The 136,618-nt window shown below is 48.9% G+C and overlaps 37 protein-coding genes across 37 annotated transcripts; 19 read left to right on the forward strand and 18 right to left on the reverse strand.

Annotated features, from left to right (window-relative positions):
- Nucleotides 1-5,472: 5,472 nt before the first annotated feature.
- On the forward strand, nucleotides 5,473-7,156 carry FIESC28_09395 (uncharacterized protein; the record flags this gene model as incomplete). Its single annotated transcript, XM_031163531.1, has 2 exons — nucleotides 5,473-5,818; nucleotides 5,874-7,156. The coding sequence occupies 2 exons, from the start codon at nucleotides 5,473-5,475 to the stop codon at nucleotides 7,154-7,156; spliced, it is 1,629 nt and encodes a 542-aa protein (XP_031012344.1).
- A 163-nt stretch (nucleotides 7,157-7,319) lies between these two features.
- Nucleotides 7,320-8,776, reverse strand: FIESC28_09396 (uncharacterized protein; the record flags this gene model as incomplete). Its single annotated transcript, XM_031163532.1, has 5 exons — nucleotides 7,320-7,369; nucleotides 7,418-7,973; nucleotides 8,025-8,177; nucleotides 8,227-8,655; nucleotides 8,711-8,776. The coding sequence occupies 5 exons, from the start codon at nucleotides 8,774-8,776 to the stop codon at nucleotides 7,320-7,322; spliced, it is 1,254 nt and encodes a 417-aa protein (XP_031012345.1).
- Nucleotides 8,777-9,877: 1,101 nt separating this feature from the next.
- FIESC28_09397 (uncharacterized protein) lies at nucleotides 9,878-10,540 on the forward strand (the record flags this gene model as incomplete). Its single annotated transcript, XM_031163533.1, has 1 exon — nucleotides 9,878-10,540. The coding sequence occupies one exon, from the start codon at nucleotides 9,878-9,880 to the stop codon at nucleotides 10,538-10,540; it is 663 nt and encodes a 220-aa protein (XP_031012346.1).
- Nucleotides 10,541-11,533: 993 nt separating this feature from the next.
- FIESC28_09398 (uncharacterized protein) lies at nucleotides 11,534-13,921 on the forward strand (the record flags this gene model as incomplete). The annotated part of the gene is made up of 5 exons (XM_031163534.1): nucleotides 11,534-11,567; nucleotides 11,627-11,664; nucleotides 11,721-11,808; nucleotides 11,866-12,215; nucleotides 12,269-13,921. 5 exons carry the CDS (start codon nucleotides 11,534-11,536, stop codon nucleotides 13,919-13,921), a joined length of 2,163 nt encoding a protein of 720 aa, XP_031012347.1.
- An 813-nt stretch (nucleotides 13,922-14,734) lies between these two features.
- FIESC28_09399 (uncharacterized protein) lies at nucleotides 14,735-17,201 on the reverse strand (the record flags this gene model as incomplete). Its single annotated transcript, XM_031163535.1, has 3 exons — nucleotides 14,735-16,854; nucleotides 16,915-17,045; nucleotides 17,104-17,201. The coding sequence occupies 3 exons, from the start codon at nucleotides 17,199-17,201 to the stop codon at nucleotides 14,735-14,737; spliced, it is 2,349 nt and encodes a 782-aa protein (XP_031012348.1).
- Nucleotides 17,202-18,548: 1,347 nt separating this feature from the next.
- Nucleotides 18,549-19,736, reverse strand: FIESC28_09400 (uncharacterized protein; the record flags this gene model as incomplete). Its single annotated transcript, XM_031163536.1, has 3 exons — nucleotides 18,549-18,822; nucleotides 18,881-19,146; nucleotides 19,206-19,736. The coding sequence occupies 3 exons, from the start codon at nucleotides 19,734-19,736 to the stop codon at nucleotides 18,549-18,551; spliced, it is 1,071 nt and encodes a 356-aa protein (XP_031012349.1).
- An 801-nt stretch (nucleotides 19,737-20,537) lies between these two features.
- FIESC28_09401 (uncharacterized protein) lies at nucleotides 20,538-23,837 on the reverse strand (the record flags this gene model as incomplete). The annotated part of the gene is made up of 3 exons (XM_031163537.1): nucleotides 20,538-21,266; nucleotides 21,315-23,684; nucleotides 23,832-23,837. The coding sequence occupies 3 exons, from the start codon at nucleotides 23,835-23,837 to the stop codon at nucleotides 20,538-20,540; spliced, it is 3,105 nt and encodes a 1,034-aa protein (XP_031012350.1).
- A 1,441-nt stretch (nucleotides 23,838-25,278) lies between these two features.
- FIESC28_09402 (uncharacterized protein) lies at nucleotides 25,279-25,935 on the reverse strand (the record flags this gene model as incomplete). Its single annotated transcript, XM_031163538.1, has 5 exons — nucleotides 25,279-25,306; nucleotides 25,358-25,420; nucleotides 25,476-25,536; nucleotides 25,589-25,653; nucleotides 25,712-25,935. 5 exons carry the CDS (start codon nucleotides 25,933-25,935, stop codon nucleotides 25,279-25,281), a joined length of 441 nt encoding a protein of 146 aa, XP_031012351.1.
- A 3,782-nt stretch (nucleotides 25,936-29,717) lies between these two features.
- On the forward strand, nucleotides 29,718-31,578 carry FIESC28_09403 (uncharacterized protein; the record flags this gene model as incomplete). The annotated part of the gene is made up of 2 exons (XM_031163539.1): nucleotides 29,718-30,634; nucleotides 30,684-31,578. 2 exons carry the CDS (start codon nucleotides 29,718-29,720, stop codon nucleotides 31,576-31,578), a joined length of 1,812 nt encoding a protein of 603 aa, XP_031012352.1.
- A 230-nt stretch (nucleotides 31,579-31,808) lies between these two features.
- On the reverse strand, nucleotides 31,809-32,456 carry FIESC28_09404 (uncharacterized protein; the record flags this gene model as incomplete). The annotated part of the gene is made up of 1 exon (XM_031163540.1): nucleotides 31,809-32,456. The coding sequence occupies one exon, from the start codon at nucleotides 32,454-32,456 to the stop codon at nucleotides 31,809-31,811; it is 648 nt and encodes a 215-aa protein (XP_031012353.1).
- Nucleotides 32,457-33,622: 1,166 nt separating this feature from the next.
- On the forward strand, nucleotides 33,623-35,190 carry FIESC28_09405 (uncharacterized protein; the record flags this gene model as incomplete). The annotated part of the gene is made up of 3 exons (XM_031163541.1): nucleotides 33,623-33,909; nucleotides 33,962-34,163; nucleotides 34,213-35,190. The coding sequence occupies 3 exons, from the start codon at nucleotides 33,623-33,625 to the stop codon at nucleotides 35,188-35,190; spliced, it is 1,467 nt and encodes a 488-aa protein (XP_031012354.1).
- A 216-nt stretch (nucleotides 35,191-35,406) lies between these two features.
- On the reverse strand, nucleotides 35,407-36,317 carry FIESC28_09406 (uncharacterized protein; the record flags this gene model as incomplete). Its single annotated transcript, XM_031163542.1, has 3 exons — nucleotides 35,407-35,916; nucleotides 35,975-36,003; nucleotides 36,059-36,317. 3 exons carry the CDS (start codon nucleotides 36,315-36,317, stop codon nucleotides 35,407-35,409), a joined length of 798 nt encoding a protein of 265 aa, XP_031012355.1.
- Nucleotides 36,318-37,387: 1,070 nt separating this feature from the next.
- FIESC28_09407 (uncharacterized protein) lies at nucleotides 37,388-39,702 on the forward strand (the record flags this gene model as incomplete). Its single annotated transcript, XM_031163543.1, has 3 exons — nucleotides 37,388-37,412; nucleotides 37,459-38,186; nucleotides 38,239-39,702. 3 exons carry the CDS (start codon nucleotides 37,388-37,390, stop codon nucleotides 39,700-39,702), a joined length of 2,217 nt encoding a protein of 738 aa, XP_031012356.1.
- Nucleotides 39,703-41,491: 1,789 nt separating this feature from the next.
- Nucleotides 41,492-42,538, forward strand: FIESC28_09408 (uncharacterized protein; the record flags this gene model as incomplete). The annotated part of the gene is made up of 1 exon (XM_031163544.1): nucleotides 41,492-42,538. The coding sequence occupies one exon, from the start codon at nucleotides 41,492-41,494 to the stop codon at nucleotides 42,536-42,538; it is 1,047 nt and encodes a 348-aa protein (XP_031012357.1).
- A 733-nt stretch (nucleotides 42,539-43,271) lies between these two features.
- On the reverse strand, nucleotides 43,272-45,226 carry FIESC28_09409 (uncharacterized protein; the record flags this gene model as incomplete). The annotated part of the gene is made up of 3 exons (XM_031163545.1): nucleotides 43,272-44,296; nucleotides 44,353-44,564; nucleotides 44,619-45,226. The coding sequence occupies 3 exons, from the start codon at nucleotides 45,224-45,226 to the stop codon at nucleotides 43,272-43,274; spliced, it is 1,845 nt and encodes a 614-aa protein (XP_031012358.1).
- A 1,012-nt stretch (nucleotides 45,227-46,238) lies between these two features.
- On the reverse strand, nucleotides 46,239-50,767 carry FIESC28_09410 (uncharacterized protein; the record flags this gene model as incomplete). Its single annotated transcript, XM_031163546.1, has 5 exons — nucleotides 46,239-47,014; nucleotides 48,014-48,126; nucleotides 48,177-50,305; nucleotides 50,358-50,522; nucleotides 50,615-50,767. 5 exons carry the CDS (start codon nucleotides 50,765-50,767, stop codon nucleotides 46,239-46,241), a joined length of 3,336 nt encoding a protein of 1,111 aa, XP_031012359.1.
- A 3,713-nt stretch (nucleotides 50,768-54,480) lies between these two features.
- Nucleotides 54,481-56,337, forward strand: FIESC28_09411 (uncharacterized protein; the record flags this gene model as incomplete). The annotated part of the gene is made up of 3 exons (XM_031163547.1): nucleotides 54,481-54,686; nucleotides 54,793-55,728; nucleotides 55,785-56,337. 3 exons carry the CDS (start codon nucleotides 54,481-54,483, stop codon nucleotides 56,335-56,337), a joined length of 1,695 nt encoding a protein of 564 aa, XP_031012360.1.
- A 1,830-nt stretch (nucleotides 56,338-58,167) lies between these two features.
- FIESC28_09412 (uncharacterized protein) lies at nucleotides 58,168-58,548 on the forward strand (the record flags this gene model as incomplete). The annotated part of the gene is made up of 1 exon (XM_031163548.1): nucleotides 58,168-58,548. One exon carries the CDS (start codon nucleotides 58,168-58,170, stop codon nucleotides 58,546-58,548), a length of 381 nt encoding a protein of 126 aa, XP_031012361.1.
- A 2,859-nt stretch (nucleotides 58,549-61,407) lies between these two features.
- Nucleotides 61,408-62,275, forward strand: FIESC28_09413 (uncharacterized protein; the record flags this gene model as incomplete). The annotated part of the gene is made up of 3 exons (XM_031163549.1): nucleotides 61,408-61,411; nucleotides 61,475-61,895; nucleotides 61,951-62,275. The coding sequence occupies 3 exons, from the start codon at nucleotides 61,408-61,410 to the stop codon at nucleotides 62,273-62,275; spliced, it is 750 nt and encodes a 249-aa protein (XP_031012362.1).
- A 1,010-nt stretch (nucleotides 62,276-63,285) lies between these two features.
- On the reverse strand, nucleotides 63,286-68,100 carry FIESC28_09414 (uncharacterized protein; the record flags this gene model as incomplete). Its single annotated transcript, XM_031163550.1, has 3 exons — nucleotides 63,286-63,363; nucleotides 63,418-67,777; nucleotides 67,886-68,100. The coding sequence occupies 3 exons, from the start codon at nucleotides 68,098-68,100 to the stop codon at nucleotides 63,286-63,288; spliced, it is 4,653 nt and encodes a 1,550-aa protein (XP_031012363.1).
- A 3,150-nt stretch (nucleotides 68,101-71,250) lies between these two features.
- Nucleotides 71,251-73,194, forward strand: FIESC28_09415 (uncharacterized protein; the record flags this gene model as incomplete). The annotated part of the gene is made up of 1 exon (XM_031163551.1): nucleotides 71,251-73,194. The coding sequence occupies one exon, from the start codon at nucleotides 71,251-71,253 to the stop codon at nucleotides 73,192-73,194; it is 1,944 nt and encodes a 647-aa protein (XP_031012364.1).
- A 430-nt stretch (nucleotides 73,195-73,624) lies between these two features.
- FIESC28_09416 (uncharacterized protein) lies at nucleotides 73,625-75,046 on the forward strand (the record flags this gene model as incomplete). Its single annotated transcript, XM_031163552.1, has 1 exon — nucleotides 73,625-75,046. The coding sequence occupies one exon, from the start codon at nucleotides 73,625-73,627 to the stop codon at nucleotides 75,044-75,046; it is 1,422 nt and encodes a 473-aa protein (XP_031012365.1).
- Nucleotides 75,047-75,122: 76 nt separating this feature from the next.
- FIESC28_09417 (uncharacterized protein) lies at nucleotides 75,123-77,507 on the reverse strand (the record flags this gene model as incomplete). The annotated part of the gene is made up of 5 exons (XM_031163553.1): nucleotides 75,123-76,662; nucleotides 76,709-76,901; nucleotides 76,953-77,150; nucleotides 77,207-77,375; nucleotides 77,424-77,507. The coding sequence occupies 5 exons, from the start codon at nucleotides 77,505-77,507 to the stop codon at nucleotides 75,123-75,125; spliced, it is 2,184 nt and encodes a 727-aa protein (XP_031012366.1).
- A 633-nt stretch (nucleotides 77,508-78,140) lies between these two features.
- Nucleotides 78,141-83,209, forward strand: FIESC28_09418 (uncharacterized protein; the record flags this gene model as incomplete). The annotated part of the gene is made up of 14 exons (XM_031163554.1): nucleotides 78,141-78,906; nucleotides 79,004-79,368; nucleotides 79,412-79,628; nucleotides 79,679-80,412; nucleotides 80,460-80,633; nucleotides 80,680-80,842; nucleotides 80,892-81,236; nucleotides 81,289-81,409; nucleotides 81,460-81,531; nucleotides 81,580-81,630; nucleotides 81,676-81,740; nucleotides 81,787-82,498; nucleotides 82,546-82,926; nucleotides 82,984-83,209. 14 exons carry the CDS (start codon nucleotides 78,141-78,143, stop codon nucleotides 83,207-83,209), a joined length of 4,392 nt encoding a protein of 1,463 aa, XP_031012367.1.
- Nucleotides 83,210-83,266: 57 nt separating this feature from the next.
- FIESC28_09419 (uncharacterized protein) lies at nucleotides 83,267-84,839 on the reverse strand (the record flags this gene model as incomplete). Its single annotated transcript, XM_031163555.1, has 2 exons — nucleotides 83,267-84,600; nucleotides 84,755-84,839. The coding sequence occupies 2 exons, from the start codon at nucleotides 84,837-84,839 to the stop codon at nucleotides 83,267-83,269; spliced, it is 1,419 nt and encodes a 472-aa protein (XP_031012368.1).
- Nucleotides 84,840-95,820: 10,981 nt separating this feature from the next.
- Nucleotides 95,821-96,993, forward strand: FIESC28_09420 (uncharacterized protein; the record flags this gene model as incomplete). The annotated part of the gene is made up of 1 exon (XM_031163556.1): nucleotides 95,821-96,993. One exon carries the CDS (start codon nucleotides 95,821-95,823, stop codon nucleotides 96,991-96,993), a length of 1,173 nt encoding a protein of 390 aa, XP_031012369.1.
- A 3,929-nt stretch (nucleotides 96,994-100,922) lies between these two features.
- On the reverse strand, nucleotides 100,923-102,459 carry FIESC28_09421 (uncharacterized protein; the record flags this gene model as incomplete). Its single annotated transcript, XM_031163557.1, has 3 exons — nucleotides 100,923-101,886; nucleotides 101,944-102,152; nucleotides 102,208-102,459. 3 exons carry the CDS (start codon nucleotides 102,457-102,459, stop codon nucleotides 100,923-100,925), a joined length of 1,425 nt encoding a protein of 474 aa, XP_031012370.1.
- Nucleotides 102,460-103,526: 1,067 nt separating this feature from the next.
- FIESC28_09422 (uncharacterized protein) lies at nucleotides 103,527-104,774 on the forward strand (the record flags this gene model as incomplete). Its single annotated transcript, XM_031163558.1, has 3 exons — nucleotides 103,527-103,539; nucleotides 103,600-103,861; nucleotides 103,961-104,774. The coding sequence occupies 3 exons, from the start codon at nucleotides 103,527-103,529 to the stop codon at nucleotides 104,772-104,774; spliced, it is 1,089 nt and encodes a 362-aa protein (XP_031012371.1).
- Nucleotides 104,775-108,188: 3,414 nt separating this feature from the next.
- Nucleotides 108,189-109,877, reverse strand: FIESC28_09423 (uncharacterized protein; the record flags this gene model as incomplete). Its single annotated transcript, XM_031163559.1, has 5 exons — nucleotides 108,189-108,526; nucleotides 108,578-109,299; nucleotides 109,349-109,532; nucleotides 109,599-109,734; nucleotides 109,806-109,877. 5 exons carry the CDS (start codon nucleotides 109,875-109,877, stop codon nucleotides 108,189-108,191), a joined length of 1,452 nt encoding a protein of 483 aa, XP_031012372.1.
- Nucleotides 109,878-110,319: 442 nt separating this feature from the next.
- FIESC28_09424 (uncharacterized protein) lies at nucleotides 110,320-111,156 on the forward strand (the record flags this gene model as incomplete). The annotated part of the gene is made up of 4 exons (XM_031163560.1): nucleotides 110,320-110,586; nucleotides 110,638-110,822; nucleotides 110,872-110,926; nucleotides 110,974-111,156. 4 exons carry the CDS (start codon nucleotides 110,320-110,322, stop codon nucleotides 111,154-111,156), a joined length of 690 nt encoding a protein of 229 aa, XP_031012373.1.
- Nucleotides 111,157-112,780: 1,624 nt separating this feature from the next.
- Nucleotides 112,781-113,339, forward strand: FIESC28_09425 (uncharacterized protein; the record flags this gene model as incomplete). The annotated part of the gene is made up of 2 exons (XM_031163561.1): nucleotides 112,781-112,843; nucleotides 112,905-113,339. 2 exons carry the CDS (start codon nucleotides 112,781-112,783, stop codon nucleotides 113,337-113,339), a joined length of 498 nt encoding a protein of 165 aa, XP_031012374.1.
- A 4,283-nt stretch (nucleotides 113,340-117,622) lies between these two features.
- FIESC28_09426 (uncharacterized protein) lies at nucleotides 117,623-119,488 on the reverse strand (the record flags this gene model as incomplete). Its single annotated transcript, XM_031163562.1, has 1 exon — nucleotides 117,623-119,488. The coding sequence occupies one exon, from the start codon at nucleotides 119,486-119,488 to the stop codon at nucleotides 117,623-117,625; it is 1,866 nt and encodes a 621-aa protein (XP_031012375.1).
- A 2,036-nt stretch (nucleotides 119,489-121,524) lies between these two features.
- FIESC28_09427 (uncharacterized protein) lies at nucleotides 121,525-122,677 on the forward strand (the record flags this gene model as incomplete). The annotated part of the gene is made up of 2 exons (XM_031163563.1): nucleotides 121,525-121,708; nucleotides 121,761-122,677. The coding sequence occupies 2 exons, from the start codon at nucleotides 121,525-121,527 to the stop codon at nucleotides 122,675-122,677; spliced, it is 1,101 nt and encodes a 366-aa protein (XP_031012376.1).
- Nucleotides 122,678-127,670: 4,993 nt separating this feature from the next.
- FIESC28_09428 (uncharacterized protein) lies at nucleotides 127,671-130,260 on the reverse strand (the record flags this gene model as incomplete). Its single annotated transcript, XM_031163564.1, has 3 exons — nucleotides 127,671-127,930; nucleotides 127,979-129,835; nucleotides 129,885-130,260. 3 exons carry the CDS (start codon nucleotides 130,258-130,260, stop codon nucleotides 127,671-127,673), a joined length of 2,493 nt encoding a protein of 830 aa, XP_031012377.1.
- Nucleotides 130,261-131,021: 761 nt separating this feature from the next.
- FIESC28_09429 (uncharacterized protein) lies at nucleotides 131,022-132,273 on the reverse strand (the record flags this gene model as incomplete). Its single annotated transcript, XM_031163565.1, has 3 exons — nucleotides 131,022-131,437; nucleotides 131,487-132,132; nucleotides 132,190-132,273. 3 exons carry the CDS (start codon nucleotides 132,271-132,273, stop codon nucleotides 131,022-131,024), a joined length of 1,146 nt encoding a protein of 381 aa, XP_031012378.1.
- Nucleotides 132,274-132,771: 498 nt separating this feature from the next.
- FIESC28_09430 (uncharacterized protein) lies at nucleotides 132,772-133,518 on the reverse strand (the record flags this gene model as incomplete). The annotated part of the gene is made up of 3 exons (XM_031163566.1): nucleotides 132,772-133,166; nucleotides 133,235-133,395; nucleotides 133,499-133,518. The coding sequence occupies 3 exons, from the start codon at nucleotides 133,516-133,518 to the stop codon at nucleotides 132,772-132,774; spliced, it is 576 nt and encodes a 191-aa protein (XP_031012379.1).
- Nucleotides 133,519-134,466: 948 nt separating this feature from the next.
- FIESC28_09431 (uncharacterized protein) lies at nucleotides 134,467-135,567 on the forward strand (the record flags this gene model as incomplete). Its single annotated transcript, XM_031163567.1, has 1 exon — nucleotides 134,467-135,567. One exon carries the CDS (start codon nucleotides 134,467-134,469, stop codon nucleotides 135,565-135,567), a length of 1,101 nt encoding a protein of 366 aa, XP_031012380.1.
- Nucleotides 135,568-136,618: the final 1,051 nt, after the last annotated feature.

Consider the following 136,618-nt stretch of genomic DNA (forward strand, 5'->3'; position numbering starts at 1 on the left):
AAAAAAAAAAAAAAAAAAACTTGACCGACTCATGTTTGCTAACAATGCATTGGTAGACGGAACGGGTTGCGGCAGCTCTGGCTCCAGCTGCGATGGAGCAACAGACGGCAAACCATGCAACAAACATAGTGTATCCGCTCTCGACCGCTATGGCGCGACTCTTCAAGCTCTTGGATGTATCTGCCGTGCTCTTATTGCTATGGGTCAGGAATCATGCTGCGAGAGCCGGGACCGTCCGGCTAAGAAATTGTCTACCCAGTCTCTCCTGCGCACTTCCACAGACTCTAGCAGCAGCACTGGCTCCGTCACTAAGAAGAAGGCCGTAGACAATCGGCTTCGTCTTAGGAAGAGCTCCAATGAGAGTACCAGGTCAGGCAGCCAATCATCCATCAGAAACAGCTGCGTGAAAGCATGCTGTTCAGCCGTCGGCCGAGACAAGGAAGTTGTTCTTGAGAACAAGTGCGCCAAAGGTTGTTGCGGAAATGGTACATCTAATGATGAATCTTCTGTTTTGGAACAAAGCCTAGCAAAGGATTCTCAAGAGGACAAAGACGATACTGAGAACCCTCCTACCAATGATTGCTGTTCCGATGATTGTTGTTCAGCTGGGCGCGAAGAGGCCCTTGCTGCGAACAACATCTCGATCACGCCGGTAGCCAAGCCCGAGGCTCGGGGGTGCTCAGAGTCCTGCTTCGAAGGAAAAGACAACAAGACTGTGAAGAAATCAGTCAAGTCTGACTATGTCCGTTCTTGTTGCAAGCCGGAAGATAAGACCCCAGCAAGGTCATCTGGCGACAAATGTGCTGGATCCTGTTGCAAGAAGCCCCAGTCCTTTCGAAACTCGGATGGTGGATGCTGTACATCTGTTGCCGTTGAGAAACTCCCAGGGAATGAAACGGTCTCTATCAACAGGCCTGTAGACATAGAGAATCAGACCACGGGAAAAGAACGTATGGTCCTGAGTATCTCTGGCATGACATGTACTGGCTGTGAAACGAAGCTCAACCGAACACTTGCGACAGTTCCTGCTGTCAACGACTTGAAGACAAGTCTTGTTCTCTCACGTGCAGAATTCAACATCGATTTGCGTCTCGTATCAGTCGATGAAGTTATCAAACATATCGAACGAACCACCGAGTTCAAATGTGAGAGGATCCAGACTCAAGGTTCCAGCTTGGATCTCATTGTCGATGGCAGCACCTCTGAGTTTATTGGACAGGCATGGCCCAAGGGTGTTGACGATATGACTGTTCTTGACAAGAATACTGTTCGAGTGTCCTTTGACCCTAAGATCGTTGGGGCTCGAGATCTGGCGGAAAGGTCATGGAGCCCTCCTGTTAAACTTGCTCCTCCTGCTGGGGACTCGTCTCTTGAGGCTGGTAGCAAGCATGTTCGCTATGTTGGGTATACGACTCTACTCTCCGCTGTTCTCACGGTCCCTGTACTCGTCATGGCATGGGCGCCACTTCCTGAGAATGAGACTGCCTACTCCTCGGCCTCGCTGGCTCTGGCTACGATTGTCCAAGTTGTCATCGCAGGGCCATTCTATCCTAAGGCCATCAAAGCACTGGTCTTCTCCAGAGTCATAGAGATGGATTTGTTGATTGTTCTGAGCACTAGCGCAGCATATATCTTCTCAGTCGTTTCTTTCGGATATCTGATCGGTGGAAAGCCTCTCTCGACTGGACAATTCTTCGAGACCTCGACCTTGCTGGTGACTTTGATCATGGTTGGTCGATGGGTTGCGGCACTTGCTCGTCAGAAGTCAGTCGAATCTATCTCTATTCGGTCGCTTCAGGTATCAGCTGCCACTCTTGTCGATGAGAAGAGTGGTGTTGAGCAAGAGATTGATACTAGACTTCTCCAGTATGGTGATGTGTTCAAAGTTCTTCCTGATACAAGAATTCCTACTGATGGAACTGTCATCACTGGCTCATCCGAGGTCGACGAATCGATGTTGACAGGCGAGTCCAGGCCCGTGGAGAAGTATCACAAGTCTGGCGTCATCGCAGGATCTATTAATGGTTCAGGTGTCTTGACTGTGCGTCTTAACCGCTTGCCCAGTGAAAACACTATCAATGCGATCGCCGCCATGGTTGATGAGGCTAAGCTGTCAAAGCCTAAGCTGCAGGATCTAGCGGATCGAGTGGCCTCCTACTTTGTCCCTGTAGTAGTTACTTTAACCATGATCACTTTCGCGGTTTGGGTTGCCGTCGGCCTCAGAGTTCGGGGTTACGGTGGTTCCAAGGCCACAACTGAGGCAATCACATACGCCATCGCTGTTCTCATCGTATCATGTCCTTGTGCTATCGGATTGGCGGTCCCCATGGTCATCGTGATTATGAGTGGAGTTGCCGCAGAGAAAGGCATAATCTTCAAGTCCGCGGATGCTATCGAAGTTGCTCATAAGACATCTCATGTTGTCTTTGACAAAACTGGTACTTTGACACGGGGAAAACTCTCTGTCGTTTCGAAAGAGTGTATCGACGAAGCTTCTCTTCCGCTTCTTTTAGGCCTTATCGAGAACAGCCGCCATCCAGTTTCGGTGGCTGTGGCGACTCATCTTAAGGGTATGGGAATTGGATCCCATTCCACAGGTGAGCTGAAGAGCCTGACTGGCAAAGGCCTCGAGGTTGTCGCAAATGGCCAGAGGCTAAGAGCCGGAAACTCTCGTTGGTTGGGTATCTCAGAGCATCCCATCGTTTATACGATGCTTGCTCAAGGCTATACTGTCTTTTGCTTCATGGTAAACGATGAGCTGCACTCCGTATATGGCCTCCAAGACGAACTCCGAGACGACGCCCTAGGTACTGTTGAGACTTTGCACAGACGGGGTATTTCAGTTCATGTGGTTTCCGGTGACGATGATGAAGCTGTTCAGAGCTTAGCAGCAAAGCTGAACATCCCTAGAACCAACGTAAGCTCCCGAACGTCACCCACCGGCAAGAAGGAGTACATCCAAGCTCTTCTTGGCACTGACACAGATCGCAAGAAGCCAGTGGTTGTTTTCTGTGGTGACGGTACAAACGATGCAGTTGCTCTCGCACAAGCCACGATTGGCGTCCACATGAACGAAGGCACCGATGTTGCACAGTCCGCCGCAGACGTAGTACTCATGCGTCCTTCTCTCAGCGGCATAGTCACCATGATTGATGCCAGCCGAAAGTCTGTGAACCGCATCAAGTTCAACTTCTGCTGGAGTTTTGTGTACAACACATTTGCTGTTCTCCTTGCAGCCGGCGCGTTTGTCAACGCACGAATTCCACCGGAATATGCTGGCCTTGGAGAGTTGGTGAGCGTTTTGCCTGTCATCTTGGCTGCAGTGCTTCTGCGCTGGTCGAAGCTCTAGGTGGGAGATCCTGACTCTCCCAGTAACTCCAGTCAGCGCTGCCACTGGGCACTCTCATTGGCATCCTACCAGGAGGCTGACAGCTGTTTTCTTACTCTATATCGTCTCTTATTTTGGTTAGGCAGAATTCTGCTCTTCTGTCGCTACCGTGGCTTTGCTTTGAAATTCGCACAAGAAAAGCGTCTCTTGACGTCTACAAAAACCACTATCTTTCTCTCGAAGCTCTATAGCGAGCTATCTTTCGACCATCGTGGCTACTTGAACAAGGTGTTTCGTACGGCACTAGGCCTGCAGGGAGAATGCATGACTCCGCCCAGTGATTGTGCGATCTTGTTCAAACTATTGCCCTCCTTTAACCAGTACCTATTACTGAGTGATTCTATAACCAACAAGTTCCCCTATGTATACGTGATTGATCAACTATCTTGAAATACCACCACCATACCCCCATATTGGACAATATTGACATTAAGAGTCCAATCCAGTCATCACAGCCGGAGGGCTAACCCGTTCCTGTACGCCATAATGAGTGAAAGGCTAATCGTTCTGAATCAAGAGCTTAATAAGGCTGCCCAAGGCAGTTCCACCAACCACACCCAGCAGAATACGATGGGTATAAGAGCGAGCACAATCCACCAGACCTCAATGGTCAGCTTGATTTGCATCCATCGAGGAAGAGTTCTGCTCAATAATGAGCGATGGGAACATCTCCTTGTTCCGTAGACGAGACATCCGAGGCCTGGTCGAGATTCGCATTCGACGTGTTCTCGTCTTCGACGCATCAATAGCCTGGCGTAGTTAGTGGCATGAAGATTGACAAGACGTTGGGTAACATACGGTACACTTCCACGACAGAAGCGTAGATCGCTCCCAAGATCACAGCGTCGATCATTGGGGCATTCCAGATGGAGACTCCTTCGTTCAACTAGCCATTCAACCTTGAGATTAATGCCAGTATCGACAAGGCTGTAAAAATGGGCATTGGTGTGTTTTAAGGAAAGAGCGTCTGGGTATATGAGAAACTTGGAGATAGCTAGGTGTATTTCCGTTGGTAACGACATGAGCTCCAGTTTGGGAGTTGTCCTGGTTGATTCCCCAGTGTCTTTACCGGCTTCGGGCCCGGTAGTGGGGCGACGTTTTCGGAGGCTGGACATGTCGGAGCGGAGTGGAATGGAGTGGGGCGGAAAGGGAAGGAACGATTTGAGTTTCGGAAAGAACGAACGAGTCAGGTGGATGTCAGAAGAATTGTCCTCTAAGACTTAGGCTACAGAAATAAAGTAGCCTAAGTGCCGGTCTAAACTGACCTAAAAAATGAGGAAGTTATTTCGTCTCTTATGCTCCCCGGGGTCAATTCATCTGACACTCAGAGGCGAGTGTATGCAACTTGACGTTCTTCGTTCCTTTTGGGAAAGTGCGAAAGCTTTGTATCCCGCTGCTGCCTTGTACGATGTTCAGGACTTGGAAGCCTAGAGCTGATAGTGGACAAGCCAGGGGCTCAAGCCACTCGGGATAGGGCAGTGCAAGAGTCCTGGGTCGTTTAGCGGGTTTCAAAGGGAGTTCAGCTGGTGAAGGACTTTGAGGTTAGAGTCAGCAGTAAAAGCTGAGGATTCTCAGCTGAGTTTTAGTATTCTGTATGGCAAGGCGAGGCAGTGATAATATATTTATTTGTGCTATTCAGCTATTAAGACCGGATTCGGGTATTGTTGCTTGCAGCAGAGACATTAAGATGAATGAGATCCATTGTACAGAGTACTCGGCATCCAATTGCAGGGTTTCAGATACCGAGTCTCTGGGAGCATTTACATTTACCAATATTCAAGAACAACAGTTGTCCTAAAACCATCTCTGATTCAGCCATCGCATTAGCACTAGTATCTTTTTACATTTCACATCCATGGCTTACATGTAGGCAGGTAAAAAGCAGTTGCCTATTTTTAGGCAGTTGTTCCTCAAATGCCCCACGTGATCCCGTGTTCCCCATTTCGCGTTTCCCCTCTAAAATCAAGACGCCAAAACTCATCCTCGTCATTTAACGCCTCGCTCGGGCTACTAAATAAGCTACGAGTGCTAATTATTTTCTTCGCCACATTCTTCCCCTCGAGGAAGAATAATGATTCATCGCCATGGCGAGCACGGCTGCGATGACGTTAGATAGCGATAACGAGTTTGGCTACGATTTCGATGCCGAGGAGGAAGAGTTACTATTTCAGCTGGCTTCTGAAAACGAACACACTCCTCAAAATAATGCGAGATTAGCAGCTATAGACGCTGTGCCCGAGAGAACCGAACGTGTGCTTGACCAAGATGACCTCTCAACGGTTGACGCTTCAGAGTATACCCTGGGCCGCACTGAAACAGGACAGTCGAGCGATCTTTACAGAGGGCAGGCGTTTAATCAACGTGAATTGTCGTCTGGTCCGCAAACGCCACCCGTTGCAACCTCAAACGAGGACGTTTATTACCCCGATCGTACGTGATGACTTCTTCGTTGGGCTTCAGCGCACTAACTGACCCAAGAAATTAGTGAGCAAAGCTTTAACAAATTTGAAGCCCAAATCACCATTGTCAGAGTCAACAATTACTGCGGGGAGAACATCTGAATCGAACCAAGATGAGCCGTATGACGATGACCGCTCACCCATCCAGCGGTTCAGGTCATATCCTAAGAGACCACTGACCGTGACCGATCTCACTTCTGGTGCTTGGTGTGAGTTGCAGTACTGGTATACTCTCACTCGACTACCTGGAGGCCGAAGAACGAGAACAGCTGCTATGAAGAAAGGCTCCAAGATTCACAAGAAACTCGAAGATGAAGTTCACACTACTGTCAAAATCGATATTATGACCAAAGAGGACGCATTTGGTCTCCGGCTATGGAACCTAGTCCAAGGACTGAGGACCTTGCGCGATACAGGACTCACTCGCGAGCTCGAGGTGTGGGGAATGGTCGATGAGAATCTCGTCAATGGAGTCATTGATAGCGTGAACTATGAAAATCCAAACCCTGAGTTCGAGGCAGAGCTTTCTAGTCAAGAGTCTGAGACAAGCAAGAGACAGTCATCCTTGACCGATTACTTCCCACCGAAAAAGGGTGCTGCGAACCATTCAGGGCCAAAGATATATCTCGCCGATGTCAAGACCCGCGGATCTGCTTCTCCAGTTTCAAACGCTCAGATACGACCTGCAAAGATTCAACTGCTCCTATACCATCACTTTTTATCGGAGATGGCCGCAGGTAAACTTGATTTCCTCAAGGTCTTCCGACGATACGGACTTGACGCAGATGATGCTTTCTCGGACACCTTTATCGCACAAGTTGGAAGTTTACATGACGAGATATTTGTGGATGCATCAGAAACGGAGACTGAGTTCACACAAGAGAACCCTTCTTCCAGCTTCCGAAGCTCTTCCTCAGTCGGCCCCGATTTTCTGCAGTATCGAACATTGCGAGAGCTCATCCCTCTTGTCCAGGAAGAGATCGACCTTACTTTCCCCTACGGCGAACACTCCATGGGACATATGCTTCGGGTGCAATACGTTCACCGTGACGACGGTCGCGAAATCGACCTGCATGACTTTCCTGTTTCAAAACAGGCATTGGAGACATATCTTTCCAACTACATGGAGTGGTGGAAAGGTAGGCGTGAGGCCAAAGGCGTTGATATAGAAGAGGCCTTCAAGTGCAGAACATGCGAGTTCGTCGACGACTGTTCTTGGCGGCAGAGCATGGATGAAGAGATGTTGCAGAGGGCCCGGAATTCACAAAAGAAACGTGCGACACGCCGAGCGAGCAACAATGCCACCTGAGAAGATGGATTCCTGGATATATGATGAATTACGACGCATTAGGATATATCTCATGAGACTTGTATGGATTGTTTAGGTTATAGATTTTTAACATTCTGATTTGTTTGTTCGGTCGAAACCAAGGGCATTACAATAACCTCGGCGGTAGTAGACCTGCTCCCTCTCAGTGCTTGCTTGGTCTATGAGTACGAGTGATGCCGAAGCCCCAGCCATCTAAAATCATCAGTAAGCCCACTCAACAATCGGATTTTGAAAACTTACATTGAGCAGCAACATGGATGTCGATGTCCAGTTCATCAGCCCAGTGCCACACCAAGTTGGGGTCCTTGAGGAAGCCCCGTCCAACAAACACTGCATCGACAGAACCCTCATCCAGATAGCCTTGAGCTTGCTTTCCAGAAGTAATCATTCCTACAGAAGCCACGACGGTGCCAGTGCCCTTAACAGCTTTCTTCACAGCAGCAGCCCAAGGAACTTGATATCCAGGGCCGGAGTTGATCTTCTGACGGCTATCCAGACCACCACCAGTGACATCGAGCAGATCTATCCCTTCATCTGCAAGGATCTTGCCAAGCTTTGCTGCTTCGTCAATGTGCCACTGGGGCAACGATGGGTCAAAGTCAAGGTAGTCTGTGCCAGGCATACGGGCAAGAAGAGGATAGTCTGATGGGACGATTTCGCGAGTTAGCTGGACAATCTCAACAAGAAGACGGATCCGGTTCTCGAAGGATCCGCCGTATTCATCAGCTCGTTGGTTAGAGGCTGGGGAAAGGAAGTTGTTGATCAGATAACCATGAGCGCCATGGATTTCGATGGCCTAAGAGGTTAATTCATGATAGTCAAAGGACTAGCGAACTGGTGCACTTACGTCAAAGCCGACTTTGAGGACACGCTTTACGGCGGCGGCCCAGTCCTGCTTGAACTTGGAGATATCATCCTTGTTCATCTCTTTGGGCACGACAGACTCTGGACTGTAAGGAAGTGCACTTGGTGCAACCACCTCATCAGGCCACCCATTGGCCTACTAGTGTCAGTAACACATTCATGCAAAAGTCGCATGTGCACCTTACCTCTTCAAAGGCCGTGTTCTTGCGATCCAGCCACGGCACGACTGTACTCGCCTTTCTGCCAGCATGGCCCATCTGAATCGCAATCTTGGCCCCCTGACTATGAACAAAGTCCACAATTTCCTTGAGAGGTTCCATCTGTCCATCTTCGTAGATACCTGCATCTTCAGGACTGATTCGTCCCTCTGGCGAGACGGCGTTGACTTCTGTAAGAATAAGACCGGGTCCTCTTGCCGCGAAGCTGCCCAGGTGCTGTTTGTGCCAGGGGGTCATGTGTCCGTTCTTTGCTGAATACTGGCACATTGGAGAGACGAGGATGCGGTTTTGAAGAGTCAGACGTCTGAGTTTGAGGGGTGAGAATAGGCTTCCTTCAGGTTGGACATCGTATGGTGTTCCTGCTGGCGGATCTTGTACCGGAGTGTAGAAAGGCACCTATGAAGTGATGAGTGTTTGCAATTGTATTGTCTGGGTGATGTTTGGGACGAACATTTGGGGCAGCTTCATTGATGATGATCTTGTGATGACCATCGCACTTGGGAAGAGTCTCTGCCATGTTGTCGTGTTTGGATTGATGGATAGGTAGGTCAAGCAGGTTCGATATCGATCGATGTGATGAGTGTAGGAGAGACAAGCAAGTGTATTAATACCTACTGCCAAGGCACCTTACTCCTCAAGAAGGAAGCTTGCCTTAGGTACCTACCTGTGTCCTGCACTTCAGTCTGTATATGGCATGCACCTTCCTCATAGCACCTTCCCGTCCAAACGACCTGCCGTGCCACCGTAAGCCCAAGCATGTAACGCTTGAAATGTGACGGCATGAGCACCAACAGAGTTCATTTTGCAAGGCTATTCTCGCATTCGTGTTATAAATCGTTCGGTATCTCTTGAGAGTGTAAGCACTATTTGCTCGGCTCTTCGGAATCATGCAGACCTGTTGGCTTATGAGTGCGTGTGGCTTGCTTTACAAAGAATGCATCAACCTTTGTCAACATGGGAGATGTCACCATTTCGTTCAACCGAGTTACAACAAACATACCAATTGCTTCACCTAAGTTACTGATGTGCATAAACTGAGTTTTCTTGTTGGTTCCTAGGTGATGATAAATATTAATGAGAATAATCGAGTCGCCGCTTATTTGCATGGCACTTTCAGGGTAGGTAGCTACAACCCGGTATACCTTACATAGTGAAGGCAATGGTTAATTGTGATAGTCCTTGCTTCATTTGAATGAGGCCGATTCTTTCTGTTTTATCAAAACCAACTGAGGTGTCACAGAAATATTGCATATGTCAAAGTGATGTTGATATGAGGGTTTTAAGAGCCCAATGGCACTGAAAATGAGTTGGTGCCATAGAGCTTATGCTTTCCATCGAATCACAGCTGAATCTAACGCATAAAGTTGACGACTTACGCCTATTCAAATGAGGCTTGAATACAGAGAGGATGACTCAGGTTTCAATTAGGCAGAAAAGTTAAAAAGGATTGTTTTCGTGCCACGAATATTGAGCTCCGTTCAAAGATGTACAGTACATTATTTATAGTCTGGGCCCCAAGGCGAGCCAGGTTAGGTAACCAAATCCTAGAACAACTTCCCTTCTTCAACTACCACTCGCACATACTCAGTACACGCCGTCAATTCAACCCACCCTAGCCATGCAGCGAGACAGGGAAGAAGAGTTTGACGAGGAATACGACGTTCCTTTGCATCACAAACGCCCTTTCGGAGCAGGAATTAGACGCAAAGAGATTAAATTCGTGCGGGCTGCCGATCCTGATGCTGGTCTCTCGACTGCGACAACATCAACAGCCACTGATCTCGGAGATTTGTATGCAAGCGTTGTTCTAAATTCCAATCCTGAGAACAAAGAGGCTAAAAAGTCAGAGGAGGAGAAACAAATATGTCCAGATTGCGGACTAGATATTTCATCTACGACACAGCCCCATGAGGCAGCTCTCGCTCATCAAGTCTCACTGCGACACTCACAGCCTCCATCGGCACTTGATCGCTCACGCATGGGCGTACGGACACTCACATCTCAAGGCTGGGATTTGGACGCCCATCAAGGCTTGGGAAGGGAGAATGACGGTATGCGATACCCCATCAAGGTGGCCAACAAGAAGGACAACCTTGGAATCGGGGCAACGATACCGAAGCCCAAAGAAAAGACAAAAGAGCATCTAGCTTACCCTCTCAACAAGAAGGAGCTGAAGAAACATCGCGTCGACCAAAAACGGCGGCATGAGCAACTGCAGCGTGAAATCTTTGGGAGGGTGGATGTGGAAGCTTATCTGAGAGGGAATGGCAACGACGGATGACAACACCATGGCGACCGAAGGGATACCAGCAAAGACGAACTGAACCTGGTCACATACTGAGGGTAGTCTATGCGGACTACTGCCTGGGTCTTTTGTTTTTGAGGTTGTCTATCTAGGACTTGCGCTACATCCAGGACTTGCAGCCACATGGAGCTTGAAGAACACTGCGAAACTTCTTACACGACTCCAATACTGCCATCAGATTTTTTAGCACTTCAGCGAGGATTATACTGAGCTATATTGACACTTAAACACGGAACTGAGGTATAGCTTCCATACTGGACTCGCATCCTGAAGCGAGTGTGTTTCAGCTCAAACAAAGCATAACGCTACAGACCGATATAAAACATACACGGAAACGAAGATCAGAAACAAGATATTCAAAGAATCTGTACATACACTAGACTACTTCAAGAGATCTAAACATACTCGCGACTTGACATCTATCATGACCTCATCGAAGGTGAGGCTTAGAATTAATCACTGCTCAGTGACTGTACCCTGCAGCACACCGCTCCAATTAGAGTTGGACGCGCTGAACATCTACCGCTGTAGCAGCTACTGTATACACAGTGGACAAGATCCGGGCTCCTGGTAGGGCAGCGATAGGACAGACGCTAATTCTGTAGGTACATTGAGGACCCACCTTCTTCATGCGACCCCGCCAACTCCTGAGGTGACTTGGCTTGGACCTTGGACCTTGGACCCAACCTTGAATCTCGTACTTTACTACTGTAGAATACTCTACTCTGCTTCTAACTTAATACAGCTACAGAAACCTACATTTGCTTTGCAACATCCTTCCTTTAACTTTTGATACCCCCGCTCGTCATTCTATCGCTTAAATCTGCAGTCTTGGGCTGGCTCCCCACAACGTTTCCCTACCGCCTTTACTCTCGTGCCGGCTCAGGCTCTGGCTCTATCTCTACTTCGCTCCTTCATACCCAACGACGTGACGTGACGTGACGGGGCAGCCCGCCAATCCTAAGCACCATGGGGCTGTCCGTCATTCAAGAGCAGCATGATGGTATGCTATCCCCTAAACAGAAGACATCCAGGGACATTATACTAATGCGCCTCCTTCAGCCATCCTGGGGCAGATCAAGAAGATCACTCAAGGCGATGTAAGCTATATCCCACCAACTCTTTAAAGCTCAACTGCTAAATGACGTCTCTGTAGTGGAAATGCCTGATTGTCGACGAAAACTCCAAGAAGATCATCGACAATGTCGTCAAGGAAGATGACATCCTCAACAACAATATCGCCAGTTGGTCTCTCTGACGTACCTGAAGCTATTCCCAGTGCTGATCTGCTTCCTACCCAGCCATCGAGCGAATCGAGAACCGTCGCGAGCCGAACCCTGAGATGGACGCAATCTACATTCTCTCCCCCGAATCTTTTGCTGTCGAATGTCTTCTTGCCGATTTTGAGATGCGACGCTACCGTAGCTTTTACCTCGTCTGGACTGGCCTTCTCGACCCCTCATTGCGACGCAAGATTGACGATTTCCCTGGAGCTCGTCAGCTCCGTGCCGGCTTCCAGACTATGTTCGTCGATTTCCTGCCTCGAGAGTCGCATCTTGTGACCCTCCGCGATCCCTGGAGCTTTCCAATGCTCTATCACCCGGCATGTAACGCTATCGTTCCCACCCATATGAAGGGTCTGGCGCAAAAGGTAGGGCATCATTGTGCGCTGGAACCAACTCAAGTATGTTAACTAGATGCTAGATTTCCGGTCTCTGTATTACACTCGGAGAGTATCCTAAAGTCCGATACTACAAGCCACAAGGCGCAAGTCATGACGCAGCCGTCCTATGCTCGCATCTGGCTCGCTTTGTTCAAGAAGAGCTTGATGCGTATGCGCAATGGGACACCAACTTCCCACCACCCTCGCAACGACCGCAGGCTACACTCGTAATTACGGATCGATCCATGGATTTAATGGCACCTCTCGTGCACGAGTTTTCTTACCAGGCGATGGCGCACGATCTTCTTCCGATCAAAGACGGCGACAAAGTCACATACCGTACAGTTGTCAACGAAGGAACCCCGGAGGCAGAAGAGAAGGACATGGAACTTACAGACAAGGACAAAATCTGGGTGGACAATCGACACCGGCACATGAAGGATACGATTGACAAACTTATGGGCGATTTCCAAAAGTTCCTCCAACAAAACCCACACTTCACCAACGAGAACGCCGATACAACCAATCTGAACACAATTAGAGACATGTTGGCTGGCCTGCCGCAGTTCCAGGAGATGAAGGAGGCCTATTCGCTGCATCTAACCATGGCGCAAGAATGCATGAACATTTTCCAGAAGCACAAGCTGATGGATATATCCTCCATTGAGCAAACTCTGGCGTCTGGACTTGACGAGGACTTTAAGAGACCGAAGAACATACTTGAAATGATTGTGCCCCTGTTGGACGACGAGGCTGTATCACTTCCCGATCGATTGCGACTTATTGTTCTGTTTATACTCTACCGAGACGGAGTTATCCCTGAAGATATCAAAAGATTGCTCGCCCATGCTGGCCTTCCTCAATCGGATGCTGAGGTCGTGCAGAACTTCGAACAGCTTGGCGGACGCATGACACACAACCTCAAGGACGTGCGCCAACTTCCCGCGCCTCTGTTCCCAATTGACCCAAAAACCACACAATTGAACGAGGAATACGGATTAGCACGTTTTGAGCCGGCTTTGAAACACATGGTGGACCACCTGGCAAGGGGCCTCCTCGACCAAGTTCACTTCCCCTATGTAAAGCCGCCGCTGGATCCCAATGAGGAGCTTAATATAGCACAGAGCGCTTCTCTTCGTGCCGGCCGACCCAACTGGGCGTCTTCGGGTCGTCGCCCGCCAGAGAACCGACAGCGATTGATCGTGTTCATGGCTGGAGGCGCTACCTACAGTGAGAGTCGGGCATGCTACGAAGTCGGCGAGGCTCGTAGTCGAGATATTGTCCTGGTGACTTCCCATATGCTGACCCCTCAACTTTTTGTTCGACAAGTGGGTGATCTCAGTCGCGATAAGCGCCAGCTTGACTTGCCCTTGGAGCGCCCCAAGCGACACGCACCCCGTCATCTCCTAGAACGCCCGCCTCCCCCTCGTCCAGCGCCATCTCAGCAGCCATCCCAGCAGCAGCAGATGCACCCTGGACCTATGAATCGACCAGGCGGTCTACCTCAGAGACCTTCTCCTGGCATGGCACCTCCAACGGCTGCCATGTCTAACATGTCGATCAACAACCATGGCAGCGCGCCGCCTCGACCGAACCCGCATCAAAGCGTTCCATCTAACCAATCGAACCACGAGGAGCCTGGCAAGCTTCACAAGGAGAAGAAGAAGAGAAACCTTTTCGGTATGAAGAAGTAGGGTTCTTGGAACGGGGGGCTCTCCTCATCTTCTCCGCCTTCCAAGGGGATGCGGCGGTCGCATACCACTGACACGGACAGCTCGTTGGAGATATATAGAAAAGGGTCTCGCAAAACGGAAAGAAGTGCATCTAGCGGGAGTCACTTAGGTGTCGACCCTTCGGCTTGAAGTCGAGCTCCAGCCGACATGCAGCCCAGACACATGGTGTTCTTTTGGGTTTTGCAATCCTTCGACGGAGCATGGCGTTCTTCATTCGGCCTTTGATATATCTTGAAGCTTGCTTGACTGGGGACCTCAAGAACTTGGGAGGTTCATATGTACATAACAATAGCCTGTAGTATATAAACTTTTCGTATTCTTTTTCTCATTGTCTGTATCGACTCTAGTAGCAGATGGCAAGCCCTGTCTAGGTAGTTGTCAGGGTGGGTATCAACATCACCGCCAGTAATACTCAAATCAAGCACAAAAATCAACGAAAAGGATCGCCCATCGACCAATCCATGAATTCACTACCTAACGTTCACCGAGTATACCTTTCATGCCTATATCCCGTTGAATCCCCTCCCCATCGCCGTGCTTCCCAAAAATTCAGAAGTAAAAACAAGTTACTAGCTACAGGGCATACCCTGCTTCCAAGATGCGGTGTGTTGGTTCTCGACTGATATGTGTACAGTAGTGAGGAAATGCCTTGTCAAAGGCATTTGTTTCAAAGATTTGCATAGACAGTTGATGAGTTTCATACATGAGGGTACGGACTTTGTTGTAGGTAATGCTGAGTGTGGCGTGGTGAAGCACAATGTTCATGGAACATGATTAAGGTCTTCCGAAGGCGGCACCGCGGCCATTGCCGGCGGGGGGCATGCCACGTCCTTCAAAGGGGCTACCGGGAAACTCTGGCCCAGGAGGTCCGTTGAAGCCGCCAAGGCCAGGTGGAATAAAGCCATGAGGTGGGCCGCCGAAGAAACCTGGGGGTGGAGGCGGCATGTTGCGGGGAGGAGGGCCACCTAGAGCCTCAGGAGGAGGCATCACACCGGGTGGGAAATTGGGAGGGAACATATGAGGCATAGGCATGTTGCGGTTAGGGCCGGGGCCGCCAAGACCTCCAGGAAGCCCCGGAGGAGGGATCATAGGCCCTCGTTGCTGGGGAGGAGGCATCTGGCCGCCGGGCATCCAGCTGGGCGGCATCTGGTGGTCCAGGCCTGGAGGAGGTGGTGGGCGCTGCAGAATCTGCGTAGGCTGGTTGGGTCGAGCATCAGCGTCAGGAGGGTTGTGAAATCGTTCCTCCATAGGGAAGCCAGGGGGCGGCTGAGGTCGCATTTGACGTTGGGGGCCACGGTCGTCCCTGGAGAAATCGGGTTCTTGAGGCATCTGTCCTGGCTTTTGTTGCTGCGGACCCATACGCATCAACAATTCATTGCGCTGGGCATCTGGGGCCGGGGGTGCTCTCATGAGGTTCATCAAGAACTCGGTGTTGCTGTTGTTACGAGCAGCGTCGGGACGACCGGAGCCTTGACTAGGTTCGCGCTGGCGTTGACCAACAAGATCCTGCAGAAGCTGTTCGGGGCGAGCAGCTTGTTGCTGAGGTCGCGGGGCAAGAATCTCTTGAACATGGTGAGGCGGGGGTCGGCCCAGGGGACCCTCCATGCGTCGATCGGGTCCATATTGCTGGAAAGGCGAATCGGGGGAGGTGATTGCATTTGGTCTGCCAGCATTTGGCGGGGTGCCTTGAGGAGCAGCAAAGGGTGAAGGGCCTGGGGGTGTAGCGCTCATAGTCTGCTTCTGCAGTTTCGCAAGCAATTGTTTAAAAGCTTGTCGCTCATCATCGGGGCCACCGGAGGGAGCAGGGCCGCCAGGACCGCCAGGGAAAGGCATAGGCATAGGCAGGGGTACACCGCTGTGGACAGGGGGTCCAGTCATGGGAGTCGGAGGTTCTGTCTTACCTCGAGTCTCTTCCTGCGGTTGGTTGAAGAAAGATGTGAATCTCGAGGATTTTCCGGCCGGCTTTGGCTTCGCAACAGGGTTTGTGTTCTCCTCAACACGTGGACTATCAAGGCCGGTACCTGTTTTGAAGGCCTCGAAGAACTTGTCGGGTACCTGGGCAGCTGGAGCAGATTGAACGGGGGGCTTCTCAGCCTCAATCATTGCCTCTGCCGCTTCAACATTCGCAGGCTTACTGGGGATTCCAGCCTTCGCCTTCTTCATTTCTTCCATCCACTTCTGGAAATCCTGCTGCGTATGAGCCTCAGGATGTTCCTCAAGCGGTTCGTCTAGCCATTCAGGCTCACGCTCAGCCCGCTGGTCACGATCCCGTCCCCAGCGTCTATCGTTCGTACGGTTGTTGTTGTTGCTATTGCGATCATCAGGTGTATCGTCGACAGCATTGCGATCTCTCCAACTTTTCGCGCGGTCAATACGCTCACGCTTGTCGGGGGTGGTGGTGGTCGGTTCGGTGGGAGGCGGGGCGGCTGCATTGGCCTCGTTCTTGTACCAAGGCTCGGATTTGTTTCTGTTGAGTCCGTTTCGAGATCGCCCATCATTGTCCTCTGCGTCTCTATTGAGACCATCCAAATTCCGTGCAGGTCGGTCTCGAGTAGCGTCACGGTCATCACGATCCTTGGGCTGTCGCTTTTCATCTCGGAGGTTACCTCCCATACGACCATGGAAACGCTCGGCACCTTCGTGTCCAAAACTCTTGCGCGGCTTCACCGTACTCCAGCCATCTGATTCGTTCTCGCCATCGCGGCGACGGAAACCATTGCTGTTGCGACCATCGCGAAATCGATCGGCGTCTAAGTCTCCGTTGCGACTTCGGAAGTTGCCGAAACGGCCTAAGGCCTCGGGTTCTTTGACAACTTTATCAGGTTCAAGTGTAGATTTACCTCGCGCTGAGGCAAAAGCTGTTCGTGGGGGTGCAAAGACGAGGTCTTCAGGGTCTAAATGGAAGAGTTGGTCAGTATATAGGAGATTCTGGGGTCAGACACAGGGAGACAAACTGGCACTGTTCCTTGAGACATGTCGTTCAACACCAGGACGGCGGTTGGTTTGTTCCAAAAGGGGATTATCATTCGATCGAGGTCGGTCGGCGGTAACCTTGTTCTGGGTGCGATTGGGCTCAGGTGGGGGTCTAAACTTGGTCAGGAGATTTTGATTCCGGCAGTAGGAAGGAAACAGGTTCTACTCACCCCATCCACTCATCAGCTGGAGGAAGATTCGAAGGTTTTATACATAATGGCGACTGCCTTAAGTACAGCAGGTATTCTGCTTCATATCGGGTAACCATTGTGAAGAAAATGCAACGCTATGAGTGCATCCGAGAGGTTCGTACTGAAAATAGAACAGTGAAAAAAAGTCCCTGAAATTAATTGAAAATCGCAAATGCAGAAACTTTCAAAAATTGAACCTTCTCAGAAGAGCGAGGGCGTTGATTTATGCAGTATATAGCCTTTGGCGTTAATGGTTGGTATCGACAAGCAAGGGTGACAACGTGGCGAAGAGAAAATGCGATAACGGAAGAATGGGTTGTTGTTGTGCGGAGAATAGGACGATCAATTCGTCGTGTCGGTGAGTCAGGTGAGAGAAGACGCGGGGTGAGTATCGCGAGAAATTTGGGTGACGACGATGGAGGATGTGGTAGTCGGAGGAAGGCGTAGAAAGTAAAGGATCAGGTCAAATTGGCGAAGGTGACGTCCTAAGACTTGGACCTCACTTTGGACTTGTGGTGGTGGTGAACAAGGCGAACCAGAGGTGGAGCCAAGTCAGGCCAAGCCAAGCTGGGCTTTATTCGAGCCACAAAGACCCAATCAAAGCTCCAGCGAGGGAGAGAACTGTAGAGTAGCTACAGCAATTATTGATTCGCGGAGGGGCGGGTATTGTCTTGTTGTGTCTCGAATAGTAAATATTGGTGTTGGGATTGCGTCGTCGTTGCAGGAGAAGGCGGGCAGTCTAACTGGGGGGCTTGGGAAAGTGTGTAACGGTAGCGCAGGAAATGTTGTCGAATGTTATTTTCGGTGGCTTGAGATTGGATTGTTGCGAAGAGGAGACCGAAAGCGGGCAGTAGGCGAGTCGAGTCGAGTCGAGTCGAGAGGAGAGAGGAGATGGGTGAGAGTGAGTGAGGGAGAGAGGCCGTGGGAAGGTTGAGGACGAAAGGTAGAGGGAGCTACCTAGCGCGGGCTTTTAGCGTGGTGACAGCTGGCAGAAGACAAGTCAGGCCCAGTTTGGGTTATAAAATAACCAAGATACGATAAAATTCAAGGACAATCTACGTTCGATTTGGAGGTATTTTTGACTGATTGACTGACTGTGTTGGAGGTAAAAGAAAATTGGGAGTTTGTTTGTGGAATGGTGAGAATTGCAATCGCAAATGGTGGATGAACACTGGAGTGCACTGTCTAATACTGCTGCACGCACTGAGAATGAGCCTCCACTATTGTACCTGCTGTAATGCGCCGTCGCCTCCACAATAATCTGGTCACTGCAGTTAGAGATTGGGCCTCACGTCGGTTTCATCCTTATGGAACACAGATTCTCAAAAAGTCAATTCATAGTTACACAAAGCCTTATGCATTAATATTCCTAAATCACCTCTAGCTATGAACAGACTATTCCTCGGTAATTGATATCCCACTTCTTAGTTCTTCTGTGCAGCAGGAACCTCCTCTTCAAGAGGCAGGATATGCGGCAACGGACCAACAGGTGTGATGGAGTGAGGGTTGATCTGCGTATGGCTCCTTGTGTAGTGCCACTTGATATGCTCAAACTGCGTGGTGTCCTTGAAAGCAGGGTGGTTCCAGTACAAGTTGCGCATCCAGCGGTTCAGCGCAGGGTAACCAGATCGAATGTCACGGATGTTGCACTTGAAGTGCTGCACATAGACGGGATCGAAACGGATGATTGTGACGAAACTTTTGAAAACCGTTAGTAAAAGCTTCCAATTGGTGATAAACGGGATCTGAAACTCACAGTCTGATATCAACTTCGGTCAATCGCTTTCCGAACCAGTAAGGGCCCTCCTTTTGCTCAGCCAAATGCTTCTCGGCGCGATCTAGAGACTCGAAAAGAGTTACAACGTTGCGCTCGTAAGCCTCGCTTGTGGTCGCAAAGCCTGATTTGTACACGCCGTTGTTGATGTCGTTGTATTGCCACTCATGCGCCTCCTCAATCTGCTTCTGCAGGTCTTCGGGGTAAAACTGAATTGACTTGTGCTCCTCATCCAAAAGGTCGTCAAACTAAAACAAGTCAGTCATCGCAACTCAAAATATCAATCTGTCAAAAGCAATCAACTTACCTCAGTGCCCAACATGCGGAGAATCTCACTGCTCTCGTTGCTCACAATTCGGTTGGTCTTCATATCGTAGAGGACTGGCACAGTGTATCGACCATCGTAGTTCTTCTCACTCTCAAAGTACACATCCTTCAGGTGTGTAAAGTTCTCATGGCCCTTGATCGGGTCAGGCACGACATTGTCGCCAGGAACGTCCTCGTCCTTGGACACGAATCGCCAGCCGCCCTGGCCAAGGTGCCAGTGAACAACCGAGTATGAAATAATATCCTCAAGGCCCTTGAGCTTGCGGGCGATGAGAGTACGGCACGCCCATGGGCATGCGTAGCTCACGTAGAGGTGGTAGCGACCCTTCTCAGCAGGGTACTTTGCATTGGCATCGCGGGAGATCCAGTCTCGGAACGAGCTGACTTGACGCTTGAACTCGCCAGACTTGTCGCCAGGCTTGACCCAGTCAGTGACTTTACCGCCGTTGCTTGCCTGTAGTTGTGTCAGCAGGCTGAGAAGAGCAGTCAGATTGTCAGTTGTGTTTACCATTCTGGTTTGATATGTGGGTTGAATGCACAGAGGCTTGAATGATGATGTATTGATTGTTGAGAAAGATCTTAGGAATTGTTGCTGCTGCGGTTTAAAGAATAGACTCTTATTGAAAACTCGGGATCCTCGGGCTCTGATTCCTTGCATTGACATATCGTAGGAACAAACCAGGGTATTCAATGACGGCGACAACCAAGGTCTTTATAGTTCATTCTCCATCTGAGAAGCGCAGTAGAAAAGTGGCCAAACTGCATCACCACCTAATGAGAATCCTTGGCCATGCTCACTCAGGCTTGCCTCAGCAGCCCCTCATAAGCTATCCGAGTTTACTAACCAGGCAAAACCCAGCTTCACGGTGGGCTCTCTAAGTACTACCTAGAGCTTCCATTACTGTACCATTCCGTCCTAGAGCTGCCTCTAAAGACCGCTTGGAACAATTCCATAATCGTGGCGTAATATTCGTACCCCGCTTTACTGCGCGCTGCTTAGTTAACATGACCTACTTTCTTGATAAGCCTCTCTTCATCATGACAACAGGCTTGGTCAATGAGAGCTCTTTCATCTTTTTTTCAGCTCCGAGTAGCCACAAAATAGTTTGTTGCCGGTCAACGTTTTCGTACTCTATTCACGAAAAACCAATCTTTCATGCACCTAGACAGACAGCCATTATACAATAACAGGTTTGCTTCATCTATCTAATGGATCTCGTCCACTGTCTGATCATGTGCTCATGTCTTCTCGAGTCATTTAACACCTCATATACATATCTCAAAAGACTGGACAATAAGTCCCTATACTAATTTATGCAACCTTGACCTTGATGTAAGGCACCTCTACATCCTCATCGTTGAGATCCTCGGCCACAATCTCAAAGATAACCTCCTTCTGGTGAGCAGGAATAGGCTTCTTGGAGATTGTCTCAACCAACTGGCTCAACTTGAGACTGTATCGCTCCTTAAGCTTAGACGGAGGGAAGAAAGAGGCGTAAAGAAGACTGACGCCGGAGCTCAGCATGCTGATGCTCAGTCCCTTGGCCTTGAAGGTATCCAGAAGCTCTTGCAGAGTGATGTCCTCAATCTCAAAGCGGTCCCAGATCTTGTCCAAGGTAACCTTGCCATCAGGTCCCTGGTATTCCACCTTGGGACTGGCAATTGGTTCACTGAAACCAAAGAAAGGCAGTGCAAGGTTGATGAAACCGTTCTTGTACTGCTCAAGATCATCCTTGCCATCGATAATCTTGTAGAGCTCAAGCACAACCAGACCGGTAACCAACGCAGTGGTTGTGGCAATAGCGGGAATGATCTTTCCAGCGATGAACTTGGTCTTGTGTCGATCAGCGGGCTCGATCTTGTAGTTCTCGGCTCTCAAGTTACTGCAAGCAGTGATGAAATCAATGTGATGGTTCGAGTCATCATCCTTCTCAAAGTCAACAGGAACCAGCTGGAATCCAGACAGAGAGCTGGGAGAAGGCAGGGCGTCGGCCAACTTTTTAGTTTCGTCGTCATCGTCGAAGTTGCTAGCTTCGGCCTCCTGATAATGGTTAGTATCAATGTTTGCGTCAAAAATAGAAGCACTTACGACAGGCTCCTTATCATCCGCCTGGATCTTCACATTGGAGTCGGGAGTGAAGTCGGGGACGATAACGTTTTCCAATTCGCGCAGGTAAATAGACTTGTCAGTTCCTGGAGACTTGATATTGTAGTTGAAAGCATGGAGGTTGGCTGCGGCAACGATGAACCCAAAGTGAGAGGGGTTGTTGGGGTCAAACTTGAGCGCATCGGGAGCTCGCTTGGGTCCGGACCAGAAAGGAGTGCCAGTTGAGGTCGTAGAATCCTTGGGGAAGTTGTAAAGAAGCTGCTGGATCTTGTTGGAAAACTCGGACTCAAAAAGCTGACGAGCCCAAGCAATGCAGTCCTCAAAGGTTCGGGGCCTCTCGGTTGTAAGGTAGTTACGAATGGTCTCGAGGGTCTCCTTATGGTTGCCGCCCTGCTTCAGAGAGTTCTCGATGAACTGGGGCTGAGTAAGGTACAGGTTGACGGTTTGAGGGGCCTTGACGAAAAGCTTCTCGAACATGTACTCCTTAGCCCAAGCGATGGTGTGATCAATCTTGTTAGGGAAACTTCGGATAGTACACATGGGGAACTCCTTCTCAGGGGGGTCCTGAGAAGAGGAGTAAGACTCGGTGAGGTGGGGGAGAACAACTTGTGTGTTGCCCTTGGTTCCGAGAGTACCACTTTCAAGAAGAGGCTTCTGGAAGAAAACGCATCGACGGTCGACATAGGTGCGGGCCTCAACGTTGTCGAGAGCGTTGGTGACACCGTCCAGGTTTCGCCAGAAGTCCTCGTTGAAAACACTCTCGGTCTCGGCACTAACGCGCTCCTTCATGGTAATCATGTGGCCTTCAAGGTCGGGGTTCATTCGCTGGACGGCAAGAGCAGCACGGTCACTCTTCATCTTGCCGACATCATCGGCACGGAAGAGGAACTGTCGGTTCAGGTTACTTCTCTCAATAGAGTCCATATCAGTGACCCAAATCTTGCCTTCCGGACCCGTGCCCAGACCAATCATAGCCCAGTTCTTCAGCATCTCACAACCAATGGCGCCGGCACCGACAAGGAACTGCTTCAGGTTGGCAATCTTGTTCTGGTACTCGGTACCGAAAACAGCGATTTGGCCATCGTATCGGCTACCGATAGGCTTGCAGAGCTCAGCAGTTCGCTTGGTAGATGTAGGCAAGGACTCTAGAGAGTCGAAGTACATCCATTGGTTGATAGGCTGGAACTTGCCGGAAACTGCCTTGAGAACCTCTTGCGCCACTAGACCACCAAAGTAGGCAGCCATAGGGTTGAGGTCACCTTGAGCTTGGTAGCTCAGCTCCTTCAGAAGCTTCTCATCAAGCTCAATTTCGAGACTTTCCTGCTCAGCAAACTTCTTAGCGGCACCCAAGACTACAAGTGCATCATCATCATCCATGGGGTTGGGAAGTCGCTTATGAGTAAGTTGGAAAGCATGGAGGGCCTGGAAGCCCAGGTGGAGCTGTTGAGGTCGGTCGAACTTGGCGAAATCGGAGATAAGGAATTCGGGCTCCTTAAGAGATGTGGTAAAGTCCTTGAAGTTGACGATCTTAGGCATCTTGACTTGCTGGTACATGCCACCTCGCTTGTACTGGCCTAGACCAGAAACGTCGCCGATCGAGAAAGTGTAAGGTCCCTTGACCGTGATCTTTCTGGGCTCGGCTCCGTTGAGAGCCTCCATACCTTCGACCTCGGAGAATGTCACGTAGTCGCCGTCTTCCAATCCGTGTCGGGTTTCGTCGAGGGCAGACACCAGGCCTTCCTCGTCAATACCTGCAACGATACCGTTAAGAGGAGTCTCGCCGGTAGGGTCGATAACTGTAAACTTTTCGCCAAAATCGCAGAAAACGGAACCGAAAAGTCCGAACGTGTCAGCAACGACAACATAAATTCCCTTGCTGTGGCAGTAATCGGCGATGGCCTTTTGTTGGTGGATAGGTGCGTTGGTCAGAACGACAACCTGGTACTTGTCGAATTGTGAGAGTTCACCGTCAAGGCCAGGTGACTGGTGAAGCTTGACGGGTGTATAAGCATTTAGCTCAGCAACGCGAGGGACGGTGACCTCATCTCTGGGCTTTCCGACATCGCTAGGAGTGAGGAAGAACTGAGATGAGAGGTCGGCGATCTGAACTGGGGCGGGGTCGTAGAGAGTAAGGCTCTTGACACCAGCCAGAGCAATATTCTTGGCGATTTCTACACCAAGACCTTTGAGACCAACGATAAGGACGTTGGAAGCACCCATGCGCTTCATGGCCTCGTGGCCCAAGACATAGAGTTGTCGGCTGTAGAGGGATTCGTCGATCTCGTTATGTCCAATAACAGATTCGTCAACCTGCATTCGGGTCGCGAGGTCGACCTCTGATTGCTTTTGTTCCTATATAGATATTTTGGTTAGTCACCCTAGTACAACAGCGTTGATGCCGAAGACAGGTCGCAAAATGACGCCCAGCTTTCACATGCTCTGATAACCAGAGGAACGGCAGTCAACGGGAGGGGGTATGCGTTAGAGGCATGCACTTACGGCCATTGTGCGTTTATGGGTAGGTGACTCCCCGTTGGAAAGCTTTCGTTTCCCCAGCTTGTCTGTCGTCGGTGTTATGGTAAACTGCGTAATGCTGGATCAGGTCGTTGCGAGGCGAACCAGCACCAGACAGAGCTCAACCCCACCAAACAATCAAGGTAACGGTGAGAGGTATAAGAAGGCTAAAAGGGTATCTGCAGGCGAAGGGGTTCTCGTCGCAGATCGTGGTATTCGTGAAAGCAGTTTCTTGAGTATGGGAAATGTAAGGTTGTAAGAAGATACGTTTTGGCTTTGGATGGGTGGAACAGAGAGCGCGACAGGCGTGTCCAATACTGATGAGGTAATGGCCCGAGTCAGTTTAGTGTTGCATGAGGCAACTCGGACGAGAGCTGTTACGCCCCACCTTGACTGTGAACAGTCAGCGGTCTCGGGCAGCTTTAATAAGCAACCTTAAGCCTGAGGGATGAATCATCAGTGAAGGCGAAGCTGTAGGACATATAGAATTATATCAGAGCTATCTATTGCGGATACGCGTACGTTTTAAAGGTTTTGATCTTTGGGGAAATAAAAGACTGTTTCTTAATATTCATCACCGCCTTCAGTCAGTAACAATCAGCCATTTCAGCCCGCGTCTATCACTATCAGCAGTGGGAGGTACCTAAGGTAAGCTTGGCTGTGGCACAGCACCCCCACATTAGCAGCAGAGTCGGCGGTGCCAGGGAGCTTCGATTACCCCTCCGTCAGGGTGTCAGAAGAATTGGTCGTCTTTAAGAGAACAGCTTTTCTGTCATCTACCCGCCCCTCCAGCTATGACTGTCGTAAAGTCGGAACTTCCATTGAATTCTATCACCAGAAGCAGTACAGTATGATCAAACCAAACCCTTGTACCTGAGGCCTTAGCGCTAAGGAAGTTAACATGATGAATACACAAGGTGGCCATTCACCGATCTAGCTCGACATCAAGGTACGCGGGCCTGACGAGATGCAGGTCCCTGCCTCATGCCATCATAAGATCCGACAGCGGGGTCAATCGCGCGGGGCAGATTTGAAGTCGACGTGATGCTACAGCTATAAGACCTTTTCATAACTCAACGTTTTAGCTCTTATTGAATGTGTACATCTTGTATAACCACTTTTGCTCAATGGAGTTTACAGCTAGAATCTTGAGCCACCCAAAACAAATAGCCACGTCGATGCAGACAATCACTAGCACAAGAAAGTTTCAATGATCATTATACTTTTATTCTTTTCATCATCTACCTAGGGAACGATCGCAATGCATGATTGCAAGAAAGTCATTACGTTCAGACACTACATGGCTGTAGGGGTATAGTGAACAGTAGGTTAATCTTTGGAAGGTCTTGTTGAACTTCGTCGGTTAGGACGAGCTCGTCAAAGCCTGATGTTCCGGGATCGATCGATAGGTGACGGGAGTTAAAGAATGCATTTACTGGATCTTCTTGAGCTCGACATCGCTATTGACGAAGTTAGGATCAATGTGTGTAGATGCAAGACTCGCGACTTACAAGATAAGAGTGGAGTTAGGGGGAATGGCACCGGGGAAGCCTGGAGCACCGTAGCCGTAGTCACTGCATGAATCGTTAGCAATGTGATACGAGGTAAAAGGCTACAAGGCGTACGTACGGAGTGATGGTGAGAGTAGCCTTCTCGCCGAGCTTCATATCGACGACACCCTCGTCCCAGCCTACATCAGAGGTTAGCCAATGGTCTGATAAAGTGCGGTGTGAGAAACATACCCTTGATAACCTTGCCAACACCAATGGGAACAACGAAGTCACCACGGCCGACGGAGCTATCGAACCTTGAGAAAGAAAAAGGTCAGTCGCTGGTATGGCGTTTTAAAGCACGGATGAGCTTACTGTGTGCCCTTAGAACCGTCGGCGTTTGCGAGCCAGCCAGTGTACTCCATGGTGACCTTCTGGCCCTTGACGGGAGAAGGACCATTGCCCTCGCTGATGATCTTCTTATCAACACCCATTGTTACTTGTGTGAAGGAAAAGTTGCGAGGTTGAATGAAAAACGGGTTAATTCGAGTGGTGATGCGAGTAGCTCGAGGAATGGATGCAAGAGAGAAAGGGCGCATGATGAAAGAGGAGACAGGCGTGGAGCTTTATACTACAGGAGCGAGGCAACGTCAGGCAAGGTAAAGCAAGGTAGAGCAGGAGCAGAGGACAATGCAGTGACAGTGAGTGATTCAGTACAGTAGCAGCCCGAACAATGGGAATTCTCTTCTCGAGCTCCCCCTGTCCGTATGATCCAATGGCTTCATAGCTCGGCTAAGCTCTTTCAATTGGATCTCAGGGTCGAAATGGCGGGGCAAGCAGATCGACGGCGGGGCAATGGCAAACTAAAATGGCGAACATTGCCAATCAAAACGCCTCTTGACTCCACTGGGCGTGACGATTGGGGGGACCTGGAAGCTCACGGAATTCAGGGCAGTCGACGAGGTACCTCGCAGTGGAAAGATACCTCGTCCTCTCCAACGGTTTCCTATAATTGCGACATACATGCGGCACATGGAACAGGAACACGTGTAGAAGGAATAAGCATCATATGTCATCTCACCTGTGGCTTTTGCAAACATCTCATTCTGCTGTCGTGATTGCTCGGCTGTTGTAACAAGTCGACAACCCCGAGCAACCCCGACTTAAGCCGGACCAGTATTGTACCTTGCACTAAAAGTACATTCCTCAAGACAACAACCGCGCAGTAAATTGAGTACCGCTCTGTAGAGGTACATTGGCATCATCATCCGCCTCAAGCGACACGAGTGACTTCTTGGTCCCAACAAAGCTCATGACACGACGGGATAGACCAGAGTTGTACAGTGCTGTACAAGGCCAAGCCAAGCAAGATGAAACGAGGCGGTGTCGACTATTACAAAGCGTCTGTTTCCATCGGTCAAGCCGTCTCTAGGTACTAAGCTACCGGGACTAAGGTTTGGCAGGTATGGGTATGTGGATGATTAGCTGAGTTTCTCTTCAAATAACAGGCTTCCAGTTTTTATGAGACATGAATGTTCATGCCTTTCGGGGCCTGAAGGCTGTTTACAACGTTTATATTCGAAGTAGACGTGCTTTCTGACCCATTTTCGATGAGACTGTCCTTTGATGCGAGAATCCAAACTCAAATGCGACTTCAACCGTAATGCTTAGCGAAACACCATTGATTCCGTTCTTTATTGAGACTCAATGTAAACGGTTTGGCACAATGGGAGATTTGACATGAAAATTGGCTGCATAATCAAGGTGATATTCGAAACCGAGCTTGCCATTGTTCTTGTTTAGGGTAGGCATATTGGTAAGAAAGCACTATCAGTAACAATGTATTGAAGGTGGTATGCTGTTGAGAAGCTCCATTGATTCTAGATTTACCTATAGGTCAAGGAAAAAATTATATTAATATGGAACATCTTCAAGTTTGGAGAGCTTTGAGCCTGTCTCCTTGATGGATGAGTCCTTACTAACAGTTTGGGTTTAGCTACGAGTAACTCAACGCCAGTCTCAACGGAACTTCAGGAGGTTCTATTTAAGTTTTTCGAAGGTCAGTTATCAAGTCGTACAGGTCATTCAAGATGTTTAAAGTCTCGATAGTGAACTGTTTGATATACTTGATGCCCAGTAGACCCACGCAGATTCTGAACGCCTTGTCGAATATCCTCGACAAGCAATGCAACGAGTTATAAAGGCTCCTTTTTCTACAAGAGTTATTTGTGTTAGATAAGGTGATGTATCTGACAATCATCATCTGATAGATAAAAAAAAAAGTTTGAGAGTATGGAGGGTGTTTCGATTCCGGCGCCATATCTTGCATTCCCTTCATGTCGTAGTATATATTCTATGTGCCTTAGGCACGAAAGCCTGCAGGACATCAATATCCAAGTTCTGCGGACTTTGTTAAAAGGGAAGCTGCTTTATTACTCCTGCCAATCTGAAACCATGTCGATGTACAGGGTATCTCTAATGTAATCGAAAGATTGACCCAAGATGGATGCAAACATTCAACTTGAACCGACTGGTGAAGATAATTTCAACGCTGTCGATAACCATCAGTGAATACCGCCCTAGTCAATGGAATTTCAAGCATATAACGTCGGAACAATACAAGACTCAACGCTGTGATGTCCACGTCTCACTAACCACTCGCCAAGAGATATGCGAATGGGTTCACTTGACTTCGACACGGAAGCCCTCAACCCTGTTCTAGTCGAGGCAGCTCGAACTTCGCGACAACAGTTCGACGAAGCTCTGTGACTGGCCATGAGAAGCCAAGAGGAAAGGACCGCATTGAGCACTCGGCCGGACCACGTCAATGCTGGCTGGCTGAGTCGCAGCCCCATGGGGCTTACAGCACGCTATCGTGGTCAACTCTCAAGCTGATGCCCAGACTTTTCTGTATACCTCGGTAAACAAGCGGCTGGGCGGCCTCTTCTCTGCTTTACAAACTGTGACAACTGGCTTCCTTGAACCGTTAGCTGCTTGTTGCTTTAGACCATGGATAGCCAGATTTGACTCTGTCACTACCATATGTTATCCAGAAAGAGAGAGTTGGGGATTATTGATGCCGATAAACATCTAGAGGAAGGATTCTCATTTGTTGTCCCGTAAAGCGGGACGCTGCGGATATAACAGATGATTTTGAGGCGTAGATTAAACACAGCCCCTGAAAGGACTCGGCTGATTCCTTTGCTCGTAAAATAGAGTTGATATGCCATCCACCTGAACGGGTCTAGTGAATGCTTGTCAAAAGTTTGTGCATGTTGTCAAATAATTTGACAAGACGTATAAATTACTAGACGAGACTAAGTCTATCTATCCGAAGTTGCATGGCTGAGGATCCGAGCTTTGATATGGACCGAGATGATCATGCAAGGCAGTCTTGGTGTTGAGTTGTTAGGGTAACAAACCTACGCCAAGTGCTTGGAAGAGAGTACAAGTGAATTGTGATGTCAAGTGTTTATGACAGAATGAATATCAAAGTCAAGGAAGTAGAAGTTGATATTATTTATTATGGAGAGTAACATGAAACTGGTCACCTATGTCGATCATAAAATATCCGCGTAAGATCAACTCAAGTTTGCGATGCCGCATGCCGGGATCACTAACAAATCGATCAGGGTCTCCCCTAAAAGGTGGACTTCTACAAGGCGTTTCACTGTGGAGCGGCACTGATATCCGCTAAAGCCCAGCCCTTGGCGCAGCAAATGCCGCCATATCCGTGAGAGCCTCCCAGTACTTCCCTGCCGGAAGCTCGAAAATGACGTCAGAAAACAGATAAAACGATGGTACTTTAATGACTTGGCTGAAAGAGCTTGCGACGCTTTTATTGCCAAGAGTTTTTTCTCTTTATGATTGTGGATAGACCAAGACCGAGTCTCACTTGTGATGTATTGTCGCGAGATTGGCCATGGTGTTGAAAATTGAAATATAAGCCACCTGCCGCCAAAAGACTAGGTAGGTCGTAATTTCCAGTAAAAATAACCAAAGTACGGATAAGGCAAGTCCAGACCTTCAAAAGCGCAAGCACAGGTCAAGTCCAGGTCCGTCTAAGTCAACTACCGGCCTTAGGTGCAGCTTCGGTTGCGACGGCGCTTACACACCACCTGCACATCACGCCCCGAGGACCCTTACGAGCCAGCCTCATTCGGGCTTCTTATTATTAACCGATTGTCGAAAGTAACCCTACTTCTCTTTCCTCTCTCTTCTTTTTAATCGCAAGAGTATTCCTCGGATGCGAGAACCACCTGTTTGTTCTCTCCAAGTGACCCTGCGTCCTGTATAAGCAGAATACCCTCTGGCGCAAACTGGTCGATCACTCACAAGCGCAAACTTCTTTCGCATTCCTCAACAGAAACAAGGGTCCAAGATGAGCGCTCCAATCAGCTCCAACGGCAACGGCCAAGCCAACGGTCAAAATGCCGCGACGACAGGAACACAAAACGGCAACGGAGTTGCACCACAACAGAAGAACAAGAAGAATGGAATTATACATCCAAACGGTCATCATGCGATTAAACGCCCAAACAAGATCGGAACTGGTCTTATAGATCGCGTAAACCAAATTAAAAAAGGACCACCCGGCGGCTTCGATCCGACCCCTCTTCCCGATGCGCCCCAAGGCTATACAATTCGATTTATCTTTCATGGCGCTTCCAATCTTGCGCCTGCTGACTTTGTCACCATCTCTTCTGATCCTTACCTCCATGCGACCTTGAAAGGCACTCAGCCAAAGCGTCATAAGGAGGACCCAGACCTTACTCACCGGACAAGAACTCTGAGAAAGACCACCGAGCCACAATGGGACGATGAATGGGTCGTTGCGAATGTGCCACCGACTGGCTTCACTCTCAAGTGTCGATTGTATGATGAAGATTTTCCCGATCACGACGATAGACTGGGCAACGTTACCATCAAAGTGCCCAGACTATCCGAGGACTGGCAGGGAATCCCTCCTCCTGGCCGTGTCTATGAGGCCAAGAAGCGAGTTATGAGCAAGAGAGCTTACGCAACAAAAGTTGTCACCAATATGGTCAACCACAGTATGCACATGACTCCTACACTCCGCGTTAGTATGGAGCTTCTCGGGCCCTCAGCTCCGCCCTTTGCACAAATGCATACAATCGGACCAACAACATGGATCCAGCACTTCAGTCCCCTGATCGGCAGAATCGCTGGCGTCAAGGTCAACACTAATTCCGACGATGACGCTCGAACCGACGAAGAAGAAGAACAGGTAGCTCAGAATGGAGATAAGAAGAGCAAGAGTAAGACTCAGAAATACGAGTATGTACTTCATCAATCTCTTGGACGAAATATACTAACAGCGAGACAGTTTCCAAGCAAATGAGATGCAACTCCAAGGCCCGGTACCCCCCAAGTTATATCACCGGTTTGTCGAGTTCAGACCCATCATCGCGTCGATCTACTCATCTGCGGGCTTGCGCGGTACGATTCTGAACAAGGCGTTACACGGCCAGCACCGCCGTATCTACAGTTTCAATGCATCGACCGCTTACGGCGACTTCAAGGCCTGTACCCAAGAGGCTGCGATGCAATTCCTGAAGCTTGTTCACTTCGATGAGGGCGGCCGTATTTTTACTTACGTTTTGACTTTGGATGGCATGTTCAGATTCACAGAGACTGGAAAGGAGTTTGGTATCGACATGTTGAGCAAGCACACTATGCATTCAGACGTGGAAACATATATTGCCTGCTCTGGTGAATTCTTTGTTCGACGACTTCACCATCCTACCGGCTCAGATGATATCCACCCGCACCAAAAGACACATCCGACGCAAGAAATTTCTGGTGGTCCGCCTAGAGAGCAGCCTCCTGATGATCCTTCATACTATCAGTTGATCATCGATAACGATTCTGGAACGTATCGACCTGACAAGTCGACTTTGCCCTACCTGAAGGATTTCCTCGAGAACAACTTCCCTGGATTGGGTATCGTGGCAATGCATTGGGAAGACGAGGAGCTGAAAGAGTTGAAGGAAAAGCAGCACAAGGTGAAGGAGAACGAGGGCAGAGTGGTCAACATGGTCCTGAACAGGAGCCAGAGCAGCATAAGCTCCGCCGAGAGTGAGCTAGATGAACGGCAACAAGGGCGCAAGAGTAAGCGACAGGCAGCTTATGAAGTATTGGAGGACCCACACACCTTTAAAGACGCTGTCAAATCGGTCGTTCCTGGTCTGAACAAGGAGAACGGCGAGAGTTCTAAGTAATTGATTTATGATTAACGGCCGAGAAAAGGTTATGGGATGGCTCATTGAACGGACTGGCCTGTTCATGGCGAAAGGATACCTGTATGGATTTCATATACCACTTTTGCTTTAGTAGTTTTGTGTTCCCTGATACCTTGGTTTATTTCGAATGTATTTTATTGCCTCTGGTCTCGATAATTCTACTCTAATTCATCCTGCCTCTCAACGATCGCATCATGATGCTCGACGTTTTAAAGACTTGGCTTCAGTGCTACCCACTTACTTGAGCAACTCGCCAGCACTTCTCCATGCTCGTCCTTCATCTCACTTCTAACTTTCGTCTTGCGACCGTCAATCTCCTCTGCAACAGCTGTGATATAGAGAACACTATTTGTTGGGACAGGCTTTAGAAACTTGACGTCTATGCCACCTGTCACACTGGACGTCTTGAAAGCTCTCGCATCTTTTCCCAAAGCCCTATTCAGATCAAAGATGGTGCCCATAGACTCATCAAAAAGGGCCGCCACCATGCCGCCGTGAACAACACCAGGATATCCGCTCAGACCTTCACCCACCGACACTAACACAACAATCTCAGTGATGTTATGCGATGGATCCTTAGCAACCTTGATACTCGGCGCATGGAAGTAGCTGATAAAATGATTCAAGCTGCGAGATTCATTGAGCGTCTTGCCAAAAAGTTGGTCATGCGCAGACGACTGAGGATTACGACATGATGGGACGAATGGGATCGTATCTGGAGCACACAGCAGACCTGCAGTCCAAGGATGCGAAGCAAAGAAGGAAAGTTCTGAGGCGAACAGATCAGGCGGCGCATTTTCTGGCGTAATTTCAAGCGCTGGGCAAATGATTGAGTTGGTGTAAGGGGGAAATGCCATGCTGGCTGATGAGAAGGCGTTGATAGGTGAGAATGAGAGGTTGGTATTGACGGGGCGGCCGAAGCGGCTTTGATCTCGGACCCGAGAGAGCGGGGCCGGTCGAGGGATCCAGAGACTGGGCAATGCAGTGGAGGTTCGGAGTCTGAGTCTCGGGAGTCTAAGGCAGTGCATCATATGAGACAATTGGTCAAGAGTTGTAAAGTTAACGTGGTAAAGGCATGAGTGATAAGAGAGGGTTTGCGCCTTGTTTAGGGAGTTTGATCGACATTGGATCAAGGATGGGAAGCCGAGGTACTTTGGACAACGGAGGCTTGGCCGATTTGGGGTGAAGAAAGGTAAAATAGGACACTCCTATTGGACGGCGTACACTAATTCATCTTCAATACATGGAACCCAGCTACTTTGACAGCATAACTCTAAGAATGCAATATGATAATTGAGTTTGTGTTTTGCTTTGTTTCACAGTTCAAGTGCCATGTGCTTACCATGTTGCAGTTTAATGTTGGGTAAAAACGGTTGCCTTTGCTGCCTGGAGCAACCACTGTAAGTGAACCTAGCCATTGATGCCACTATGAACCTATGTTAGCTAACTCAGTCTTGAATGACTGTATAGCGAATTCCCAATCACAGTGACAATTAATAAGTCAACTTTGAATCGGACCATCTGGTCTTGGTTTGTGTTGCTTTGTAACTCGGTGCTTGTCACGCCTCGGCAAACATTGAGTGAGTTCAAACATAGACTGTATGTGTACGGCAAATAGGTGATAGAAAACTCAACAATGTAAGGCAAAAGGAACTATGAAGGTAAGTATTTTCTGAGTATGTGCGTACAAGTTGAACTGTTGCTCCAATACATGTAGTCTCCTCAGGTCGTAGTGAATCACCAAACATTAAGGAAGCAAGCCACAAATACTGCAAGCTGCCACTGATGGCACCTGCCAACTCTATCGCACATCCCGACAGGAAGGCGCTCCTTCCATAATCAGACGCAAAGTGAAGTGACTGTATCGCAGCCTTGAGCTTCCCCTCCCTCTCCTCCCCCTCTTTCGTTCCTTCCTCGGTTTTCGTTCGCGTTCACTCGCGTAGCGTGCGTATCTGTCGCTCCTCACCTCTGCATCGCCAACCTCAACTTCGACACCGAAGCGTTGGATTTGCAAATCGTCAAGATGGAGCACATGGGCAGACATCCACGAGGGTACTCTCTGTCGCCTGATCATATCAACGTTCTTATCACCATCGAACGAGTTGGTGCCGGCTGCTCTATGGTAGCTATTGTTCTTTTGTTGTTGAGTTTCACCTTGTTCAAGAAGCTTCGAACCACTCCCAATCTTTTCATTGTATTCGCATCTATTGCAAATGCGGGTGCCAGTGTGGCATCTATGATCGGATATGATGGCCTGCAAGCAGGAGAGGACTCAAGCTTGTGCCAGGCTCAGGCCTTTATCTTTGAATGGTATTACTCTTATGTTCTTGTTTAAATAAGTTACTGACACGATCTCTTACAGGTTCATGCAGTCCGATCCTTGGTGGTCTCTTGCAATGGCAATCAATGTGTTCCTTGTTTTTTTTTGCAATGCGGACCCAAGAATGTTTCGCAAGTATGCTTGGTTTTACTGCATCATCTGCTTTGGTGGGCCGATGATCCCAGCCATTGTGCTGATTTCAATCCGCAACTCGCCCAAGGGTCTCATGTATGGAGACGCTGCAGTAAGTAGTCAATCATCCAAATTACTCTTCGCAAGCTGACAGATGCAAGCTGTGGTGCTGGATCGGAAGCGACTGGAGTCTTGTTCGCCTCTACGCCTACTACATCCCTATCTGGATATTTTCCTTCCTCTCTATCATGATCTATGTTGCGGTCGGATACCGGGTATTTCATGCTCGAAACGTGCTCAAGCATATGGTGGTGGATGGGATGAAGGTTGAAAGAAGTGACAGCATCCCTTACTCGAGTAGCGAGCACCGAGGCTCCTCCGAAGCGGTAGCCTTTCCCCATGGTACCAGTGAGGCAAGCGATACTGACTCTTATCATCAGAACCTCACGGGCCGACAGGAGATTTACGGCACCGTCGTCACAGAAGTTCAAATCACACGAGAGGAGCCAAGACAGGGGACAAGCCATGGAATCGCCCTGCCTGCTGCAGCTCATACTGGTTCCAGTCCCCCACGCATCCAGTCTTGGGTTCTGCCTGGTTCTTTTGAGCAACTCGAACGCACTACTTCTGGAAGGGCTCAGCGATTCGAAACAGTTTGCACGTCCGACAGCGCCCCTCAGGAATCTTCCACTTTGATGACTCGACTTCGCGCTATCAAATCTAACGCCTCCCTAAAGCTCAAGCGACTCGACCCTGTCAAGATGGCATACCTACGCACCAGTTTCATCTTCGGTTTTGCAGTATTGATTACCTGGATCCCGAGCTCAATCAACCGCCTGTACAGCCTGACGCATCACGACGACATCAGTTTCGGTTTGAGCGTGGCCAGTGGATGTGTACTGCCACTCCAAGGTTTCTGGAACACTCTGATCTACTTTACGACCAGCTGGAAGGTGTTCTGCGAGGAGGTTCGCACAGCCAAATCGAAGTGGTTCGAACGGTCCGAAGAAAGTACAGATGGGATCCGCCTTAACAGTCGACTTGGAACTTACAAAGGAGACTATCGCGATACCTTTGAGCGAACTCGACAAGTCCGCGCCGGCTCCACCGAAGACGGTGAGAAGTCCATGACAGAATAATCCGTATGAAAAAATTTATTGGAACCCGGAGACGGCATATTTTATGTGTACATGTAGGGCCAGAGATGTTGTGGAATACATTATGAGAAAGACAGAGAACTGGGCATTGTTAGGCATTTAAAAGCATATCACATCAGCCAGTTATAAATCTGAGACTATTCCATTATACGTTTCTTCATTGCATATCTTCGTGATGATGTGAGGATTCATGATATCTTAAGCTTTGTAAACGGCCTCGCCTTCAGCTGCATCAACACCTTGTTTGACAACCCTATCGACAGCAGCAGGAATATCCTCGTCACCGTCAAGAAGATCGTACCAGCCATTCTTGATACCATCGGCGGCAAGAAGATGCGAAGCAACTTCAGCGACAGCCTCTCGGCTAATGCCGTCTTGGGACGAGACATGCTTGGTCTTGCCTAGCTCAACCTTGGTAGCGGGCTTATCGTTTAGAGTTCCAGGTCGGAGGTTGATACCGATGAGACTAGGGCTCTTCTTGGAGACCTTGTAAAGAACTTCGTCGGCCTCAATCTTGGCCTTGTAGTAGTTGGCGAGAACGCCATTGTTGACCTTCTCATGGAAGTCTTCCCACTCACCCTTGGGCCACCATGGGGCACCAGCGCGACGTGAGCCAAGGTATGAAACGAGAAGGAACTTGGTGATGCTGGGGACTGCAGCTGCAGCGTGGACGAAGTGAACGGCGGCATCTCGGTCCACCTTGAAAGTCTGGATGGAGTTAGTGGATGAGCTGATTTGAAGAGGGATGAGACTGTTAGCGGCATACCTTTTCAGGGCCACCTTTGCCTCCAGCACCTATAAGATATTAGAGTGAGTTCAATAGTAGGTTTGTATGGTTGTTTTGACGTACCGGCACTCCAAGCAATGTAATCGGGCTGAACCTCGCTCAAGACTCCAAGAGCCTTGTCTCGCGAGTCGATGTCCTCAATGCTTCTCACGAGAACATTAAGTTTACCGGGGAGCCCAGCTCCAAGCTGCTCAATGGTGGGTTTCTGCTCTTCACTTCGGATAACGCTGGTGACAGTCCACGAGCGCTTAAGAAGGAGGGGAGTCAAAAGCTGGGAGACCTTGCCGTGGCCGCCGAGAAGAAGGACGTGGTGAGAGGCCATATTGTGTATAAGTAAGATAATCAAGCGCTGTTAGATGAATGGGGATTGATAGCTTGGTACGGATGATATGACAGCTCTGAAGATCAATTGATTTATATGAATTTTTATCGTCACAGATTGAACGAGGACTTATGTTCTGTCTCTATTTCTATTTCAAACCTTCAGAACGAGGTATGACGACATTCGTGACAAAGTGGGGCAATTACTAATGTTGAAAGGATAACGGCATTTGATTGATGTAGGGATCTCAAAAAATAGAGTTGACGATATCTTGGTGGTTTTGCTCGCCATCAAGGTGAATCTTGTTGATCATGTCTTCTCGGAGTGCCTTGGTAAATACTGGGGTTGTGATGTCAGATTAGATATGGTGTTAGTGGTGTATTGGACTACATACGAACTAAGAGCGTGACCAGTCACCACATTATAGCTCGATAGTATGAGAATAGCCTTCTATTAGTTTGAATTATCATACTCTTATATCATGATACCTGGCAATAAGGAATATCGGTGCTTTGGGCCACATACCCGCAGCTTATACCAGAGCAACACACATAGCCTGCGCCCTTGTAAGCAGTCAATGTCACTCGCTTACCCTGTCATGGTCAAGCTTGATCTTCAAAGGTAAGATCTTGTGAGAAAGGGTGTTCACTATGGCCAATAAACCATGCAAAGTTGATTGAAAACAGACAGATTCGCATTTTGATGGCTTCAAGGGCTTAGTCAGCGGACGAGTCGCTGTAAGAATCTCGGGAGTTGCGGAGCTGCCATGAACTAAACCGTTTACGGGCTGAACACTCATTGGATGTCTTTGCTCACTGCTTGTTGTATATCAGTTCAAGACTCGCCCTTGCCTGCTGACGTTGGGTTGCTGGCATTTGGCAAATCTGAATTTTGAAGGAAGCTTTCTGTGTTGCCTGGTACTTCTCGGTGACTAGCAAAGCTTGCCCATCTCAACTCTCCTGCTACAAATCGCTCAACCCTGTCTCGACTCATCGTGAAAGTTAGCTTTGGACAGGGATTGAGTCCTTCCTTGTATGAGTATCTCCAAGTATCTCTTTGGTGCAGGAAAAATGGCTAAGACAGTCTGTATTGTTGGTGAGTTGCGCCTTGTTATGCTGGGTATTCAAGCTGACTCTTGCAGGTGCTGGTCCCTCTGGACTTGTTGCAGCCAAGACCTTGTTACACAACACTGCCCCTGGCGAATTCAAGGTCACTATCTTTGATGCTCAGAAAGATATTGGCGGCCTATGGCCTACGTCCAAGACGGACAATGGACGTCAAGTCCATCCCTTCATGTGGTCGAACCAAAGTAGACATACGATGCAGTTCAGTGAGCTTGCCTGGGAGGACCGCGACCCTCAGCTTCCGCAGGGTTGGATGGTTGGAAAATACCTTCAGAGATACCTTGAACGCTTCTTGACGAACAACACCGATTTTGAGCTTAAGCTTGGCACGCGCGTTGAAAGCGCACAGCGTCCGCAGGGATCAGCTAATGGCTGGGCCGTCAGTGTCAAGTCAGAGGCTGGCACCGAGACTAAGAACTTTGACTACCTCTTGGTGGCTTCTGGCTTCTTTGGCAAGCCCATCATACCCGAGAGTCTGAAAAAAGAGACTGATATCCCTGTCATTCACAGCAGTCATTACAGGGATATCGCGAATCTTCTCGGTAAAGGCCGATCTGGTGGTGGCAAGATTCTTGTCGTCGGAGGACAAATGTCTGGTGTTGAGATCACAGGAACCATCGGCGCGCATCTTTCATCGGAAACCAACTCGCCTGAGCAATCAAAGGTCGTCGATGTCGAGAAATACAGTGTTCATCATGTCATTCAGAGGCCGATATGGGTGTTTCCTCTCTACACAAGCCCCAAAGTAAGACACTATCAGAAGTCTTTGTTTTGGTCAATCACTAATATGCATCTAGCCTACAAACAAAGCCGCGCCGTTTCTGCCTCTAGACTTCTCATCTTACAACCTCAATAACCGACCCAGACCTCTGACCAACACACAAGGGCATATCCCCGAAGAAACGGCAAAGACAGTGCATAGCATCTATAAGGGCGTTCTTGGCACTGATCAGTCTGAATTCTCTCCTTTACTCAAGACCGATGGCACAAATGACAGCAAACAACCCTACCTCGCCGTCAGCGAATGGTATACCGATTTTGTTCGATCCGGATTGATTACATTGTCAAATGGCAAGGTCGAAGGTCTCGACGGCTCTACAGCAACATTGTCCGATGGTACGAAAATCGAAAATGTTGCAGCTGTAGTAGTAGCAACTGGGTTCGACCCTTCACCCTGCATAAGCTATCTCACAGACGACGTTCTCCAGACACTAAATTTCTCCCCAAAGCATATCGATCAGCCTATTGCTCTAGCTTTCCACGGAACTCACCACCCAGAAGTCCCTGATCTGGGCTTTGTTGGATTCTACCGATCACCATACTGGGGTGTCATGCAAATGCAAGCTCGATTCGTGGCAGCTTTATGGTCCGACAGTGTGTCGCCAGGGCGTGAATCGGAGGTTTTTAAGAACAAGCTTGCCGACGACGTTTCTATCCAGCGAACCCTCGACCTGCGAAATGACCCTCGTGTGTCACAATTCCCAATGGGAGACTACCCTTACCTCGTGAACGAGATGGCAGAAGCACTTGGGTTAGAGATTCGCGAGCCTCTTACGCCACCAGTTCCTAATCTACCACACAACGACCTCCCGCTGGACATGCTCACGCCAGCACGGTACTCAAACCCCAACGATGATCAAGAGTCGAAGGATGCGGCAACAAAATCGCTAGAGCAGACACGCAAAGATGCGACTGACGGCCTTACAACTTCAAGATTTGTGGCCCACGCTGTATTCCGCAGCCTCCTCGGCACGTGGAAGCTGGAGCGCGATCTCATCAGCAAACTACCATCTCACCCAAGTGGCCACTTCAGTGGTACCGCGCAATTCCTCCTCCGCGAGAAAACAACCGATGGTTTACGATGTGCCGGAAACCCCAGCGAAGACTCTACGGACGGTGAAGGTCTGGGTATGGAATATCTCTACATTGAAGAAGGCGAGTTCAAGACAGCTCAAGGCTTTGGTTTCAAAGCCACACGTCGCTACGTCTGGCGCTACGATGAGCTCAAGGACGTGCTGAGTGTATGGTTTGCTAAGCCGGAGGATCTAAAGCGTGCAGACTACCTCTTCCACGAGATTGAGTTTGCAAAAACGACAGAGAAGGGATGGGCGGCCAAGGCGGGGCATTTGTGTATTGACGATTACTACGATGTCAAGTACAACTTTGCGTTCCAGGCTGTGAACTTGAAGGAGTGGATGATTGAGTATACGGTTAAGGGACCTAAGAAGGACTATACCATTACCGGAACTTATACTCGATAAAACCTCTGTCTATGAGCGGAACGTAAAGCAGATAGAATAAAAATACAGGGGAATTGGATGGTCGTGATGCATCTCCGCGGCAGGATCGGACAGAAGGCGGACCGGGCCGATGTTTGAACTTTCCCCACAGGTCAAAAGCGAGATGCAAGATGGGAACCAGATTCGATCTACCTGGGTAGTATTTCCTGCATCCGCGGAACCAGTCCTTTGGGTTTTGATGCTAGCAAGGTCAGATCATCTGCAGGCACTCTATAATTGCGGCTCCGAACCTGCAGTCCGCAGCGACTTCCTGGTGTAAATCAGCGAATCTAAAACTGCCTGACGGGTGCTTTGATTTCGGTCTAAAAGAGATGTAAACGATAATGTGCGATGTTACTGACGAACAGTAGCAGTATCATCTATCACACAGGTGAGAAAAGGAGAGCGACCTTTCTGGAATATAGTATAAGAGATACGACGATGAAATTCATGACAAAGCCTCATTTAGTATGATGACATCTCTGAGGATTTTAGGGAAGTGAAGTTACAGCAATATATATCTTTAGATTTTGGCCTGATAGTATATCATGGCCAGTCATCGACTTTATAGACCACCAAATGTTTGTCAATAGCCTATGTATCTCATGTGTTATGCTTCCTCTAAGAAGTATTAAGCTCCAATAACAGACGAGATGTACAAAAGGCCAAATAGGAAAATTGTATAAATATCCCTCTACACATCGAGACTCTCATAATATTAGGACGCACCACCTCTCCCCAGATGGCTTGATACGGGATGAACAAGCCGTATTCGCGAACCTGACAAAACACCTTTGGTTGTCATCGAGATGGGAAACAAAAGTCTGATGATTTAGCGATCAGGCCATTTCGTAGGGGGACTGGGGTTCTGCATCCCTTGTCCCTTGCATATCGGCCGATGTACGGGCCCGGGTGGGGCATTTTGACCCCGGAACCCCGGACACGGACACCGAACGATTCTGGGGAGTTGCTTTCCATGATTCTGGGAATTTTAAAATTGAGGGAACGATGAGTCAGATACTCTCGGCTGATTGGCGAGCGCGGGGTACATTGGAGAATTTTATGCTGTACGGAGATGTTTATATGCCGTTGAAAGCTGCCTCGTAGTGTCGTCAGCAACAACCCATAGAGACAGGAATGCGTTTCCTAAGAAACGCCAATGAACAAAAAACCCAAAATAATCATTTTCGAGTTCCATCATTCGTTGGAGGCCAACTCAATTGTCAGCTTTCAAGTTGCCCCCTCTCCTTAAAAAGACGCACAAACATGCTTGGCATTCAAGCTATGGATATGATATGGTCTGATTTTTGATGGCACATGCTGACGACACCGCTGTTATTGGCAAGAGTATAGAGAATATTGGTGGTAAATGCGTTGTAGATTGATAGTCTATGGCCTCCTTTTTCGTCGTATGCTGTGTGGCTGTGTCTGTCTGAGAAATGGCTCCATTCTCTTTTGTCTCTGTAGCAAGGAGGAGCATGTCAAATAAAGTCTGATTTGATGTAAATTTAAAGTATATTTATACTCAAGATGAGCCTTCCCGTTGTGGAGAATGCCTAGACAACTCTAATGCACCTTCCAAGCTTACATCCCAGCGTCCCTTCAGAGACCCCGCGCAATTAAGGAAAGAGCTGAACGTCGCACAAAAATACTCCTTCCAGGTTCTTATATTCGACCTTGTCTGCCTTGACCTTGCATTCTTACATTCTGCACCCCTTCTACTTATTCCATTCATACTCTTCGTTTCATACCTACTTTCAATCATCTCAACATGAAGCTCGCCGTATTCAGCACCAAGCCCTACGACAAAAAGTACTTGACGTCCGTTCTCGACGCCAAGCATGCTGCCTCGGGCATTGAGCTCGTCTTCCACGAGTTCGCTCTCAACGAGGATACTGTCTCTCTGGTCGAAGGAGCCGATGCCATCTGCGTGTTTGTCAACGATATTGTCAATGACAATGTCATTTCAGCTCTGTCAGAATTTGGCGTAAAGGCTATTTTGCTGCGTTGCGCAGGCTTCAACAACGTTGACCTCGACGCCGCCCAACGTCTCCGCATAATGGTCGCCAACGTTCCTTCTTATTCCCCCGAAGCTGTCGCTGAATTCGCCGTTGCTCTCATCCAGACTCTCAACCGAAAGACCCACCGCGCTTATAATCGCGTTCGTGAGGGTAACTTTGCCCTCGATGGTCTTCTTGGAAAGACTCTCCATGGAAAGACCGTCGGCATTGTGGGTGTCGGAAAGATTGGTCTTGCCACTGCTCGCATCATGAAGGGCTTCGGCTGCAAACTGCTCGCCTACGATCCCTTCCCTTCTCCCGCCTTCGATGAGTATGGCGAGTACAAGGATCTCGAGGACCTTTTGCCCCAGTGCGATATTGTCAGTCTGCATTGCCCACTTATGGAGCAAACACGGCACATCATCAACCGCGAAACTCTGGCTCTCATGAAGCCGGGCGCTATGTTGGTCAACACCTCACGAGGTGGTCTGCTCGACACCGAAGCTGTCATCCATGCACTCAAGACGAACCATATTGGTGGTCTTGCCCTTGATGTGTATGAGGCAGAAGGAGAGCTCTTCTACAACGACCACTCCTCCACAATCATTCAAGACGATAAGCTCATGCGTCTCATGACCTTTCCCAATGTGGTAGTTTGTGGCCACCAGGCCTTCTTCACCGAGGAGGCTCTTACCGAAATCGCCGAATGCACCCTTGGCAACCTCGAGGAGTGGATAGAAACCAAGACGGCAAAGAACTCATTGACTAAGGACCTTAAGCTGCGACGTCGTGAGTCACTGCCCGTCCGTGCCATCTAAACTCGGCCTTGTCGCTTTTCGAGATCCTGCTCTTCGTGGCAGCGATGTCTGAGGAACGAATGGTGAATATCCGATACTCGAGCCTCTGGTCGCACTGCTTAGACAGAGCTCTCTACGGACCTGCGCTTATTGCTTTTTGCCATCATCTAAGGCTTAGTATGATGACCTAGTGTTAGCGGGAGATAAGAGAGACGGGCCCTTACCATGTGGTTCACCCACCAAGTGGACCTTGAAGAATCTGATGCGACCCATCTCATCACCGAAGTGCGCCGGCGCAAATCAAGGTCGCACGAACTTCTCCTTATCCCCTGAAATTCCCGTTTCTATGGACCCCGGCTGTGGTAGCTGCGTCATGTTTTCGTTTCATGGGTTTTCGTGCGCTTCGGGTTTAGGTTTTCATGAAAAGGGTGAAGGAATATTGTGTTAGAGCTGCTACCGTCAGTAACGTTCAGTTTGGCAGGACAAGGCATGCTTCACAGAGGGCACATAATAGAGGCATCGATAATGTATTGTTTTCAATAAAACAGCCCTAAATTCAATGGGTATTATGCTAAATATCCAAGTACACTCTAATGCTTTTCCATGCATATCCACCCATATGCAGGTCCTGTCCAAATATTATTACCATCGAATCTCTCTCTAGCCGTCATCACGTCTAAGTCCGGGTCTATTTTTGCAGTGACATAGTCCATCAAGGACAACATAATAGGAAAGCTGAATTGTTTTGATCAACTTAAGGGTTGCTGACGTAGCTTCGAGCGCGGCGCAAGTCCTCGTCCTCAGAATCGTCGCGAACCTGATTGCCCGCGCTGTTGCGGCTCTTGGCTTTCTCGATATCATCGACACTCTCATCCTCGCCAGCGTAAGCGTACTTGCTGCGCTCACGAATCTTGGCACCGTACTGCCAGAACAGGAAGGGAATAGCACAGCATGCAAGTCCGAGGAAGGCCAGAAGAGTAGAGGCCCACTGGTCACCGAGACGTTCGTACATCTGCTCAGTGAATAGGACAACAGCGGCACCCCAGAAACTTCGAATACAAGTCTTTGCTGCAAGGGCAGAAGCGGCTTGGTGCTGGTAGGAATCGACGAGGTAGTTGTTGGCAGAGTTGTAGAGGAAGATGAAACCGAAACCGACAGGGAAACCACCCATAGCAGGACCAGCCCAGGAGAGATTCTCGTAAGAAGTCCATGCGAAGATGAAAAGACCGATGGGAATGCACCAGCATGAGATCATCATGGGAATCAGACGGACCTCAGCGGGAGGATGACCATTGTGCTTCTTGACCAACTTGAGGTAATGCTGGTTGACAAATGGCGCACAGAAGGCAGACATGATAACACCGACTGCAATGGGAATGAACATAAGACCAGTCTTTCCAGCAGAGTATCCTTTGCCCTTCTGGTAAATGATGGGATAAGCGACGAAGAACATGTACAGAAGGCCGTAGAGGACACTCATATACAGAGAAATGAGGAACACAATGAGTTCGCCAAAGAGGAGCTGGAAAGGTCGGATAAGGAAGATTCTAAGACGTTCAGAGATGGGACGCAAATCGAGTTCCTGCTCAGTGACATGGTCGGTCTCGCCAGTCTCGGCTCGGAGCTTGCGGGCGCGACGGGAGAGGATAGTAGGGGCGTAAGTCTCGGGGACGGTGAAGGTGATGAGAATCCAGACGATGAAGGCGAGGATGAGTTGGATCCAGTAGAGCCAGCGCCAGCCAGCAGCGTCAGAGAGGAAACCACCAACGAGGGGACCAACTGTAAGAGGTATTAGCATGAATATGTATAGTATGAGGATGCTTGAGTTTACTTACTGGCAGGACCGATGAAGGGAGCAGCAGAGAATGCAGCCATGGGAACACCACGCTCCTCATTCTTCCACAGATCGGCAAGTGTACCACCGACGAGAGTCATCGGCGCAGAGAAGGCAATTCCACCAATGGCACGGCAGACGAGAAGAGTCTCGATGTTGGTGGCCACAGCGCAAGGAATAATGAAGATGAAGGCAACGAACAGAGTAGATCCGCTGTATTCTGTTAGTAACACTCTTTATAGTACCAAAGCTGAGGGTAAAACTTACTAGATGATTCTTCGTCCGTAAATCTCAGACAAAGGCGCAAAAGCCATAGGTCCAACACCGAAACCAACAACAAACAAACTGATACTCGCAAGGGCAAGCTCTTCGCTCACATGAAGATCCTTCGTCACACCCGCAATATCAGCAGTGATGACAGACGAACAGAAGGCAACAACAAAGCAAGTCAGCGCAACACACATAGTGCACCACCACTTGAACGCTTTGCTCCAATTCTTAGGGTTTCCTTGGTCTCCTGGCGTAAAGGCAACGAGCTTGTAGCGACGCTCGGTTCCAGGCTCATGGTTTGTGGACTTGCGAGCGATCTCTTCGGGTTGCACAGGACCGGGGATGGCACCGCCTGGGACTTCGACGCGGTACTCATCGAGGTTGGCGTTTGCGCTGAGGGTACGGTAGGGGAGGTCGATGTCGAGATCTGGATCGCGGTGTTCCTTTTGAGAGCCGTCTCTTGAGTGACAGTGGCTGTGAGAGAGGGGGCGGCGGACGCGGGACATTGCGCTTTGGTGGGTGTTTATGGGAGCAAATGTTGCTTCATCTCCGCGGTTTTCGTTATCGAGGGTTGTTGAGGATCGATTTGTGTTTGGTTGATCCATGATGAATAGACAGAGTATTCAACTCTAGGTATTAATTAAGAAAGAAGATATGACAGACAAAAAGTAAAGATGAGAAGCAAGCTAATGTCTCATTCAAGATGTTCAACCCAGTATAATTCCACAAACAAGGACGAGGGGGCCAAGCCCACCTCTATATACTACTCTCTTCATTTCCTGACCCAAAGAATTCTCGCCGAAGTAGTAAAAGAGAATTACTCCACTTGATATCGCCGCACCCGAATTCCGGGTCTGCACCGTGGAAAGTGGATACCGCCACCCGGACCTCAAAGATCCACCTCTGCGGATGCGGCTACGAACCGTGCGGCTCCATCCGATATCAATAAGCACAGAAGCCAGACAAGATAAACAAGACAGCCAAGCATAACCAGACATCAGCACAGGACAGGGGTTGTGATCAAGTCAATGGGGATACTTCGGTATTGAACTGCAGTGTAGTGTAGTATTATCGATTCATCTGTGCTTCTTTGATCAGGGGACATACTACCATCCTATGCTGTCAATCCTTGTCCCCTTGGGAGCCTCATTATCAGCTGCATGTTTTTCTCCTTTTTCCTCTCGCATGCTTTTCCTTCCCCTAGCTTATCTTGATTCAACTCTGCTTAGCATACACTTACACCGATCTTACGCTAGTCCTCGGTCTGCATGAGTCGAAGTAAAGATCTTTACGGGCGTCTCTGAGTCTCCACCTCGGACCCGATGTGGATCTGCTCTCTCTCTCTACAGTTATCGCCCGGTCATCGGAAGCTGGGCCCTGGGCTGAACTTCAAAAGTAGCGAGACAAGCTAAAAACTCAAGCTTTGCGCCAACGTCATTGATGCTACTCTGATCCCTGCTAATCTAGCGGCAATAACCCTGGTAATAACTTCAAAGAAGTATCATGTTGTTTATTGATGCTTTCTATCACTGTCAACCCATAATGTAATTTCTGCCTTCCCGGAACATCACCGAATCTCCCTTCATCCCCAACATGTTACGCTATCATCAGATCAGCTTAATTGAGTTCCATGTTGACCTTCGCGATTCCATTTAGTGCTATACTGACCATGCATTCATTGCTGTCGCTTTCCAGTATCCTGGTAGCGCATCCGTGGTATCGTTCGACCTGCGGCAGTTGAAAAGCCACATCTGTCTTTGTCGACAGGGCTGTTTCTAAATTCGTCAAAGGCTCAACAAACACGTTTGGTGCTGTGACAATCTGATCGTTGTCACTCATGATATAGTCGCCATTAAAATCGACCTGTCGTAAGGTACCGTCTGCTTGCACAATAGCACGGCTCGAGGTCTTTCCACGCCCGCTACGTAAAGCCCACGCCCGTGCCCACCCCTGTGTGCTGAACGCCCAAAGAACCGTGTCGGGTCCCAAATCCATGGCAAGCTCCACCAGATTGTGACAGACAGAAACGGGCTGTCCTCGGATTTCGACTGGGCGAGGCAATGTCTTTCCTGCGGAGGGACTTCCTGGAAGCTGAATGCTGCTGTAACTTCCTTTGATCCGTTCGCCCATTCCACCCAACATATTACCTTCCTCCTCATACTGGGTTGCATTCATGCACATTTGACGACATCGACCTTCTGATATGACGGCAAACAGATCGAGGGGTATCGTGTAGAGGACGATCATCTGCATGTCTGTGTCTGAAGACTCTGGTGGATCGAGTTTAATAGACGTGACACCGGCACGTTCTCCTGGGTCCCCTAGACTGCTGTCCCCACCAGTAACCGAGAATGTTGCAGCGACACAGAGGCCATGGCAAGTGTCAAATTCGGCTGTGTATAATACGGGTAGCAAAGAATCGAAGGGAGGGGGAAATCGGGCCTCGCAAATCAAGCGATTCGAGGACCCAGCCGGTGCATCAGTGCCCAAAGAAAGGGTCCCAGTTCTGGGATCTGTGTACAAGAGGTGGTGTCCATCACTCAGTGGAACGGCTCTGTAGTGATCCGTGATGCTGCTGGTGGAATAGCCAGCATGTTTCTATCGTTGTTGGCCTTGACCATCGCGTGCTTTCGCCAATAAATGTTGGGCCAGCAGATCATTTGCTCTAATGTCTCCACTGGTCGGGTTCATCGCCATTGAGTCAAACTGTGTGTTCTCTTCAAACACCAGATCTCGGGGTTTCATTAGCGGCCGGGCAGGGAGTTTCCGGTTCATCCGAACAGATTGCCCAGAGCTACCGTAATCGTCGATTATCGTCACTCGAATCAAAGTAATCTGATTATGACAATTCAAATGCTGACTGATGCTGTATAGGTAGGTATAAAACGATTGTGTATGACACACTCGGGAATGGGTGAGTTAAGATGAAGAGACTGATGTGGATGACGATGGAAGAAGAGAAGCAGAATGATTGCGCAGGCACCTGGGTATAGCAGTTGGGTAAGGTAGGTAGGTGACTGCCTAAACCAAAGCTGCCTACACCTAGGTAAACCAGTGGAGGCAGGACCTAGTTAGGTGCAGTCATGAAACTGGAAGGCACATGTGCCAGGAGTGGAAGGAACTGGTGGCAGGGGCTCATTGAAGATATCGCCAAGGATCAGATCAATTCCGTGTTCACCATCAGGGTACAAATTGATCTATACTACCTACTAAGGTACTTTTCAAGCGACTATCGTGTACTACTGCGATTAAAGAAAAGGAACGGGCGTAAACGATACTTATTCAAACTTCCCATGCCAAAGCGAGCGCTATATCCATGCACGTATACGTCAAGTGCCCTCATTAAACATTATTTCCCCCGTTGTCTCGCCAAACATTGTCATCCCCTATACCAAGTGTGCCATCCACACCTTGCAGAATAGGGCGTTCACTCTCCTGCGTCGACTGTGTGTCATCCGTAACAATTGGAGGTGGTGGCTCGTCGTAAATCCACGGTTGCGGGAGCCTGTGGCAGAATTAGTTTGTGGTAATGACGGGTTTCCGAGTGATACTTACGGAGCAACAAGGCTGGGGTTGTTGAACTGCATTCCCTTCTCCTTGTACTCATCCAATGTGCTTCCCCGGCGCAAAAGGGTTTGCGAAGGTCGAGCGGCATTCTCATCCTCGAATGCATCATCCATTGCAGCTGCATCGTCCGAGTCCTCGTTGGCCCTAATGGCACGGAGGGCAATGTACTTGGTCAAAGGCTCATATCGGCGCTTGATATAATAGGTGTACCAAATGGAAAACGGAATCAGCGGCAGGACGGAAACCGATTGAATAAAACCTTTAGACGCCGCGATCCGGCCCACCATGACGAGCTCAAAAACAAGCAAGCCAACGATGACGCGGTAGCATATTATTCTCCACGCGCCGCCGGTGGCATGTTGAGGTTGATCCATTGCGTAAAGTACCATGTACTTGAAGGTGAAATATCCAAGGATAAAATAAACCATTCCGACAAGTAGAATGAAGAAACCCCAGTTCAAAACACTGTATATGATGCACAGGTTGAACACGAGCAATGAGGTAGGCAAGAAGAAGCCATACTGGAAAACAGGAGGCTTCTTGAGCTCAAGAGCGTCGCGCGGTGTCTTGGATAGCCATTTGAGGAAAGGATAGAGGAACACGCTTCCTGCCTCGAGAATTCGGAAGGGCATGAGACCAATTCCCTGTAGCATAATGAAGCAAATGTAGAAGACTGAGAGGTCTCCCACGTCTTGGGCTATAGTTGCTGGGATCTTGCTTGTGTCCTTGACAAGGTTCTGCAACTCAGACCAAAATTGAATCCCAGTCTTCGAGATTGCGAAAACGAAGAAGGTATTGAAGAAGGTGAAAAAGTAGTTCTTGGAGATAACCGACAGCTCCACGTCGCCTTGTGAAATCATTCCTTGTTGGTTGGAGAGAAAATCGTACAAGTAAGGAACAGCAACGTTAAGAAGCGAGACAACCAGTGCCGGCAAACCATTCGATGCCAGAGAATAAATAATGGTGTGGTCTTTTAACCATCTAACCAGTGCAGGAGATACTTTTTCGATTGCACAAGGAGTCATTAAACCAGCTAGGAAAGCAGTCGGGGTAATGAAGACGAGGGTAACAATGATGATGACAGTCGTGACGGCCCAAGACTTGAGACGGCGAATGCCCCGAGGCGCGTACGTGTTTCTCCAAACAAGATCCGAGGGCGCTGGGGTTAGTTTTGTCAAAAGGCGACCCGGTCTAGGGTCGATGCGTGCCTGGATTGCCATTTGACACGACGCAACGGAGTCCATGGTAACGATCGCCATGTCCGTGGGTGCATACGACTTCTTGCGGGCCTCGGTGACCTGAGCATCTAACCTCCGAAGTCTTTCCTCGTAATAATCGATAGCGTCCACATTGCGGGATCGTAGGCCAAAAGTACCATAGCGTATGTTAACTTTAGGCCTTCCTTCGTCACCTGAATCCCAAGGCTCTTGCTCTGAATCGAGGAGGCGTCCATTTTCTCCAGCGTCTCCATTTGCTTCATCTTGACCAGTCTCTGAGACCTCGCGGTCGCGCCTTCGTTGGTGTCCGTTGTCTTTCCTCTTTTGCCGCTGGTGTTTAAGAAACGTGGCCCAGGCGCCCTCAAGGCATCTCAGTGCAGTGTCTCTCGCATCGACAAGGTCGTCAAGCTTCTTCCATTCCCGACAAATTAGAACCCTCTCGACAGTTCCAATTTCCAGCTTCTCGATCAGATTTTTTATGGCGTCTTCCGATCGTAAATCCTCCGGTATGCCTGTGAGGCGAAACGTCCTGTCTGTAACGGTAGATTGGGAACCGAGATAGTCTTGACGGAACTTGATAACGCGATGGGTTTCAAGGTTAAGATAGTATACGGTCAGCCCAACGAAGAAGTAGGTGAAGAAGACATAAGCCCACAGCCAAGTCTTTATCCAGCTCTGATCTGCCTTGTCCTTGCCCTTGAGCACATCGATGAAGCTCGCGTTTGAGAAGATGGTTTGATCCGATTCGTAAAATGCGTTGAGGTCGGGTGTTTTATCGCCGGAATCACCTTTCCCGGGTGAGAAGCCTTCATAGATGTGATTTATTGGTAAGAGTATAAGAGTCGCGAAACATGCCATGACAGCGAAGAGTCGAATTGCCATCTTGAAGAAGCTTAGGAACTGTATGCTGTCAGCATCTATTAGGCATTCTCGAAGAACCATTGAATCATACCACAAAGGCATCAAGTCCAGCAGAAGCCAAGACTTGCTCCTCAGTGATCTTATAAAGCGTAGGTATCCATCCAAAGGCGGAATTGGATAAGGTAGGTAGACCAAGCTGGTGGTCGAGACGACGTTTTCGCGCAGCATAGAGGGAAGGCCATCGTGGGCGTAAAAACTGTCAAGGGATCAGCACTGTGTATTATTTTGATTCAACTGCATGAGATAGCTCTGGAAAGGCATTGTCAGTCGAGTAGGGGGCAAACATACACAGAAGAGAAGGAAGGCCGAGACACCGATAGCCAGAGACAACACGAACTGGACCTCGGCGTTCTTCCCTAGATCAGGTTTGACTGCCGCATCTCCCGAGCAGTTTCCTTCATCAGACTTATCCCCCATGATCAAATTCATCTCGAGAGACATGATGATCGCTCGCAGATGAAGAGGTTGGCGTTTGATGGCGCGGGATGCAAGGCTGAGTCCATTCACGTTGCTTGTGGCGCCTGACGCATGAACCGATGACGTACGGAGACGGTGAGGAAGGACCCGCATAAGCTTCGCTTAGCTGGCTGAGTCAACGTTCATGCAAAGCAAATTGGCTACCCTAAAGCTACCTCCTACTCAATTGTAAGCCGCAACATCTCGATCTGTTTTGTTCCTAAAGCATGTTAACAATCTAACAGTGCGGTACATAATCAGCTACGGTAAAACCAAGCCATTATGGAGGCTTGCGTCAAAAGCATAGAGAGTGGAATTGGAAGACGTCTCAAGTTTCGGTGTGCCTTATCGGCTACTGGATAACGTTGCGCGCCACTTCCAGAGGTTCAGTCCAGACAATACAAATCGTTTGGAAATGCTGGTTGTCGAATCAGAAGGCATATCGGGATTTAGATCTTGAAAACTGGTAGACCAGGGTACGTTTACACAAACTCAAAGCAAACTCAAAGTACATGCTCCAGCAACAGTGCTCCCTGCTTTCATAAGAAGACAACCGGCCCTTTGAGACCCAGTCGAGACAGAGCTCCACAGCTTCTACCTACCATCGTTCTACAAAGGAGATCATCTCCTGATCTCAAACTTCAAGGAAGCCCAGAGTAAGCGCCGTAGAACTTCATTGCTGAAACAACTCAGATGAAAATCAAAATTGCGCAACTGGGAACAGTAGAGTCGTCTGCCACCCGGAGAAACTCACAGTATCCTTGTAGGAAGTACCACGAAGTTGTCTTGTTATGAAGAACAGAACAAGTATTCCTACCCAGATGAGTTAATTAATAAGTCTTCCTATTCGTTTCATAATTGGAGACTGAAAGGGGTCATCGGTTTGTGGTCTGCTAGTCAGTTTCGATTTCTATAAGAGATAGGACAAAGAGTATGATTTGAGATGCATGTGGGAGCCGAACGATGCGTACCTAGTCAATGCTTTGCCAAGCCCTCTCTGTCAAGTACTGTCGTCACATCCGTTGCCCAGACTTCTGGAAACCTTCTGGCAGACATGTTAGCTGCAGGCGAGCTTGGCAAGTTTAAAGAGGTTATAAGATGACGGCACCAGCGAACTGTAGTTTTTATTAAGGAGATCTACTTGTAGAACTAAGATTAGATGTCAAATAAAGAAGAGTAGACAGCGGATAATCAAGATATTGCTCTTCGTTCACGAGAACTTACACGGAATGAACTCCATATTGGAAGTCTAGTCCCAGGGCAGAAAGGCCCGAGCATCTCCGGTAGGTCTGTGCTTCCGGGTCCGGCTTCCAGGTTCCCATGAACCCTGTAGCCCTGCAACTCCGTTGGGAGATCTATTCTGCCGTGTCGGCCCTGATCGGCACGCAGATGATCCCACTAATGCAGCCGTTTGTCGCCACTTTTGAACTTGATGTTGGATGATGGGGTTCGTGACAATCTCACTTTGATCTCTATGGTCTCTTCGTATAGTATCAAGTCGTCTTAGAGTTATTGTCCGCCCGTGGTTTAGAATGATATCATTCTCCATTAAATCACTTCGTCAAGTTTACAAGTACGGCAAAGAGTCCGATGAAACGTCGATAGCTGGATTTCAACAAATAGGAATTGATAGAAACCACTAAAGGAGTGAACTGGCCATGATGTCTCCTTCTAGTAAGAGAACTGAGGAGGATGTGATCTTGTGTTGCTTGCTTAACATAGAAGTCTCCTAAAGATGCTATTTTCAAATGATTTTGCTCACACCTGTCTTGATCAGAGTATCAGGAATTGGATAGATGGGTAACTTGGCAAGAGAGGCAGTTGATCCATCTCTACCTAATTAGCATCTTGTATTCTATACCAAGCCAAAGGACTCATCATATGCCAGTTGAAAGATTTCAAGTCATGACTGGTTGTCAATGGGGAGTGGCTACCTAGACATATCCCCTGCTCTTGCCGTTATGAATAGAAAGGTTAGATTATCTGGGCCCCACGCCTGCTCGAACGATATTCCCAAATGGATGAAGCGATACACTTGGAGAGAGGAACCTCCTGGTACTGTAAAGAGGGAGAGAGGACAAGAGCATTGGCTCGAAACCGACTGCCTCACCACATGATTCCATAAGCCATCGATCCCGCCTCTTCCTTCCATCTCCACACCGGCTACCTCCAGTCCGCCTTCTCTGACCTCAGTACGGCAATGATCTTGAAAAGTTCCAAGTCAGACCATGTGGGACTAAGCTCAATGAATAGGATGCTTTGTCAAACTGGGTAGATACTCTCCACAGGGGACAACGCCTTGACGTTCACCGGAAACAACGCGCGTTTGCCTATTGGTTGGCAATGAGGTAAGTGGCTTTCTTGAGCGAACTTCTCAGATCAAAGTCTTGACCGTGAAAATAATAAGATATGTGGTTCGGACATGCTCTCAATCATGAGCGCCATCGGAGACGCCTCATGTCAACAGGGAAGAACGAGTGCGCAGTACCTAACAGAAGGTAACATCAGCTATTGCAGCGAAACAACCGCCGAATTTACCAACCAGGCAAGAACGCCTTTTCACACGATCTAATCTAATCTCTGTGGATCGATCATTCTTGGTAGCTCCAAAAGCCGCTAACAGACTCGTCCCTTAGGACCAAAGCGCCATCTTGAATCCACTGCGGCTCAGAGACGACAAACGAAAACCTTTTAGTTCGAGATCAACCCGAGGAAAGAGGTCATCGAGCTTATAGACTGGAACATGACGGGCGACTTGCCTCAGTGGGCCACGCAACAACCGTCAGAGTGCCGCAAAAGCGAAGCCATGGATATTTGTGAAAGCAGCGCGTCCAAGCCCATGACCTCCAAAGTCCGATGCCTTAAGGGTTTCGAGTCTCCGAATCGTGTTTGATGAATCCTTCTCGATTACCAAAATGGAGGCAAATTGAATGTCATGCCATGAATGCATTATGGTCAATTTCCCTCCCTTCACTTGGATCAGATAATGTTCAGGCCCACTGTTGAATCCTCCTTTATCGGATTATCTGATCAGATAAAAGAAACTACAGCGAGAATCCCTGCATCCCAAAAGACCCTCTGCTGCCGGTATTAATCTGTTTATGGTAAAGATCATCTGTAGGTTTTTCATCCTTGTTTGTTTTTTTCAACAGCAAGACAATTTTATTCCCTAACGACCGATGCTAGGGAAGGATTCTCATCCATCCTACCCACGCTGCTATGCAGTAAACACTCCACTTCATCCGCTCGACCTGCCAGTACCGTTACAATAACCATGAATCGATGGCTACTCCTGATGCTCCTTTACGGATTTTCACTCTAACAGATCACTTGGCATTAGTCCGACTCCCGAACCGGCGACTGGCGAGCTGATCCGGGACGGACCCAGTAACTCAACTCGTGCCATGCCCATGATTCTACGGACCCAGCAAGATAATCAACTTGACCCATATCGCATTGCCACTTGTGAAGAAGAAGAAGTGATGGACAGGTTCCTGCGACTTTTCTGGAGAATACAACATTGGGTATAAATCTCAGCGCTCAGCGTGCTGCTGAGTTACAGTTTGTCCTCTCCACCTCGACATTTAAAAGTATTGAGCGTCCAGCAAAGTGCGATACCCACCGTTGCATCTCTACTGTTCTTCTCGACTGTCTTGGCCATCCATTATCTTGAGGCCTTAAGGCTTAGACACTTTAACATGGCCGCTCCTATTAGCCCTGCCCAAGCCCAGGGCGATTTCGAAAAGCAGATCCAGGCCGAGAACCGCGTTATCAGTGACTTTCCCAATAAGGATAAGGAAAGCGACTCTGACGATGGCTCTGAGACAAAGCAAGATGGTGTCAAGCGTGTCGAGGCCATCACCAAAATCTGGTCTCCTGGTATGATGTGGGCTGTCTTCATCTTGTGAGTCGTTATCATTTCAGCTCAAGACTAAAAGAAACACGCTGACATCAGTAAGTCTTTACTTGGTCAACTTCGTGGATACACTTCTCCAGTCTGTTCATGCTAGTCTGGTGCCTTATGTGACCTCTTCATTCAACCAGCACGGCCTGTTGGCTATCACTAGCGTCTTCGGAAGCATCATTGCTGGAGTATCCAAGCTCGCAATTGCCAAAATCATCGATATCCGTGGACGCAATGAGGGTTTCATACTGATGATTCTCATTATCATTGTTGGAATGATCATGAAGGCTTGTTGCCAGAATGTTGAGACCTATGCCGCTGGACATACCTTCTACTGGGTTGGACACGTTGGTTTAAGCTACATCATCGATGTCGTCCTCTCTGACATGACCTCTCTCCGTAACCGCATGATCATGTTTGGTCTGTACATGAGCCCTCGGCTTGCTTCGACCTTCGGTGGCCCTACGATTGCCGACCTCTTCTACAAGCATTCGACCTACCGATGGGCTTTCGGCTCGTTTTGTATCATCCTTGTTTTCTTCTCAATCCCTGTATCGGCCATCTTTATGTGCCATGAGATCAAGGCCAAGAAGCTTGGATACCTGCCTGAGAAGAGCCAGCGCAGTGTTTGGGAATCTACCAAGCACTACGTTGTGGAGTTTGACGTTGTTGGTATGGTCCTTACCATTGCTGGCTTCTCTTTGATCCTGACCCCCCTCAACATTGCCACGAGAGCACCCAACGGCTGGAAGACTGGCTACATCATCGCTATGATCGTTGTCGGTGTTGTATGCCTCTTCGGGTTCGCTGCCTGGGAGAAGTGGTATGCCAAGGTCCCCTATGTTCCCTTCAAGTTTCTCAAGGACCGAACTATTTTGGGTGCTTGCCTTCTCAGCGCTTTCCTGAACATGTCTATCTTTGCCTGGGATACCTATTACAACTCGTATCTCCAGGTCGTTCACGGTCTCGGTATTGCTACCGCTGGATACACACTCAACGCCTTCTCTGTCACGTCGACCATTTTGGCACCATTCATCGGACTGTAAGTTCCACTACTACAGCAATTAGTCTTGACAAGTTTGCTAACATGATGTTTAGTTTCCTCCGTTGGTATGGAAGATACTACTGGCCTGCTGTATTCGGCATTCCTTGGTGTGTGCTTGGCACGGCGCTCCTCATTCACTTTCGACAACCTGGCAACGACATTGGGTACCTTGTCATGTGCCAGGTTTTCCACGGTGTTTGCGGTGGTATTTGGGCTATGACCGGACCTCTTGCCATCATGACCCAGGTCACTCATCAGGAGATTGCTGTCGTCCTCGCCCTCTACTCCATGTTTGGCTCCATCGGACAGGCCATCGGATTTGGAATATCAGGCGCTCTTTGGACCAACGATCTACCTACAGAGATATACAATGCCCTTCCTCAGGACGCCAAGAATCAGACTGCTGCTCTTTATGGCGACATGAAACTTCAGATGGCTGATCCTATTGGTACTCCTATCCGAGATGCTGTTGTTTACGCCTACGGCGTTGTCCAACGCGAGATGGTTATCGCTGGTTGCGCTTTCCTGCCTTTGATTTGTATTTGCGTTCTTGTCTGGCGTAACAAGCCCATCGACAAGCAGCAGACCAAGGGAAACGTCTTCTAGGCAATGCCACTGTCGCCAGCAGAGCAAAAGATATTTACTCCAAAAAGCATTTTTCCGACATGTATTCAAAAGTACTCTGTTTACGATACCATCATTCATTTTTAAAAATATAAATATAAATCTGTTATGTTTTCCCATGTCGTTTTTCAAGCCGGCCCAATCGCCCTCTCTGTGAATAAAATTGTATGAGTCCGAAGATTGTATCCTGGTCAATCTCGATGTCACTTCCCTAAGCCATGCACCGAGAAGATGCATCTAGAGGTATGCTGATATCATGCGTCAGTGATGAAGCCAAGTGCATTTCGTGCATGAAATGATGATAACCTCGATCCCATTATCAATGCGTTAATATACGGCTGTCAGCACCGATCCACGGCAAGTTGCATATATTGAAGGATACCCGCATCACACCTTTGTCTCGTGAGTTTGCCATCTCAATTGTCGTCCTGTCATAGGCACATGAACCGCCGGTGTAACCTTTCAAGCAATGGCGGAGCCGAAACATGTCGGTTGCTCGGCTTTGAGTCTCCTCTGCTTTTTTTGCAAACACTAGATTATGAGATATGATGTCTGACTTTCTCTGGCTGATTCGAGATGCAAGCAACCGCGCTCACAAGATCAATGACTGCTTGGCTTTGTGAAACATGCCGCACAATGCGACAGAGATGGTGATGAGAATCTGACTTTGGAGGAAGATGGATTATCAATCCAAGTCGCGACGGCAACTGGCAGTAGATCGACGGAAAGATGCAGACGGACATACCCACGGGATTTCGAGTCGTGGAAGAGCTCGTTCAAGCCTGTATCTTGACTACAAGCAATATGGTTACAAGAGAGTGGATTAAAACACCAGCGACGAGGCATGGCTGATAGAGATGAAGAAGCAAACGTCGCAATTCATCAGATGATAAACTCATTGTTAACTAGAGACCAGTTTTCGTCCCGAGTTTGTTGTTTCTTGAGTATCTGATCGAGAGATGAACTATGCTATTCACAACTACACATCATCTGCCAGTGTATAGCCACTCCCTGAACTGCCCATCAAACGAAATGGAATGATGTCTGTCATCTTGAAGCACACATGTCGGTCACATCTAGATGCATGTGCAATAGTCTGCATAGCCATCTGATCGTCCTTAAACTAGATGGTTGCCAGATGAATCACCGACGAAATGTCTTCAACCCTGATCCCAGATCTTCCCAGTGTAACCCATAGTAATGTTTTGCTGCTTGGAAACAAGCCAGCAAACAGTGTATGGTGTTTTCTGTTTGACTACTAGTCATGAGGATGTTGCGGTTGGTTTGGTCTAGAGTTTCATGAGAAGAGACTGCATCAGCTGCAGAGGCAATGGAACAAACGACAAAGGGACAAACGGCTCTTCAACTACTATAAATTGCATAGTCCTCCTCTCCTTGAAGTTATCATCGCAACTACACCACAAGATCATTAGCTCACTTTGACAAGATATCTCCTCTATCCCATTCATCTCAAGTAAGAACACCCAGTACTTCATCGCAACCTCAGCAGCATAGAGACCCTAAGCATATCCCAGACAAAACTACTTAGTACTTCATCTCAACCACAGCAACTCCACAGAGATCCTAAGCATATCTCATCCGAGGCAAGTCCATCAAAGACTACTCAGTACCTCATCGAACAAGACATCACCGTCACCTCATCTAAACATCCTCAATACCTCATCTTGCCAGACATCCTCGTCCCTCATCTAGACATCCTCAATACCTCATCTTGCCAGACATCCCCGTCACCTCATCTAGACGTTCTCAGTACTTCATCTGACCACAGCAACTCCACAGAGATCCTAAGCCATGCCTGAAAATACCAGTCAATCTGGCAATGGATCACTCGGCGGTTCGGGTGGTTCAAACCAACAGCCTCAAGGATCATCTGGCTTACAGACGCAGACAACTCAGACGACTCAGACTACTCAAACTACTCAGACCATTCAGTCAACAGTTGGGAACAACAACACTCCGATAGGACAAGATCTGCTGAGAGATCATCCTAACCAGAGCATCGATGCTCCGTCATGGACCATAGTCGGACCGGGTCGGGCTCTGTCGACTGCCATCGTGGACCCGGCGGACCCAGCTTATCTAGATGTTTCGGACGACGAAAAGGAGAAGGCGGAGGAAGACAAAGGGAAGGGACAAGATGACGGCAAAGGGAAGAAGCCAGAAACCAAGTAAACATGCGATCTCTACGAGCCCTCAAGGACGTCAACTGTACAGACGGATATAGGAACACCAAGAGACACCTTCACAGTTATCATGAACCAGATGACAGGACTTGATAAAACTGAGTTGGATCCCAAGGTGGCATAAATTTCTATGTAGAGACATTTAGCGTCTCATGGCACGATGTTTATTGATGAGTTGAGGGCTTAGGGGAAGATCAAGCTGCTTAGGAGGATCTTTGAATGCTGGTGACTTCGGACTATGGAGTATGGATTGTCGGTCAGCTCAGGATAGGAGATGATTTATTAGTTCGAGACATGTTTTATATTTATCATCCCGTTTCCGCAAAAAGCCTAATGTTAAAGCGACTGCTTATGTGTGAGTGAAATGATGATGTATTGCTTTCATCTAAGTGATCGGCTTTGGTATGAGATGAGATGAGGTCCTAAAATGTAGCTGTCTGGGCAAATCTTGGCAAATCTTGGTGTAGTGGATCAAGAACACAACCCCACTTACAGAGGATGACGAGCGATCAGCGGGTGATTGTTACAGTTACAGTGAAGATGAAAAGAAAGAAAAAGAAGAAGAAAAGAAGATCGGCCCTGGGTTGTCCAAGCTCAAACTGGACAATAAGCAGTAGAAGAGTCTAAATGATCCGTGTACTTGTCATTCGTCGTCATTGTCATCCATAAGATATTGCATTAACTGCCAAGCATTAAGCACAACTTTCTCGTATTCTCTTTTTTCATGTTGAGTTGTGGTGTATTACTAGAATATTACTGTACCACATCAGCACAGCTGAGAATGGCAGCTGTGAAGCCGACGATAGAATGTGACTGTGATTCTTGGCAGGGGTCGTCCACGATAGTCTAAGAAAAGACAATTGACCTTCCAGTTTCTGATAGACTCGATAAAATGCCGTTTCTTTGTTGGGACTGAACTTCAGATGGAGAAAATCGAGGCACTCGTTCTCGGAAATTGCAATGACGGAAAAATCCAAGATGAGCCAATTGAGGCAAGGATTCGAGTGGGGGGATGAACTATTTCAGGCACGCAGCTCCGCTTACTGGTCTGGTCTGGGCTGTCAGGGCTGTCAGGCTGTGCCTCTGCTATGCTCACTAAAATGGGGACCTCTTCGGGCGACTCCAGCGCTTCTACCGCTGTAAAGTAAACAATTAATACAGGCGAGTATTCATATCATATAACTGAAAGAAGATGAAAGAATCTATATTCCGTATCCGTATACCAATGCTCATGTCACTCAGATACTGTACGAGGTTGCACACAGAGAGGATACTTCTTCTACCTTAAATTTTGTTCTGTATCTTATGTGATACAGTCAGGGTGAGGACACGCTGAAACTGAGACGCACTCAGACGTTTTACCGCGTAAGGGACTGGAAAAGAGCGGACGGAAACAAAACAAATAAGACATCCAGTGCAAACGCAAAAGGGGGCAGAAATCATCACCAATATGAATGGTTCTAATATGCGAGATAACGTTTCGAGTACATAGTACAAAAACAAAAGTCTTGTCCAGACCGCAGCGCCAAGGCCAGGCCATTGGATTCGGTCTTTTGACCGCGTGACACCATCCATGACCTTGACCATGGCCATAAACCTGGATCGAGATAATAGCGGTACATGGACCCCATGTACCGAAACCATTGTCAGATGCCGTCCGGCCTTCCCGTATATACCTGGAGCTCAAGTCCCTTGGCGTCCTTTTCTTAGTTCCAATGGTTCAACTCGTACAGCACGGTACTGGCGGTACGGCAGGCCTGGGCATGCATTATCACTGGTTGATAAACAACCGCCCAGAGTAATCGTACGCGTATGTATGTATTTCCAAGGTTTCCTAGCTTTTGCATGTACTGTATGTAGGTGGTGTCTTCCCTTGCAGATCATCAGATCAGTCAACAACTGCAGATTCATTTCTCTTGCATTCCCCATCGTTGGCAGGTCATTTCGTATCCAAATTCCAATTCCTCTTCTTTGTCTCCCTCTTTCGCTTCCAGCATTAGTTCTCTTTAGCCAAGACTAGCCGATTAGACGCAAAGAAAAAAAAAAAGTCTCCAAAAGACGAGACAATTGCCTCCACCGTTCAAACGACCCTGGCTCGTGGCCCCGGTGCTGGTTCGTTCAGGTAGTTCAGTGAGTGATCCGCCCCAATTTTTCCCCAGCTGCAGGCTCTTGTGCGCTGAAAATACGTTTCGGCCAGTCGGGGCAGTCGCCCATTCACCTGCAGCTGTACCTCTGGGCTGCCCACCCACTTCTTTTTCCATGCCCACCCCAGCCATTTGTATTGCATCTGTCGGGTCTATCGTCAACAAAGAATTCAATTCTTTTCCCCTCTGAACATACACTCAACCACCTACCTACATACAGTGTCGTCTGACTTTCGTTATCTCTCAGTATTTCTCTTGGACTAAAACCAACTTCACCACCCACAGGAACAAATCAACGAGGTTGGGCACACGTACTCTTGTTTATTCTCTCTTCCCCAAGTGGCTTGGGTGACGACACGACTCTTCAATAGCGCACGCAAGCCAGCCTTGGCTTTTCTGGAACCTGACAACAGCGGACAAGACAAGAGCAAGACGGGCCAAGCCAAGCCTTGCCTCCCTCCAGGTCCTTGCTTGGTGTACCCAACTCTATTCCTCGCTACGCTGTACTGTACATCCATACATACAAAGGACTGGACCGTCCGCCCCGGTGGAACCGACACAACCTTAACCGTCCCGTCGTCTTTCGTTTTGCATTGATTTACATCTTCCATCATCACATCGCATTACCTTCACGACTCGTCGCTCGTTTTTTGGTCTCGTCTCCCCGACCCGGGTCTTCTACTAACCTTTAATACACAGTCACAATGGGTGCGTCATCATTCACATCCCAGCAACTTCGAATCCCCTCATACTAACATGCGACTTTCACAGCCGATCAAGGAGGAGCCGGAGCTGGTGCCCAAGCCGGAGCCCCAGTAACTACCATCGTCCCTTTCAACAACCAGCAAGTCCTTCCGGCTTGCGCTGCCGCCTGTGGTCCCCTATACGATGCCAACGGTGCTTGTGTTCCGCCTCAAGTAGCCGCCGACGGTGGCGCCAAGGCCTACACATCATGTTTCTGTCTCGACCAGCGAGTTGCCGCTTTCAAGACCGCTACCCAGGGTGTTTGCGATGAAGCTTGTGGCGCAGAGGGTCTTTCATCGATCGCTGGCTGGTTCCGCAGCATGTGTGGTACTGCGACAAAGACGAATGGAGGCTCAACACAACAAACTCAGGGCTCGGCTACGACGGGCACAGGATCTTCATCCACTGGTGGTTCAAGGCTTGCCAACCAAGACGGTGGTGGTGATTGGTACGTCGATGACTTCTTCACAAAAGTCTTGTGACATGCTCTAACATGGAAATAGGATCTCAAACCACTGGCAGTGGGTCATCATGATCGTCGTTCTCGTTGTCGGTATCACCGCCATCTGGGTCGGTGCCTGTATCTGGCGTCGCCGTTACCTTAAGAAGAAGGATCGCCAATCTCATCTCATCCAGAAGCACTCTGGGTCCGCTTCACGACCATCCTGGGGTCCCGGCATGGAGGCCTCTGAATCTGGCGGCATTCCCTACGACGACGAATCGAACCGAAACTCGCACGGCCTCATGCTCCCCGGTGCCGCCGCCGGTGCCCCCGTCGAAGAGGAGCCAAAGGAGAAGAAGCGATGGATCGTTCGCGACCGAACATGATGAGGGCCACCATCACCATGTTTTGACGTTAACGCCTTTTTCCGACTCGTAACGATTCTCCTTGCAACATCCCCAGTACCGACCGAAAACAAAATTTCACCTATTATCCGCCTTACGATATAAACCGCGCATTTACCATTCATACGGCCTCGCTCTATTTGATATTATCGGCTACTACAATTCTTTTTCTGGGTGGATTATACCCAGTATTTGATGATGGACTCGCGAGTGCATGGCTCTGTCGACCAGAAACTGCAACGGTTGAGAAACACCGCTTGCAACGTTTCTGTAACTCAGTCAACGCTTTCATTGCGTCATCTTTGCTGTCACCCCCACGGCGTTCTTGTTCTTCGGGTACACACAGGCGTTTGAAGGAAATAAGATGGGCGGGCGTGTTTTAATGATTTGTTCTTGATTTGTTTTTTGGTGAAGGCTATCACAGAGCTTTGCAATTCGTGCATGTATGGGTATGTCCAAGGAAACATTGGCGATTGCAACTGCAGCGATGGAGGAAAACGAAGTTTTTGGCATGTTTCTTATCTAGAACCAGAACGGAAACACTCTGGTTATTTATTTGGCATATTTATTACTTGCGTGTTCCTGGGCAAAAGAGGAGGTATGGAGTCTATCCTTGATAACAGCATATATAACAAATTCACCACAAGCGAAATCTTCAACTCGCAATTACTTCAACTTTTCTTCCTTGGCACTATGACTCGCATGTTTGTTTGATCGAGTGAAGGATTCCTTCCCGCTTCTGCAAGGATGTTGATGTCACATCCAACAGTTTAGTGTAGGATTCAAATGACGTCGCCGGTAACGATTCACGTTTCAACGGCGTGTTTGATAAACAATGAGGCTCAACCAAATGTATACAAACGCTTAAAAATGCTTGTTATTAACCTAATCAGGAGAATGCTTGCTAGTTCATGCATGGTATTGTATGTGTGCGATTCAAGCCCACGCCCGAGTCCCAGGTCTCATCATCCTATCCTTCTCTTGAAACAGCTCTACGCCGCATTCTGTTCTTCCACGGCATCCATATACAAATCAATTAGACAACCAGCCGACCAAGCTTGTGTAGGGCTCTGTAACATTGTTAGTATTCATCATGAGCAGAGCTAGGATAGATAGTCACTTACCGAGTCAGCGCAGTATTCGCCGTTCTTCTGTGTCAACTCCTGAAGACCAGCCCAGGGGCTCTCCTGGATCATCTTCTTGCATCCACCAAGTCTTCTGGTGACCTGCTGGAACGCCTCGGTGCGACCTTCGGTAGTTGTTCTTCTCTTCAAGTCGAACTTGAGCAGGGCTCGGAGGAAGAATCCAGTAGGCCAGATCCACTCAGGTCCCTGGTGGTAGTTGCGGCCCTTGCTTGTTGCAAAGTCATCACTATCTTCACTGTTGACATAGTAGGGACGGTAGTTGAGATCCGCAGGGTCCAAAGTCGCCATTCCTTGAGGTCCTCGGAGTGCCTCATCGGCAACACACAGAGCGTGCATCGCGTGTTCAGGATCAAAGAGGCCCGGTGCAGTGGTCATAGCAATGGCAAAGTTGGGACGTAGCTGGTAATCCTCATACTCCTTGCCAGACTTGTACAAATCTTTGTAGATTCCACGGCGGTTGACGATGGGGGTGTTGACGTCGTACTTGGAGTCATCATCGGGCGAGATAGGAACATAGTAGCAGCGCTCGAAGTTGTCCTTGAGTAGACTGGCCCAGTCGCTAAGCGAGATAGAGCCACCGTCGGGTTTCTCAACACCTGCGTACGCATACTTTCCTTGACCGTGGAGACCAGCAAGCCAGTCCAGAGTGCTGTATAGCATACCAGTGATCTCAATGGCAGCACCATCACGAGGAGTACCAGGAACACCCTTAGAGCCTGCTCGCTCGCTCTCACCCATCTTGTCCATCCAGGTACCACAGTTGTGTTGATTGCCACCAAAGATGATACCGTTGCTCCAGTCAACATGGATCTCCTGGTTGAAGCCTTCGTCCTTCATTTGCGAATCAATTTGGGGACCAGCGTTGGCCTCCCGGTATTTCATTCCAGAAGCATGTCTTTGGAGCGCTTCTTGGATCACTTCCTCAATGGTGCTCTCCTTGGAGTATGCCCTCTCGTCACTGGTAGGGAACCAAGTATCGTCGTAAGGGAGGAAACGACGCTTGACCTTAGCCTTAAGGATGTCAAGACCCTCAGGAGCAAAGCGTGTGTAGTCCTGGATACACTGAAGGAAGAACCAGATAGAATCGCGAGAGTTGTATCTGGGAGCATCACCACTGCTGAGAAGGTTGGGAATCATGCCGTGCTTCAACACGCTAGCAAACGCAAGAATGTGTTCCTTGGCGTCATCGAAACGGCCAGTGCCGAGAAGAAGGCCACGGAGGGCGATGAACACATCTCGACCCCAGCATCTGGCCCATTCAACAGCGAAATGGGGAAGGCCAGCGGCCAAGGAAGGAACCAGCTTATTGGGCCACAAAGATGCCGACTTGACATAGCCGACCTGTTGAACACTGACCATAGCTAAGCTTTGGAGGAACCACTGACCGTCTCGCACGCTGGCATTCATGAGCTCTAGAGACCTTTCCCAGCTTGCCGTGTAAGCAGTGCGCAAGACAAGACCAAAGTATCGCGGAAGCAGGAAGCTGGGGATCTTTCGAATCGCATCAAATCGCTCTTGTAGCCACCTCAAAGGTCCTGCAAGGGCCTCATTTCCGGGGGTGGCACTGATTCGTTGCAATCTGGCCAGAATGAAATCCAAAGCCCATTCACCGTCACGAAGGTTCTGGCACAACGGATGAGCCAGGTTGTTCTCCTTGATGATGTTCTTGAGAATACTCCACCATCCCTGGAGACCAGCGTAAACAAGCTTTCCATGCCCGGGGATATCGTAAACGCCGTCTTGTCCGTCGCTCTCAGCTCGCTCTTCGGCTTCACATCTGTACATCAAGAAGTTGAGATCAGACAAGCTGAGTTCACTCCATGCAGCCTTGGCACCTGAGGTGACATAGTTGTCCAGACCAGAGGAATGTTCGGCCGCAGGGATCCAGGTCTCGAATAGGGCGATACTTCCTGGGGGAAACTTGTCACGCACAGTAATAGTGGTGTCATCGCCGTTGACTTCCATTCGGATACCAGGTACATCCTTGACTCGACTAGGCAAGCCGCGCAGATACTTCTTGTCGTCAAGCGCCTGTTTCGTCGCCTCCTCGCCGGCATCAACTTCGAGCATCCAGCTGCCCAGGTGTCGAGCCTTGGTACCAGTAAGATGAACGGGGCTAAAGTCGCCGTTTCCGTTGCCATAGCCTGGGAAGGCAGTGTGCGCGATGAGGAAGTAACCCTTACGAGATTCGGGGTGCACTCGGTGAACAGTAATGTACTGGTCCTCATGATGGATGTGAGTCTCATCGTACTCGTCCTTACCCATCAGGGTGTGGATTTGGTTGAGAAGCTTCTTGACACCACCAATACCGTCCTCGCCGCCTCCTATCTTGATCGGCTTCGATCCGGAAGAGGCAGATGTATATAGTCGAGTCTCGTTGACCAAGTCCACAAGCTTGGGGTAGATCTCATCGTAACCCATAACACTTCCAGTAGCACTGGAGCACATGCAGACAAGAGCAGCGTTGGGCAAAGTGTCACGAGCGTCACGCTTCTGTGCTGGCGTCTCATTGTCGTGGGTGCAGTCCATGAAAAGAGCATGGACAGGACTGGGCTTGATTGTTCGGATAATTTCTCTGGATCGCAGTCCGTTTCCGTTGGTGTCTCCATTCTCTCCATTCTTGAGTCTTGTCGGGCTGCTTGACGGTGTGCGGACGTCCGACTTGGAGACTTCATCGACCTCGAAGCTTCCAATAGGTCGGCCACCGTGCCTGTGCACAAGTCGGCTGAGCTCGGCTGTGCTCCATGCCTGCATGGCTTCGCGGATGAGTGAGCTGAGGCCGAGACGCTTCACAAAGACGTAATCCATCTCCTCAGACCCAGTGAATAATTCAGCGACTACATATAGGTCAGGTCGCACCCGACGCGCCTCGTCAAGAATGTGTTCGGCAACGTGGATAGGAGTAGAATGGCAGTTATCAATGCGAAGACCGGCAAAGTACTTGGCGAGTGTACGAGCATACTTGGTCATGTGCTCCCACAACCAGGGGTTGTCTTCAGGTCCTGAACCGTATCGCAACTTGACACAATCGCCCCAGACGATAACTTCTCGGCGAAGGTAGACCCTTGATTCGGGGCCTGCATTGTCGATCAGTGCATTACCACCCCAAACCCATCCGTTGTTGGCCAACGCCATCTCCTCGGGCTTAAGCTTGGAAGTGGTATCATTCTTAGGCAGTCGCGTGAAGTAAGACTCGATCAGTGGGTTCTCCTTGTTGATCTCACCAAGCTTGGGGCCATGGTCATCGAGTCGGACATACTTAATCCTGTTGAAGATCTGCTGAAGTATATCGTCTACTTCGGCATCATACTCCTTATAGAAGTCCACATTGAGGATATCCAGAATCTCGACGATCTTGGCCCTTGCAGCGTTCTCGTCAGAAGAACCTGCCAAGAAGCTCGCGGCTACCTCAGGGTTCACGCGCCTGCGGAAACGCTCGCCCATTCGGTCGGTGCCAGTCATACCAACCTCCCTGAAGAAATTGACCTGCTCCTTAACGGATGCAGATTTGGCGCTCTCCAACTTCTTCTCGAAATCCGAGGCGTCCTCAGAGCTATATTTGCTTCCCTGCGAGAAGGCCTTGACTGCCTCGTCGGCATCCCGGTCAACGTCGAGCGCATAGTATTCCCATAGCCTTATCTTGGCGAGGACCTCGGTCTTGATGGCGTTCATGATAAGCACCAGATCATCTGTAGACTTGACTTCAGTGGGAAGTCCGAGCTTGGCCAAGTTGTCGCTCAGCTCCAGGAGACTTGTGTCGAGTTGGTAAGCTGACTCGAGCCATGGGGCTGTTATCAAGTTGTAACCGGCTTCGGGGTGTTCCTCAAGCCATTTTGTATTGTTGGCTGTGTGGTTCAACACAATATCTGTCAAGCTCAGCAAGGAGTGGTTGCGTTCAAGACTGTCCACCATCTTCTGCACATCCTCCTCGCCTGCAGGGAAGCATTCAGGGTCCCAACCGAGCTGGTCATACAAGCTGTATGGAGAGTTGGACACTCCGCGCACTTGAAGAGGAGTAAAGTGAATCATGTTGTAACCGCGATCACTGATACCGTGGAGGTGGCGCTCCCAGTCATTGGGGTATTTGCCCATAAACTTGCTAATGACGGAGAAGATTGACAGCGCAGGCAGCGGCAAGGGCCGGCCATCAAGCTTGAGCCTAGGCGCAACATCGATGTAGTAAAGAGGAGTCTTTTTGAGGTTATTCTTTTGTTCAGAGCTGTTTTCTAGCTCCTTCTTGAGATCAGGTAGCTCAGCGTAGGTAGTGTAGAAGGCATAGGCGCCAGGTTGATAAATGGGAATGGAGATTTCGAGTGTGCGATTGAAATCGGGTGTAAGTCTGTGGTGCGTCGGTGTCAGTTAATCTTGCGCTTTTCTTTAAGCCGTTCAAACGGTCTTTGTAACTTCGAAAGTAATCAATTGGGCCAGAAACAGGTTCAAAACTTACTTGAACTCGCGAAAATGATCGCGACGGAACTCGGCGCCTTCATCGGGGATGTTGACCCAGAGGCTGCCATGACGGCAAATGGACGAGGTGCCCTCAATGGCAAAGCGAACGGTCACAGGCTCGTGAGACCTGGGGGCTAGATAGATGTATTCGCCCTGCACCTGAGGTGAGCCATCATCGTTGAGCGGCAGCAAATAAACCTCGTTGGATGTCATGGTGTGCGGTGGGCTCATGATGAGAGAAGAGAAGAGCGGGAGCTGCGTGCCCCGCGAAACGATAAAGGCAGTCGCTCAGCTCGCTCAATCAGTCAGGCCCCAAACACTGAGACGGCAGTAACCAAGGAAGCGCTGTACACTACGCAACGTGCCTGTCGCAGTGGAGCTATCGATCGATGGCTAACGGCTCGCGTCCGCAGTAGGTAAGTTAACTTAGTGGGGGCCCCGGAGCTCAAGGACCTCTGTAGGCGCAGCTTGTGTCGTTTTTAGTGGGCTCGTTCGGTTCGGTCCAGGGATCTGGGATCTGGGTTATCGAGCGGGATCGACGACCAGAGCGAGCGACAGGAGGGATGGAGTATCCCAGAGATAAGGGAGGATGGAAAAGGACTCGAATCGGTTGTCGGGGTAGGTTAGAGCACGACTAAATAAGGGAGAGAAGTGTAAGAGAATGTGTCTAGGAATAAATAGTCTGAGGCACAGGTAGAAGCAATATTTTGGGAAAGAAGGTGACAAGAGAGACTGAAGTCTGGGGTTGACGAGGTGAGGAAGAGACAGGGACAAGACAGAGCAGGAACGAAGGAAAAGGACTTCGTTTACGCCTGAGAAAAAAAGAAGAAAGAAGAATTAAAGAAGAATAAAAAGCAAACAGCCCAGCTCATCATAAACAAGCCATTTTCATGTAACCGAATTTGGACAGCTCAACAAGTGGTTAAGTGCCATCTTAGTACATACGGTTGAGCTACACCACAATCAATGATAGCACAAAAATTCTACTCTATTCCATTGTATCCCATCCTATTCTGTCCCGACCTGTCGGATCCTTTGGAAGTCAAATATCATCATTCGGCCTTGGATATGTCTTTAGCGGTCAAGACGGGGAACAAGGTTGGATGTCCGGGAGTATCGGCTTTTGCTATTCCAAGATGTTGTTCCTGGTAGCTTCTGAGGGTTGCATGAAGCTCAAGAGCTACATAGTACTACTACTGTACTCAGTGGGCGAGGGGTCAGCCAACAACAACAATGAACAAATCACGCACAGCCAACAGAAGACCAAGCAAGCAATTGGCTTTTTCTACGATATGGCAACCATGATGTTCCTGGCTTAGCTCAACAAGGTCTTGAATATCCAGACAATAGGATACGAGTAGAGACGCTGTGCCTTGGACGGAGTTGGCCTAGCTTTAAACGTTTCCGAGCCAAAGCCATGATGTGGTCTATCCCGGCGCCGCCAGACCAAGCCAAGCCAAGCCAGAGGAAGCTTCGCAAGGCATGAAGAGGAGGGAGGGAGGAATCTTCCGAGTGCGGCTCTTTTTTTTTTTTCCTTTAGTCTTGATGAGGAATTGATTGACAGGTCCAAAGATTGAGTGGTTTCTTCACCGATAAGTCACCTATTTGAATATACATATTTGAGATGGCAATGGATCTGCCGACATTGGGTTCTTTAGACTCAATTCACATGCTTTAAACTATTGATTCTTGACCTACGTCATTGAAGTGCAATCCAAAATTTTCCCCATGGATTAGACCCAGCATCACCCCCAAATCAATGTCAATGCCCCGCTCCGAATGTCGAGATGACGGGGCGCTAATTCACTCTAATGCTTGGAGTTGTGTTTTAGACCAACGCTCGGAGCTTCTTGTGCCTTGATCGGCGAGCCTCAAGCTTTTTCTTTTTCTTTCTGGGGACAGAAATGAATTAAAAATTCTATCTTATCCAACTACCGATAACGACTGCAATTGACCGCTCAATCATAGGCCAAGCCTCGAGTCATGCAGTAAGAAATACTACTACATACGATACATGCATACTCAGTAAGTACATGCATGATCTGATCCGTCAGACAATCAACGTTTCTGTACAACACAAGCATCACACACAGACACCTCCACTGTAATGGATCCATGCTTCCATGGAGACAGACTTGGAGAGTTGGAGACATTTGAGTCTAGACCAACCTCGCTTGTCGATCCTTCTCCACCGAGGGGATTTTCTAAGCGAATAATCTACCCTGTATCACTCACAACGCAAAACGAGACAAATACAAGACAAGAGACGATATTCAAGAATTTTGGTGTCGGTGTCAGTTTTCAAGCTTCGAAAGTATGTGACATTGCAATGAAGTCTCAGTGCTACCGACACAGAAGTGCTGCGTGGTCCTCTTGATGAACGGCTTCGCACGAAGTTTGAGGAAGATGCACCAACCAACACACAAAATGGTATATTGGAGTAAGACTTCTTGAAAGCCAATGATGGAGCATGACGCCGCTATTACTCCATTCAACATTTCCCATTGTCTTTAAACTTGGCTCGATTATTCCAAATGAAACCGGTCACATCCGTGTTCTCAAGCCTGCTCTGAAGTTACCTGCTCTTCTCGACAGTCTAAACTTTAACTTTAAGATTCTTACTACCTGCCTATCCGACTATCCAACACGTAGACATAAGTTTACTGTACTGTGAATATCTATGGATTCTTAAATCGTTTGGATTCGAGAGACAGAGCTGACCTTCTTGCGACATGTGCTAATTGGAACCTCTGGACAAGTTATAATACGTAGCATACCCAACTCTCAGGACCACGGTTCAAGTTTAACTTGGTTAAGGTTCTGGAATTGTATGGCAGCGTATGCTGGAGTTACTTGCTACGAATGGATGCTGTAAACTGACGCCTCCCGCACACGTTAAAAGGATCAAGGTACCGGTATTTCGTGTCCCTTATGCGCCGTGTGGTGGTTTAGATCCCCCGTACCCAGAAGTAAGAACTACAGTCTCAAAGTTACACTTACCGAGATTTCTCAATAACAAAAAAACCGATACAACCTGAAGATCTTGCGTGTAAGTGCTTGGGTGAACACTCAATCCTCACCGCCTGCCGCATATGATAACGACGCCATCGCGAGCGGCAGAATTTCTTAAATTTTAGCTCGCCTTTAACCACAAGCTCTGAAACCATGCAAAATTTGCCCAAGCAACACGCTTATATGCTTCGCAGAGCTGCTTGGAGATCAAGGTCGAACTTTGGCGCCGGTGCGATCGCGAACCTTACGACTCGTCTATCGAGAACCCCGATCCTTTCTTCAAATCGCGACCACCGAATCTTTTGCGACAAACCCACTGCGCATCGCCAATTTTCGACTACCACGATCAAAATGGCGGCCGAAAATGTTAGCACGGATACCGTGACCTTCGAGGGAAAGGAGTTCAGGACTGTTACGGAGGGAAAGGCGACAATTCTGGTCCCGCAGGGTGCTAAGATTGGTGAAGATCGCGGGGAGGTTCAGCAGGTCTTCTACAACCCCATTCAGCAGTACAATCGCGATCTGTCCGTGCTTGCCATTAAGACATACGGAGAGATGTCCCTAGAGAAGAGAAAGGAACAATATGAGTCAAGGATGAAGAAGCAGGGCAAGAAGAGAAAGCGCGGCGATGATGTTCAAAAGCCCACCGAGAATGGTGCGAACCCCCCACCACAGGATGAGCCGCAAGCGACCGAAGAAGCTGCAAAGCCTGCCGATGCCGAAACCGCTCAACCAAAGAAGGAGTATAAGCCCTCTTTCCGCATTCTGGACGCCCTCTCTGCATCAGGCCTCCGAGCCCTCCGATACGCTCACGAGCTACCATTCGTCACCTCTGTCAAGGCCAACGATTTGTCAGATACAGCTGCAGAGTCCATCAGGATGAATGCCAAGCACAACGGACTTGAGGACAAGATTACTGTTACCCAAGGCGATGCGCTTGCGCTCATGTACCGTGGAATTGCGGATGATCTATCGAACAGGGATAAGGCAGGAAGTCCAGGCAAGGCCAACAAATTTGATGTTATCGATCTTGACCCTTACGGTACCGCTGCGCCCTTCTTTGACGCTGCTGTGCAGTCCGTGAAAGATGATGGTGGTCTACTTTGTATCACTTGCACGGATAGTGCGGTGTGGGCAGGACACAGCTACTGCGAGAAGACATTCGCGCTGTATGGCGGAATTCCTATCAAGGGCATGCACTCTCACGAGGCTGGTCTACGACTTGTTTTGAACGCCGTGGCCACCTCTGCGGCCCGTTATGGCTTGACGATAGAGCCTCTCCTCTCGCTCTCCATCGACTTCTACACCAAGTTCTTCATCAAGGTGGTCAAGTCGCCCCAATCGGTCAAGTTCCTTGCTTCTAAGACCATGCTGGTGTACAGTTGCGACGCTGGTTGCGGTGCTTGGGAAACACAGCACATGTTGAGAAGCAAACCTTCTCCTAATAAGAAGGGCAGCGGTGCCTTTTACAAGCATACTATGGCACAAGGTCCTTCCGCCGACAGACATTGCGAGCACTGCGGACTGAAGATGCACATCAATGGTCCTATGTATGGTGGACACATCCATTCTCAAGAGTTTATCGAGAGACTCCTCGAGCAGATCCCTAGGGCCGATCGTTCCATTTACGGTACGATGCCCAGACTTGAGGGTATGCTGCGAACAGCTCTCGAGGAGAACCTACCAGGCCCTGAGGTCAAGGAACCCGTGGACCCTAAGGATGCTCAGCTTGCAGCTATCGACAACTACCCCTTCTTTATTATCCCCAGTCGCTTGGCCAATGTAGTGAGCTGCGTGACACCCAGCGAGGATATGGTTCGAGGAGCCTTGATTCATTTGGGTTACCGTACCGCCAGAAGTCACTGCCGACCTGGCAGCATCAAGACAGACGCTCCTTGGTCTACAATCTGGTGGATCATCACAGAATGGATCCGTCAGAAGTCACCCATCAAGGAATCCAGCATCAAGAAAAACTCGGCAGCATGGAAGATTCTGACTGATGCTGGAATTATCGGACAAGAGAAGCCCGAGACTGTCGAAGAGGCACCTAAAGATGACTCTGCAATGGAAGGCGTGGAACAAGAAACTCTCGCTGAACCCGCCGCAGCTCCTTCTGCAAACGCGCCAAACGGAGAAGATAACGCTGTTCTCAGCGAAATGGAGCTACGCAAGACTCTTGTTTTTGACGAGAGCCTGGCACGCCTTGCGCGCAGAAAGGGAGAGCAGAAGTTGGTGCGATACCAGATGAACCCAAGAGAAAACTGGGGTCCTCTGGCCAAGGCAGCCCGCCGATGATAACGTAAATTTGGGTCATACACTTAATCTAAATATTTGCTTCATCCCATCGGCTAAAAGCGATCCTTCAGGAGTTGGATTGATGGTGCAGGATTAGGTATTGTGCTTTGGTTACCATTATCTTTTGGTAAGCAGAAGCCCCACCAAGGCCGAGAGAAGGATCGTTGAGGGCTTTTGAACTTGGATTGTTCATCATCTCGAAATTCACAGCCCGAGTTCATCACACACTCAGCCGAACGAATACTGTTGATTGTCGTTCCTGGCGGGAAATTTTGTTGCATTTGTTTACCTCGCACATATTTATGATTGGCACTGCGCCAGATAACAATAAAGATACCACATACTACATCCATCTTCCGTCTACATCTATCCTTGACTCTTAGAACTCCATATAATATCCTCTGAGACGGCATCTTTCCGCTCAACTAAAATGACCGAAGTCGAAAACGTGTCAGTCACCGAGGGGAACCTCACATGGACCAGTACCGGGGCATCCGACAAGGCTTCTCTCCATGAGCTCGTATTAGTTCGAGAGGTCAAATCAAGCACAGAGTCCCCTTCGCATTATCTCCTCTTCCTGCTCAAGGAGGATCAGGACAACAAGGAGTCTCCGTATCGACTATCAATTTTGAAAGCCAAGGAAATTCCCTCAGAACTTCACAGCATTACTCTGACTGAACTCCCCCCTCATCTGAAGCACGGTTCTGCCAACGAGCATGGTGTCACGAACCAGGTGGATGTCATCATCTCTGTTAAATCTGGAGTAGGACAGGCTCTGAAAGCATGGGAAGGAGTCCTGCAGCCCCTTTGGAAAATGCTTGCAGACACAGAAAACCCGCAATACCGTCTCATTCATACAGAGAGTGAAGAGACCATTCGAGACTATGCACGGAAACTGTGGGCCTCAGAAGAGCGATCGAAAGCGAGGATAATCGTGCTTCTTAGCGGAGACGGAGGTGTCGTAGACCTTCTCAACGGCTCTGATGGAAACGAGGTCCCTGATATCCCACCTACGATTGCGCTGCTTCCTCTCGGTACAGGAAATGCTCTCTTTCACTCAACCCATAAGCCTTTATACTCTGAACCGGGCCCAAGTCCACTTGTCGTTGGACTTCGAACACTGTTTCAGGGAGTCAGTGCCGATCTTCCTGTATTCCGAGCATCGTTCTCCTCAGGATCACGAATCGTCAAGTTTACGGACAAGACCAAAGGAGAGGCCCCAATCAAAGACCCAAACCAGATTCAGAAGGAGGAAGTTTCCATCACACACCTCCAGGGAGCTATCGTCGCCAGCTACGGTTTTCATGCAAGTATCGTTTATGAGAGTGACACTCCTGAGTACCGTGTCCACGGCGATAAACGGTTTGGTATGGTCGCTGGAGAACTTCTCAAAGAGTCTCATCCATATGCTGCAAAGGTTTCTGTCCGCCACCCTGGTTCTGGCACCTTTGAGGACATCCCTCGTGAGAAGCATGCCTATGTCCTCACTTCTCTCGTATCAAATCTCGAGCGAACATTCACAATATCACCAGCCACTAAACCCTTGCAATCACAGCTTCGTCTAGTGCATTTTGGACCTATCGGTGGTGATCGTACGATGGATGTCATGATGAAAGCGTACGACGGGGGCAAACACGTCGGCATGAACTGGCCTGATGGTGAAAGTGTTGGCTATGATGAAGTGGACGAGGTCAAGATTTCGGTGTTGGAGAGTGATGAGAGGTGGCGCAAGGTCTGTATCGATGGGACGATTGTTGATATACCTGAAGGTGGAGAGATGAAAATCAAGATGCTGGACCATGGTCTTTTCAAAATCCTGGCGAACCCGAGCATTTCGGAAGCAAGCATGTAGTTACATGAGATCAATGCTATGCCATAGCCCTCAGAGAATGTAATATACCTGGGAATTTCTCCATCTCGAGTACAGCCTAGTCCTGAAGCAGCTTCTTGACCCTCTTCTCCATAAGCTGCTCAAACGCATCCACCCCATTCTCCAACTTACTCATTGCCCCTCCCTTCAATCTATACACAACTCGCCTCCTCACAATCTCCTCATCGTCATCCTCTTCTGACTCTTCATCCTCCTCCCTCGCACCCTCTATCACACCTCGCATGAACCATCGATCGTGACTCACCAGGATCACAGCGCCCTCCCAATCTCTAAGCGCCTCGCGTAACGCTGTGACAGTCTCATAATCAAGATGGGTGGTGACTTCATCGAGTACAAGACAATGTGGTCGGCGCCAGAAGAGTCGAGCTAGTTCACACCGTACGACTTGTCCTCCTGATAGTTTGCATAGTGGTACATCTGATGCTATCCGGCCTGGAAGACCAAGTTGGCCCAATAGGCCGCGGAGATCTCCCTCTGTGAGTTCACCTTCGACTTCTCGAGTCAGAAGTGCGAGTGCCGTGAGCGTGGGTTCTGCGCGACCGAGTGTCTGCAGAGCTTCAACAGCGTGTTGAGAGTAGTATCCCAGCTTAAGTCTTGGATGAGTCGTTAGAGTTCCCGCTGTCGGTCGAGATTCTTCAACGAGAAGCTTTATAAGAGTTGACTTGCCAGCACCGTTGAGACCAAGAATCCCGATACGATCTCCCATGCCGACAGAAAGTGTGATATCCTGCACAACAAGAGGGGTCTTGGATGAGTAGCGAAATGCAACTTTCTCAAGAGACATTAGAGCGCCAGGGAAACGTAGATCAGGTGGTTCAGGCAGATTCACCACAACAGGACGATCCTCGGGCGGAATATCGATGTCCTCACGCGCAGTCAAGTGATAGCCCACAAGATCTCTGTTGAGCTTGAATCGACCACCCTTTGCACTGACCTGTAACCCCCAGCGGTTATCAAGTTTCTTCTGACGAGACTTTGCTTGACGGAGCTTATTAGTGTCGTCGTTTGCCTTGCCAGCTTTCATATTGGCGGCGATAGACTTTTCGATATGTGCCTTTTGCTTATCCTGTGCTTCTTTCATTGTAGTGAGCCATTGCTTTCGCTCACTCTGCGATTCTTCATAGGTCGGTAAATCTCCATGGAAATAAGTGAGTTGTTTATCCTTGAGAATAAGAAGATCTGTGCAGAGAGACGTAAAGTCGCGATCGTGCGATACGAGGATGAGAGTAGGCGGGTTATCAGTCTCTTCTAGACCTTGCAGGTAGCGTTGTAGCCATATGATTCCTAATAGGTCTAGGAAATTGGTCGGCTCGTCAAGAATGAGAATGTCTGTTTCTTGAACCAGAGCCGTGGCGAGAGAGGCGCGCATGTGCCAACCGCCGGATAAGCTTGAAATGGGTTTCTGGATGAGAGTTTCAGAGAAGCCCAAGCCTGTGAGGATCTTTTTGGCTTTGGATTCGATTTCTGATACACGAGTTGGATCGACTTGGAGTTGAAGGTCTGCAAGCATATCAACTGCTTCCTGGGTCTCGTCTTTGAGAGCTTCAGGTGAGATTTCTGCATTTGGCTGCTCAAGTCTACAAAGAATTAGTAAAGAAAACAACAGATAGGAAAGCGACTTACAGGTTATTTGACTCTTCTACAACCTTTTCATATGCTGTCAGCGCTTTTCGAGCTGCCATACCACGAGCACCGCTACGAAGTCGAGCATCTTTGTCCAGACGAAAGAGGCGCTCTTGATGTTTCTGATGCTTGAGCTGTCTCAAAGCCCTGACTGGTGTGAATGGGTCGGAAGCGTTTATGCCTTCTGTGAGACCTGGAGATGAGAGTTAGAGGGCTGTGGCATTTGATTAAGCGGAGAAAGTACCTTTAATGTCCTGCTCAATGGCATGTTTAGCAGTGGCCTTTTCAATGACTTGCTCCAGCACAGACGGCTCATCGCTTCCCTGGACTTTCGGGTTCCCCTCAGTCTTTTCATCTGTAAGTTTGGTTTGTTGCAGAATAGCAATTCTCGTCTCTTCTGGAATACCAGGGATGAGCTTTTCAGCAATAGCTTTGAGAAGAGCTATAAACCATTGTCAGCATCCTGAATACCATTTAGGCACTAAATTGTGGTCTTACTAGACTTTCCAGTTCCATTTCTTCCTACAAGAGCATATCGCTGGCCCTCTTTAAGTCGAAGTTTAGCGGCAGAAAGAATCTCGACGCCATCACTTTTCCCTTTGGCCTTTCCCTTGCCAACTGGCTTGTCGCCTGAAGTTACAGTGATGTTCACACCGTCGATATCGAGCTGGTGATTATCAGAAATGAATCGATGAATGGATTGATGATTACTTACTTCGCGATGGTTTGTGATCTGGAATCGCGTCTGCTTGGAGTTGCAGAGAATTGTAGCTACAGATTCAGATGCTGCCGACGTCATTTCGGAGGTTGTTGAATTCCAGATAAAAGGCAATGATAAAACAGAAGTTGGTGAAATGAATTTGAAAGGAGTGCAATTGATGTCCTGAAAGACGAGGCTTGATGTGATCAAGTTGAATTTGTTTAATATTCACTCTATATAAATATCTATGCCAACACAGTGTATAGAATTAATAGCATCTTCCTTCTCTATTTTCAGGTCTATGTCACTGGCTTGCAGTTTCTGGGTTCTTTAGTGCATCACTAACTACCTAGACTACAGTATAAACTAATTGTATCACAGGTGACTCACGCCGAATGACTTGGCTTGGCTTTGCCTCTTCTCCACGTTGGAAAATAAGATCGTCAATATTTTACAAAATAAAATGGCGCTTTGACTTAATTGATATAATTGAGATTCTTTGACTCATTTTATTCTATACCTACTCTGGCTGTTCAATGATAATTATTTTGTTGTTGTTTTGTTTGCATCCTTCGCTGAATAACCACCTTCCTATTCCGTCTGTTATCAATCACCCTGTTATTATTAACAACAACCATACTAGTCTAAATAAATAACAACTCTCTTATTTCCCCTCACTCTCCTCTTCTCTCCTCTTTCCATCTTACTCTCTCTCTCTTCAAAGTGATTAAAATGAACGTTACTAACTGTGCTCCATTCATCGACGCCTCCTTTGGCCCTTTTGTCCCTCCCGAATGCCGTGATGGCTTCGACTTTACTCTCGTCTTTGAACAATCCATTCTTGTGCTCATCCCAGCCTCTCTTCTACTTGTTATTGCCCCCTTTCGTATCTTCCATCTTCGAAATGCTCCTGTCAAAGTCACCGGCCATCGTCTTCGCTCCATCAAACTGACTCTCATCGTCCTTTTGGCTGTTCTTCATCTTGTGCTTGTCGTGCTCTGGGCAACTCTTCTTCGCCCTTCCAACACGCGTCTAGATCGCGTCTCCATCGCCGCTGCATGTGTGTCTTTTGCCTCAAGCCTGATGTCCTGTATCCTCTCCCGTGCCGAACATGCCAAATCTGCTCGTCCATCCTCGCTCTTGAATGTCTTCTTTGCCGTGTCTTTGCTCCTGGATGTTGCGCTCCTTCGCACCCTCTGGCTCGTCCCTGTGAGTGTGGCCATTCCGGCTGTTTTCACGGCGGCGTTTGTCCTCAAGGGGATTCTCGTCGTTGCGGAAGGGTGGAGCAAAGCTCCGTATCTTGTCTCCGGCTCCGGGATCCACTCGCCCGAGGTCACGGCCGGACTTTATGCCCGGGTCGTTTTTACGTGGGTAGCACCGTTGCTGTTGACAGGATTTCGGAAGTTACTTCGGCCGATGGATTTGTTTGAGCTGGATGAGGATATGGGCTCGGCAGGGCTGATTGGCAGGTTCTGGGGGTATTGGGACAAACAGAAAGGTTTGTCTACTTTTCCTTCTTCCTTTCTCAGATAGATTTAGATAGTATTATATTCCAACAACTCTTTGTGATGTCCATGTACTAAATGCTGGCTTAGTTCCGGCCGGCAAGCACCGTCTTATTCTGTGCTGCATCTCTAATCTACGATGGCCCATCGTTGCGGTCATTGTTCCTCGCCTGGCGCTTCTAGCATTCACCATATGCCAGCCGCTCATTCTCAATCGACTACTTGTATTCCTCGACGATACATCTCAACCAATCAGCATCGGCCATGGCCTCATCGGAGCATACGGTCTGGTCTACATAGGCATAGCTCTTTCTCAGGCCCTCTACTGGCATCGCAATGCTCGCTACGTTACCCTTCTACGGGGCGTTCTTGTCTCTGCGGTATTCTCCAAAGCTACGGGGCTCAGCACTACGGCCACAGATGATTCTGCAGCCGTGACGCTCATGTCTTCTGATGTAAGAGCTTTCACCATACTAAGAAACAGACTAACATGCCTAGGTCGACGTTATAGTAAGAGCCGTCAGGGAGATTCACGAATTCTGGGCCAATATCATCCAACTTGGCATAGCTACTTGGCTCCTGAGTACTCACATCGGATACGCTGCTTCTGGCCCCATTATAGTTTCCCTCGTTGCACTCATTGCTACTGTCCTGGTATCACCACTTGCACGCAAGTACCAGATAAGATGGCTGGAGAAGACACAGAAACGAGTTGGTTCGTACTCATTCCTCCGAGCTTATACTCGTATCTTAATTCTTTATCAGGCATCACCTCTGCCATGATAGGCCATATCAAGAGCATAAAATGTTCCGGTCTAGCTCAAAACCTCTCGGATACCATTCTCAATCTTCGAGCTGAAGAGATCAGAGCTTCAAGGCCCTTCAGAATTGTCAGCAGCGTTACGTCTGCCATTGCTCAAGTACCTCTGATGATGTCTCCTGTGGCGGCATTCGCTCTTTTCCAGGGGGTGGCTTCCAATTCTTCTGAGACTCTGGACGCGACCAGGCTGTTCTCTGCACTATCACTCATTATCCTTCTTGCACAGCCGTTGTTCTTCATGTTCGAGGTCATTCTGGATATGAGTGCTGCTTTGGGCGCTTTTGAGAGAATCCAGAAATTCTTGGCACAAGAAACACGCCGTGATCCTCGCAAGATACGGTCTGGATCAAGCTCAGCAGTATCTCCTGGAGTGGAAACCGACTGTATTGAACTGAGGATGCTAAGAGAGACCACTTTGCCGTCTATAGAAGACGCCGATACTAGCAGTTTTGCAGTTGAGGTCTCCCATGCCAACATAGCATGGTCAGAAGGGCGCACTCTATTGCAAGACTTGTCATTCAAGGTCAACTACAACCAACTTGTTATTCTTCTAGGTCCAGTAGCGTCAGGCAAAAGCACTCTCTTAAAGGCGATCCTTGGGGAAGTTCCATTCACAGCCGGAACAGTCAGTCTTAACAGCGAACGTGTTGCTTGGTGTGAGCAAAGTCCTTGGCTTCTGGTACGTCTACTAAATACTTACTCTGCTATCTTGTGCTGATCGAATAGAATCGAACAATTCGAAATAACATCATTGGCCACGCTCATTTCGATGCTACTCTTTATCAAAATGTGGTCAAGGCCTGTGATCTTGAGAAGGATTTCAGTCAGCTTCCACAGGGCGATGGTACTGTTATCGGTAGCAAAGGGCTTGCTCTCAGTGGCGGTCAGAAGCAACGAGTGGTAAGTTCCGAATGAAAGAGTATAGTGCTAGATAATGACCTTTTAGGCTTTGGCGAGGGCTGTTTACTCACAGCCAAAAGTCGCTCTTCTTGATGATGTCTTCAGTGGACTAGATAGTCAGACTGCACAGACAATATTTGAGAATCTCTTTGGCAAGCAAGGCTTGTTGCGGAAGTGGAAAACAACGACCATTCTTGCTACTCAATCAGGTCAGCTCCTATAGCTACTACTGGTATTTTGTGGCTGACTGTCAAGCAGCGAACTTTCTCCCTGCCGCCGACCATATCATCTGTCTAAGCAAAGGAGGAAATATCTCTGAACAAGGATCATTAAGTAGTCTTGAGAATGCGGGTGGATATGTGCAATCTCTGTTGGAAGGTAAGACGACACACGAAGCTTTGGAGATTACAGGTGAGGATGTTATCGAACCGACCACTCAACCAAAACAGACAGTCTCTCAGCAACATGATGAACAGGAAGACTGGCGTCGACAGCGGGGAGACTCGACCGTGTATCAATACTACTTCAGCAGCACTGGCAGTCTATTCATGGTTACCCTTCTCGGACTCGAGATCGTCTGGGCTTTCCTCGAGAGCTTTCCAAGTCTGTCAAGCCCACTCAGAATTATATCGAGACAATGTTAACTCGTTTCTAGCAATCTGGCTCAAACTTTGGACCGATGACAATGAGAAGGGAAATGATAGAGCGGATTACTACCTTGGCATCTATGCTGCCTTGCAGATCATGGGCGTCATTTGGTTTGCAATCCTCATATGGTACTTGACGTCTAACAAATCAGAGATGTTGAGGGTTAACTAGAAACTAGGTTTGTCATCGTATTGGTAGCCGCAAGGTCTGGCATCACTCTACACAAGAGACTACTGTCTACCGTTATCCGGTAAATTCATAATCTGCTATCTCGAAACAGTTTATGCTGACTCTCTAGGGCGCCATTATCACTATTTACAACGACAGATATTGGTTCCATCACAACGAGGTAAGGTTGCATCTCTAGGTAACGACTAAATACTGACATCTTTAGGTTCTCTCAGGATATAGGGATGGTGGATAACCATCTTCCCCTAGGACTTGTTGTAACCCTCGCCAGTAAGTCCACAGCTTCCCGTAAATGAAACCCCCAGTAACGAAATAGGCTTCTTCGGTGCCATCGCCAAAGCTGGTCTCCTCGCCGCCTCGACTCCCTATATAGCAGCAGCATTCCCCCTACTGGGCGCGATCTACTTCTATCTCCAGCGTGGCTACCTTCGAACATCTCGTCAACTCCGTCTCTTAGATCTCGAAGAGAAAGCACCTTTGTATACACAGTTCCTCGAGACTCTATCTGGTCTAGCAACTATACGTGCTTTCGGCTGGGGTGACGCTATCTTAGAAGCCAATCACGCCCTAGTTGACCGCTCTCAAAGACCATTTTATCTTCTTATGATAGTTCAACGCTGGCTTGTCTTGGTTCTCGATCTGACGACCGCGGGTCTCGCTTTACTCCTCGTTGGACTCGCCGTTCGTCTTCGTGGTGAAGTTGACGTGGGTTTGACAGGTGTATCACTCGTCCAGCTTATCTCGTTGAGCGAGACCGTCAACCTGCTCATTCAGTTCTGGACGTCCATCGAGACATCTATCGGTGCTGTAGCTCGTATCAAGCAATTTGCTGAGGACACTGGAGAAGAGAACTTGCCTGGCGAGACGCAGGAGCCTCCGCCCCAGTGGCCCGACAAAGGTGCTATACAAGTCAGCAACTTGACGGCGTCGTATGGAGATGGAAAGGAAGACTTTGTTAACGCTCTCGATGCTGTATCCTTGGAGATCAAGCCTGGGGAGAAAATCGGCATCTGTGGTCGTACAGGAAGGTCAGTATGTCCAACCCTCGTTCCTACACCCAACTAATTGCATTTAGTGGTAAATCGTCTCTGTTCCTCGCGCTTCTGCGACTTCTTGATCCTTCGTTTGGTAGCGTCACTATTGATGGAATATCTCTTTCTTCACTGCCACGCGATACCATTCGCAGCCGCCTTATCACGCTTACACAAGATCAGTTCGTCCTGCCAGGCACCGTTCGGCACAACGTAGACCCACGAGGTGTCTACTCTGAAGTTGACATCAACGAAGCAATACGCCTTGTTGGACTGTCCGATGCTATAGAACAGCATGGAGGGCTGCACGCTTCCTTCGACGAGGATATGTTGAGTCATGGCCAGAAGCAACTCTTCTTCCTAGCGAGAGCAGTCCTAAGGAAGCATGACGGAAGAGTTGTTCTCCTTGACGAAGTTACGAGCAGGTTTGTGGATGACCGAATCATCACTTTGGGAACTGGAAACAACTGACAAAACGACAGCGTGGACCATAAGACCGAGAAAGTTATCAAAGCCATCATTGGGGACGAATTCAAGGAGCATACAGTTGTGTCTATCACCCATCGTCTCGATACTATCGTCGATTTCGACCGCGTAATCGTGATGGGAAAGGGCTGCGTCGTCGAGATCGGTAAGCCAAAGGACCTTCTTGCTTCAAACAGCAAGTTCAAAGCTCTTTGGTCAGCCAGACCTCGCTCTGTGGCATAGTCAATTGGGAAACTTCTATCCATAAACATATAAATTGTGGATATCTAGTTTCGCTGTCTATAAGTTGTCTAAACTGTCGCGCTCTACAACAATAAACCTGCCTTTGCCTGCTCTCATCGTTCGAATGTGTTTCTCAACAAGTCTCGCTGTTTGAACAGCTTCAATGTACTTCTCTCTCTCAGACGGCAGCGCGTCGGGTCCAGGTGTCCACCCTGTAAGGAGACGTAGTTCAGTGATCTTGCCCCAGTGATCAGCCCAGTTGACAAAGTCATGACCGGTTTCAGCCATCAGTGCATGGAACCAAGAACAGCAGCCAGTGAGGTCAAGAAACTCAAGCGCATACAGGTTCTTACTTAATGTGCGCAAGACTAGTAGTGCCTCACTCCAATCATGGTCAATCGCATGTGAATATAGATTCGTCCCGCCGTAAGGAATACGATGTCCCTGCGGGGAGGAGACGGTGGCCAGGCGAGATCGTGGTGTCAAGCATGGGTCGGGCCAGAAGGCCAGACTCAGGTGTGTGAGTGTCGTAAGTTTGGAAGACAGAGCAAGGAGATGCTTCCATGATGCTGATGAACTATTTTGAGGGTGCAAGGCAAGCGAGAGGTGGGTGAGGTTGGGCAGCAAAGATCGTGGAGGGCTTGGAATAGCCTCGGATACATCCCAAGATTCCTGCAGTTCTTCCGCGGTTTCCTGTTCCCTGGCGGGGAACAGTAAGTCACTGACGTCTTTGAGTCTGATTGACCGGCATGCGGAGCCCGAAAGATCGAGGTAGTTGACTTCAAAGTTCGAAGCCGTTAACCTATCTAACTCATCCTCGCCAAAGGTATCTGGTGGTGGCAACAGAATAAGTTTAAGATCACTCAAAGAGAGCCCATCTTCGCTGGTTATTCCAACATAGCGGATCAAGGCTGCCTTCAAATGGTTAGGCACAAAGTACAAATGGTACTGATTGTACACACGGTGGAAAGCCCAGTCGTATGCAAGCTTCTGCAGGACGATGTCTATCAGACTTCCACGGGCAGGAAGATAAGTTCCCGGCAAACAAGTGTCTTCCAGTCCTCTCGCACTCAACCGCGACTGGCTCGAGGAGGAGGCCTCAGTTGTGGCATCCGTAAATTGGCGGGAGACCCAGCTCCTCGGTGGAGGAGGGCCAGCAGGGAGTCTCCTGCCACTGCCATCGAATCTCTGACGGACTTGACGACGAGGAGCGGGGGCTGGTGTGTCTGGGATCTGGAGAATCTCTCTGATGGACGGGGGTACGCTTGGAGCAGTCGCGGGCAGGGCTGACTGGGAGGCGGCGGAGGGGCTAATCGAGGTACGACGCAGGTTTGCTAGTAACTCATTGACGCTTCGGGAGGGCTTGTCTGCTGCGCACCACTTGTGAGACTCTGGCTACCACGCGGTCTGGAGATATGAGGGGAAGGGAGGGGGTTCAAAAGGCAAGGAAGCGAGCCGAGAGGTGGTCGGAGGCCGGGCGATTAGAGAGGAGGGGTGTGGCGATCGTGATTGCGATTAGGATTGTGTCGGACCAGCTGTACTTACCAGAGGTATTATTCGACGTTGAAGAAGACGGAGAGGCCGTTGAGATTGGCTTGAAGGACTTGATGTGGTTTCTTTTCTTCGGCATGCCCGGGGACAAGGAACGTGTAGTTTGCGACGAGCTGAGGGAGAGAGAAGAGAGAGAAGAAAGGTGCGACGTCGAGGTGAAGGTATTTGTTTTTTGTCTAGGATCGTGTATCAGTCTCGATGAGTCAAGGCGATGACTGAGAGACCGACTGGCTACCTTGCCTGGGTGTTTGTCGCGTGGCAATGGTACTAAGATTTGACCGAGAAATGATGGAGGAGTATCGATAGAGTCATCAGAGATGGATCCCTCATGAGTCCTTCCCTTCCAGCTCAGGTAACATCGTCATTTTTTGGTGGATGACTGTTATTTCAGTGGCGTCTAGGCTGAGGTAGGCTTAGTGTATGACTCCACAAGGCGGACACCTAACGTTAGCCTGGAGCAGTTCTAAGTCCGCCAAGCCACTGCCGATAAAGCTCACAAGACCCCTAATAGTTAGTGGGTGCACTCCATTCCGTCCACTTACACCGAGGACATCCAGCAGATGGTCAATAATGAGTAGTCAAATATTCGCAGTAACAGGTCCTCATAGATGAAGGCAATTTGACAAGTAGTATCTTGTCGATATCAGCAGCAAACAATGTAGAATCATGTCTCGAGTTTAAGACAATGGCTAGGGTAAAATACTAGGTACGGGGATTAGCCTGGAACCATGAATCAATCCATCCATGTAAGCCAACAAACCTCAAGACAGCACTCCATAACGAACGGTCCGCAAACTTCCATGTTTGGCTAATTTTATCATAATCAAGGCCAAGAACCTTCCAAGGATTACTTGAAATCAATGCTGTGTTCGTGCATTCACTTGCTGTGGCTTCTGCCTCTGCCGCTGCCTCTGCCTTCCATGATCAACACCCCCGGTGATGATGTGCATAACGCAATGTCATGCTTCTCTTCCCGACTTACACCGGATGCGTTGGGCCAATCCAGGTACGGGACTTTAGCCTCGTTCACCAATCGCAATCATGACTTATACTCACCCCTTGATGGTGGCTATTCTTATCTCATCATCAGAATGTCTAATGTCCTGCCTGATTGAATATTGTCCTGCCTCCTGCAAGAGGTCAGGTCATAAGCAAGTCAATCAATGCATGGTTCGTAAAGAATCTGATACGATCATCTTCAAGAGGCTTGGCCGCGTACAAGACCATCAAGGATCTTGGATAGACTGTCCGGAAAGCTGCATGCTTTCAATTCAAACACCAGGATGAGGAATGCAAGGACACATCATTCTGTGAACTTTACTCGGTCAGCTATTCATGAAAATAGATGTTCAGCGTTGATATGCTCATTTGATGCTTGCCCCCAGACGCGTGAGATTTCTCACATTGTCCATTGGTATTGGAATTCTTTGTTGCGACGTTCCATTGGTGATAGGGTCTATACCCTCAAAATGAGTAAGATGGGCGGTTGATGTGCCTGATGCTTGTCTGATCGTTTATCGGCAAGGTGCCGTGAACTGTGGATAGCTGCGCACCCAGTTTCATCAGGGCAGCTGGAGGGTAACACAACTTCCTTCCCGCCACCCAGGGTGGACAATCTCTAGAACTAGAATATGATGAGTATACTTTTACTGATACCGTCATTAGATTTCGGGTTAAGATAACACCATTATGGGCCTCACTACCAGGTAACAACAACTCTTCATCCGTACTGTTGGGCAAGCGATGACGTTCCTATAAGGCACTTCGATCGGTAAACTCCTGGCAGGCATCGCATCAACGCGGAAACTGTAAACGAATGTATAATAATCCATTAGGATGCACTCTTTTGGAGAGAAAAATCGAGGTATTATCAAGAGGTGCGATACTCAGCTTCATTCGTCATGCTAAAGTGCAGCATTCCTCCTGGTTGGTGATCTATTGGTTACCAAATGAACATTGATCTGTGTTTCCAACTCTTTCGTGTCTCACAGCAAGCAAGTCCTTTTGAAAGAGGGCATGGGCTTTTGGATAACACTCAAATTGCGGGAGAGTTCCCCATCGCGGGCCCAAGTAAGCATCCGCGGGAAAGGACCACCGCAGAAGGTTCAATTCTTGGCCAAGGCCTTCCTTCTACAGCATACTGCTACTTTTCAAGTTAACTTGAGTGGCTTGGTTTGACAAAGTGCTGAATTCGGAAAACAGAAGCGAACAAATTTGGCCAATATGTCACCTCAAACCCCGATTTGAAGGAGCAGGACGGCTGAGATACCCCGGAAGAGCTAAAAGTAGTTCATCGTTATCCCATCATGCCATGTACCCTAGGATGGATGTGAGCTGGCGATCGTCCGCAAATGTTATCATGGTGTGTCTGGTGATGATTCGACTGCCTATGCTCGAGCATTCAGGGCTGTGATAAACCAACCTGGCTTTGTCATGAGCAGCTTAGGCAGATCGACACCTGAGCTAGATCTACATGGGTGCAGATTGACTGGGGAGATCCTATCCCACGGTGTAAAGCTTGCTTAGTTGGGACGCTCCTGGTTCATCGTCTTTTGAGACCAGGAAAGCAAGTAACTTTCCTGTATACGCATACATGACACATACCCCTGCTCTGTTCAAGAGTTTCTGACTGGGCCCTGGGTCTAGTTCGATTCGAGAGTGACAGAGGAATGGTTCTTGACATCCATCTTCTTTGTTTCTTATGAAACACTTGTCCCGATCAGGAGTAGAACAAACTCATTGCAGGCGAATTTTGAGGTGGAAACATGTCTTGATCATGATTAGCTGCACCTTCTTCTCGACTTTGTGTTGCTTCTGCATCAGACAAGCGTGGTGCAACATGGTAACGATCTGGTGTGTTCTTCCTGTAAAGCAGGACAAGTATTGCATCGCAAACTGTATTTCTCTGCGAGAGAACCAGATCCATTCTTACCCAGACTCTGCAACAGGAATACCTTGGCTCCAGAGAGGATCCTGCGATGCTGTAAGGTCTCTCAACCTCATTTTGGATCTCGCCGTCTACTTTTCCATCTTCCTGGTACAGGGTATGTCCTGCAGCTAGGCAATCTCCGTGCACAGTCGAGACAGGCCTGGAATCTCTTCGTCTAAAGCCTTCGAGAAATCGGCAGATGGTCCAGCCGACTCAGATAGTGACAATGTAATTGACAAATCAATGGCAAGAGCAGCCGACGTCAGGTGCTCCACCAGAAAACATTCTGGAACATGCTAAAAGCTTCGCGATTTCGGCAAGGAGTGTTTGTTGATTGTAAAGACGAGGACTGAATAAAACAACTTTCCCGGAGCATACGGGTGTGATCTTCAGAACGAGGCGTCAAGGTACCGGTTGAGGTTAACTTACGGTAGCCGCAGGGTGTCACAAGAATTGGCCGCCTAGATCATAGGAGACGAAATCTTTTAATCATCTTATGCCGGCTTAGGCTTGCGTTTATGCTCCTTTATTTCTGTACCCTAAACCTTAGAGGACAATTCTTCTGACACCCACCTGAGTAGAAGGGGCGATACCTGGCAGGGGCGATGGGTCAAGTGGAGGAAGCGGAGAGCGGGGAGTCCCCCGCTGCATGCATGGGCTCGGCCACTGACAGTCGGCAGGTGAAAGGCGACAGAACGGGGGCGCTGAATGGCGGAGCACTTAGCAAGTACCGTATCGCACTGTGCCCTCCGACTCCCATCATGGCCAACTCAGCCAATAGCATTACAAGGCCATGGCTATCGGAGATCAGCCAAGCCAGACAGGGTAGGCGCCAGAGGAAATGGAAATGGAAGGAGGCTCGACCGGTCAAGAAAGATCGCCCGTGCGTGCGTAACAACTTTGCGCCTTTCAACTCCATCCCAACCTCTGCTGTGCTGAAGGACCAAACCTCAGCGTCTGCCCACCCATACACTCTCATTTTCCACCCGGGCAGAATGTTTGGCGTGCCCGTCACTTTCTTTCATCCACTCAGAGCGCGGCACATTCGCGGCCTCTCACCGTCTTGACATCCGAGCTTTGACTTTGCGGTAGCGGACGTTTCATCCGCCATGGCTTTGCAGCATTAATCAAGATCAGGAGTGCTGTACTGTACGCACGAACTAGGATCGGATGCCCAGAAGATTGGGCCGGGCCCTAGCTGGGCCAGATGCACGCAAGTTCTTCGGCTTTTGCTGATTTGCCAGCTTTTTTGGTGTGTATCCGACAGAATTGCAGGCACCCTTGACATCCCAAGACGGTCATAAACAATGTCCCCATTCAGCTTGTTCAAGACCTCATACGTGAGAGCCGTGTCGTTGCCGTATTGGCAGCTGCAGCCTGAACCTACCTGCGGTCTTTGTGTGCAACACCTTGCTGTCCCTGGGTACGACACTGACTTGCTTTTTCAGCTGCATGGCATCAATTGGCTGCCAACACCACTGTTGATAATTATACTGCACCTGACGAGTTAACCTAAACTTCCTGCTTGGATTTTGTATCACTCCTATGCTGCAGTATGATCATGCCATATTCAGCCTCAATCAGCAAAAAAGGGTAGCAAAAGAAAGGTTGATCGACTCCAAAGTCTGGAAACAGTCAAATGTCACATCACACAAAGATCTGGCTGGAATCGCGCCGAACGGTCCAAATTTCTATCATCAACTGGCGCAAATACACGCGTCTGATACCAGTAGCAACATTGCCAACGGCCTTAGTTCCACCACCCCTTCTGGCTACAACAATACACTGCGGACCATAGCCGTTGGCATGAAAATACTCTCAGTGGACGGCCCGATCCGATTCAAGGCCAGCCCCCATCCCCATTCGCCATGTCTTCGTTTACTCGTACTGTCAGCCTGCTTCAGAAGACAAAGCAATGACATGTTACCATTTTAAACCGGCCCCCCAATACCACAGGCTTCAGTCATGCCTCTGAACGCCCCCTTGTGAAAACATAGCGCGATGATGCTGCCTTGACATTGGCACGAGGACTGCAGACTCTACCGGTCAGCTCTACAATTGCTAGGCGGGCCCCGATCAACGCCGTCATCGATGGCCCGATGTCATTTTACTGGCGAACTCGCGAGCCTATGCCCTCTGCCGCGTCGTCTTCTACACAATGTCATCAGTCTTTGGACCATGATATGGGTATGCGCCGCCCCCTTCTCCTCACTTCGGGTACGGAGGACTCTCATTGGCTCATTCATAAGCTGCACATTCATCAACGCCCCTTCGGAACTTCTGATCATGAAATCGAGCCCTTTATTTCGACCTTCTCCACATGAGCCTTCGGCATCGCCCTGGCCCTAGCATTTAGCCTGCCGCCAATAAACCGTTGGTTGACGGTTCCATAGATATCGGTCTCCTGCTGTCCAAGACGTGTTATGCCACATCCGCGGTGCGTGGAGATGAAACCTTTCTTCGGCCTCACGTGTCGTTGTGTAAGGACGACTAGACCCATCAGGGCCTGAAACATAACCTGGACATCTGACAGGGGTCTGCCGATCATTCTTCGCCTTACAGGTACTCCAGACCTGTATGTCGAGCATTAGCATGTCATGGTCCTGGGCTGCCGGGGTCGAAAGCCACCCGACCATCGAGGTGTGTGTATGGGGCTGACAGAAGCGAAAGCTTGAACGATTGAGGGTGCCATGTCAATTATGGTTGGTTGGTGCCTTGATCACTTGGCGATTGATGCTTCCATCCCTTACCGCGCTTTGATGTAAATAGAATCCCCGAACATACATGGGACAACTGGTCGATCACTACGCCATATCTTTCGGCATTAAACAGAGCGGTTCACGCCGTTGATTCTCTTCTGTCAATTCTAGGTGGGGTGTTTCTTGATGCATCTCGACTTCGTATCAGAGACAAGACTGCTCAGAACTCAGGCACATTTCGATCCAAGTGGCTGGCTTTTGTCCCTCCACCACACAAACCTGGTCTGGTCTGCAGTGTTCCGTCTCTGGCGTCTTTCTTTCGTCAAAGCAAGGACTTTTCCAATCAGAGCCCGTGTTTGTGGCGTATCGTAGAAGCATTGACGGCCGGGTGCTTGCATACTCATGCACTCGTACTGGCGCCCGGAGTGGATAATACTGGTCTTCAGGCTCAGGGCAGCGTCCAAGGCCGTAACATACTTGAGGCACAAAGACAACAGGCGTTGCTATGTTATGCTCCGAGGCTGATCTCTGCGTCCATCTTCCAAGTCGCAATGGACCAGCTGCGAAGTGTACAATGAATTGAAAACTATCGATCGAAACTAGCCTCGGCGTATGCATCTTGTTTCCGATGGTTAGTGTTCGCTGCCGCCCTGCGGCCCGTGAGCTAAACCGGGAATACACTCAAGGAGGACTCTGGGGAGCTTTGCTTGGTCCAGATGGCGAGAATTATGAAAGATTTGCAGCATAGCCCTGCACCTGCTTGCGGCTTCCTGCTTCTAATTGTCACCGTGAGCTCCGTTGAATGTTGAGGCTCTCCACTACGGCTCGACATCGATGGTTGTTGGGCGCGACACACCGCTCATGAGATCGCGAAAGCAAATTAAACTATACATGAGGTATTGACATGTCTATCTTGACAATAGCACTGGGGCTTTTGGGCTGTCCATAACTACATGTCTACGTCCCGTTGTCTCAGGCTCTGCACAACCTCAAATCCCTTTTCATTCGAAGTCCCTGCCCCCAGCCGGTGACCCCGAGTCTGCTGTTATTTCTTCGAAGCTTTCGGCAGACCTTCTGGTTAGGACTTAGCTTCTTTTCCTTCGACTCTTCCTCAATTCTGTGCTACGCGTTCCCATAACCGCCCCCTGAAGCCTCTGACTCTGCCTTCTCAATACATTCCTGTACGATCCTAGGTCAGCCACTACCACTTGAAATCGCAGCGTGGGTATATAGACAGCCAGATCCTGCACTCGCGCGGTTGTGTCTTGTCTGTAGCTGTTATCTCTGGCAGCTTGCGCTTTCAACACTGCACTTTCCGTCTGTGACACCATATTCGTCGAGCAATACCATCACCCGACCCGAGCCCGACGAAAGCAACCCATCTTAACATTCTATTTGTTGGAATATAGAGGGAAACACGACAACACTCATATGAGTAAGGCAACGGTGAGACACGATTATTGTTTTCGAGTTCGGCACTTACTACAAGCCCTTTGTTCGTTATCGCATCGCTGGCAAGCGCCTCCTTCATTACCTGTTGGGACGGATCTCGAAGCCATCAAGCCGTTTCCTGGTACTCATGGGTGTCGTCCTGTTCTTGAGAAGTACCGATATCATCAGTGGTTTCAAAAAAGATGGGCTACTGTTCCTAGTTCATGGGCGAGCATTGTTGCTTTATCAGAAGAAGGATGTGGACATGCACCATGGGGCAGCGGCTTGTATCTGGAATTGGCCACTACCTCTTTGACTCAATCTGAGTGTCTTCCAGCTTCACAAAACCTGCCTCCTTCGAATGGCGTCTTCAATCTCTAAGACTATGAGTTCGAAGCAACTTGAAGCTAATACAGTCTTAGAGTTAGGTCCGATCGAGAAGAGAACGAGAAAGGGGTGCCATCTTTATCAAGAGCGAAGACGAAGATACCGAGAAAGTCTGGCTCCAGCAACCTGAGGTGTGTTTTCCAGATCCCTCGAGGCTTAGCACAATACTACCCAGAGGTAGTTTGTGAACAGATTGCTAATCTTCAAATGGCCAGCTGGTTTTATGGTTCGACCGACAACTGCGATTCAAGACGTTCATTTGATGGTTCAGAACAGACCGTCAAGTCGGAAGTGCGCATGAATTCTCAAATTCCGAAGGTAAGATCCATCTTGATATTGGTCATAGACGGGTGTCATTGGCTCCAAGCAACGTCAATTTCGGTAATATGTTACGTGTGAATGGCGGGCGCACAGAGCTGTCAATTACGGGACTTTCTCTTTCCTACGGTATGTATCAAAGTTTCTTTGGTCCTAACATTTGTCCCCTCTTTTTCTCAGTGCCTGTGCCAGATAATGTGGCTACATTTGCCATCTGCGAACCTGCTTTCGCTTCTCCTCGAAAGGGCTTTGCCTAGAAGCATTCTGTTGCAGACCGATGCGTTATAGACAAGGCCTACTTCGAGTAATACAAAGATTAAAGCAGCTCGTCAAGGAAGATAAACAAGTATTATTTCTTGCGCGATGGGAAGTGCTATCCGGGGCGCGATGTTATTCTTGGTCACACTTTACACTCCGTGCTTTGTGTTTGGTGTACCAGAGCAGGCAAGCCGAAGATCTTGACCATAGCAAAAAGTCCGCTTGGAGTTCCCGAGTTCCACCGGACGTGATTTGCAAGACTGTGAACGAGGCGAGCTATGACATACAAGCATCGCAGTCAAATAAACATGCATTGCTTTGGAGGAGAACGAGAGTCAAATAATGCTTATTGAACTTGACTGACACAATGGTTTACAGCTATCCTGTCGACGCCAAATTTATATCCTTACCGAAGCGAAGAATCGAGCGGCTCCTGCAACTACCAGGATTGATCAAACCCGACAATAATCAATCAAGTGCTAATACCAAATTTCTTCAACAGGATTACGAATCTTCGACGCCCACCATGGGTTACATGGACATGGCGACACATACTGGAGAGATGAGGTCAGTGATTTCTCTTTGCTCATTTTCCCTCTACCCTTCTTATCGTTCTTCACATCACTCAATGATGAGCTTCTTTATCGAATACTGTAATATGAGCTTTCACCTATGGCGTTTATCTGCCGGAATCCGTTAAGCCACTCGGGTTTCACTCATTCATTTCCATGGTTGTTTGGTTATGAGTGGTTCGGGTTTGTTCGCGAGCTGCGAGCTAGGAAATGGGGCAGATGTCATCAGAACCAACCAGGCTAAGCTTTCTGAGCTATACCCATGTCGCTGACGGCAATGGCTGAGATGGAGTTCCCTATTTACCCACTACATACTTTCCAAATATCGTCTATTTCCCCTGTTTACACTTGTCACAATTGTCGTTTCCTATGCATAATTTAGCTATCGCTGTAGCTGGCCTCAACTTTTGCGGCGCCGTTAGCAAGTCCTGAAAGTGATGGACATTTCGGGCGTTAGCAACTGACTATCTCTTGTCAACCCTTGACTCGCTACTCGCTACAGAGCACCCCCTGTCATTTTGCTTTTGTTTTGCTTTTGCTTTTCTTTTTACTACCTGTGTCATGGTCCGCCACCTGCAGTTCATTTGACCCGACCATCATTGTCTCTGTTCTCGAGCATCCCCCACAGGTTTGTGAAACCATCATATAAGGACGAGTTTTATTCGCGATCCCCTCACCCGTCCATTTTTGGCGTGACCCAGTGCTCGCTACAACTCGCCTTATTCATACAAATGTACTCTATAGATCTACAAGGGTCCATCACAGCAGGGTTGGGCTAATTGGCAGCAAGTGCAGCCCTGTCTACGCTTTTTTTTTTTACGGTCAAACATTCCAGTCCCCATTGTTCAATTATTACGCAACATTCTCATTCAACCTCCCCTCTCTAAGCTCTTCTTTCACTTGTACTCCCTATTACTGCTCTCGCGGAGCAAACTCCTGCGACATTCATTCGTTTTCAAAACTTCCAAGTCGGTCAGTGACGGTGCTCCTCTCTCAGGCTCTCGGTGCTTGCTTGCCGGCCGCCTGTCAACTCGGATCCCTCTCGGTGGCTTGGTCATAACGCAATGGGCAACTAGGTAGCTGCTGTCTTTGTTCAACATGGACGCCCGGGGTGTGGCTTTCGCTACCTTGCTCGGAAACTAGTCCCTAGCACCTTTCCCTCCCTATCGTACCCGCTCACTGGCTGCACTGCTATTACCTTATTTGAGATTCTGCTTACTGCTAGTCTGCTCCCTACCTCTACCTACTCTTTCTGTCCTTTCACACGCCCACTACACTACACTGCACTGCGCTGCATCTATTACCTGCCTACATATCTCACTTTTACTGCACGCCGCCTCGTGTCAACGTCCAGGCCCAGCCAGCGCCAGTGCCGGTGTCAGTGTTAGTGCCATTGCCGTGAGCTGCTGCATAGGCTGTCCTCGCAGCCTCTCGAAACTGCTCGGCAGCTTTGTGGCACACCAACGGCCGACAGTATTACCTGACGTACGCCTCAAGTTGTGACACGGGGAACACTGTATTTCCAGGGCATGGCAATACAGCATCTTTGTGGCCGCGTCCTTTGCCGTTGTCGCTGCCACTGTCGACTGCCAGTGCCGTGCAGTTGCCGTTGCCTACCTCTTTACCTAGCATTATCGCTTCTTGATTCTTCTGTTGTTTCTATTAACTGGTCAGCCTGAGGCCGTTTTGCTGATGAGGCGCCAGATACCCGCAAGAGACCAGTACTTCTCTGACGATAGAGCCCTCCCAGCCCTCATCGCTCTTAAACCTGTTCCATCCGCCAGTTCTCAGTTCCGCCGCGCAATACCCTCAGGACGGAGGTGCTTTTTTCCAGTCTCAGCCGACTGGTCATCATCATCTGTACCCAGGCATAGACGTCCGCTCTCGCCTGGGCTCCAAGTAAGTAGTATTTCTTTTATTTCTCGTTCAGCCTCTACGCCTCCGCTCGTTGTTCTTCCGTCAACTTCAAAACTTGAAAGTGGGAATCACGCTGCAGCTGCACGCTATATCATTGACACCTCTTGTTCCTTCGCTTTTTGTTCTCAACTGTCATCCAATCCTTTATACTCACCCTGCCTTGCAATCAATGTTTGGGTTTGGCTGGGTATGCCATTCTGAACAACGAGTACCCAGAGCCGTGCAGAGTAGAAACTGACTGCTACCGGCAGCACCACTTCCACGACGGGGATGGCACATCCCTATCCCCCTTCACATCGCACCCCAGGCCTGCCTCACCCTGGTCCACAGATCAGTGCTCGAGAGCAGTACACCTCTGCCACGCCAGGGTTTAGGAGGCCTTCTGAACATTCTGTACGATCACCTTCTTTTGCCACGCAACCTAGAGGAAGGCATCCTTTGTCGCCAACTACCAGCCCCAACACGGCTTTCTCGGCCCCAAGCATGGGCTCGAGCGGATACAGCAACAGGCCTTCGGGAAATACCATCCCCCCCTTGCACAACGTCCATATGATGGGAAGCCTCCAATACAACGACGGGGCTGGAACACCCGTCAAGGTTGACATCAACGGGACAATCGACAAAGGCTTCTTCTTGTCAGAAAACGAATGGACATGCTACCGGAGGAATTATTTCTCGTGCATTTGCTCTTATACTTTGAGCCCTCACATACCGAGCGTCTCCATTCAGTATACTGCAACCGGCTCAACACAGCCAGTCCAAGTGTACGGATTCGCCATGTCTATCTCAGCGGTCGTCTCTGACAATGAGTCACACAACATCGAGCTGGTGCAGCACACCCCAAAGCGTGACAAGGGACCTATTATGAAACCCGAAAAGGTTCGACTGGGTAGCAAGCCCCGTGAGGCGAGCCATCACCACCATATGGGTATGTTTACGGATTCGGTCGTCTCCAATCGTCCTGTATACCCCGACAACTTCAGCAACCAACCTGGCAGCCAGCAACTACCTACGGAGCACACGTTTGAGCGCATTCAATTCAAGCAAGCCACGCAGAACAATGGCAAACGAAGAGCTGCTCAACAGTACTATCAGCTGGTTGTCGAGCTCTGGGGCGACGTTGGGAACCAGAGTGGTGGCGACCAGTTTGTCAAGATAGCCACACGCAAGTCTGCAAAGATGATCGTACGGGGGCGCTCGCCAGGTCATTACCAGAACGACAGGCGGGGAAGCCAAAGCAGTGGGCCAGGTGGATCTTCAGGCAACCTTGGAGGCTACACTGTCGGAGGCATAGCTGACTTCAGCAATCCCATGATGGGCGGGCCAAGCTACACCCCGGGCGGATTCGATGCCCGCAGCAGCCTCTACAGTGTTCGTCACCACGATATCCCACCCGAATCTATGATCCCTCAGGAGGACTCCAAGGCGATCGGTACTGCACGGGAATACCAATATTACCCAGGTCCAATGTATGAAGGGCAGAGTGAGCGCATTGATCTGTTCAATCCTCGTACAGAACGCGATAATGTCGTGCCCCATATGGCCACAGGTATGGACGTGAGCGGTAAGATCAAGCCTGACTACGACGGCGCTTCTCTTCCCAGCATCTTTCATTCGCCAGCCCAGATGAACGACCGCCCACCAGGGCCTTTCGAGGGCAAATCCACATCGAACGGCTACTATCCAATTCCTTCATCAGGAATCAACATGACCATGACATAGTGCCATCACCCATCGCTCCCAAAGACTATCAGGTCTCCTATCCTATTCATCCATTCCGGATAAGCGAGCATGAGACGAAATACTTTAACAGGTGGTCCTAGAGACCACACCAAGGCGTTAGGGCATCAACATCTATTCAAGTCCACGGGGACTGGAAAATACTTAACGATTAAAAGGAGGCGAAGCTACGGCATGACTACCAGCATAGGTGTGAAAGAGACATTTGTACGGCGTTGGCATTAGTATGGGGTTTGGATCACGGTTTTCTCAAAACTTTCGGTCGTTCGATAAAGAAGTGGACACTCCACGACGAAAACGGCTTCAGGTGCGGCAAGGTGGAGGGGAACGGAGAGAAGGATGGAAACATAACGACGTGTACGACTTGGAGCTGGCAAAATGAGGTACAGTAGTTTGTCAAGGACGAGCTAAACAACATGGTGAGAATGTACGAGACAGCACATCAGCGGCAACGGCAACAAAAGCGAGGTGAAGTGGGAGACAACAAGCTCAGGGCCGTGAGGACGCTGTGGGGTTTGGTTTTGTCTGTTTTGCGGAGAAGGATACCCGGGACGCGTGCATTTTCTTTCTTTACTTTTACTTCTTGTGGCCCATATTTCATGAGCTTGGCTTTGTACTAAATCTAATCGTCCCGTCTGTCCTTTCTCTCTACCAGTGGTCCAGGAACGCAGGCTCCTGCCGGCCATGGATGTTGTCGCATTTGCTAGTGTCGATGAAGAGGCGATGAGCCAAGACTGGCGACAAGGCTAGTCATGCCGATCCTCCTCCGCTGGGCGCTTACACATGTGATGTCACGGAGGGAACGAGACAAGGGAATAAGAAAACTGGCGTTGGGGATATCGGCAGGAAGATCAGTCAAGAGTACGGGGGTAATAGCATCCAGATCAAGAGGACATTTGCATATCGAATGAAAGATTGCCATTGATTGGCGGCGATGACATGACAGTACCCATGCTCTACTTGGTCGTTGAATGAGAACCCGGCTTACTGCACAAGACAAGACTAGACCGAAGGCTAGACTACGGTACGTTACTGGTACTGTACAACCCAACCCAAGGTGCAACGCATGCAGGGACCTCGGGGATAGATAGATAGCGCGTGTTTCAGAAGGGTGATCCGTGGCTGAGAATTGAACAAGAAGATGAAGTCTAGACTACAGATGTTCTATTTTGTCTTTGTCTCTGTCTCTTCCTCTCCGATCTGTTGCGTGTTCCGTGTATTGAAGGCGAGAAGAGACACGAGGACGTGTTAGGGGTGTGGACCTGGAACATGGCAGTGAGTAAATGATTCGCAACTTTGTCTCTTTTCAGCGAGAGCAGGCAAAAGCCGACCCAGCCTCAAAGGATTGGTCTTTGATGTGACAGCCAACGATATGGCTGAGTTGGACATTACTCTGTTCTGGTCTGCACCGGGGGTCAGATCCAACCCAAGACCAAGACCAGGAGTGAGAGCGGATGAGTGTAAGGACAAGGGGTGTAATGAGGGTGATGCAATTAATGTGACGAGTGTCTTATACCGATACCCCTGTCTGGCCTTTTCTTACCCAGCCTTGTTGCCTGCACCACTCTTATCTCAATCTTATTCAATGCATGAGTATGATGCATGCATGAATATGCGTATCCGCAATACCAAAAGTTCAACACATGATGGGACTTTAGTTGGTTGAGGCTTGACCGAGCGAGGCTGGACTGTTTGGTTAGATTAAAGTTAATCTAGGCACGCTAAACACGTTTTACCAGCGGGAAGGGGACGGACCGCTACAGTACGAGACGCTAAGTGCCTTGACGTTGTAACCCAAATTAATTAGTCAAGTTAGCTGACGTTATCACGGTACGGAAATGAGATGGCTGTACAGTAAATGAGATGGAGCTATGATCACGATAGACCGGGGACAAGGCGGGTGTAGACGGTTTATGAACAAGCATTGCAGATTTAATGTCAAAGCTCCTTTGACGTAAAAAGGCAGGAGAAGGATGCAAAATGATGGAATGGCTATCATTAAGTGGAAATGATCAACAATTGTGAGAGTGAGTCAAGTAGAGTAAGTAACACAATACTGTAGGTACCTCGAAAGAAGGTTTGAGTGGAGATCGACGCTATCGTGAGGAATTCGGTCTGGGCTGGATAGTGGAGTCGACTCGGAGAATTTAATCACTGGCAGGTGAAAAGATACAAGAAATTAACATTGTTGGGTGTACAATACAAGTAACTCAGAGCGAGTTGGTCAGAAGCAACGTGAGAGGGAAGAGGGCTTTTCAGGTACAGTAGTGAAAAGCTGTTGGTTCAGACTCGTTGGATGAAAATCAAACTACGTACTGTGATACAATACGCGAGTAAGGTAAGGGTACTGTATGTACTGTTATGTGTACGTGCACCAGGCGAGAGACAAGGGGAAGCGAGAGAATGCTAGGCTAGTTCGTATCTCGATTAGGATTATTACCGAAAGTATATTTATAGGAGAAAAGTATACTCTGTACTGTGCTGTGCATTCGAGATGATCCAGCAAGTTAATGTACAAAAACAGAAGACGATGGAAGATCGATCAAGCCCAGGTCTCATTGCTACGTCACTCAACAGCTGACAGATGCAGATTCAGATGAATGTGGGAGGATCGATAGCCTTTTTGACTTCTTTTTCGAGTTTTTGGCTTATGAAACGATAGCCTACTGCAATGTCTGGAACATTCACAGATGTATCTGCAGCGTATCAACATCGTGACAGCTAAGACTTGAACTCAGCTACTGTCTAGCAGTTTCCTTCCTTCTTTCAGGTACAGACATTATGAAGTGGCAGGTAGGTATCTGTACTTCCCAGTCAGGCATTCTTACCCCTCACCTCCATGTCACCGAGTACCCGGTCGATGAATCCACTTCCCACCGAGAGCGGACAATTTCTGCAAGCCTCCATCTCCCCGGGGTTACACAAGAGCAAGAAATGTACTGATGTGCACGTACATGTACAGTACCCTCCCTGCGTAGGGCATGTGCGATGTGCATATGCGGCGCGGGCGCGGCAACGCAACCATTAGAGGCCGAAGAGACGAGAGCGCGAGTCCTTCTTTTGTTATTGCCGTGTCCTCAAACCATCGACGTGTGTTGTCTCTGTACATTCCATTGTTCTCTCGCCTTTTCTTCGGCCTCGCTCTCGGTCTTGGAAAGAATCCGTTTGGTCACATTAAGCGAGATTCAAATAAGAGGAAGACCAACAGAGTCATGTACATTCTTTAGCCATCTTCAGCCAACACGCAGACTTGGCAGAGATACATGTCAGCTATCCAAAAGCAAAAGGAAAAGCAAAAAAGAAAATACAAAGGCGGGAAGGAATGCGAGACAGGACAAGGTACACGCATGCAGAGACCGGGAATCTACGTACTGAACGTATCGATCGTCCGACCCTGGATTTGAGGCTCATGCAAGCCTCCTACACCGGTGAAGGACTGGTTGCATCCCTACCTAATTCGCTCTTGGGGGGCTCCGCTCATGAGGCCTTCCTCGGACGCCGGTTGACAATGACAGAGGCATAAGAAATGCTACCAGCCACAGTCTCCAGTCTTCAGGGCGTCTGGGGTGAGAAAGAGGGTATAATCCCAGGCCAGGGCAAGGGTCGTGTGACAGGCAGACGGACCAGACGATTCTGATATGTGACAGAATAGCCAAGTATGGTAAGACGGACAGTCAGAGTCAGAACCAGAGTGGATAGCCATGATATGAGCCACGCAGGAAGCTGAACATACATAATTTGGTTTGAAAATGTTGATATGATGGACAATGTCTGTCAATGAGCTTTTGCTCAGTCTGCGCAATTCTCATTTGCCTCCCTCCTTAGATGCATAAATGCATCTCGACACCTCGACACCTCACGCTCACTTCTATTGACCGATCGCATATTGACACTAGCACTCACTATCGAGTCTATGCTCTCCAAATAGCATCAGCCATCTTAGCCACCATCCCCATCTCAGCCGTGTCGTGCACCCTCACCACATCCGCACCGCCCTGTACCGCCGCCGCTACCGTCGCTGCCGTTCCCCATGTCCGCTGCGCCGGTTCCGTGACCCCCGTGATTTTCCCGACAAAAGCCTTGCGACTCGAGCCAACGAGCCACGGAAGACCTTCTAGTCCGGGCCAGTACCGAAGCTCATCCAGCCTCCGCAATATCTCGAGGTTTTGCTCTCCCGTCTTGGCGAAGCCGATGCCCGGGTCCAGAATCATCCGCCACCGGCGGATACCCGCTTCCTCGGCCGCTGCTACGCGAGAGAGAAGCTCGGATGCTAAGGTGGGGATTAGACCTTCTGGATACGAGGTTAGTTTTGTCATGGTCTGTGGTGTGCCGCGCATGTGCATCAGACAGATTGTTTTCTGAAGGCGGGCAACGGTAGAGAGCATTTCTGAATCTAGCATCCCAGCGGATACGTCGTTGATGATGTCTGCACCGCTGGCGATGGCTTGCTCAGCGACGGATGCACGATACGTGTCGATGCTGATAGCCACATCACGAGCTTCGGGGAGTGAGCGGATGAGCTCGACAGCAGGCACAACACGAGATGCTTCTTCCTCGGCCGAAACTTCTGGTCGCCCGGGAGCAGTAGACTGGCCGCCAATATCAATGATAGACGTTCCATTCTTGACCATATTTAAGATGGTCTGGGCGAGGTTATCTCGATCATGACGACCTCCATCTGAAAAAGAATCAGGCGTCAAGTTGAGAATACCCATAACTTGGGTCTTCCTCTTGCCAACCAGAGGCGTCAAAGATCCTGCCCGTGTAGAGAGTGGCGTCATGGAAGAGAGGGGCTCGCCTAGAGGTAGTTCATTTAGATTATTCTGGATGAGCTTCCATGGTTTTCTCGGATCGAGTGACTTGGCTGGGATGAGTCTGCGATTCGTCATTAGAATACCTTGTTCCGTGTTTATCAATCATCGTAACACATACTCGGCCAGGGGTCTCAACACGAATTCTCTCTCCAGAATTCCAATATGGGGGACCTTGAGACGCTCGTGGTCGACTGTCTCGTCACTGTAGAGCAAAATGTCTAGGTCGATGTTACGCGGACCCTTATCGATGACTTTCTTGCGTCCCATATCGTTCTCAATGGATTGGAGTTGATCCAGTAGAGCTATAGGTTCCAGTTCCGTCTCAACCTGGTAAAATTGGTCAGCAAGCACAAGGTGACAAACATGATTTTGATATACATACCTCGCACGCACCGTTGACAAAACGGTCTTGGTCGGTAACGTACATAGGTTCCGTCTCCCAGAGACTACTAGTTCTCTTGACCTTGATTCCACGACGATCCATCTCGTTGCACGCACGCTCAATTTCGGCAACACGGTCCCCCATGTTACTCCCGAGCGCAATATACGCCGTCCTCTTGCGCGGGCCACTGCTCCCGCAACCACCTCCATTAGCGCACGCGCATCCACAGGCATTATGTCTGAGTCCAGGCATGGTGTTTCGCGCAAGTGAGCGCGGACGTGCTGCGGCGATGAGAGATAGGTTGTGAGGCCGCGTTGACGTCAACGAGCTTCGCGACGCAGTGGCGAAAGCCCGCAGCGAGTTAGGAGAAACATTATGGCGTGTGCTTCTAAGATTTCGTGCGAGCGAGCGAGATGAAAGAAAGGATTGTCTCATTATGAGGTTTCGCTGCTGCTACATAGCGGCCTGAGATTTGGTGTTGAGTGAGTTCGGGAACGTTGGAGCGAAGCCGCGAAAATTTGCGTTATCGGCACATTGGGTGTGGGTATAGCAATCCTAACGGTTTTGCTTAGAAGCGAAAGCTTGAAGCACTGACTGAATCTTGCACACGCCGACTTTGGTGGTGAACCAAGAGTGACTAATCGTCGATATGGCTTTTGTACGGGTTTTAGGAGGTTCCCGCTGACTTGGATGGGATTTGTTTCATTTGCATGTGGTCGTCAAGAATTGTGTCACGGGGTCGAGTCTTGCTGACTACCTACCACTAGACTCTTAACGTTAGCACCGAGCACATGTCAAAAATGAAGACTGACTAAGGTAGGTAAGGGTATGCATATTGTTAAGTGCAAGGGTTACAACAGGAACGGACTTTTAATTTTATCTGATGAACAAGATATAGCCATGTCAACTTGTCTGAACTAACAATTGAAGCAGCTGCAGAGCTACAAAATTGTTAAGAGCATCTTTTGTCCCGTCCCGAGGCAACTTCCCCAGATTCGACCGAACGCTACTCCAAATGCGGAACAGTTCAGGTTCCCCTCTCCACAATCGTTTCTGACGTCTCAGGAAGGAAGGACCTGACTCTCCAGGACCTCGGCATCTCAGGTCATTGCGACAATCATTGACCCTGCAAAACCCCCTCTCAAACTTATTCTCAGCTGATCCTTGGACCGCGATCCTTCTTATACCCCAGATTCTCTTCTCACGCTACTTCTTCTTGTTCTTTATCAATCCATATCGCTTCCATTTCTGCGCGCAACCAGCTCTTCCAGTCGCGATACGATAGCTTCATCCACATATAAAAATAACAGATAGACATCATGGCCTCACCACGTACGTCATCCCCATAATCTTCACAACATCGCCTCAATCGCTAATATGTGTCCTCTGCAGAGAAGCTCCGAACTCCCATCACTGATCTTTTCAAGATCAAGCATCCCGTCCTCCTTGCGGGCATGAACGTCGCCGCTGGCCCCAAGCTCGCCGCCGCCGTCTCTAACGCTGGTGGTCTTGGTGTTATTGGCGGTGTCGGATACACCCCTGATATGTTGCGCGAGCAGATCGCCGAGCTCAAGAGCTTCCTCGACGACAAGAACGCCCCTTTCGGTGTTGACCTGCTTCTTCCCCAGGTTGGCGGTAGCGCTCGCAAGACCAAGTATGTCGCATGTCCCCTTCTCCCCACATTCCGGGCCCTCGGTTTCGCGATCACATGCGGATCTTACTAGTGATCAGGCGCTAACGCACGGTCTTACAGCTACGATTATACCAAGGGTAAGCTGAACGAGCTCGTCGATATCATCATCGAGGAGGGCGCTAAGCTTTTTGTCTCTGCCGTCGGTGTGCCCCCCAAAGCTGTCGTCGACAAGCTCCATGCCAATGGCATCGTCTACATGAACATGATCGGCCACGTCAAGCACGTTCAGAAGTGCCTTGACCTCGGCGTCGACATCATCTGCGCCCAGGGTGGTGAGGGTGGTGGCCACACCGGCGATATCCCCACAACTGTTCTTATTCCCGCCGTTGTTGACATTTGCAAGAAGCACAAGTCTCCTCTCACTGGCGGCCCCGTTCAGGTTATCGCTGCCGGTGGTATCCACAATGGCCAGCTTCTCGCCGCCTCACTTATGATGGGCGCCGGCGCCGTCTGGGTCGGAACCCGCTTCATTCTCACTGACGAGGCTGGTGCCCCCAAGGCCCACAAGGAGGCCGTCCGCACATCTGGTCACGACGACAACATCCGTACCATCATCTGGACCGGCCGCCCTATGCGTGTCCGCAACAATGACTACATTAACGATTGGGAGACCAACCGTCAAGCCGAGATTAAGGAGCTCGTCGCCAAGGGTACCATCCCCTACGAGGCCGATCTCGATAAGCTCGCTGAGAGCACCAGCGAGACCGAGAACGACGATGAGGAGGATATCCTTGACAAGTACCGACCTTACCTCATGGGCAAGTGCGCTGCTGTTGTCAACGAGCAGAAGCCCGCCAAGGCTGTCGTGGACGAGTTTGTTGACGATGCCGTTGCCTGGTTGCAAAGGGGCAACAAGATGATTGCCAAGCTGTAAAGCAACTACAACTTTTTAGTACGAGATACCTTGTCATTTGGCCTTGTTTTGCTATTGTATGTAGATTAGGAGCCATGTTACACTTCTGAATTTTGCATATAAAATTTATCTTCATTACATACTTCTTCCGAGTCATGGTCAGATGTCAGTCGTTGGTTGCTTCACATGTGGTTCTAAGAAGTGTACCTTAAGGTAGTATTTACCCTTGCCAACGTAGGTGGATACTCAAAGTCGAGAGGGCTTACGTTTCTCCTCTGCTCTTATGTTCTGCATAATCCCTCAACGCTGACCCTCAATATGACAGAGTCTCTCTGCACGGCATGCTCTCGTTTTGTGAATGATTTCGGCAAAGTTGAAGAAGAGGGGTGGGAATCAATTCTCCATCTCGCCCTGATTTCTTCTCACTAGCAAAACTGGCACAGGATGGCTGTCCACTCTGTAAAGTTGTCTACCAATCCTGCTGTTTTAGAGAAACTGTTTCCTATGAGAGACAGACACTACCTATTTCGGTCCGGGCATGGGCACGGGCACTACGCAGAATTGGAGAGGAGGGGAACGATGACGAGCTGCCTTTTCGCGATCAATGTCCGAGGCAATTGATCCTTCTAGTGAGCATCGGCGATAGAGGCGAGGGCCGTTCGCACGTTTTGTCTGTAGCGTTGAAGGGGGACGCGGAGAAGCCAACAGAGACCCCCGACTTGGATGCGGCGAAACCAGTTATCAATCTCTGCTCAAGCAAAGGCATTGATGAAGCCGTCGCCTTAGCCAAGTACTGGATGCTTCAGTGTGACAAGTGTCACATTCAATGCAAAGTTCATTCACAAACTCAACAACCATCAAGGGTCCTGCCAACGAGGCTAATAGATGTCGGCTCGATTGATAGGGAGGAGCTGCCGAGATTATATGTTCCAAATCCGTCGGATCATGAGGGTTTGGAGTATGCTGCTCTGAGCTACGCCTGGGGTTCTGATCCCACATTTGCCAAAACCACAGCGTCTAACCTCGACGAAATGACAAAAGGTCTACCGTGGAACACGCTTGCAAAGACAATACAAGACGCCATTTCGTTCACGAGGAAACTGGGGATTAGATACCTATGGGTTGATGCTTTGTGTATTCTACAAAGCTAGGGTCCAGATGATGTGTCCCATAGGACAGACTGGGCTTATGAGGCCAACAGATTTGGCCAATATTATGAGAATGCCACATTAACTATCGCGGCCACAGGGGCCATTTCCTCCGACAAGGGGCTGTTCTTCCGACGACTGGGCCTCGAAGTCAATCCGCAGCCTGTTACCTTCCGACAAAAGTCATTTTGGGGTAGCTTTAGAGACACAACCACTCGACCAATATTGCCGAGTTGGTATACTGAAGTACATGCCTCTCCTCTTCTTACGAGGGGATGGGCATTCCAGGAGAGGGCTCTATCGAGGAGAATTCTGCATTTTGGTATGAACTGTATCGTTTGGGAGTGCCATGAGTGTCGAGCAATCGAGACCGATCCGACTCGCTTGGAGCCCATAACTTCCGACCATCGGAATCATGACTTCGTCTATGCATTTCGGGATTTAGAAAATCAGGATGTGGAAACTGCGGTGAGATTGTGGTATACCTTCGCTGGTCTCTATTCAATGGCAAAATTTACCTTTGCTTTAGATAGACTACCAGCCTTGTCGGGGATTGCTGCAAGGTTCCGGAACTTCTTCCGACAAAAGTACATGGCAGGTCTATGGGGGTCCAATATTATTGAAGGACTCGTTTGGGGTGTTCCTGGAGTACCGGATCATAGATCACCAAGTTTGATCGACATATCGAGAGGCGTCCAACTGGAACTCATGAGTACGAGCTCGGAGCTGAGAATTCCCTCATGGAGTTGGGCGTCTAGCGATAGGCTGATAAATTTCTTCTCCAAAGGGTGCACTCCAACAGTGGAAGTCAAGGGAGGGACGATACAGGCAAATGGTGCGGAAACTTCTGGACAACTTCTTTATGGCACCCTACGTCTTGAAGGCAAGTTTTTGATGGTAGACTTGGGTAGTCCATGTCAGCCGCCGTCCAGCAGCGTACTACTTGATCGATACGGGTACGTAAGTGAGGATGACCTCACTAGCTACTTCAAAAATTGCCTCTTCCCTTGCTTCCTTCTTGGCACAGGTATCCTAGATATACCTTGGGAAGATACTCATGTGGTGATTCAACAAGGATATGCTCTTATCCTTCAGCCTACTGGGAGGAGCGTTGACTCGGTGGAAGAGTACAGACGTATCGGATTTGTCCAGATCCCTTATAAGGAGTACTGGGCTGATATCACAGAGACAACAACGATCGATCTTGTGTAGTAAACGTCAGAGGATTAGCTTTCGGCATTTTAGAGGGCTATGAGCTCCTTTAAACCTCAGACAAGCTTTCGCTTGACAAAGAAACTTTGATCCGTCTACACATAAAATCTCGCCCTCCCACTCCCCTTCTCTTTTTTCCTCTCCGTACAGATGAACGGCTACATTCAAAGTCACACCAATGATGAGCCCATGATAACGAAGCTGCCTGTCCCTGGGGATAAACTTGCTTAAGCAAGCAGTATCTCAGGCAGCTTGCAATACTGGGAACTGAGGTATGAATTGGGCAAGCTATGGAGGAGGCTTGTCCATCGGCTCACCATGATGAACCCATTCACGATGAAGCTATCCGACCTTCCGGATAGAATCTCTTTGGCGAAGAGCCTTTTAGGCCCCTCGTCGCTCTGGGGGCTGAGGTCTTGCGAAGCCCGTATTTCTCTTGCTGTTTCTTTTGCTGAATCTGACATCACAACCCCCTCAGTATCTGTTGCTATAATTGTAATTTCCTCTTTGGCTACTGCGGCAACCTGAATGTCTGTTTGAAGCGCTCGCAAAACCCGAATTTCCTAAGCATGGTCTTCTTTGTTGTTTTCTTCACTTGCTTTTGTCTGCCGTGTCAGTTTGTTTCATGAAGCGGATCATGGTTACACCCATTCTTGAAAGAGATGTAGGGTAGCTATGACTGACAATCCAAGCACTACCCACTTTAGAGAACCATCAAGACAGTTATGTAGAAACAGTTGGCTCCTTAAATAGACAGGGGAGTATCTTTTATGTCATAAACTAGGAAAACATCAAATCTATTTCATACTAGAGTAACCAAAGCAGTCAACTTTGACTTTGACATCGCATGTACGCCAGCTCCATAAAAAAGCATCCCGACCCCAGATTCATGCCAAACGCATCGCATGTCTTTTGATGCGCCGCGCCAAATTTCGCTCGATAATTGGCGATAATCGAATCCGCGCATGCATCTTCTGGTTCAACCCAACTGCTGCTTTTTCTCCGACAGGACCTTCTTCCAAATACAAGCTCCATCATGCTCCTATATATTCAGCTCACCCAGGAATTATACCGTTTAGTTTCCAAGGTATGAGCGGATGGCTCCCTGAAGTCGGGTAGACACCTCGCCAGCCATTTGTGTAAGGTTCTCGAGATCGTCACCGGCTGTGATGCCAAACTTGCGCACAAAGTCCTTGGCGGCAGACTCGAGGTCGCCGTACTCCTCCTCGGGCTCGTCCTCTGGTCGTCCGAAGTAGGCGTTTGAAGAGATGGCGGTAGCGCCCTCGAAACCTTGGAGACGGGTCTTGGCCTCGGACTGCTGGCTGGGGTCGAAAGCGCCCTTGCCAAAGAACTCGTCGGACGAGATACCCTTCTGTGTGCCGAACTTTTCACGGGCGTATCGCTCGGAATCGTCTATTATTAGATCAGTATGGGTTCATAATGCCACTCGACTGCTTGACTTACCAACATCCTGGGCTCTCACAGGGCCAACGGAGCCAAAGCCTCCAGCATTCCTCTTAGGGGCAGAGGAAGTAGCAGCCTTGGGACCACCAACCTGTCCGAATCCTAGACGGTTCATGCCCATACCCAATCGCTCAACTTCGGCATCTGACTTCTGGCGTGTATGCGATGAGCTGTTTCCACGGCTGGGGCTAACAGGAGTGGGAGAGATGATAGAAGCAGCTGATCCAGAGTTCTTGGTGGCAGGATCCTCCTCGGCATCAGGGTCGTAGCCAAGCTTCGCAATACGATCGGCCTCCTCCTTGGCCTTTCTCTCGGCCTCGTCAAAGTCAATGACATCGCTGGTGACCTTCTTTGCGCCGAGCTTGGTGGTCTTCTTGGCACCGAGAACGTTGGCCTTTCGGGGTCCGGTGGAAGTAGTCGTCTTGCGGAGGGCGGCAGAGGTGGTGATTCGGCTGGCGGCAGGCTTGTTCTCACCGGTGGAGGTTCGAGAAAGGGGCGAAGCGGTACGGGCGATATCCTTCCCATTGCCAGCATTACCAGAGTTCAAGAAAGGGGAAGGTGTACGGCCGACGACAGGGGGGGTTCCGGTGCGGGAGACGGGAGGTGTAGGTCGCTTGATGGCAGGCTTGTCCCAGGAAGAGAAGAAGTCGTCGTCAGGCTCGCCGGCAGGGGTAGCAGAGCCATCGTCGACAGCATCGGTGATAACAACTTCGTTGGGGTAACTAGACACATGTCAGCTTTGATATGAGTGGCTGCGGCGCAGAAACATACTCTTGAGCATCTCGCGCAGCGCGGCGCTTGAGCTCGTCCTTGTACTTTGTAGCAGCATTGGATTGATACTTGGTCTTAGGATCCTTGCTGTTGAGAGCCGCGGTACCACCGTTCTGCTGGAAGAACTTGGTGGCAGACTCATTGCCACCGACCTTCATCACTCGCAGCTGATCCCATTGCCACTCTGTCCCAAGTCGTCAGCTAAAGGCGATTTGGGGAAAAGATGAGGAGGATATTGAAGTTTACGTACGGTCGAGGTTCGTTGATCGCACAAAGGAGATGTGGACACCAAGGTTTCGGTGGTTGGAAGAGCAATCAAGGCAGAGGTAGATGCCAAAGGGGACAGAGGTCCATGTCGGGTTCTTTTGGCCGCAATCGAAGCAGATCTAATTGAGAGAAAGCGCAGGAGTCAGTTTACTGCCATTATTCGCGCGATTCAGGCGCGGTGGGCGCATACCTTGTTGGCAGGCTTGGTCTTCAACTTCTCAAAGATCTTGAGCGACTGCTGCTTTGTCGCAAGGGAGCTCATCTTGAATATTGGGCCGTAATCGGGTAGTAGACACAAAGAAGGAGTGATGGAACAGGTTCGGGTGTTGCGACGTTGTTTATGTTATGCCCTGAACTATTTGCGACGTGTCAAAGACTGAAAAGAATTGGTAGTCTATTGGTCAGACTAGAAAAAGGGAAACGATAGTAGGGGATCCTCGCTCCAAGACTCAGACTAAGACTCAGACTCAGATTCAGAATTAAGGAGAACTGTTGTTCAAGGGCAGTTGTCGATAAGGTGGCATATCGACGGACGCTAATCCTTATTGGGTCACCCCACCTCGAATTCTGCCGGAGCGGTGGAGCCGCAACTACCTTACCTGAGGTACCATGGAACACAGCTTGAGCTTTGAGCTTCTGATCATCCATCCATATTGAGTCTAAAGCAATTGTGCTAGTACAATGGCTATTGTCGAATCGCCAGGATGAACCCGACGACAAATCTCCTAGCGACCCGATCGATCGCCTTTCGGGGCATCCCTACGACGTTACGACCGTTTCTCGCTTCGCGATACTATGCGACCCAGTCAGGTTTAGGAACTACAGCGCAGGGACCCAAACGACGAGCAGTAACACCCTTCAACGACAATGGACATGTACCATGGAAGGATCTTTCAGTACCAGAAAAGGCGGCTCGGGCGACGCAGCAGAGCTTCAACTTTGGCATGATCCTCGTTGGCCTCGTGCTCACTGTAAGCATCAGCGCATCACAGCTGGGAGGAATGACGTCTAATTTTCGCTAGGGTGGTGTGGGATACTTTCTTTGGACCGATGTCTTCTCTCCCGATAGCAAGATCTCCAACTTCAACCGAGCAGTCGACAAGATTCGAAACGATCCTCGCATTATCGATATTATCGGCGATTCAAAGAAGATTACAGCGCATGGAGACGAGACATTCAACAAGTGGAGGAGGGCACGTCCTGTTGCGTACGTGACGTCGTTATGCTGAAAATCATAAAGATGCTGACCAGTGCAGTTCTTCAGAAACGACAGACGCTCGCGGAGATCAACACATAATGATGCATTTCTATGTACGTTCGCCAATGGCTCGAGACATACTCATGGCTAACAATTTCAGGTTGATGGGCCCAAAAACAATGGCATCGCCCGACTTCACATGGTCAAGTACCGAGGGCATAGCGACTTCGTATATAAGTACCTGTTTGTTGACGTCAGAGGCCATGAAAGAATCTACCTCGAACATGAAGACACATCAGCCAAGAATGGCAAGAAATTGAGCTTCTTCGGAGTCAAATGGTGATGGCAACCCGAAGTCATCCCGAGACCCTTCTGAATCTAATCTACCAGGTACCGCTCTGGTCTGAAAGGTCGGAAGGTTTCCCTGTATCATATTCTGGTAGTCAGGTTTCTACTGACAACCACCTGTAACTATAAAAGTCGTTTCAAGTTTTGAGTGTCACTACACTCTATGTGGGGAAGTCAATGGGAGTCTTGTATAGTTTACTCATATCTCTCTACGCTTGTTTATCGACTAACACGCCCTCACTAATTGGTGAGAGAATGAAATGAAAGAATATATCTTTATGACACGATATAATACACTCTAAGGTATATAATGGGTGTCTAGCAAGACTTATTTCTCATTCAATGCTCCACCAGCGTATGTGTGGATAGATGCGTGAGAACTCATGTAAGCTATAACGCAATACACTACTTGGTGTCTATCGTTTTCTACCTTTTCAGGTACCATTCAGTGAAGACGCCTCGAGATGACACGGATCTTCACAGGGAAGGGGGAAGTTATTCACAATATTATGTAGCTGAGACTCAAACTGTTCTTTTTCCATTTCTGTTCAGTGCCTTACTGAGTCTAGGTTGGCTCAGATGGCTTCGGCCGATTATAATAGCTGTTACACCATCACGAGTCTCATTTTTCACAATCCGATGGAAAGTGACATAAGTTGGTGGTGTTGCTGCCCCAGCCATTCCAGATCTCCTCAATTCACCCATGACTGTATACTTCCAACCTAACCCTTGATTTCCCAAGTCCCCCAGTCGAAGTCAGGCTCGTAGTAAGGTCCTACCCTGAATAGTGATAGCGAGAATAACAAAAGGAACATAGACTCGCTCGCCAATGACAAGCACATATAGGGCCAGTAGATTCTGCCTTCCGTGAATGAGTGGTATAGCTCAGCTGCTAGACTAACATGACTCATACATGAGACAAACATTAGTCTAGATACTTTCTGAACCTCGTATACCTGACGCGGAGGTGGACCCGTAGATATAAGGCCCCAGCGATCTGGAATACGCAAGATCTTGGATTGTATATAATACCATCTGCGAGCTCTGTTAAGCTGCTTAAAGCTGATGACAGTGTGTTTGTGGTTGGGCTCAGTCATGCCGTTGGTCTGATGATACGTATGATGGGGAATCTAGGGAAGCGGTTATCTCGAGGACCTGCCTGTACAGATCAGATGTGGTTTACCTTAGATAGGGGTTAATTAGGATGTTTCGGACATAGAATTCTGAGATCGGAAACTGGTGCATTTTATGTTTCTGTTTAGATAAGGTTGATACCCTGCCTGCATTTAATAAACCTTAAACTCGACGGCAGCAGTAAAGACTTTCTGCTCATCATCTTTGGGTTTGCTGTGTACTTTCACAATGAACCTCTTCCATATATAAGTGAAGTCAACGAATCTAATAATCGCACATTGTCAACTCTAACTCCAGTCACACACAAGGGCCTTTAGAACCTTATGAATGAAAATAAAAGCTGAAAATTGTATTCTATCTACTATATTAAGAGACCATCGCTCTGGCTTCTCCTCTTACAGACATGTATTCTGCACTACACCTTCTCGCGACACACTACATCTGCTCACAAAAGACGTCACCTCAGCCAAGCCAACACAGCAAACATGACCATCGACAGTATCCGTTCTTATTTGTTAATTCCGTCAAAGAATTACCAACTCATTGAAGTAAGTGTCCTCTGTCGTATTTTCTCTTTGCTTTTTATTATGGATATTAATATTCTTGCAGACAGAAATCCCACCATTCCAACGATGTCTTCTGATCCTTTGGTCTCTTTGCATTGCAACCCTCGGCAGCCTTCTATATTGGATACTCCTCTTTCCTAATGGTGAAGTAGCTCAGTGGTTAACCTTGAAATACTTCCAATTCAGGGCACGGCGATACTCTTCAAGTTCAAAGGACCTTCGTGAATCCGAGGTTGCTTACCTTGCGCACATGCGTCTCCTATCGTCCCGTACTCAGGGCGACCTTCTCTACCAGTGGATCACTTTGGAGAATCTCAAATTGGTATTGGACATACTACTCATGGTCGTCGAACTATATGAAATTATCCGGAACTCCTTCGACAAGGGAGGAGCGAGCCACGAGCAGCGCAGAACCGAGCGTGACACCCGACAAGCCCGAAGGGACTCCGATCCTTCAAGCTCACAAACAGCCGACTAACCTTCTCATGGAGTCACTACCTCTGCCATTCCAGCTTTGATATTTAGTCTTTGCATAAGCAGACGATCCCATCTCAAGGCCTTCATATGTTCAAGACTGCTTGGCACCTCAGTCATGGCGGATTCACCCCCTCTGCCGTATTATACTTGCCCCTTGAAGCACATACAACTGCCTTGATCCTTCACGCACAACAATCGACACCTCACGGGATCACCCCCTCTGCCATATTACTTCAGACCTTCGAAACTACAAGCAACCGGCCCAGTATCCCACGGAGTCACTCCCTCCGCCGTGGTAGCTTTGAGCCTATGAACAGTGGTCGCCCACTCTGTCGCTTTTGGCCCTATTGCCTGTTAGTTAGTGTTTCGTTGAGCGCACTGCAACCCGACCCATCAGACTGAAACACCGTCATCGAGTAAGTCACGGTCCGTCCACTAAGTCACCGACTGAACACAAGCTGACCGGTCCCCAGTTACGGAGTCACCCCCTCTGTCGCTTTAGCTTCGGTTCTTCAAACCTACAAACAACCGACTAATACTTTTCGGGGTCACCACTGTATATTACAGTTGCCTACAGCTACGAGCAACCAACGACTTACAGGGCTTACCCCTCTGTCTCAACATCTTGGTCCTCCTGGGACTGCCAGTGTTTCGCTGCTTGCATGTCAACGCACCGCTACATGCTGTTTTGAGATTACTTGTCAGGATGGAAGTACCCCTTCTACCATATCAGCTTCGCTTCAAAAATTCCAGGAATGTTTTACTTTCTACACGGCAAACCCTCAATCTGGAACATGTTCTTGGAGCCCCAGTCACAACGGAGTCACCCACCGAAGACAGCTCGGTCTTAATAGCGTATCGAATTGTCTGGAGCGTGTGCACGTGCTCGTGCTCTGGGGTTCTCAGAATAGTGCAGAGCGTGACGGCATGTTTTACTAATCGTACGAGTTGGGCTCCGTGAAGCTCTTTGCGATGAACTGAAAAGTCTCCTTTGTCATATTACCCTTTGGCCTCCAAGCACATACAGCTGACACCCTACGGAGCCACCTACTCTGTTGTATCAGCTCTAGTTCACGAACAACTCAAAGTTGCAATGTCTGCCACATCAGATCTGGTCCTTCAGGTCCATGTACAGCTTATTACCGTCAACAAAACTGCTCATCAGTCCGAACGCTGGCAGGTTACTCTAAGGTTTGAGGCGCAAGGGAACTTAGCCTAAGTACTAGTCTAATCTAACATAAGGCGGCCAAATTATTTCGTCTCTTATGTTCCCAGAGGCCAACCTGACCTCAGGAAGGACCTCTTTGCCTTTAGGGCACCAGGACTCCGGTGGGTATTATGCACTGATCACCCACTGCTGGTCGTGCGGGCCTAGCTAGGCCACAACCCATCTTTCGAGGCTTTGCATACAACGAGATGAATGGCTCCTCAGGCGAACTTCTGGTGTGTTTGTGAGCTTCCTTTACTGGCGGTCGCTCAAGCATGGGTCGCAGAGTTTACCCAGATGGTGAATTTACCTCCACCTTCACTACCACCGTCCGAACGTTCGATGTGTTTGTGGGCTTACTTCAAGGGCATTCGATTCAGTCCAAACACCATCAACAAATTCCGGAAACTTTCCTTCCACCCTCCGGATAAGAGGCGGAAGACGAGGTCGATTGATACCGCACCTGATGACTCGTGGAGACCAACCGCCATTTTATACTTTGCTTTTCTGAGATCAACCCTGGGAAGCTGTGCCAGGCGCTATGCAGCGGCATCCCGAAAACTTCCAATACTCTCCAGGTCGTCAACTTTTCTTCGGATAGACTTGATGATGAAATGTTTGGTCAAATGTTCTCGACAGCATCCATCTGTGATCTTTATAGGTATTGGGGCTCTGGACTCTCTCAAAAGTGGCTCTCTTGGGCAGTGCAACAAACTCGCCCAGGCTACTTCATCTACCATCGGCAAGCTTATCGGTGCCAAAGCACTATGTATCTGTTCGTACTGCCACTATACACCAATCGCTTGAGAAGTATCGGACTGAGAACCCACCTACTCTCCGGGCATATACGCTGTATGCATAGCTGCAGTTATCTCAAAATAGAGGCAGACTACAGTCCAAGAGGACGACCAAGGGGGATCTAATAATCATGACACTGATTTCCTACTAAACGATCTTCTCGCTATCACCTTTGACAACCCTCACTCACTTTGAAGCCACAACTCTGCAGTGGAATCGGCACAGTCACTGAACAGCTTGGCGCCAGATGCTTTGCAGAAACCTATGTTCTTGAGTCCTCCCTATACAGTTTTGTCGAAAGCCATTGGCCTCACTGTTTGAGAATCTCACAACTGATACGCCGCTCTTATTTCCGCTAAGTCTGCGTTTCTCTCATCATCTCTGCGTACATTCGCTATCATATGGCTCACATGCTCTTCTGAGCAGATTGAAGGCCCATACTTCACAACAGAAAGAAGAGTCTACTTGGTCTGCAACCAGTCTTGAATGGTCTTTTGAGTATCTTACAAGCAGTGTCTTTTCGGAGGGCATCGGAATAGAGTAGGTCACTTATGAAGGAAGCTTAGGATACTTGCCTAAGGCCAAAGAAGTTGATAGATATGAGTTGGCAGGTGATTTTAAGGGGTAGAAAATACAATGAGCTTTCTATACAAACAAGCATGTACTGTTGATGCTTTCGTGCTCACTTTTTGCGGATGATAAATCCTTCCTTGCTTCCAATTTTCCAATTCGCAGCAGCCTGGCCGCATCTTCTCAGTTGTAGTATCTTCCGAGGAAACCGAATTTTCTTTAGGGGGCGCAATGTCGCAACAACGGATAACAAAAGGGCCAGCCACTAGTGAACAGCTGTGGGGGAGAAGTTGAGACTAGAAGATATTCTTTCTAAGGTGTTGGAAATGAGCTCTGCTTCTTGCCAGTGTGATCCCATACAGGCCGCCCGACCCAGACATCAACGGGGTATTGAGACATCCTTGGATAGCTAGAGGTTCTTTGAATGTTTCAAGTATCGCCATTCCCTGAATTATACATATTTCAAGACCGTCCACCGGGAGACATAGCCGTTTGGAAAGAGTCTCGTCCATAACACAAGGGCTTATATAGAGTATGCGCAAAGATATAGGAGCATCAGGAGATACCATGGCAAGGGCATCTCTATATCAAAACATCAGTATCCTAATATCAAGAGGAAGATGTACTAGACGATACCTACCACTATAAGCTGGTAGGTTTTTGATGGAATAAACAAATATTCTTTTCGATTTGTGGTCGTCATGTTCGCTGTGCTTGAAAGGTCGAATCGATGTCTTGAATATAACGGAGCGTTCAATCACATCTGGGCACCTCCAGGTTCTTTGAATTTCCAGGATATCGCCAGTGCCTGAATTGAGAGTTTTTCAAGGCTAACCACTGGGCAAGATGGCTCTTGGGGAAGGCGCACGCCCAGAGTAGGGTAGTACCAAAGGTTTGACAAAGAATAAACCAGAGTATTAGAAGACACTGGTGAAAGGGCGAGATCTCAGTCTGTCAGTTGTTAGTATACTAAATGTCAAAGGGGAAATATAGCTCAGGGTACTTACTTCGGTTAATCGGTAATTTCGTGATGGATCATACACGTAGCCGATATGGTGAGGGTTTAACATGTTGCTGTGGCGGATTGGTTGAAGCAATTTATTCTGAGAGAGTGCAGATTGTAGGACGTAGGATGTAAGTTTGCAGTGTGCTGAAATGTTTGAATCAATGTATCTTTCGTGATTGTAGAATGCAGAGTGCAGGTTTGCGATGTGCTGAGTTGGCCGAAGCGATGTAGAATGTAGAGTGTAGGATGCAGGTTTGCAAGAGGAGAAAGCAGGAGGCCATGAGCCCTTAATATAGTAAGGGGAAGTTTTACTTTGTCTTGAACTATAAGTTTTTTCTTCAATTTAAGATTGAGCACGCGCAAGTGTTAGGTTTGTCTGTTCCACTTGCATCGCCTTGAGCGTGCAAGTAAGTTTATTCGAATGACTCACGATAAAGCCAAAGATAATTACGGTCTTGGTCCGTCTATAGTCGGAACTTGTTGAGCTTAACCTGCCTAAAAAAGTCAGTTAAGATAATAACTTTAGAGAAGGGTGAAATCCGCTCTTGCTCTTTAGACTAAAGTTATGCTAAAAGTAAATGAATCACGGTGGAAAGAGTTTGCACAGGGACAAGGACAAGACTTTGATGTTAATATCGACTCAGATACAGGTATCTTGGTCAAGAATTTATGTAGCTACCTATTCATTATGTCTATCTTACACCTATTCAACCCCACGTGCCTTCATAAAATCGACCATATCGAAGAAACTCTTCTTATACCTCCTCTCCTGCGTCGTTCTATTGACAGTCTGAATTCCAAAATGAGCATCATAGTCTCCAAACTCCCAATTATCAGCAAAAGACCAAGCATAAGCTCCAATAACCTCAACACCATCTTCCCAGATCGCCTTGAGTGTCTCAGACAAGAAGCTCAGGTAGTAAATGCTTCGGGGTGAGTCGAACAGCTGGTCGGAAAGTTCCTTTTCTGCTTCGCCGAAGACGGGGAAGCCAAACTCTGTGAGGGCTACGGGGGTTCGCCATGTGTTGTGCAGGTAGTTTAGGTAGCTTCGGAGGTATGTGGGCGTGATGTAGACGTAGCTTTGGGAGCGGTAGCCGATGTTCCAGCCGTTGACGGTCGTGGTAGTTTGGTTGACGCAGTATGGACGGAAGGTGGAGGTTGAGTTGGAGGCACATTCTAAAATACTGTCCTTGTCGTCAGGTACTGGTGGTGCGATAACTGTGGCGGTATAAGGGTCGATGCCCAAGAAGTCTGCTGTTCCACCAATGTACTCGAGATCATCCTCGCTCAGCGGGACAAAGTCATCAAAGGTCTTCTTGAACGACTCAGGATAATCTTTGCCGAGATAGATAGGATTGCAGAACGGGCCAAGTTGGATCGAGTTGAAGTGATCCGCAGCATAGACATCCGCCTCACTCTTGGGATCCCGAGGAACACCGAAGTTGTTGTTGAATTTGAGCGCGATCTTGCCCTGTCCGCCAAGTTCTTCCTTGTACCAGTGGTAGACTCTGGCATGAGACTTGACGACATTGTATACCGAGAGGGCATTGTATGAGTAGAGAAGAGGCTCGTTGTAGGTGAACCAGACAGGTACACGATCAGCGTAGTGGCTCATGACCACCTTTGCGTAGTGAACAAAAGCATCCTGGAAAGTCTCATTCTGGTAGCCGCCGTTGGTATATCCAATTTCAGGCCTGTCTGCGGCTTTGGTAAGGTTACTTCCGTAGAACTGGAGAGGAGTATCGAAATGAAGCAGAGTAACTTCGGGAGTCATTCCCTTCTCCAGAATAAAGTTGATCACATCATTGTAGTGATCAATTCCCTCTTGGTTCACCGGCGTACCAGGCAACGCGAAAGGCAAGATTCTCGTCCAAGCAATACTAAACGAGAAATGCTTGGCACCCATAGCAGCAACGCGCTCAATATCCTGCTTGTAGTAGTAATAGTGCTCATTCGTAACGTAGTCTTTGGCACGGTTATCCCGAACCAGGATATCCATGAGAGACGGCGCTTTTCCTTCTTCCGCAGTAGCACCCTCGATCTGGCTCGCAGAGCTAGCAACGCCAAAGCTAAAGTTCTTTGGGAAATTGTAACAGTCCGAAGGGCCAAAGTAATCTCGCGGCGGAAGAACCAGTTCACTGCTAGGGATAGGAGTGGGCGAGACGGTGGTGCTGAAGATGCCCGTCTCGGTAAAATTAGGAGGGTTTGCATGCTCCCACAGAGCAGTCCACGCCGCCTGGCCGTACGGATCATCCGTATCTGAGGCTTTGGTAGTAGCGTTGGGATCCCATTTGCCCCAGGTTGTGTAAGAAAGTGAGGGAACCAGAGAGCTTAGAGACTCTGGTGGATCGGCGTATGTAGTTGTAGTGGTAGGTGAAGGCACCGAGGTGGCGTATCTCACAGTCTCAGAAAGAGTGTAACGGAAGGGTGTATATGTGTATTTTGGCTCGCTTGTCTCTGTGGCTTTGCATTGAGGACGCTCTGTAGGGCCCTTGACATCAGAGTAGATCTGCTGGCTGAGAGCCAGTGATGCAAAGAGGAATTGTATGGCAGCGTGTGAGAGCGTCATGATGGGCAATTGAGTGGCGCACGCTTGACTGGCAGTGAAATTGTTTGGAGAAGGTCACGATATATATAGGTCTCTGGACATTGGGCGAGAGCATGAGGAACGAAATTAACCAGTCAGTTCATGGCACTTTAGCCCAGGCTCTTCATCATCGATTCTTTCCAACATTGGCCTCGAAGACGGCATCGTGTACCGTCTTCCCTCATCAAATTCCGCTACCCACTCCGCCGTGTAAGTCGATCCCCAGCTTTCGGACCGATTGGAACCTGTTTAATGGAGTCAAGATCCTGGGGAAGATGCGGGGTGGAAGCTCCAACGGTTACTCTCTAAACTCTTTTTCTTTCAGCTCTTCCACTGCGTCTCCGAAAAGCGGTACGGGTTACCATTTACAGGCAGCTCTTAGCCTTGTATGGTGACGGCATCGGGTTGTGGAGGACGTTGCAATGCGGCGATCTTTGCAGTTCGTGGTTCGATGATCCAGTTTACCTTTACTCTAAACAGGCGATCCAATTGACACTAGGCGGAAACTCCATCATTCATGATTGAGAGCCGAAGTTGAGAGCCGTTGTTCAATTCTGTCTCCGAAAGCCGGTTCTTTGACTAATATATCGGTCTTTCGGGGTATCTCTGCTTTGCATGTCGGTTCATAAATGGCCGTGATAGTGTAGACTTGGACGGATTGACTGTCCCTGGAACGATTGACATTATATCTTTCTACTTTGACGATAATATTGAATCGCCTCTCAACTGTCATTTCGGTGCCTTTCAGTTTCACTGATTTTTAAGCTTAATATAGACATGACTTTATATAAGTTCGATAACTCTGCCATAGATCCCATGTAAGATCATCGCAAGGACTACATGCATACCCTATATCTTCTCACATAAACATCAGAAATACTCCCGCGAGCAATAAGCAGTCTAACAGAGAGAAGAACTAGCAATTGACTTCGAGAGAACAAATTGAGCACTGATTGAAAAGCGACTTAATATATGATAGCATTGAGGAACAGGACTAAAGGAGCGACATGGCTTGGCGATACCCAGTCGGGTGTTCTTATTCTGTGTTCAGCGATGTCTCATTCTCACAACCAATGTAGACACCGTGCTATACATCTCAGTAGGCGTTCTTAGTATAGTCTTGGACTCACTCACGACCACCTTAGTTATCCTTCTAAGTACTTGGGCTACTGTGGCTACAGCCGTGGAGGGCAAGTGAGCCTCAAATGTCATTGAGTAAAGCCTCTTTGATGGTTCCAGACCGACAGCTACATGAAAATCAGGCTGGATTTAGACTCGCTGCTGGGATAGGGATTGGTTAGCTTAACAGGTGTTGCAACCTTGTTCGACTGCTTATTCTGCAAAGATGATCATATTTAGTAGGATTCTGTATGCATGCATTAGGCGATTAGTAACAAGCTAGGCTATCAACTGACTTTCGAAGGTCCCTTAAGGTTGATATTGTAGGGCTGAGACTGCTCAATTTTGGTATTTAAATAACCCAGCCGCCTGAACTAATAGATATCTGCACTTGTATTAAGTTGGACTCGAATGGGTAGTATGCAAAGTCTGGAGGCACTTAGTTGAGCGAGGTGAAGACTGTGAGGGTCTTCAATAACCCCTGCACATCGCATTCAGCTCTAAGGCAGGCTGCGATTTTCTCGAGCAATATAACTACTAGGCCGTCACACAGAGGCCATGGTTTAAGGCAGATTCAGTATGCTGTGAAACAAACAGAAATGACCAACCAATAGAACAACGAAAACCATGCAGCTGGATGCATGTCTCAGAAACATGAGGCGTTGAACCACAAAGTACGGATAAACCAAACCAGTCAATGACATGCTATATGCAGCTGAGTCCTTTTGTCACCCGTGATCAAGGTCCTACTTTAACTGCTGGTTAAGGTCTAATGGAGTGTATTGCAATCAAGACTTTAAAAGAAAGAATGTCCTCGCAACTCTTATTCCAGGGTCAACCTGGACCTTCTGCATTCCTCCACCTTTCATAAATCATTAGCGCCGTGTCTTGCTTTCATCATGAAAGGCACCACGCAACAGGAGTTGCGAAGCCTCGTGGTATCAACGAAATCACAGGCATCCGCAAATGTCTCTGACGCTCACTCCGAAGGACTGGAAAAACCACTTGGGCAATCTTCACCATCGTGGCTTAGGAGAGTGGGTTTCACCATACCTCTTCTCATCATTCCAATTGCCTATGCCAGTATGCCACTTGATTCCGAGTAGCACAAGTACAAGGGCTTACAGGATCATAGTTCTCCTCGCCATTATGTTTCATCTCCATGGGAAGAAACAGAACTCTTTCGGCGATACAATACTCGAGGTTGTCAGTGTCGCTTCTACGTTATGGCCGATCTTATTCGCAGCAGTACTTGGTCCACTGCTCAAGACTATCGCACTCTTCCGAGCCGAACGAGGATCGACGTTAGGCTCTCTCGGATTCCTATTGACTAGTCAGACCACAACATCTGCTCTGAAGAACTTTACAACCATGGGCTGGATTGGTAGCTGGACTATGGTTATTATTATAGTCTGGTCCCTCAGCCCTTTAGGAGGCCAAGCCGCTCTCCGGTCATTGCACCTTCAGCAGAATCCTATATGGAAAGAACCACAGGCAACATACTATCTTGGCAATAACAAGAGCGAGATCTACAATTATTATCGCCTCGGAGCCAACGTGTTTTCTGGTGCATCTTCCATGGTGTCCCTTATTTCTGATATGAGAACCATCATTTCTACCTCATTCTCAACACAGGATATCCTAGTCTCTCATGCCAATAGCAGCAGCCCTCACTACAACGATACCATCGCTGAACTTGGAGGGAAGTGGGAAGCTTCGCGCAGTGGACGCAGAGATCTATGGCGAAACGTCCGTATCCCTTTCATTGAACTATTGCCAGGATATAGGAGCGATGATCCAAATGCTTGGATACCCGTTCCTAAGGATGAAATCGTCCCTTACGCTTCGCTGATAGGACTTCCAATCAGAAATGGCTCCTTTGAAAGGCCAGGAAACTCGACAATGATAGTTCATTTCCATTATATGACCCTTTCATGTGGGAGAGCCTTCAATGGAAGCGAATGGGTCAGCAACGGCTCGACAGCACTAACACTCCACAACACCAGTCTCAATGTTCCTTTGAAAGATCAATACCTGGGTGGGATGGCATAGAATATGGGAAGGCCGAACATCTGGTTCGATTTTCCGAACAATTCAGCAACTATCGACCATGTCAATTGGCTAACAGATTTTGAGCCACAGTCTAAATTGCAACTTGTAATGGGAGGCCAATGTCGTTGGGACACAGAATATACTCCGATGCTTACAGTCTGTGACATCAGCACGTCATATATCGATATGGAAGTTATTTGCAACAGATTGGCAGTCGATGCAGACTTAGTATGTCAGGCCAATCGGGTTCGGCATATGCCTTCGTATCCGATCAAAGGCAACTTGACAGCACTCTCCAACTTCAGGTTATCTGGAAGAATTCTATGGGAACTGCCATTCATTGGCGCAAGTCAACATATGGAAGATTCTAGCATTCTAGAGACGTATCTGAGGGATCCTCTAGGGTTGTTCCAGCGTAGCAGTGGGGGATACATGGACGATCCTACAACGACGAACCAACCTGAATGTTTTGCCTCTCTCCCACCAGAGATTCTAGGAAGAAGACTTGCAACTGCACTAAACACCGTTATTATGTCCACGTATGAGGTAAATGTGTTGACTGGTGGGAAGGGGTCATCCGCAGACCAAGTACGTTGGCAGAATACCACTGTATCTTGGACAGAATTCGACAGGGACACCTACGCGTTGAGAAAACCGTGGTTTATCACAACAATAGTTTCGACTGTGATATTGATGATTTGCGCCGTTGCCAACATCATTATTCGTCAACTTATCAGGGCCCCCGACTTTCTGGACAACATTGCCGGTTTTACGAGGGATTCTCCATATCTTGACATACCCCATAACGGAAGCGGGAAGAGCGGTTCCGATCGACTTGAAACGATCAAGAATATCAGAGTCCGAATTTGTGATGTTTACCCTGAGCGAGAGGTTGGAAGGATTGCTTTGACGACGGAAGTGAACGGCCCAAAGCTGAGATGGGACCGAAGTTATTCGTAGAGATTGTGGAGCACTGTCGTATGTGGTGGCCTCAATGTGCAATTTGGAAAGGCTTTGCTGCTTGACAGAGCACAGGAAGACACTTAAGAGGCGCTCCATCTGCGTGGGTTATGCGTTGGTAAGGATGTGGTTCAGTCTATACACTTGTGGCAGCGAATGCATATTCGTGGAGGCATATAGCTTGGCTTTCAAATCAAGTGAAGACATGGAAGTGAACGGAACAAGAATAACGAAACGGATGATCACTTATGAATTAACAGTGAAGTCAAACAGTGTTGAGTGAAGTCTAATATAGAGTACATCTCCATTGCACCATTCCATCTGTCGTCCAGATCAAACCAATTCAGGGCTCCATCTCCCCTTCTATCGCTACCGCTTCTGCTGAAGGGAGCTACTCCTCGACAAAGGCCTGCTTCCACGCTCTGATCTGGAGTTCTGAAGGCATCGTCGTCGGCGGCAAAGGATCGAAACCTAAAACAACTTTCCTTTTGTTAGCCCCACGTGTATGTCACGGGTCAGAGAAGATGTGGTAATAAGGAAAACCCAAAAAGGGGGAAAGTAACCGATCCCCTCTCCCCAAAGCTTCACCTCTCAGTAGGATTACACTTGAGATCACTGCGCGCGCAACAAGAGAAGTAAGAGGTGGTGCTCATTAGATTAGCAGTATCTTCACCGAAGATCCGCCCGGTTCACCAAGGAAGTTCTTTCCTTGGTTGAGAAGTCATCAGTGATGAGACATAGCTGCGTATATCGAACCGAGCCGAGGCTTGACGATGAAGCAACAGCATACAGTCTTCTGAGATGCTATTAGTAAGATGGAGCGGTAGAGAATTAGCACAAAAGAAAACAAGGCAAGGTGGCCGGCATGACGGAGCAGGCTTGGAAAGATAGTCAACGGATGCTTGTGAAGGGCAAAGGGCTCTGGTTAGATAAGCTGTAGTCTCATACACTGCGTACAATACAAGGCACTTGTAATTAGTGCATGGCTCCATTTGGCTGTCAGAACCTTAGAGCCAACAACCACTAAGCTAGCAGGGGGTTCAATAATACCCTGGGCGGCACAGAGAGGTAGGTTGGCGACAGCCCAATCTACGCCCCTGCCGTTTAACTACCTGCTAGAATAGGTAGTTGTGTTGGTTGTTGTTGGAGGACTGATACATAAATGATCACTTACCCCGAAATAAAAAAGAGTCCGCAGTATCTCGACACAACATCATCTTTAACAGAAAACGCATGTACTCATATTGCCCTCACGACAGCATACAAACAACCCCCCAGCTGCAAAGACAAATCCAAAAGAACAAGCATAACCTAACCTAGTAGCTCTATTGCTATGCCTATTCTGGTTTCAAATATCAGCCCAGCTGTTTGTCCATCAGGATGGAACTATAATGCCATAACCCGAGCCACTCAATCCTCAGCAGTGGCTACAACTGCATTTTGTTGTGCAAGGTTTGTATATCTACAAGACTCTGGATACAGAATAGAACAATAGGCTGATTGTTTTAGTGGTTATTAACTGGGATCTCTCCGCCAGTGTGGACGATGGGTAACGGGCGCAGAAAATGACGGAAGTGCAACAGCCACAGCTTCATATAGCGATAGCACCTTCATGATCCATCGAGCATTGACTATCACCTGGGATGCTTCTAATAGGGTCACCTTTTCCTCAGAGCCTCCCGTACTAAACAGCGGACAGACAATTCCAGGGCGGGAGGCTCCCCAGCCTGTAACCAGCGAAGCATTCTTTGCAAGAGAAATCAATGATACCCCTTTCCAACAACCTTATCTAAACATTATGATGATTGGCTTACCTGTTATTTTTGGGGCTTTATTTGTCTGTCTCTTTTGTATGTGCTATTGGAACCGGAGGAAGATGAGGAAGAGAGGACAAGAGGTGCCTCTAGACTCCCTGCCGCTCCAGGCTCGTGATGCGAACCCTTCTGCAAACGTCAACTAGTTATGGACTTTATCTACTGTTGATAATAGTTAATATGTCTTGCGAGATTTGCTATTTAACGCATCGCCGCCGCTCTCTAACAATTGAGGGTGCGTTATGACACCCAAAGTGAGGCTCGATGTCAAGGCTTCGATCAAGTTGAAAGCGATGGTATGTCTTACAGCCAACATTGACTCATTCGGAATTACTAGCATTGGTTATACCTGTCATCCACCAGCAAAAGTAATATAGGATCGGAAAGAGATGTCACTTCGGATTCTTGATAGAGCAGGCTTGGAAAGATAGTCAACGGATGCTTGTGAAGGGTAAAGGGGGTAGCAGGAAGAATAGATGACTGGTGTTTTGGGAGGGGTTTGAGAACATGAAGGGGATGGTGATGGCGATGGTGACGGTGATGAGGATGGAGAAGATAAAGACGAAAAGAACGAAACTAGAAGTGGAAAGGGGTTCCCTGGTAGGGATTACACTTTCTCTGTTTTCTCGCGATAGATAGTGGTCTTTGCCTGGAGGATGACTCTGGTCGACGAGAAAGGAAGTATAGCTCTGGGGGGAAGAAAGGAGGTAGATTGATTACTCCTTCTTTACTTCTGCTATCTTGACTGACTCCCATTGCTTTCGTCAGTTTCTTAACTCTCTACTTAATCAGAATGGACTACCAGGTAGTGTTTCTTTTTTTCTCATCTGTCTGTATCCATCAAGGTCACCGGTACCCTACGAATGGAATTATCAGGCAATAGTTGACCTGGTGTCGCTTGTAGACTACATCGCAAAGCCAGCTCTGTAACTGCAACTGCTGAGCGACCCAGAGCCTACCTTCGTCCTGACCTTCCCATCTCCTTCTTAAAGCAACACGTCTTGACGACTCCTTCCGCTCCTCATGTCATCTTTTTTCCACTTTTCAAACCAAGGCAATCGTGACCCCTTTAGTAGACGGAGAGTTGACACTGCTCATCACACCATCCCGTCATTGTAACCTTACTAGGTACTAAGATAGATAGGCATGAAAGCATATGACCATAAGATGGCGACTACTTGTAGGCAGGTAGGTACCTGACATCTTGCGCCAGCTCTCGCTTGGAAGCCGGGTTCAAAATCGAATTGTGCGTTCAGATAAAAACTCTAACGACCATAGTGTTTAGCCTCGGTCATATGTACTTTGCACAAACGAGGGCAGATAAGGGACTAATAAGATCTAATAATAGTCTCCGTCAATCTATTGATACTGGCCATATTCTTGGGGATGTGTCATGTCCCGCTTCTTTCGCGGTTATCGAGGAAACTTGAGTGGCGATGGCAGCACCGACTGATGGGACACCAGTCAGTGAATAAAGCAGAAGGACCATATGCCGTCCTTGACTCTCTTCGTAATTTCAACGCCGATTACCAAGCAAGGAATGTGCGATTCAGCAGGCTCAGAGAACGCTCCTGCTTAGATTTCTTATTGCGTAACTCTTTCCTGGTCCCGGTACATATCAGGATACATGCCAGACTCTTGGACCCAAACCTTCGTACACATTCGACATGAAGCATAACAACCGAGATCTTGATAGGCTTGATGGGTTGTCCGAACATCTTCTATGCAGTTGTCTACACGGGGTTATTAATTAGTGATAGAGAAACGATCCTCAACAAATCCCCAGCTACAATTGGCTTAGCCAGTTAATCTTCCGTAGTATAGTGGTCAGTATGCAAGCTTGTCACGCTTGAGACCCGGGTTCAATTCCCGGCGGGAGAGATCCAGCCACCTGCGATACGCAGGTTTCCTTTTTTGCATTTTTTGAACCATCTATCAACATAATGCATGAATACCAAAATTATCTTACTATAAAATACACTCCCCGTGATTATGCTATAGAAATAGAAGCAAATCACTAAATGCCGGGTATCGACGAGTAGTATAAATAAGCGAAAGCACCCTCTCCTCCAAAAAGAAACAGACATAGATACTATAACACATATGGGTTGCTCGTTCGTTGCTAAGCCATTTCATCTCATCATCCAACTGCTAGAACCGCCAAGCAACATGCACCGTCCGTACCAAAATCCGCCTTGTCATAAGCCGTCTCCATTCCATTATCGTGCAAATACCTTGACAACGCCGTCACCGCCAGCGCTGACAACCCATTTTCCGTCTTGACTCCAGACGCAGGCACAGATGCCTTCGCCACGCATCACTCGGTGACTTGTCACTTCTTGTGTGCACGTTCTCTTCTCAAGACTCCAGAAGCGGAGTGAGGCATCGTGGCCGGCGCTGACGAGTTCACGTCCATCGGGGCTCAGAGATAGACTAGAGATGGCATCTGGGTGGGCAATCATGTTGTATGTACATTGACCTGGTCGTTCATTAGTCGTTGTTTGTTGTAACTGTTCAAAACACTTACCGCTATTGGCATCGAAGAACCGGATGAAGCGATCTTCGTGACCAGAGATGATAGTGCCCTCCACGCCTGAGCCAGCCATAGATCGTCCACCTCCAGTGGCACCTGGGCTAGCATCTTCCTCACTCATGCTGCCACTGTGGTTCTGGTTAGCTTGGTCAAGACCAATTGTCGTCGCCACAACGGCGTTAACACTAGTCTTGATAGTCTGATCGTATGTCTCAAGGCTATCCATGTTGCCGATTTGTTCACCGGTACGTGTGTCGTAGACGATAATCGAGGCATCTGAGTATGAGACGACAAAAGATTCACCAGTCGTGCCCAGAGGTGTAATGCACGTCGGGCTGGCTGTGGAACCGTCTGATCTCGCAATGTTGTGGACAAGTGTGTGGTTAAAGGGTGAGTTGGATGCAATAGTAGCCTGAGGAGTGTTGGGGAATGCGCTGCCAGAGCTCATCGAGTTACCGCGGACTCTACCTCCACGGCCAGTCATGGCTCGGTTCGTTCCAGGTTGTGGCGAGCTCAACTGAGGAGGTGCGCTGACTGACCACAGACGAACACTGCCATCTGCAGCACCAGACACAACCAAGATGCGATCGGTGTTACCGTAAGGACTTGAGCTTCCAAATATTTGACCAAGAGTTGCCGGGAGAACGCAAATGGCCCAGACAGCATCTGTGTGGCCTTCGAGAGTCGCCTTGGGATCAACCCTACCACGCTCCCATACTCTGATAGTCGCATCCTGACCACCGGAGAATATCCAGCCGTCGCCAATTGCGCGACCTCCAGTCGAGAAGTTTGGTGAAGGAGACCATGATGTCAAACAGAGAATAGCACCCGAGTGACCGCGGTGTGTGAAGTTGGCTGTAACATCGAGATCTGATGCTGTGTGCGCAAGACTTCCAGCATGACCGTCTAACCTGGGAATGTGGAAACGCTTGATCATACCATCGTCACCACCAGTGCAGATTTCCGGTTCTCCTGGGCTGCCACCTCCAGAGAAGATGATTGTTCGGACAGTATCGAGATGGCCGCGTAATCCGAATCTGAGCTTGAAATTACCACTCTCAGCCTTTTGCGCAGCCAAAGCTAGTTCGTGATCGGCACTCCGTCGTCTAGACATTGAACCTTTTCTTCGATGAGAGCTGTCTCGTCGGCTTGGAGATTTGGGCAAGTTGTCAGCAGCAGGGAAAGCATCGGTGTCGGGTCTGTTCGATTGGGAGTGGTTGGATTGGGAGTTGCCGGGTTCAGGAAATGTGCCTTCTGGGAAGTCCCATCCGTCACTCTCCGGTGGCGCGGGGTGCTTCTCCCTAAGCTCGGCAGGATCCTCCATTCCACCTAGAACTTCCGCTGCATGGTTTGCTGGGGTGACATGCTCTTCAACCGGTCGAGAGGTTACGGATACAGGGGCGGGCCAATCGTTGTTGTTTTGGTACATGACAGGGGGGTGCTCAGCCTGGGAGCGAACCATAGGCTGAGGCTGTATCTCTTGCGGCTTCTGCGTAAAGTGTTGCTGCTGATTTTGTTGATGGGGCACATGGTTCTGCTGAGGTATCCTCGAGTTCATTTCTTGGACATGATTCTGGGCGTTTCGTGTCGGTAGCTGAAACTGCCGCTCCATAGGCTGAGGAGCTGGCATGCCAAATGCCTCAACTTCTCGCAGATCCTCCATAATCGGTAGTGGGGGAGACTCTCGAGGGGGTTGAGGGTTCGCGGGGGTGATCATAAGGTACATAAATTCGGACTGGCACTGGTCGAGGAAGGTCTTGAGATCCTGTCGTTGGGCTTCCTCGTCGCCTCGGTCGAGCTTCTCGTAATTCACGCCATCGACGCCGGGAACAGGCATACCCTCCAAAGAAGCTGCAGCAATGTCAGTATATCGTATCGGCATGTTAGGAGTATTTCTCACATCTTAGCTTCTCCTGGATCTTAGCAGCCCGGTCGTTTTTAGCAGCCGTTTCCGCATCGACAGCCTCCTGTCCCTGAAGCTGAGCCGTCTGCTCCTTGACCTTGCGCTCCAGCATAGTAACATACTTCCTCAGCACGCGCTGTGTAGCATCGGCCCTCCGCGCCTGCCCCTCAAGGTTGGCAATGCGGCCCTTCATCTCCTGCTTCTCAATCTCCCACGAGTTCCTATCGCGCTCATGTCGGTGCCATTCTGTCTGCAGAAAGCGCATAACGCCCTGAAGGGTATATTCGGTAGCCTGGGGCAAGTTGGAGCCGTTGCCCTGCATCATCGGCCCCATTTCCATTCCGCCCACGCCGTTGCCAGCATTTGGGCCCATCGCGGCGCGCCTCTCTCAATTGGACGGGGGCATGGAGGTTCGAGTAGGTATGGGGAAGAGAGCGTCGACGGCGAGCGAGTGCCGGTTCGAAATCGGACAAGCTCGGTGCAGTGGATGGGCTGTGATGTGATGTGACGAAGCGAAGCGAGAGGTTGGAAGCTCTGCGCAGGAACGATTCAAAGAGCCTTGGCACGTGTTATCGTCTCGGTAGAGAATCGGTATCGGACTAGCTGTAAGGACAGTCAGGTTGTTATATGGTGTCTTGCTTTATGTTGGTTGTATGTCGGAAAAAGTAGACGTCAGGTCTTGTGCTGCTAAAGAAAACCAAGCTTGCCAGTCCCGGTACTTGGAGGTGCATCTGTTGTGCTGTCCTGTGCTGTACATCCACGCTGTTAGTTGGCGCTATCCTCTGTATCGCTGCTTTGCCGCTGAGATTTTGACCAATCATGGCTGAGCAAGCTGGAGGATTTGAAGCGTGAGGCTGCCAGGCATCAACTTTTAAATACCCCTGGGGATCACCAACACATTTACAGGGGACTATTCTTTGATGACAGGTAGCAGAAACGAAACAAAGGATACTACCAGATAATTGCTTGTTTGTGAACCTGGCCAGCTATTTGTATATTTACCATGCATGTTTCAACCTCGAATCTGACCGGCGAGGTTAGGTATAGCACTCTAATTAAATCTATCAGTAAAGGTCCAAACTCCAACCCCCACCTGCCAAACAAAGCAGTGTGTAAACGCTAGATATCATTGTCTCAAAACTCCATTTCCTCGACTTCCATACCACAATCAACGCATGTCTTAACTGTCATACCGTCCTCGTTTTCCACGGTTCTTCCCCACTCATGCACATGCTTTCCGCCTCCTATCGTATCTCCAAATTTGCTTGCTCCTGATTTGCTTAGGTTGCCTGCTTGTCTGCGGAAGGCGTCCGTCCGTGTCTTTTTCTTCAAGTCCAGCAGCTTCTCCTTGAACTTGGCTTCCTTGCGAGCCTTCTTTTGCGCCTCGCGCTTTTCGAATTCCTCATCCAATGCCTCTGCTGAACCCCATTTCGTCTTAATCGCATACTCTTCCACTTGACATCTAAGGAACAGCATCATGTCGTGCCAGTGAGATTTGTGAGGGTTGGGCTTATTAAGATGGGGTAATAGTTCAGGGTCTCGTAGTTCGGCTATTACATGTTAGCGATGGCAAACCCAATTCCTGGTGGCACAACTCACGGTCTGTAAGCAAGTAGTCCTCTTTGCACTCAGTTTTCGTCAACAGCGAGTACTTCTCTGGATATTTCTCCTTGCACTTATTGCAGACGCAAAGGTGGAAAACCTCCTCCCAGACAAAGTCGATTTCCAAGCTCTTGCAATCCCTACATTTCTTCCGTGTCTCTTCATCCGCCAGCACACTAAGACCCGGTTCAAAAGGTCCTGCCTTGGTTCGCTTCAAGTTCCGTATCAGCTGTAATCGCTCCCATTCCTGAACGGTCATGTGTTTTGGTCTCTGGTCTGCATCCGTCTGCCCAGGCTTCTTGCCACCAAGTGCGAAGTTATGAGGATCATCTTCCGTTGACAAGAAACCACCTTTAGTATCTGTCATGGTGCTCATATTATAGTCGACAAACTTCGTGAACTTCTTCGCAGGCTTAAGCGACTCTTCATCTCCCTTGTTGCGTCCATCTCGATTTGTTCCCTTAGCCTCTGTTGTCGAAATGGAGTTGTATGGTCGCTTTCCGTTGGCCGTCTTCGAAATGTAGACATCTTCTGTTGGTACAAAGCCGCCGGAGCTTTTGGGAATCTCGGGCACGGTGCCGGTCGCTCGTTGTTCAGCTTCACGCTGATCCCGGATCGCCTTTGCGCGGAGTCGATTTTCTTCCTAGGCTATGGTCAACAAACCGACAAATTATGATATCATCTTCTCGCATTGACATACTATGCGCTTTGTGACTTCTGGTGTAGGAGGACTAATAACCGGCGCAGGCTTCGTTGCCCGAGGTGGTGTGGATGGTCGCTCCATGACGGAATTGACGATTGCGAAATGTCACGAAACGAGCTGGAGGGTGGATGACGAGTTTCAAGGCACAGCTGTAAGGTTTAGCGAGAGTTTTGCAGCAGATTGTAAGTTGGAGAAAAAGAATGTAGGAGGAAAATCAGGGTCTTTAGGTACTCTGGTATGACGGCGATATGTGGCGGAGGGGCGGGATTGTCGCGATCTAGAAATCCGAATTATGTCACCAACTAACACGAGAAAACGTGACTACGGTTCATGTTGGGTTCAATGCAAACAATAATGCGGTTTTTCTCCAGAAACCTAAGCGAGCATGAGTTTTATCATAGAAGTATCCAACTCGTACACATTGCAAGTCATTTCCAATTGCTCAAGATCCTAATTTTATTCGCCACAACACAAATGTAACATCTGTGTGTACTATAATACAACCTAAGTCTATTGAGACCGTACCTCAAGACCTAACCCGATCCTACAGTCTGAAATCATCCTTTCGGCGACAACAGTTTACTCCTCCTTGGCACCACCACGGCCAGCGCGCTCAGCAGCCTCAACAGCCTTCTTGTCGCTCTGGGCGGGGCCGCCCTGCATGGCGCTCATGAAACCAGCAGCCTGCTTGAAAGGACGCTTGAGGTCACCAGAGGCAGGCTGGCCAAAGATGTGGATCTTGACCATGTTGTTCTCGAAAGCGCTCTTGAGGGGGATGATGCTCTGGATGAGAAGAGGGTTGGTGTAGTTCATGTACAAGTGCATGAAAGCCATCATGGCCATACCCATAGCCTGGCCACGGAAAGCGGTGCGGATCTGCTCGTTGTCGTAGGCGTGGATGGTGGTGGTGACGAGCTTGCCCTCCTCGGAGGAGCCCATGGGGGCGGGCTCAACATACTTGAGGGTGGTAAGGTCTGCAAGATTTTAGTTAGCATTAAGCTTGTCATGATTGCCTCGTGAGGCTACGAAAAGTTTATCGTACCCTTCTTCTTGTTGATCTTCAGCTGGGTGTAGAAGTACAGAGCAGCAATGATGACGTTGCTGGCAAGGTAAACAGCGCGGACAACGTTGAGCACAAAAGGATCGTCAAAAGGCACGCGCTTGGAAACCTGCATCATACCCAGGATGATGACCAGGTTGGTGCTATCGCAAAATCTGTCAGCTTCATGTTGCCAATTGTCCCTCTCTCTGCGCAGTTGCGCCACCAAGAGCTTTGCGACGAGCTGTCGCGTGAGGAAATACTTACATCTGAGGAGAGAGAGCCATTTTGATTAATGTTTTAAAGGAACCGGTGAAGAAGGATCGGGATGGACAAGCAAGGAAACAAGGCAATGCCAAAAGTTGGGGTTTGGGTTGAATGGAAACAGAGCAAAGATTAAATAGAGTGCGGGATGAAATGGAATGGGGATGTCTTTGCTGGCCTTTTGGAGAGTGGACTGTGGCTTTTGCCGCACCTCACCTTAGCCTTAGCCCCCTTTGGCCACTGTGGGGAAGACTGCATCCAGACAAGTCGAGACAGGCCATTGGTTATCTGCGTCAGATTCTCGATTTTAGGGGACGTTATCTCTATCAGAGCCCCTAAAACACATTATCGGGTCCTCCTAGGCACCCGAGCCTCATTGCGCCATTCATTCTTCCGACTTCCCACTGTTTCTATGTACTTACCTAGGGTCGGGTTCATAATCTAATCAAACTCAACCGCCTGCCGTCTTGGGACTCGTCTTGTTCAAAACTCAAGAGGCTTAGTTGCCCAGCTTCAACCTGAACAACAAACAACCGACTGAACAGAAACGGGTTCCATAAAGACGTAGAACCTCAATTTCTTTGGCAACTCTTTGACAGGGATACCTCTGCGGCACGGTTCGACCATTGCTGAAAAGGATGTAGAACAGCCGGGGGCATCTCTCGGCCGAGTGCTGTTCGAGTGAACAGCACTCCAGTTCTAAGAATGGAACAAAGAACACCACCCATTCGTACATCTTGTTCAATGGCAATGTTCGGAATGAGGGAAATGGCTTCAGAAATGGCACGGCTTGCCCTCTTCTCAAACTTGATACTTATACTCCAGGGTCATGATGCTCTTAAAGTAAATATCACAGATAACACCATCGAAACTCACAACTGAAGAAACAGGAGAAACCATACAGCAGTAATTGCCATTCACACTCAAGGAAACTTGTGCATACCCACTGTTATTACGCAACAGACTAAATCATGTCGTACTCATCTCAACGCTACGACCTTGACGCTGCCGCTGCCAGGAAGCGAAGCCAGTCATTCTCACGAGACCGTGACCACAGGTACCACAGCCAATCTTACAACAACCGCCCTCATGATGCCTACTACCGTGCGCCGGAAGTATCACGCACACCCTCCTCTGCGAAGAGTGAAAGCTGTTTTTCCATGAAGAAAGAACGACGCTCTCGGTCTCAGAGGCAGACCCGTCCGAAAGAGCAGGAACGTTCTTACGCAGATTATACAAGAAGAGGAGATCGCTCATCAGGTAATAGACGAATCCCTTCAGACAGAGGGTCGGGCAGAGAGGATGGTCGGTATGAGAGAACAAATGAGCGCTCTCGATCAAGACCAGAGGTTCCTTCTAAGAGAGAAAGTCATTATGAGCAAGAGAGAGAGCGTCATCATCCCGAAGAGGACCGCTCTAGGAGAAGAACCAGTTTGAGAAAAGACGATCGAGCTGGTCCAGAGGGTAAAGTTCAATCGAGAAGGGGGAATGCTTCTCGTCCGGAATCTTCACATCACAACGGTGAGGCCTCCCAATCAACTACTGAAGACATCAACACCTTTCTCAACAGTGGCCGGGCGTCACGACCATCTTGGGGATATTCTACATACGGTACCTATGTCTGGCCTTTCGAGTCGAATGGGCAGCATCGAATCATGGATCCCACGAAGTGTACTTGTAAATGTTGCCCCCATCCCATAGGCATAGCCCACAGTCACAATCATTCTCGGAACCATTACCGGAACCAGGACCTTGGGATGCCTTCCAAGCGGGCCGCCGCGCGCAGCAAACGTACCCCAGAGGGCAGGTACCTCATTCAGGTAATTGACAAGTCCAGAAGCACATTGAACCGAGAGAACGGTCCAACGTATCCGATTTCGCTCAATCCCGGTGCATCATGTGATCGCATTGCCTCGTTCTTGGCACCGGAAAAGAGATATGCCAAGGTCATCGTGCATTGGGATGATGGGATAGTCCAGACACTTGATAACCATATCGCTATGGAGGATTTGATTCGACATGCCGAGTTTCTAGAGGTCAAAGAGACCAAGAGCGTGCATTGGGCGGCGTAAATCGCCAAAAGCAGAAATAGAGGTTGTATAAAGGCGGGTGCGTAAACCGGTTAGCGATTGGGATTGTGATATGATATGCATATCCGTAGGTAAGAGTCATGGCCGGCAGGTAAGTATGTATGTAAGTCATTCAGTCAGTCAATCAAGAAAGCAAGCAATTATTTCCAGCAAAATATACGAGGTGACCTAACTCTTGAGGCCTGCTCTGACGAGTCCCATGATTGCTCAAGTGATGAGGGGAGGTTCCAAGAATGATAGCCTCAGCCTCCACAGTCTGCCTAAATTCGAACCACCCACCGTTATCCCACCACTAAGATGGTAAGCCGTGCCGTACAAGGCTGATAAGTAATATCAGCCCAATGTAATTAATGTGCAGTTTTGTTACAGCATTGTATCATATTATTAGTTGCTTCACATAGTCTAAGTTACATACTTGTCACAGCCCTGCCACCCCCAGCGAAACATAAACGAACGTCGACTGACCATTGTTCTCTCTTATGCAACCACTTTAAACAGTAGGACTGTGCAAGTGCAATCTTGTCAATTCAATTGGATTACCCTCGGCTCACACGATCCACTTGAGACAAGATAGAGAGATTACCTACCTACGTATCCATACCCAGACAGATAAAAAAACGCCCCGCAACGGAATGACTCAACTCCGGCCGGTAAGGTAGGTTCGTCTTGAAGGATTATGATACGATAAATTTGAAGCTTGGGGTTGATTAATGTTGATGACGTTCCAGGGTACAGTCTTTTCGGCTCTTCTTACCGGTTTGTGGAGGCTTTTGCCTAAAATTGCGGCACTGCGTTGTTTTAGTTGTCCTCTTTTTTTCTCGTTTCCTTCTCCACGTTAGAGACTAAGAACCAACACCAGAAATGAGGTTTCATGGTTGTGGTCGGTTCAACCAACAATGGGAAGCAACAAGCAACAACCCGTTGATCAATGCCGTGGTACTGTAGATCAAAAGGATGCAAGGCACATATCAAGGAGATTACCTGTTTTGTAGCGTAGCTTTACTATAGTCCAGACGTGGCAAGCTGCCCGGTG

This window comes from Fusarium coffeatum, assembly GCF_003316985.1.
Source record: "Fusarium coffeatum strain FIESC_28 chromosome Unknown BRIP53273_contig_241, whole genome shotgun sequence".
Taxonomy (NCBI): domain Eukaryota; kingdom Fungi; phylum Ascomycota; class Sordariomycetes; order Hypocreales; family Nectriaceae; genus Fusarium; species Fusarium coffeatum.